Genomic DNA, 110,524 nt, shown 5'->3' with positions numbered 1-110,524 from the left:
GGCAACGGGTGTCGCCTTGGTTACCGGGCCCTGAAGGCCGCGCCGCGCGTGCGCGCGAGGACGCGAGGCCGCTCAGTCCTTCCCGCCCCCGCCCTGCCTGTTTCCGGGCGCGCGCCGAGCAATCGCGCGGGGCGCGGGGCCGCGCGGCGCTCTTTTTTCTCGTCGCCGTTTTTGGGGCACAATAAATTGGGCACAATAAATTGTTTAAACCTTTGAACCGCTCTTGTTTTCTTCCGAGTGGAGTAGGGTTGGGCGTGGCCGCCTCGGGGCTTGGGCTGGATGGGGGGCGGGTCCCCAGCATCCTGGATCCGTTAGAGGTGCAGGCCCGGAGCCCGGCATGAGAGGGGGCCGGTTGGTCCCCGAAGGAGGTGCGGAGTTTACCTTGGTAGATAGGCAGTTGGGTCCACCGCCTGGGGGGTGGGGGAGCGGGGGCTTTGCGGGGTCTGCGAGTTAGAGACCTTCACGTCTCACAAGGTCACCGCACGCTGGGTCTTCACAGAGCTTACTGCGAATTCAGTGAGACTTCGTGTTACTCTGACAGGGACAGTGGAGCCAGGTTTTGGTTCACTCACCACTAACAGGTGTGGTCTGAGCAAGGCTCTGACCCTCCTGGAGCTTGTAAGTTACTCTGGAGTGCACACGGGACCCAGGGTTACAGACAAATTGGCAGGAATGACCCTCAACCCTGGGACACCCTCCCACCCTTCGTGTCCATCTTATGGAATAGTTGTGCTTCTAGTTGGGCACTAGACTTGAGGCCTATTCTGACAGATGCTCCTATGAAGGGACAACCCTCCAAAACAGGGAGAGCCCTGGAGCAGTGGAAAGCCAGACAGCATTCTAGGGTAGTGCATATGCACAGACCAGGCTGAGCAAGTAGGTGAGAGAGCTTCAGGGGATCTCGCCTAGAGAAGAGGCCCTGGCCGGCAAGTGACCCTGACCATGGCCTGGCAGCCACTACCCTCCTCTGGCACACAGGCTGGGTAGCAGGGCAGACCCTTCCCACGCTGAGCAAGTGGCCAGCCAGTCCCACTTCAAGTCTCTCTCCACCCTGCTGCAGGTTCTCCCCACTGCTTCCTGCCCCAGGGAACTGCAGGGCCAACTGCCAATGTGTTATTGCCCTGGCCTGGGCCCAGGGCACACAGCAGCGGGCCAAACCAGCACAGGTGCCTGCCCTGCCCACGCTTCCAGTGTGGGAGAAGTGGGGAGACAGAAGTCACAGGGGTGCCACATCATTGCCCTCGAGGCAGAAGCTCGGAGAGAGAGACTTGAGAGCCAGATGGGGCCCTGATCCGGCTGGCATTAGGGCAAAGGCTGTTTTCAGTTCTTGGGAACTCCACCCACCTTGTCAGCCCACGTCCTGGCCACTTACTGATCAGTAACAGCTTCATCTACTTTGCAGTTTTGATTTTGGGGCAGTGTGCCCAGTGCCCTGCTGCAGGGCCACCGTGCCAGCCTTGGCCGGTCCCAAGCTGCCTGCAGAGCCAAGCAATAGGCCACCAGCAGCTAGCAGCAGTGAGAGGCCGCAGCCTCCCCAGGGTTCTGGGGGATGGCGCTCCTGGCCAGCTAAACGGGAGTCCTCCCATTCCACACCCTCTTTCCCTAAACCAGAAACCCAAGCCCAGATGCCACCTGGGCTCACCCCAGTTGTCCAAGTCAGCATCTGAGGCTGGGGCCTGGGGCTTGGGTTTCTGACACTCTCCTAGGTTGCCCTGAGGTTCAGAGAGGGTTGGAAGGGCTGCAGGGACCTGGGCACGTGGACACTACTCCTTCCTGCCCAACCCTTCACACTGAGCCACCTCCCCTTCCCAGAGTCCTCCCTGACCAAAGCTCCACCCCTACTGACTCTCTATCCTTTGAAGACATCCCGTGAGCTCCAAGGCCCGAAAGTGCCCTTCAGGTTGGCCTTATGCCACACTGTCCTTCCAGATTTCCCACTGAAATCCGCCCTTCACCGCTCATACCACCTGGCTCTTCCAGCAGCCTCTGGCCCTGATGCTGACCCCCACACCCTTGTCACCACTGCCCCCCTCCATACTTTGAAGTCTTAGCCTCTGGCTTGTTGTCCATGCCAAGGCCTATCTTCTCCAGGTAGCATGGCTCATTCTTCTGATAATAAAAAGCACTTTAATTTTCTTCTGGAGACAAACCGCTCCCCTACTCTCAGGCCACATGGCTCTGGGGGGGTCTGACCCTACCAGTCCCAGGGATGGTTGCGTGACCAAAGACCTGGCTGTTGGGTGTTTCGTCTGTTCCTTGGCCACAATGATTGGAGAAACTGGTTCTTGACCCCAGTGAGTTCAATGAGTCAATCCTGAGACTTCCTGGAACTAGTGAGAAAGAGGTGCTCTCTCACCCAGGATCACTAAGGGTAGGGACACTGGGGCCAGAGCTGCCAGTGGTCATCTTTGTCAACACATAGGGAAAACCCACCTGAAAAAAGAGCCAAGACATAAAAGTGGAGCCAAGAACAAAGGACATTAATGCAGCGTCTGGATCCAGCCATGCCTGAAGCTACATAGACCTGGCTATTCTGTGAGCTGATACTTGTTTTTCACATAAGCTAGTTGAAATTGGGTTTATGTCCCTTGCAATCTGGTCTCTCATTCCTTTAACTCACTTTATCCTCCCATGCCCATATCCTGGACCTTGTCATCTATTCAAATTGCTCTTCCTCAAAACCACTCTCCTAGGGTCCCACTGTCCTCCACCCACAGGTCCCCCACCTTCCCAACTTGCTCACTCAGACCCTTCGGCTGAGCTGCATCTCTGTAGGTGGGCCCCACATCCTGAAGTTGAATGAACACTCGGCGTGTGCCAGGCACTCTGAGGAAGGACAGAGACCTCAGCCTCAAGACAGCCCAGCGAGGGAGGTGTTCCAACACTCACCTTACTGGTGCTGAAGGTGTATTTTCTGCCCTGACACCACACTCAGCTCCTGCACAGAGCGGGGGAGCTCATTTACTTACTGTCTCTTGGATTTGGCTTCAAGGGGCCTCAATTCCAGGTGAACACTGAAGGCACGTGACACTGAGGCCCTGGAGGAGGTATCCATTGTGCAGCAAAGGAGACAAAGGACTAGGTGGTTTTCTTGTCTGTGAGATAGGGCACAGCAACAGCCCACGCCCACACCCACCGATGGAGGGGACTTGGGTGGGGGGCCCACAGAGGATGAGGTCAGGGTTCTGAGCCTGGGTCCACCATGGTCTTTTCTCTGGGGCAAGGCTGTTTTCTCCAAGCCTCAGTGCCCTCACCTATAAACAGAGCCAAAAAAGATTTCTCTTACTCACCTGCTGACCAGGGCAGTCTGAACACACCACCCCCGGCCAGGGTCTCAGGTTTCGGTCTCTTGTACCCCTTGGGTAGCGCTCTCTCCTCCTGTGAAGCCGCTTCCTTCCCCTCACAGGGCTGGGACCCTGCCTCCCTGTGAACCTCCTCAGGATCTCGGGTCTACCCTCTGCACTCCTGGGTGCTACTTCTCCCTGGGCCCCGGACAGCTCTGCACACACTGCAAAGGCCCCTTTCCAGGTCGAGGAGCCTGAGCGACCCAAAGAATGGGGTCTCCACCCATTCAACTGCTGGGGACCAACCCAGCTAAAGCTGTCCTCTGCCAGGGCAGGGCCTGGCACTTAGCACAGGACTGAAACCCATGTCCATGTTGCCTCTGACCTTGGCGATGAGGGTATCCTGCAGAAGCTGAGACCTTTCATCCAGAGCTCAACATGTCCACACCTGGCCCAGTAGTCAGAAAAACTGAAGCAGAGTCCAGGGAAAGTAGAGTAATTGCAGGCCCAGGTGCCACTTCCCAGCAAGGAGGTAAATCAGCAGCTCACCAACCAAAATGGTTGCTTCCTTCCAAATCTGGCAAGAATCTGCCTGTGGCCCACCCTACCGGGAAACCTAGCAGCGAGGGCGCTCTGGGAGAGGTAGTGCAGTGCAGCCAAACTGACACAGTACGAAGCCATCATGGTTCCCCACAACAGAATGGGTGCGTGTGAACTGCACCAGGGTCTCAGACACAGAGGAGCACAGGCCCCAGGCCGGGCAGGACAGCCTGCCCAACTGGAGGACACAGACCCCCCTGAAGAGGGGCAGTGACCACCCAGTCCTACTGATGGTCTCCAGGCAGCAATGCAGCGGAATGTGGACAGAGCTTCCCACCTTCTCAGACCTATTAGGAGCACCTCCTGAAAGTTTCTGATTTCCCCTCCCGAGGCATGGAGGGGCGTGGGCCATCCAGGGAGGCCTGGCAGGAGGGTGCCCCGGCCGGCAGTGGTCCCACACGGGGCTCAGTCATCAGAGCCACCTCCTGAGAATTTTTTTTTTAATTATTTCTTTTGGCTGCGTTGGGTCTTTGTTGCTGCACGCGGGCTTTCTCTAGTTGCGGTGAGCAGGGCCACTCTTTGTTGCGGTACATGGGCTTCTCATTGTGGTGGCTTCTCTTGTTGCAGAGCACGGGCTCTAGGCATGCAGGCTTCAGTAGTTGTGGTGTGCAGGCTCAGCAGTTGTGGCTCGAGGGCTCTGGAGCGCAGGCTCAGTAGTTGTGGCGCACGGGCTTAGTTGCTCCGCAGCATGTGGGATCTTCCCGGACCAGGGCTTGAACCCGTGTCCCCTGCATTGGCAGGTAGATTCTTAACCACTGTGCCACCATGGAAGTCCCTCCTGAGAATATTTTATGTGGAAACTATAAACTTCTTTTTGTGAAACCTCCCACTTTTAAAATGTGGGCTTAAAAAAAGAAATACTCCACCTCACACCCATTAGGATGGCTACCATTAAAAAAAAAAAAAAGTTTTGGTGAGGGTGTGGAGAAACTGGAACTTTGTGCCCTGTTGGTGGGAATGTAAGATGTTGCAGCTGCTGGAAAACGGTATGGAGGTTCCTCAATCAAACGTAGAATTGATCCAGCAATTTTACCTCTGGGGACACACCCAAAAGCACTGAAAACAGTGACTCAAAGAGAGATTCGCACACCCATGTTCATAGCAACGCTATTCACAACAGCCAAAAGGCGGAAGCAACCCAGGTGTCTGTCAATGGATGATGGACGAACAAAGTGTGGTCTCTACACACAATGGAATATTATTCAGTCTTAAAAGGAAGTTCTGACACTTGAGACAACACGGATGAACCTGGAAGACAGCGTGCTCGGTGAAATAAGCCAGTCACAAAGGGACAAGGATGATCCCACTTATATGAGGTTCCTAGAGGAGTCAGCTTCACAGAGACAGGAAGTAGGATGGTGGGTGCCAGGGGCTGGCGGGGGATGGAGAGTTAGTGTTTAATGGGCTCAGAATTTCAGTTTTGCAAGATGAAAAGAGTTCTGCGGATGGGTGGTGGTAATGGTTGCACAATAATGTGAATGTATTGTATTTATACCACTGAACTGGACACTTAAAAATGGTTGAGATGGTAAATCTTACGTCCTGTGTATTTTACCACAACTAAAAATAAATAAACACTGTATGGCCCAAGCAAAATCACGTGTGACTCCATGTGGCCTTCGGTCGCCACCTCTGCGATCACTCACCTTGATCTTCTGTGTGGGCTGTTCTGGCTGCGTCACGAGACAAGAAGCTTCGAATGGTGGTGTCCTGATGGAGCCGGAGCCAAAGGACACCACACAGTGGTGACAGCAGAGACCAGGCTGCCCGTGCTGAGGGCCTGCACCAGGGTGACCACCTCCTCCCACAGGGCTGCTCCTAGGACCCCAGAGCCTCGCACAGTGCACCCTGCACATATGTGCTTCCCTATTCTCACTCACCTCCTCTTGCCTCTCCCAGCTCCTGGCTTTCTTCCAGCTGCCTCCATCAGGGGCAAAAAGTGTGGCACTGGGGCCCTGCCCCAGCCTGGCTTGCCCTACAAAACTTTTTGTGTTATTCAGTGTGATTATCCAACCGCTTTCACTGAAGCCCCAGCTCCTCCAAACAGTCCTTTAGCTTCCGCTGCCTGCTGGGAGTGTTGCCTGCGGAGCCTGCAGCATGCCTCTCTTCCCTGGAGCCCCGGGACGCAAGGGGGACCCTCACCCATCACCACATGAGGGACACCATGACAAGAGGTAGGTTCTCGGTCTCCAACAACCAGCGCCTGTGGCTGTGGGATCCTGGGAGTTCAACTGTGAGCACCTACTCTCCTGATTCAGAGACGGGCAAACCAAGTCTCAGAGAGAGCCAAGGACTTGGTCAGTTTTGTATGTACTAGGGACCCTTCCATACAGCCCGAGCCAAAGCTCCTTTCCCCAGGGAATGAGGTTCCACACCTCCCATCGCGGACTGCTCCTCATTCTGGCTAAGAAGAGGTAGAGAGTCTGAGTCCACGCATTACCCTCTCTGGTTCCCACCACCGACCTACCCTCTGGGCTCTCCTGGCAGCAAGCAGGGTCTTGTCTAAACTCTGCAAACTGAGACACCGTTCCCAGGCCAGGAGCCCCTCAGATCTGCCCTCAACTTACCTATGCCAAGCTGTGCGCTGTGGGCCAAGCCCCTCCCTTGCCTCCGTCTGTTCTGCTTGCTTCTATACAAAGCAGGACCGTGCTTCAGGTACACAAGCTTTGCAGGAAGAGATGGATCCAGAGGGACCGCAGACAGCAGTGGGGGAGACACCCGTCTACTAGAATCTGGAGTCTAGGGGACCCTCTGCCTGCTCTAAGGCTTCAGAGCAGGAAAGGGTCCCCTAAGGCCTGGAGCAAGCCTGGTCATCGTGCAGGTAGGGTGGGGTGAGGAGGGCCTGCCAGCTGGGAGCCCAGCTGAGATGCCAGACAGCCTCATTCAAGAGCTGTACCTCCTGCCCTGAGAACAGTTGGGGTCCTGGTCTACTAGATCACACCACGAAAGGAGACCCAGCGCAGCCAAAAATAAAAAATAAAATAAAAAATGAATAATTAAAAAAAAAGGAAGAGCAGGGCAGGACAGGATGCTATGCTGCTCTAACAAGCAGGAGTAAGTATTGGCAAAAGGTGGGAAAACGGTAATCACATGCCCCTGAAACTAGTGAAAATTTGGAGAGCAACTTGGCAATACCTAGTAAAGCTGATGACTCAGATAGGGGGAAAAAACTGCCGAAGGAAATGGCCAAGATGATACCATTTATGTAAACCTGAATATCACAAAACAATGTTTTGATACAAGAATGTGCTTTTAACATCACATTTATGTCAAAGTATAAAAACCTGAATGAAAAGGACACAGGCTCCTGAGAACACTCTATTCTGCCTGGTAAACGACCCCACCAAACTGAACCCTGAAAAAGAGTGGGGAAAAGCGAGGAGAAACAAAGGGAGTTTTACTTTTGTCGCTCATTAAACTTGAAGCAAATACGACAAAAGTCGTTAACAGTCAACATTCTGGTAGTAAGGTATCTGTAAGATCTCTTACTACAACCCCGTGCCAAAGAGCCCAGAGAAAACTGCAGGCCCGGGGAAAGCGCCCCGCGCCCCTCGAGGTTGCTCTCCAAACCCCACCCGCCACTCCGTCGCCGCCGCCGCCGCCCCCCGGAAGAAGAGTTTGGAGGCCTAGGGTCTGGGGCGGGGATCCCGCCCGCCGGCGTCGCTCGCCCCCATTGGCAGGAACAGCGCCGGCGCCCCGCTCTGATTGGTGAGGTTGCGATCCCTGATTTGCATAGGCCCGGCGGCGGCGTGCGCGCCTCAGCCTGCGCGCGGAGGCGCCATATCCATCCCGCCGCCAGGGCCGCGTTTGGCGGGTTCCGTCTCCCGGACGCCCGGATGCGGGGGGGAGGGGGCGTGCCCGGCGCGGCCCTCCTGGAGGCTGTCCCCGGATCCCTGGGAAGGCCCCTCGGCCTCGGCGTCCCCACCGTGGGCGGCCCGCTCCTCGCCCCCCGAGGCGTGGCATCCGGTTAAGCCTGGAGGGCTGCGCGCGCATTAGTGCGCAGCCACATTATAGGAGCCTTGGCAGGCCTCCTGCTCACGTGGGCCGAAAGCGGTCCGTGCCTTCACGGATCCAGTCATCTGGGTGGGGAGGCGTACAGTCACAACCACCCAAACATCTAATTACAGAGTGGTGCCTGGGACGAGCCTGCAGAACAAACCGCGGGGGCGCTGACCAGGCTGGGGCGGATGGCCCCCAAACCCGTGTCACCCTCCGTGCCCTGCTCCACCCAGGGGCCGCGAATCTGGGCAGGGCTCGCACCCAGATCCTGCACTCCCCATGCAGGGGTCTTGGCCTCTGCAACCCCTCGTATTTGGCAGGCACTCTGGCTGGTTTTAAGCTAAAAGATTCGGGCAACTTCCAAGTGTTAAGAGTGAACAGAGACTCAATGAAGAGTGCCCCACCAAGTCTTTTTGTTTCCAGAAAGGAAGTTTTGTCCACAAAAACCCCAGTGCCCCACATTGTGACAAAACCATTCCCTAGGACTATGCCAGGAGAAAACAGTGAGATCCCGAGTTCCTCCCACCAGCAGCATTTTCTGAAATGTAAACTGTTTATCAAACACTTTATTCAGAAAAAAATACAATGTTTTAAGAACTTAATTCCAAAGCACTGAAAGAGCCCGAAGGCTAAACAGAAAACAGCCTCTGCTAAGCACTACCAGGTCATGCTGAGAACCGCCAGCAGGGTCAGACTCTGAGGGAAGGTCCCTGGGCCACCAGGAGACAGCTGTGGGCACAAGGCCCCCCCCGCCCCCCATCATGAGTTGATGGTGGTACCTCTCCCTTTTCCCAGGCTGCCCACCCACCCCACTGGGGTTCCCCGGTCACAGTCAGGACACCCCCTCCCCCAAGAAGCCACAACTGTTAACACCGTGCTACCTCCTCCAAGGAACACCCCCCCCCCAACCTGTCATCACCATGGTATTCAGCGCAGCACGCCTTGGCCTTGGCCTCTGTAAGTCCTGCGCTACTGGGTGTGAGGCCGCTTGGCCACAGGCTCCTCCTCCTTCTCCCGCTTCAGCCATCGCTCCAGGAGGTCAGCGCCTCTCCTGTGGGAGAGCGGGCTCTTCTTCAAGAACTGGCTGGACCACTGGGGCACATCTGACTCTGCCTTTTGGGGTGCTTTGGTGTCTTCCTTTTTGGGCGACTTTGTGGCCAGCCATTGCAACATCTTCTGGCTGCTGCCACTTGCCTTGGGCTCCTAGGAGAAAGAAGGAAAAGCTCAAACCACCAGCTCAAGCTTGTGGAAACAGGCCAACTCCAAGGGAAGAAAGAGGGGAAGAGGCATTAGGTATTGACCTAGGCTTGGAAAATGTCACCAAGGGCCAGATGGGGCCCCTAATCAGGAGTGGGATAAGAGGAGCAGAGTGCGTTCCAAGGGCTGCAAGGAGTAGGGAGCAGCTCTCAGAGGCTTCCCAGAGGTGTGTGGGACCAGCCAGAGAAGAGAGCCGCTGGGCACTCCAAACACGGGCAGACAATGAAGCAGTGTCAGGGAAAAGTGTGTGCTTCAGCAGGACCAGGCAGTGTGGTGTGGGGAGGAGAGTCGCAGGGCGGGAGTCAGCCGAGGGCCGAGGGCCGGAGCACAGCTCTCTCCCGCGGCACCGCCCTCCGCACAGCCCCCCACCAGCCCCGCTCCCTCCGCTTCCTCTACACCTTCGCCAACCCCAGACTGAAGCTTCTGAGTTCACACGATGCCACCTCTCCAGAATGTGAATTCTTTTTTTTTTTTTTTTGAATTCTTCTGGAGGAAAGACCATGGCAGAAATGGGGCAGTGTCTAGTGCAAAAGGAATGCATACAATGACATTTTTAGAGACGGGTAATGAAAAAAAGTGTCAGGGGTGCAGGAGTTCGACAGAACTGAGAGAAAAAAGATGACACTGACAGTGAGTATGAAAACTTAATAAACTTAGAAAAGTGGGGAAGGGGGCAGCTGTTCTAGCCATCACTGTCCTTCACACTTCTCAGGCACCCTAAGACGCCTACTTTGGGACACTCAGATCCATGTCTTACTTCAGGTCCCTCTATGCCACCTACAAACAGTTGCTACTCCTAAATCTTCACCCCGGGTATCAGCAGGGGCCAGCTTCTACTCTGGAACTTCCTTCTCACTGAGGCCTCTTGCCTGTTCACCTTCCCTTCAAAATCATCTGGATCCCTGCCAATTCTAAGAAGTTAAAGTTCACGGCAGGAATGTTCTCAGATCCCCCTGAAGGAGAACGACGATTGGAATTCCTCCATCTTGTAGCTGGGAAAAGAGGTGCAGAAAACAGACATAAATCACACATCTGGTTGGCGAGAGATACAGTTATGGTCGAGGGCTCCTTGTCCTTCTCACAATCACCCTCTAGATTAGGAATCCTCAAACTTGGGTTATTATCAGACCCACCAAGGCAGCTTCTTAAAGATACAGAAGCCCAAGCCCAGCCCTGAATACTGAAGCAGTAGGTCTAGACAGAGGCTGGCATTTACATTTTGAAACAGGTCTCCTGAGGACTCCCGGGTCGCGGCCAGCTTTGAGAGTCACTGCTCTGGTCCACCTTGCCGTGCACGAGGAAGGTGAATTTGGGGTGGTTTGTATTCAATCTCTGATTGTGAAAGGTCATGGCATAAAATTAACAGGTCACACTGACAGAAGACAGAAAGCTCAGAAAGGACTATCATAGTCATAGGCCCTACCTTTTTGACCAGCGAGTCAACAGGAAGCAGACACTCAGGAGTGTTGTTTCGGGAGTTGTTCACCACGGAAGAGACTGCATGGAAGGTGATGTTCTCTGTGGGGTGAATTAACTTCAGAGCTTCTTGAGCTGAGACCTCCCCAAAGTCCAGCCACTTAGAGACTGCCTCCTCTCCATCTAATATGGCAGGCATCCTAGCCCGCGAGGTGAAGACAGTGGTTGGGAGCCGCGGGTGGGGTGGGGGGGGGGCGGGGAGAAAGGCCCGGTCAGTTGAAGCGCAAACTGCCCCAAGCAGCAGCTCACCCTCTCTCCGCGCCTCACGTGCCAGTTGCTGCCCGGTGTCCCCCCCACCCACCCACAGGGCACAAAACTCAACACCAGGAGACCCAGCTTAACAGAGTCAGATGGCAAAGACAGTGCCCCGTGCTATGAGTGGATCCACTCCAGTGTACACGCTAGCAAACTGGTGACCTTTACGACACTCCAGCCTAGACTTAAAGGGAAAATAAACCCTGGAAAACTTGTCTATCAACAATACTCTCCAGCCTTATCACCCATGGAAGATTTATCTAAGAAAGAGCTATTTATATAATTGTGAACAAAAGGAAACTATGGCTCAGAAAAGCAAAGAGCCTGCCTCAGATGACTCCTGGTACCCAGCAGATGTTAGGAAAAGATCCCTTGTTTAGCCCCCAATTTTATGTTCTAGGCCAATGCAAAGAATGTACACACTTCATTGGTGGGTGGTACAGATAGGAGATAAATGCGTTAACATCTATTTTAATAATTATTATTACTTCAACAAGTCAAACATTTTATTTTATTTTAATTTAATTTATTTTTTTGGCCGCACTGCATGGCTTATGGGATTCTTAGTTCCCCGACCAGAGATCGAATCCAGGCCCTCAGCAGTGGAAGCACGGAGTCCTAACCACTGGATCGCCAGGGAATTCCTCCAAACATGTACTTTTAAAAAGTATTTTAAGGGACTTCCCTGGTGGTGCAGTGGTTGGGACTCCAAGCTCCCAATGCAGGGGGCACAGGTTCCATCCCTGATCAGGGAACTAGATCTCACACACATGCTGCAACTGAGAGTTTGCCACAACTAAGAAGCCCACAAACTGCAACTAAGGAGCCCGCCTGCCACAACTAAGACCTGGGGCAACCAAATAAATTTAAATAAATCAATAAATATTTTAAAAAAGGGGTATTTTAAGATCCTTTAAATCCAGATGCATTTTATGATGAATGGCATCTCTGCACTATCACAGTTTAATTGGCAGTAATTGGCAGCACTTTATTTTTCTTAACTATGTATAAAATAGTGGTACAAAATCTTAGATTAGATGAAATAGGAATTTATTTTAAGGTGAATTAGCAAAAACTAGAACTATTATATCCCATGAAAGCATCATTTCAGACAGAACGCTTAGGACAAGAGGGCTAAAACAGGTAATCCAGTTTGTGCAGCACTGCATTCTTTTCAGCAAAAAATCATAAAATTACTTCTGAGGACACTCAGATCTGGCAAAAACTGTGAAAATGTTACACTAGTCAGTTCTGCTAACGTTTTTTACTTTATTAAATATCTTTTAAAATATTTATTTATTTGGCTGCGTTGTGTCTTAGTTGCAGCACACAGGATCTTTGTTGCCTTGTGCAGGATCTTCGCTGAAGCATGTGAACTCTTAGTTGCGGCATGCATGTGGGACCTAGTTCCCTGACCAGGTATCGAACCCAGACCCCCTGCATTGGGAGCACAGAGTCTTAGCCACTGGACCACCAGCGAGGTCCCATAACGCTTGTTTTTAAAATGAAAATCTGTTCCAATGTGATTGATCTATTATTTTTTTAGAACATAATGCTAATTTTGCCTTTGCTTATATACGGTTTTGTCTGTGAGAAACACAAAGTGAACACAGAAAACTGCACCCTGCTGAACTGAGCCTTGTAAGAGCACACAAAATGCACACATCTCAAACACTGACGGCTACCTTGGCTCACTGCATATTATCCTCCGAAGTGCTCTGCTCTTACTTTGCATTTGTAAACTTTTCTCTATATTAAAAAAACCATTCGTTCAACATCTGAAACACGTCTAAGCTTCCTGGCTCAAACACGCTAAGCAGTGCATGCAAACAGAAAACTTGTAAGTCTTGATGAGAAGCGTGAAATAATAATAAAGCGTCTTGAAAGCAAGAAGAGAACATGTGACATCTCCTGAGCAACAGACATAAAGGATCCACAACAGTAACAGGGCTGGGAGAAAAGGAACATCCACGGCTGGAACAATTGCAAGAAGTGTTATGAAGTCAATACCAGCCAGGTCTGAAGGAATAGAAGCAATGGCAAGATTTAGTATATGGACTGAAAGCCGAACAGTAAAAAAACTAAAAACCTGGAAGCTTTCTCACAAAGAGAATGCCCTCTCTATACACAAAGACCACAAAAACACCACAGAGGTGGCTCCTCTTAGCGCTAGTAATGGCTGTTTTGGTGGCCTCAAACACTGCTGCAATTTCCAGAGCTCTCAGCTGTTGGGAGAAGACATGAGCACAGATGAAGATGCTGCTAAGGAATTTCCACTAGTGATACTGAAGTTAATTGGAGGAGGCCATACATTGCACCAAAATGTTCAGTTTTGATTAAATACGTAAAGGCACGCCTCGAAGGAACAACGTTTCAAAGGCAGAAGAACATGCCCCAGGATTTAAGACTGCAAAAGATGATAATTTTGCAGAATCTTCCTTCTACCACTGCACAACAACACAAGCTGCAACTCTTCCGACGCTCACTTCCACAAGTCAGTTTCAGGTCTTTCTAAGGTAAAATGCCATATTTATTGTAGTATCTATGTACTTCTTAACCACTTAATGCATGGAACGATAGTACTGTTTTTACTAGATTCCTATTTTCTTTTTGTTTTACTGTGTCACTGACAAAATTTTTAAGTGTAGTCCCCTTAGTCCCACATTTCCCGTAAGTCCTATGGTTCTCATAGTGCAATTCTGCATAGTGTGGTGATTTTTAGGAATGCATGTCATGTTACAGCCAAACTGACTGTATTTTGTGAAGCAACTGTCTTAGTTTCCTACTCTCTAAATCTGTGCGTACAGAAGCTGCCTATCAAAAAGCAAAGAGGACAAACCCTGCCCTGAATCCTTTTGGACCCAGGCATGAGAAGTGTGACTTGCCGGTGGTGGATGTCATTCAAGCCTTTGCAGGAATCCACTGTGATGATGGTGTAAGAATACAGGCAGTCTCCTCCCTCCGGGGGCTCCCAGCAGTCAAAGAGCCCGGCCATCGTCAGCGGCCTCCAGTTGTCCCAGACTTTCTCCCAGTCCTCAGGGCCATCTGCAGCACCCATGCTCTCTGACTGGAAGCAAAATTCATGGTAGATTAGATACTCAGCAGCCGCCCTCCCCTCTGCAGGTTGGGTACTATTACAGACTCGAGAGCACGGCAATCATTTTAGAAGGAATTCAGCCCGTGCCTTTAGCATGGGTCCTCTTGATCCACCGTCGCGGAAGGAAAGAGGTTTGGTGGCAGATACTCACTGAGGCAATAGATTTATGGCTCCTTAACGCTTTCACAATACAGTTTAACACCTTCAGTGGATATTCCAGCCTTCCATGACCTGGATCATGATTCCGGCTTTCAATGACAATGTTAACTTGAATTAAGCCCAGCTATTTCTAAATGATGATGCTCTTATGCAATTTCATGCCCCTGTATCTCGCAGAAGCAACTTTCCTCTGCCCCAAAGGTCTTTCCTTCCCTTTTTCATCATGCCAACTCCTACTTGCCATTTAAGATTCAGTTCAAGGCCTAGAATACAGAAAGCTGGAAAGTGTCACCTCCACCCTAACAAAAAAAAAGGTAGAGGGCTTCCCTGGTGGCGCAGTGGTTGAGAGTCCGCCTGCCGATGCAGGGGACATGGGTTCGTGCCCCAGTCTGGGAGGATCCCACATGCCGCGGAGCGGCTGGGCCCGTGAGCCATGGCCGCTGAGCCTGCGCGTCCGGAGCCTGTGCTCCACAACGGGAGAGGACACAACAGTGAGAGGCCCGCGTACCGCAAAAAAAAAAAAAAAAAAAAAAAAAAGGTAGAGAATCTAAATAACCGTAACTTAAACTCATCAGAGAACTGAGGTCACAGGGCAACCAATTAGCCTGAACTTTATGGAAAGACAGGGTCATCCAAGAGGAGATGAGACACCAGTCCTGGCTTCCCAGTGGTAACAGAAGGAAAACAAGGCCTCCTTCAAACAGCAGGTAAGAATTCAGATAAAATTATCAACAAATTGCTCGATGCAGAGTGTGGGCTAGCCTGAGGGCACAGAACCCCTGGGGGCTGCAGACTTCAGGGAAGTTTGCCTCAGCTTGCAGACCACCCTCCACAGGAGCTCACGAGAGAGACTGGGGGCAGGAGACTGGAGAAAGCTTCTTTGCCAATGTGTGCTAGACACGGGGAGCTCTTTTGCCTCAGGGATGGTGAGAAGCCTTACCTGGTCACTTCTCCTCTAAGGAACAAAAAGCTTAAGGGGCCCGGGTAAAAGTGATAAATCCTATCGCTCCTAAGATACAGGTAAAGACCCCCTGAGGCTGGAAAAGGGCAAAAGAAAAAACCCTCTACGCCCCTGGAGAAGCAGGATCACTGAGAAAGCCTGAGCCTGAGAGCCGGGGACACAGTTCTGCTTCAGCCTGAGACTGAACCAAGGCCACGGAGAGCTCTCTCCACCTCCCTGTACACCAGATGACAAGCAACAGCAGTCTGCTTCTGGGGGAGGGGCAAGAGCATGGAGAGATCCTCTCGAAGGCACAGGCTCAAAGGGAAGTAACAAGAGCTGCAGGGAGCAGGGCTATTGAGAAAAACCCTCTGGAAAACCAACCCTTACCCTGAACACAAGGTGACAGCAGAGAAATATTTAAAGCCTGTGATGCACAACAAAACCAAACCCAGTTCAGCTCCGGACAAGATCAACTCAACCTCGGACATTAATGGCCTAATAAAAGAATAAACAGGGGCTTCCCTGCTGGCGCAGTTTAACAATCCGCCTGCCATTGCAGGCAACATGGGTTCGATCCCTGGTCTGGGAAGATCCCACATACAGCAGACCAACTAAGCCCGTGCACCACAACTACTGAGCCACAACTACTGAGCCCGCGTGCCACAATTACTGAAGCCGACGCGCCTAGAGCCCATGCTCCGCAACGAGAAGCCACCACGATGAGAAGCCCACGCACCGCAAGGAAGAGTAGCCCCCGCTCGCCACAACTAGAGAAAGCCCATGCGCAGCAACAAAGAATAAACATATCCATTTCCAGACATAAATATTATTGATCTCAGTCTCTGTCCTATCTACTATGTCTGGCAATCAATAAAAAATTATAAGACATACAAAAAGCCAAAAATGAACTGCCAAGATATATACAAATCAACAGGACCAGACTCAAGAGATTACATTTCCCAAATGCTGAACTATCAGACAGGAATTTAAGTGTAATTACTATATATACATATTAGCTATGTATTACGTATATATATATAATAGCTCTTATAGAAAAGGTAGACAACATGCATGAACAGGCAGATAAGCAATTTCAGTGAAATAAGACTGAACGTAAAAACAGGTCAATAATCACTCAAACTGAAACACAGAGAAAAAAGAATGAAATATACAGAAAAGAACATCCAAAAACTACGGGACAATATCAAACTAACACATATATAATTAGAATGTCAGAAAGAGAAGAGAAAATGGGGCAGAAGAAATAGTTGAATAGATAATGGCTGAGAATTTTCAAAAAAACAGGAAAGACATCAAACCAAAAATCCAAGAAGCTCAGAGAACATACCAAACACACAAAGACACAGACACAGATACACACTGCTGATGATACCTTTTCTGTTTTGATTTGGGGGAAGTAGATAAAGTAGGGCTGCGTCTTGTTTGTTCCCTGACATCGCTGCCACTCATAGAAACCATCTGCTAAAACAACACAGCGCCTTCCCTTTCCCAGAGGCACCTGAGGGAAAACATGAGCAAGATATGGTCTTAGTGACAGAAACATATTTCACAGACTTAAAAATCTCAGGTCTGCCAATGTGTGACCTCAGAGCAGTTAATTCCTCTGTATGTCACATTTCTTACGTATAAAGTCACACTTACACAGATGCTGAAAAGATTATTAAATAATGTACATAGCAGGAAACAGGCACTGTGGTAGCCAGTCTCCGAAGCTGGCCCCACAGAGAACCACGCCTACCAATATTCACATGCTAAGTAGTCCCCTCCCTCAGTGATGTCAGGCTGGCTCTGTATGACCAATAGAACGCAGCAGAAGCGAAGCTGTTATGATTTCCAAGGCAAGGTCACAAAGCCCTGCAGCTCGTGCCCTGCTCTCTGGGATGGTGAACTCTGGGTAAGCCAGATGCCATGCGAGATGCCTGACCACCCTGACACCCCCAGCAGGCACACGGAAAGGCCTCCAGTTGTTCTACTCAGCCCAGCTGAGGTGTCACACACGTGGGTTAAGAAGCCACCTGGGACATGCAGCTGTCATCTGATTAGAACTACATGAGAACCTCTGGTTGAGTAAAAACTGTCTAGTTGAGCCCAGGCAGCCCATGGTTTATTATGAGAAATAATAAACTGTTGTCTTGGCATGCTCTGTCACACAGTAATAAACAGAACAACACTCTACATTAGTAACTGGGAACACACTTTGGAACTATTTCTCAGGTATATAAGGCACTAATAGTTCTGTTAGATAAAATAACGAATATGTGCCTTTTCCCTAGACCAGCTACCTACCTTAAAGGACCGTTTCTCCATTATGGTATCACTACGACAGTTGCTAGTGTTGAACTGCAGCTTGGAAGGATCAGCTTCTTTAAACCAAGATGGGACCAAGCCCCACCGCATGGGAGCAATGACACGCTCAGATGAGTCTGCGCCCTGCCACGAAAAAGGTTAAGATCCAGTGAGGAGATCATAATGAAATTTAGAAAACCTAATTCAGTACATGCATTACATTACTACGAGTCTCAAAATACAAAGAGGATTATTAATAGGGAAATATTCTACTTGAAAACAATTTTAATGATGTATCATGATGTGAGTAATTTGAGTTCTCTAGCAATCATATTTATCAGAATGTATGACGTTCTGCTTGGGCAGGATGGGGGATACAAAGAGGTTTAATTTCTGTAAACTTTTAATTAGTGCCTACTGCAGGAGAGACATAGTACTAGGCCCTGCACTTCACATGGCCCCAGCTCTCAAGAAGCACACGTTACAGGCAACCATCATGTAAAACGGTACATGCTATGATTAAGGGATACATAGGGTAGTACGGGGGCACATGAAAGGTGCTTAACCTCAAAGGGCTTGCACTATAACTTGTGAGGCTGCACAGACATTAAAAATATGAAGTACTAAGATACTATAGGCTAAGGGCCATATAAGTGGTACAAGCAGTGTCAAAAAAGTTCAGTGGAGAGTGCTCTGTGAGAGATGGAATGAAGAAGTATTATCAGCTCCTTGGGAGGGGCAGAAGGGGAGGGAATAGGGTGAGGTGGATCTTGGATTGGCTCCCACAAGAGGTACAGGAATCAGACAGAGAAGAGATGGGAGGAGAGACCAGATATGAAATTAGGGGCCGTGTCAAGAATGTGCAGGAAGTGGTTTTGTGCAGCCAAGTTATAGCAAGCCTGAGGATGCTATTTTTAGGAAGGCCTGCTTACAGGACTGGCCCTCAGTTAGGATCTGAGAACGTGGATTTTGTTTCCACCTTCCCCTAACTGATAAGGATGGTACACTATGCCTACTTTGTGCAAAAAATGAGGTTTATGCCGAGCACCTGCTTTCCTTCTAGGAGTCTACCATTTTGGTACTTGCTAGGCAGAGAGTGCCTACATGACCAGCCCCCAACAAAAACCTTGGGCTTAAGTTTCTAATGGGTTTCCCTGGGCAGAAACAGTGCACAAAGTTACCACATTTTTCACTGCTGGAGAGAAAACATGCTTGGTGTGTCCCCTCACAGGAAGGAGAGACTATAAGGAAGCTTGTGCATAAATTTCTCCAGATTTCTACTTGTTTCTTTTTCCTTGCTGATTCTATTGTGTATGCTTTCACTGTAATAAACCTTAGCCACGTCATATGCTGAGTCCTTCGAACGCATCTCCAAATGTGGGGGTAGTCTCAGGGCCTCACCCTCAACACATGGTTGTTAAACTCTTTTGGGGTAACTGGCCCCTTGAGAATTTGATGAAATCTACAGATTAAAATGCGCGCGCGCGCGCGCGCACACACACACACACACACACACACACACACTATTCTCACGGTGTACTACACTGAGCTGGAAGACACCAGTGAGCAGACAGTGAATTTTAGGTTCTACTAGGGTGGTACAGTAGGTCTGGTGACAGTAGTGAGAATAAAAGACATTCAAAAGATAGAAAGAAAAAAAAAAAAGAAATTGTGGTGTCAAATGGACAAAGAAAACAGGGATGATTAAGGTTTCAGGCCCAGAAGCCTGAAATAATGATGGTGCTATCGAACAAAAGAGAAAAGTCCGAAAAGAGGTTTGATGTGGGGAAATATCACACACTGAATTTCAGATAACAGTGGGAAGTCTGTGGCAGCTTGGAAAAATGGTCCCGAAGTCTTCGACGCTTCTCCCATCAAGAGCTGTGTGGGGGACCTATGTGCCCTTTTCTTGAATCTGGACGGGCCTGTGACCTGCTTCTATCGAACAGAATGTGGCACAAGTGACACTGCATGATTTCTAAGGCTAAGTCAGAAAAGGTTTTTCAGCTTCCTCCTTGTTTGCTGCGACACTGCCTTTGCTGCCCTGAGCTGCCATATAAGAAATCCAGCTACCTTGGTAAAAAAGCCCAGGCTTTGTGGAGAGGCCACATGTAGGGGCTTTGGTCAGAAGCCCCAGTTCAGAGCCAACATCAACTGCCAGATAAGACAGTGAAGATGCCTCTAGATCAGATGTTGGTAAACTTTTCTCTAAAAGGCTAAATATTAAGTACTGTAGACTTGACAGTCTTTGTTATAAACGCTATTATAGGGACAGAGCAGCCATAGACAATAGATAAATGGATGTTGCTCTGTCCCATAAAATTTCATTTACAAAAATAATCAGAGGGCCCTAGTTTTCTGCCTCCTGCTCTAGATGATTCTAGCCCCAATGCCTTTTCAGCTGAGGCCCCAGACTCCAGGGAAGAGACAAACCATACCTGCAATGCCCTGTCCTAATTCCTCACTGGTGAACATAATATAAAGGTTGTTCTGAGTTAGTTCTAGAATAAAATCCACAGACAGAGGTTTACTATGTCCAACAAGCATGTGGAATTAAAGCTTAGGAGAGAGGCAGCATGGTATACAGAATGGGTCAGCAAACTTTTTCTGTAATGGACCAGACAGTAAATATTTTTGGCTTTCTGAGTCCACACAGTCTCTGCTGCAACTCAACTCTGCCACCGTTGGTAGTGTGAAAGCAGCCAAAGAACAAGTGAGCATGGCTGTATTCTAATAAAACTTTATTTATAAAAACAGGCAGTGAGCCAAATTTGGTCTGAGGACCACGGTTTGCCAACCTCTGGTATAAAGGAAAGAACATGGCCTTTGTAAGAAGACCCTGGTTCAAAAGTCCCTTCTCCGCTACTTATGAGGTTAGATGTGTGGCATGGAATAGGCACACTAATTGTAGTTTAATATTTTTTGAGGTTATGATGAAAAAGAAACAGCAAAATCTTCTATACAAAGGTGACTGGTAAAGCCATTAGGATAAAGTTTCTTAGAGAGCAAATCAATCACAGGATCAAACCTGGGGGTACAAAAACAAAAAGGAGAAATGAGGAAAAAGTGCAGTCCAACAAAAAGTTCCTAGAGAGATAAAAGCAGAATGAAAAAAGTTGAAAGGATGGAATTCCAAGAGGGGAATCGTCAGTAGTCGTGTCTTAGAAGGGCTTCCCTTTTTTTTTCTCTTAAATTTATTTGGCTGTACTGGGTCTTAAGTTGCAGCACGTGGGATCTTTAGTTGCGGCATGCGGGATCTAGTTCCCTGACCAGGGATCGAACCCAGGACCCTTGCACTGGGATCGCGGAGTCTTAACCACTGGATCACCAAGAAAGTCCCGGGCTTCCCTTTTGTTTAAAGCTAATTCCTCCACTGTGCTCTTCACAGGATCCTGTCCCACTTCTTTCCAAATCTTGCCTGTATTAGTTAATCCCCTTGCCATACACACACACACACACACACACACACACACACACACACACACACCACAGAACCATTCTTGTTATACATGGCAGGTAGGCTGTAAAAAGTTACCATGACACTGAAGTAGGGAACACTGAACTGCAGCTCTTAGGGGAAACACCGTTAGGTTGCCAGGAACCTATAGTGAGAACATCTTCATCAACTGATCAATATACAACCTTGTCTTCTGTGTGTTTTTGTTTAAAATATTTATTATTATATGTTAAACTTTATTTAACATATATTGTTGGTTCATTAATGTTGAATTCATGACCAGCAGCCACAGTAACTCAAGCCTGAACGAAGCATCTCTAACACATGTATTTTCTCTGTAAGGCATATTACGCCCTTCTTGCATTTACGAATTCTAGCCTGCACTTTACCACTATGCTTGGGGACAATTTTAAACACTAAGATCACCAACAAAAAGCATAGAAATGCAAAAAACATGGCAATAAACAGATCTCAAAAAAGATACTTGTTTATAGTATGAAAAGTGAAACAAGAAAGAACTTCATCTTACTTGATCTCAGTTAGGAATACGTATTTGGGTAACTTGAATATTTCACCACTCTGTATGTCCACGAATGGCTACAAAAGCATCATGAGTATTATTTTGGGGGTTACAAAGTAGGCAAGTAGGCAAATTTACCAACAGAATCTACGAAGAATGAGGGTCAATTGTATGTATATATACATATATACATATATGTTTCCTTCTCCTTAAAGACAGAAGCAGCCTTTAAAACCAATAAATGAGCTCGCAGGATAACTAAGGAAAAGGTGGCCCTGGAAGAAATGGTAGGGTAGAGAATGAAGGAAGAGAAAGAATGTGTGAAAACACAGAACTTTTGTAAATCCTCTTTCCCTTCCGGAATCAAATGTGTCAAATGTGCCTTCCAAGCAGAAGGGCCCCCAGTACAAACCATAAATGAAAATAAGAGATAACATTATCTCACAGCCAACTAAACAATCTTGCATCAGAAATTTACAAGACAAAGCTCTAAATCTGAGGTTCTGGACATGGGGCAATTCTGACACTGCCCGCCCCCACCACCTTCACTTCACCAAGCCCGGGGGTGAGGGCTGGCCCACTGGCATCCAGTGGGTATATCGAATGGGTATTTGGCAATGTCAGGAGACATTTTTGGTTATGATGACCTAGGGAAAACTGGCATCTACTGGGTAGAGGCCAGTGACGCAGCTAAACATTCTACAACTCACAGGTCAGCTTCCCACAACAATTATCCCACTTAAAATGTCAATAGTGCCAAGGCTGAGAAATCATGCTCGTAAAAATTCCACTGATCACCTTTAACCTGAGTGTGTTCAATGGACAATTGTAAACCAAACCCAAATACAGGGCTGCCCCATACTGGGAGCAATGAATAGAAAGCGGCTTCTAAGCCAAAATACTGAAAATATTGCTCAATATTAGTCATCTTTTCCTCTACCCTCTTGGACTTGTAACCTGAACAGCTGGTAGCCCTGGGGGTAGATAAATGAAAGAGGAAGTAATTTGCAAGTCAGTGGCTTCAAATGCAAATGTTACAATCTATACACATGCGCTGACACTGATGATACGGATTAGTGACCTGAAATAGTTCTATTTTCACTTTACAATTTACTATTTTCATTTTCAGATAAATGACACCTCAAATATTTATCAAAATTAGGAAACCCCTAGCAACCTTTACAAAATTTATTAGAGATGTGGAGTCAAAACATTCCATCAGCAAACTGACACCACTGACAGAAGAGGAGGGCTATGCTGTGCTTAGGGGCTCCACCTTCCCCGTTCCTAGTTCCAGGAAGTATCCACTGGAGTGGGAACAGTGGACTGGACCTCGGTACCAGCTCTTCCCTCACTGACTGGGTAACCCAGGACCACTCACAATCTTTCTACACTTCTGTCTTTACATCTGTTAAAGTTTTCTTCCAGCTAACATTCATTCTATAATTTTAATGACGTGGTACAAAGAGAACCGAGGCTAAAAAAATAAGAAACCTCAAACAGTTAATCCTTCTTTCTCTTCAAATTATTCCTCCCTCTGAAACGTTTTATTTTTTCCTTTTCCAGTCAAGGTTCCCCATGATACTGTTTTTACTTTGATTTGCCTCTCATTAAAAAAAGTTCTTTTAGTTTCAACAAGTATGCATCCACTAAAAATGGCTCAAGAATAAACTATTTCATGTAAATGGGTTCATTCAACCAAAAAGATCAAAGGCGTCTGGTATTTTTTTTTTCAAAATAATCTGATCCCCACAACGGAAAAATGAATCTTTTTTGACTACCATATTATCACAACAGTTCTGAAGAGTATTTAGCAGGGTAGTATAATCAATTGTATCAAGTGACTTAAGCATTATGGATCAGATAGAATAAAAATCCAGAATGGAAACAATCAGGATTTTAAAAAACATATCAAAGATATTTAACATATTTAAGACATGGAAAAACTACTGATTTCTGGAATGAAGCTTTTTTTTTTTTTTTTTTTTTTGCTGTATGCCGGCCTCTCACTGTTGTGGCCTCTCCCGTTGCCGAGCACAGGCTCCGGACGCGCAGGCTCAGCGGCCATGGCTCGCGGGCCCAGCCGCTCCACGGCATGTGGGATCTTCCCGGACCAGGGCACGAACCCGTGTCCCCTGCATCGGCAGGCGGACTCTCAACCACTGCGCCACCAGGGAAGTCCTGGAATGAAGCATTTTTATTACACTGCAGGTATGCATGCATACGGGCACATACTCCCTCCCTTTCAGGAGATAAAGCCAAGAACCAAAACATGATTATAAGTTATCGGCCACTCCAACACTACAGAAGTAGATTCCACAAAGATAAAAAATGCAATTAAACTTCAGAACCCCAAACCAAATACCTCTGTTCCTAGCTTCAGTAAAAGACAAACATAAAAAGACTGAAGACGCAATCAGAAAGAATAGAAACTTAAACGTTCAAGAAACGTCAGAGGTGTTTTTAGACTAGCTAGTCTTAATCCTGCCCTAAGCCCAGAGATTCGGACTTCGCTTATGGACTCATAAGGGGCATGGAAATCCTTTTTTTTTTTTTTTAAAGATATTGAAAAGTCCCTGATGATCAGTGAGGTGTGGAAGACGCTACCTTAAAGTGTTTTCAAATGCATATGAACCGGGCAGGCACCAGGGATGGCGCGCCTCTTGCAGAGCAGCACTCAGCTGGGGCCCCAGGAACAGTGACCCGTCCCGGAGGCCTCAGCACAGGCGCAGCGACGGGCGCAGGGCAGGTCAGCGCTCACCTTCTCCACGTGCAGCCGGGACAGGAGCACCGGGCTGCTGGACTGCGGGCTCTTGTTGTACGACGGGCAGTACCGGTCCGGGTCCCTCCACTCTGGGAGCCGCCGCTGGCCCTGCCGGTCCCGGTAGGCGCAGGCCCGGGCGAGGACCTCCTTGGACAGGTGGCAGGACGTCCGCCCGCACATCTTCGGCGCTGCGAACACCGCGGCCCTGGACGCGAGGACGGGGTTCGAGCGCCTCACACGCGGGTCTCGGGCCTCCGCCCCCAGGGTCTCCCTCCGCGCCCCGCCCCGCCCCACACTACCCCCACTCCAGGCCCGTGCGCCGCGCTCACAGGGCCACCTCCCGCCCCGCGGCCCGGCCGGGCGAGGAAAGGAAGCTTCTCAGCCGGGGGCTCCCCCTGCCTAGCCGGTCCCGGCCTCCCCAGCTCCACCCCGCTCCCTCCGGGACCGCTGACCCTGAGGACCGCGCCCCACCCCCACCCCCGCCGCCCGTCCGGTCTCACTTCCCCCTCAGGCCCGCCGCCCTCCCAACCCGCCTTGGCTCCGCTCACCCCCGCTCAGCCCCCGTCCGTCCCACTTCGCCTCCCCCTCAGGCCCGCCTGCTCGTCCGCCTTTCCCCACCTCACCTCCACCTCAGACCCAGCGGCCGCGTCGCTCTCCGCGCGACCGCGCTCCCCGCACCAGGCCCCGCCCCCAGCAGGCCGGCCCCGCCCCCCAGCGGCCGGCGGTTCCGCCTAGCGCTGGGGCGTCTTCCCCTCCCGCATGTTGCAGAGCGTTGGGACTGCGGAACCCGACTCTCCTGAAGGAGCCCGAGCAGGAGCCCCTGACTGTCTCGGGGACTCGTCCTCCGTGTGGGCCGTTCCCCTGCGGGGTTAACTCCCTCCCAGGGCGAACCTCGGGAATGGGCCGGGAAGGGTCCCGAGGGTGCAGGCTGGCAGAGACCCTAGATGCGACCCGTAGGCCTACAGCCCCTTCTCCGTACAGCGGGAACCACGACTCCAGGGCACCAGGTTCTCGTAGGGGTGAAATCGGGAAATTTTCTTTACTTCGCAGCCCTACTAACGGCCCATAGTTTCGGGCAAAAATTTACAAACCATCAGGAAAACTGCCATGGATCACGCAAGTCACTCTGAAACTTCGGTGGGCACCAGAACACTTTCCAAGGCCCCACCTTTCCCCCACCCCCAAACCTGAATCTCTAAGGGTTGAGGCCTATGTTTTTTAAAACTAGGCTTTACAGGTGTATTTCAGCCACAAAATTGGCAAAACACCTGGCTTGTGTTTAAAACCCCAGCAGAGGAAACCAGGGACTTCTGCTCTGTAAGGGCTGTTCCTCCGGCAGAAGTGCAACGGCCACCTCAGACCTGGCACTAGGCAACAGCCGGGTAATCCACCCAGACCCTCCGGCCTCACTGATCTCCTACAAAAGGAGGGTGGTTTAAGGGCAAAGACTCAACGCCTGCCAGCTGCTGTCATTCCCTCAGCAAACCTGCACCGCTCCTGCCCCTGGGCATGGGGCTCGGGCGGGGGGCCAGTGAGAGGGTCCTGCCTCATGCTAAGTACAGTGGCAAAGGGCTGCAGGTGCAAACGGGACGCAGAGGTGTCCTTGGGGGTAGGGACGCCGGACCCCTAAGCACGAGTCTGCAGAAGTAGCAGTCATTCAATAAATACATGCTGATTTTATTTATAGGGATAAGATGGTTCCTTAGGGGATCAATTCAAGAGGTGGTGCAAGCACTTTATTCATTTGAGATGTCCCTTCCCTGGCAGGCAAGGCAGCAAGTTCTAGGACAAGCTAAAACCACCCCCCTCTTTCAAAAGTTACCCTCAGCAGAGAGTTTTGGGGCAGGGGTTAAATTAAAAAAAAAAAAAAAACCCTCATTGATTCCTAATTGTTTTTTAATACAATTGGCTTGGAAAGGACTTTCCACTGGGTTCATAAGGAAGGCCTGACTTCTGCACAGTGTTGGGGGGAAAGGGTAGGACTTGGTCCTATGCAGGCTGGCCTCTTAGCCCACAGACGCCAAGACGATGTCCACTGGCAGCTCCTCCGAACTTCTGGCTGTCACCTGCATTGTTACTGTGTCCAAAAGCAGCAGCCGGGAGCGCACCAGGATGTCATGACCCCCCCGGAATACGCCTGGAAGAGAAGAGAAAAGGACAGGTGTGTAAGGCAGAAGGGGGCTGAGAGCTGGGCTGAGAGGGCCACCTGCAACAACTGGCGAAGGCAGCTCTGGGGCTTGAGATGGGAGGGGCCCGCAACCAGGAGCACTGGCTGAAATCCCTGCGTGAGGCCCTGGGCACGTCACTTTACCTCTTGAGCTGCAGCATCATCAATGATCTCAGTAGAGATCACTCTACTAGCCGTATTTCACGCTTCGGCCAAGCTAAAATGAATTAGTGGACACATATGGCTTGTGTCTGACATCACAGGGGCGCTCACACATGCTAATGGAATCTAAGAGCACAGACGAAGGGACAGCCCCACCATGACAAAACCACAGCGCAGGTGTCTGCAAAACCCGGGGGACTGGGTTGCTTCACTGTGGTCAGAAATGATGGGCTTGGGGGCTGTCAGCTGTGAGCAGGGCACTGAAGCAGAACTACTTCCTAACCCTGTTTATAAACACTCAGAAAAAAAAATTTCCTTTCGCTCATTGTTTTAGGTGTGATAAGTGTATTGCCTCCCTTTTAAACAAAGGGTCATTAGCTTTTAGAGAAGCATACAGATCAGAAACATTTACATATGAAATGTCTATATATGGAGTTTGCTCTAAAATAATCTGGGGGTGGAGAATGAGTATAGGTAGAGACACTATCTGTTGTTGCAGATGGAGGATGAGTACTTGGGGGGTCCCATTTTTGTGTAAATTTGAAAATTTCTGTAAGTGCTTAAAATCCCACTCCTATTAGAAAAGACCAACCAACCCAATAGAAAATTAGACAAAGGATCTGAAAACAATTCACAGAAAAGGAAATACAAATGGCACTTTGCATTTGAGAAGATACTTAACTTCCTTCAATATACAAGAAATGTGAAGTAAAGCTATGCGGAGGGCTTCCCTGGTGGCGCAGGGGTTAAGAATCCGCCTGCCAGTGCAGGGGACACGGGTTCGAGCCCTGGTCCGGGAAGATCCCACATGCCGCGGAGCAAGTAAGCCCGTGCGCCACAACTACTGAGCCTGCGCTCTAGAGCCTGCCAGCCACAACTACTGAGCCCGCGAGCCGCAACTACTGAAGCCTGCACGCCTAGAGCCCCTGCTCCGCAATAAGAAGCCACCGCAATGAGAAGCCCACGCGCTGCAACGAAGAGTAGCCCCCGCTCGCCGCAACTAGAGAAAGCCTGCGTGCAGCAGTGAAGACCCAACACAGCCAAAAATAAATAAATAAATTTATTAAAAAAAAAAAAAAAGACTAGGACAATCTAAATGTTCATCAATACATGAACTGGTTCTACAAAATATGGTCCATCCATAGAATGGAATAGTAATCAACTACAAAAAAGACTGAGCACACAGTTTGGGATGATGAAAAAGTTCTGGAGTTGGATGGTGTGATAGTTGCACAACAATGTGCATGTACTTAATGCCACTGAACTGTACACCTAAATATGGTTAAAATGGTAAATTTCATGTTATGTTAAAAAAAAAAAAAAAGGAGGAAGCTCTGAGTATCGATAAGGAAGTTCTCCAAGATGCACCGTCAAGCGAAAAACCAAGTGCAGAACAACATATACACCACCTGTATGTAAACATTTGAGTTTGAAAAGGGAAATGCGTACACATTTGCTTTTACATCCCTATGATCACAGGAAGGGTATATAGCGCGCTTTATAATATAACACTGGTTGCCTGGTAGAAGGGAAACTGAATGACTGGCAGCAACTGTTGGGAGGGAGACATTTCGCTGCAGGTCTCTTTATGCCCTGTGAACATTCAACGCTGTGAATTCCGAATTCCCAGGTTCCCAGGGGGCGCCCTCAGCCCAGGATGCGGTAGCATCAAGGCCCTTCCCACCAGAAATGCCGCTCACCTGCCAGGAGCAGCGTGTGCGTGTTCTTGTTATCTGGCACTTTGTCTGACCTCTCACAAGGGTGCATTCCTAAGAACTTCACAATATTGCCCACAGCCTCTGTGGGGAGAAATCCCGGTGTTATTAACCCACGATCTCCCCCTGGTGCCTCCACCACTCCCCCATCCCCTGACCCCACTCTGCAGTTTTTAATGAAGTGGCATCTGAAGTACGTGCTCTAGACATGGCCCTGGATCTTTGGGGACTTGGGGGCAGGGGACGGGGAGAGCTCTTCAACAGTAGCCAAGGATCTTGTAAGGCAAGCAAGCTGGAAATGGCATCCCCAGGATTTACCTTCAAGTGTCTTGATGGTGGACAAGGTGAATGTTTCCTCCTTCTCAAACTCATCCCCTACCTCATCCCAGGCTGCTTCAAAGTTCAGCTTCATGACCTTTTGGATGTGATCAGCTATCGTGACTTCCAGATCTTCCAGCTGGGGAGATGCAGGGGCACGTTAGGCACACAGCTCTAGGGGAGAGACACCTCCGAGCCTCTGCTCCACTCTGGCCACCCGCCCCTTCCCACCACGCAGCCACAGGTGCTCACAGCCAAGTGGTGGCCCCTCAGCGGAAAACCCTCACCTGTTTACAGCCATCCCTCAGTATCTGTGGGGACTGGTTCCAGGACCCCCTCGGATACCAAAATCGCAGATTCTCAAGGCCTTTATATAAAATGCTGCAGTATTTGCATTTAACCCACACACATCCTCCCTTATACTTTGAATCACCTCTAGGTTACTTATAATACCTGATACAATGTAAATGTTATGTAAATAGTTGTAAGTACAATGCAAACACTATGGAAATAGTTGCCTCGTGTGGAAAACTCAAGTTTTGCTTTTTGAAATTTTCTGCAACACCCCCCACCCCGATTCTGAATACTTTCTATCTGTTGGTTGAACACATGGAGGCAGAACCAACAGATGTGGAGGGCCCACTGTCCTCATCCTCGGGTGGCAGCTATGAGAACACATCACTCTGAAGCCTGGAGTAAGCGCCAGACTGGACGGGAGCGAGGCCCGCATCCTGTGACTCAGCCGTGTCCTCCCTGGGGCCGACACGTTGTCCTGCCCCCCACCTTGAACTAACTACACAAAGGTTCCCCATTCATTCAGCCAACAGCTCTTCACTGAGCCCCCACCCCTGTGCACGTCTAAGGTGTTCACAAGCGGGACTCAGCTCCTACGGTAGAAGCTATGCCTCAGACCCAGCCCTCCTGTCCTGGGGCAGTTCCCGCCCTTAGGTCATTGCTGGCTCAGGGAAGGCCCATCCTCAGCAATGGGCCTGGGAGGACACAAGTGACCATCAGCTGTTATTCGGTGACTGCCCCTCTGGACATGAGGGCTCTGATAATCTCCATGCCAGGTTTAGTATCAGGGTCTGCACTCAGATGGCACTGAGCCACTGTGACCGGGGCAAACCCCAGAACAACCCTGCACTCAGCTCCATGCAAGCTCTGAGAGCTGGAACTGGAAGGGACGTTTCAGTGCATGAAAGGACTGCCCAGCAGATGCAAACTGATCCAATTTCTCTAGAAAGCAATTTGACAGTATGAATCAAAGTCCTTTTTTTTTTTGGCTGTGTTGGGTCTTCACTGCTGTGCACGAGGTTTCTCTAGTTGTGGCGAGCGAGGGCTACTCTTCATTGTGGTGCATGGGCTTCTCATTGCAGTGGCTTCTCTTGTTGCGGAGCATGGGCTCTAGGGCACACGGGCTCTAGAGCAAAGGCTCAGTAGTTGTGGCGCACGGGCTTAGTTCCTCCACGGCATGTGGGATCATCCTGGAGCAGGGCTTGAACCCGTGTCCCCTGCACTGGCAGGCGGATTCTTAACCACTGTGCCACCAGGGAAGTCCCTCAAAAAAGTCTTAAAATCAGACTTAGCCTTTGACCTAATTATTCTACTTCTAGGAATCTGTCCTAAGAAGATAACTTGAAATGCAGATAAAAATTTGTACCCAAAGGGATGCTTAATGTAGCATTTAAAAAGTGAAAATTTGGGAATTCCCTGGCAGTGCAGAGGTTAGGACTCCACGCTTCCACTGCTAAGGGCCCAGGTTCAATTCCTGGTTGGGGTACTAAGATCCCACAAGCCGTGCAGTGCGGCCAAAAAAAATTTTTTTTTGAAGTGAAAATTTGGAATCACAAATGCCAAGCGTTTAAGGAATACGAGGTCAAGTGAGTTAGGATATATTAAGATAAGGGAGTATCTTAAAGTCATTAAAAATTGTGTTTATGAAGTATTTGTAATGACAGGATAATACACTCTGGTTCTAAGTGAGCACAGCAAGATCTGTAATGTACAGAATAACCGCAATGATACAGCTGCCCCCGCCCCCCCAGTCATTCCCAAGGACTATGGGTAATGTTTTCCTGTTTCTGTATACTTTGTTTTTGTATTTCCCAAGTTTTCTTTTTATATATTTTTTAAGTTTAAAAAAAAATTCTTTCAAAACCAAAACCAGCAAGAAAATGCTTCAAGACTGGCTGTCAGCTCCTGAAGCCTCCTTGCCCCAGCTTCTTACCACATACTCATCCTCATAGCCTTCGTCGTCGGTCTCCCCGGTGGTGGGATCGCAGTCCTTGACAGTGAACTTCATCATGCAGCTGAACGTGCAGCCCACTGCGGGGAGGGAAGGCCGGGCAGTCGGGCGAGGTCCTCTGTGGGCGCGCGGCCACAGCCTGCCCTTTAGGCCTCAGCTGCATCTGCACTAGCGGCACATGCCACCCGGCCCCACAAATCTGGACAGAGGGCACCGGCTTGTAGAAGGCAGGAGAGCCAGGTTGCAGCCCCCAGGAGTTGCCCTCACAGGGAAGGAAGACAGAGGAATGCAGAGATGCTGCAGGGTGGCTCCTGGAAAAAGCACCTGGTTTCTTTGGTTGGAGTGGACCTGAGACAGTCCATGTTTGTGCCTGTCTCTGGGCCTTCCTCTGTGCTCTCTCCTGGTACAATGAGAGAGTCCTGGCTTGAGGACCAGGCGTCCTACCAGCCACGTGAACTCAGACAAGCCATTTGACCCGAGTCTTACTTCCCTGCTCCCCAGGGGTCTATGAGGAGGAAGTGAGCGGATGCGTGAGAAGCCCCAGGACTTAGCCGTCCTTCTCTTCTTCTCGGGACTGACCTCAAGGAGCTGAAGCTCTGACAGGAAACAAACAGCTGGCGCACAAGCCACCCGCCCCCAGGGGCTCCCACAAGGCCGGGGGGCATCTGCAGAGGGGCTCACCCGCCGTGGGGTCTTCCTTGGGCAGGGCCACCAGCGTGTAGCAGGTGCCGGGCTGATTGTAGGGCAGGCTCCGGGCGGGCACGTAACACAGCACCTCGTAGGCCTCCGTGGGCTCCATCTGCACTGTGACGTTCTCCAGAGTCTGGTCGTTGAGCGTGTTCGTGCAGTCAAACTGGACCAGGGAGCGGGGGGTGGGCGCTGAGACACTGCCCTGGACCCAAGCCTGCTGCACAGGAGCAGCCAGGAGGTCCTGCCTCTCACCCCAGGGCCACGCCGACGCCCATCCCAGGCCCCCGTCCCAGGCCCCGTGTCTGCACGTGGACACTCAGGAGCCACAGAGGCCCTGCACCAAGGACTCGAGGGACACAGCAGCTGGTCGTGGATCTGGCATCGGGCTGGGCTCCAAGCACCGGTGTGGGGTGCCAGGGCCCTGCGGGAGGGCCTCCCCCCGGCTCACCTGGAAGACCATGTGCTCAGGGAAGGTGTGTTTGGTGCAGCGGATCACGTACTCTGTCTCCGACTCAGTGAGGGCCACGGGCTCAGGTGAGGACTTGAAGAGGGGCCCCAGCCCCTGGAACTCGGGCACTGCCGCCAGCTGCTCTGAAACCCCCAGGCCACACGCTCACTCAGCTGCTCAATCCTCAGGCCTGGTCCTCAAGCTCTCCCACCCACTGCAGTGGTCACTCCCGACTTCCCGAACAAACCCGAGCGTTTCCTCACCTCCCTCACTGCTCAGCTTGTGCCACCCACATGAAACACCCCGCCCCGCTGTCCCACACAAGACGCCAGAGCAACCAATGGACATCAGGCCCAACGTCCCAGGCCTAAGCCATTTGGAGACTCCCTCAACCTTAGAAGCTCAGCAAGGATTCTTAAAAGGGGGAGACTGGGAAAAGGCTACGAGGAGCTGAATGCTGTGATGGCCACGGAACCAGGTGAAAGAACAAACTGGTCTTCGACATGGGGCAGTTAAGACGGTGGCCCAAAAGGACAGGCTGCAGATTCAGAGTGTTGCAGAAAACACAACTTGGTGTGGACGGTGGGCGTTTGGTAAGGCCTCTCCCTGCGGCCCACAGCCAGGTTCCAGCCCTGGTGAGTCCAGGTGAACAAGGCGTCTGGCAGCTGCCCCTATTCTACGGCAGGGGCAGAATTCCCCACAGAGTGGTCATGAATCACCTGTGTCAGAATTACCTGGGGGTGAGGGCTTGTTAACAACGCAGATTCCTGGACCCATCCCAGATCGGCTCTATCAAAATTCCTGGGTTTGGGATCCAGCAATCTGCATTTCTAACAAGTTTCCTCAGATGACTCTGATGTATACTGATATCTGAAGACCACTACTCAAGATTTTTAATTTGTCTTCCCAGTTAAATTGAACTCCACGTGGAAAAGAACTGTGCCTGAGGCCAGGGATTTGATATTCTGCCTGAGCAGGTACTCGATTCACATTTCAGGGACAGGGAGAGAAGGAAGGCATTATTATTATTTGTCCTTCTCCCCCCACAAAGAGGCAGCCTGTGTGCCTGCTTCAGCCGTCTGAACGTGCAGGCGATAAGAAGCCCAGAGAGAGCCAGCTTACGTATTAGGAGGCACATTCAGGCCCCCTGTGGGCATCAGCCGCCAGAGTGCTTTTCTATGGGAACTGATTTCATTGGGCATCAAGTTTGCGGACACGCTGCCCCTTACTGCCTGGGGGACTCTGCTAGCAGCTATAAACTACCGCCCCTGAGTTTCAGACTCGTCATCAATAAAATAGATACAATCATCTTGTCCACAGGGTTGTTGTGAAGATAGAAGAGGCAATAGAGGTCAAGATCTAGCAAAGAACCTGGAACTTAACACGTGATCGATAAACATTAGGCTTCGGAAGGTTGTTTACAAATGGGCTTGAGTCCCTGGAAGAGGCTTCAAAGGAGTCTTCCCTGGAGGGCGTGGCAGAACAACGGCCCCCAAGATGTGCACGAGCTAATAATTCCCAGAACCTGTGAGTATGTTCCCTCACTTTGCAGAGATTACGTTGCATCTTGAGCTGGGGAGCATCTCCTGAATTATCTGGGTGAGCCCAAAGTGACCACAAGGTCCTGGTGAGAGGGAGGCAGGAGGGTCAGAGGCAGAGAGATGTGACTGTGGCTGTACTTCTGGCTTTGAAGACAGAGGACGGGGGCTCTAGGCAGCGAACGTAGGCGGCTGCCAAAGACGAACCCCTCAGAGCCTCCAGAGGGAGCTTGGCACCGCCAACACGGCGGAACCCATTTTGGATTTCTGTCCTCAGAACAAGGTAATACATTTGTGTTACGTTAAGCCACTAACTTCACGGTAACTTGTGACAGCAGCAAGAGAGAACTAACACACAGGAAACGTTTCGGATTACAGTGATCCCACTCAGCTCAGGATCCTAGTTTTGCTGAATCTGAGACAGTATGTTGATGGAAGACAGGGTTCGGGAAGGGAATGGAAAAGGTGGGATTTTGTTTAACTCAACGATAATTGGGAGCCTACTGCGAGGAAGGAAGGCACTAAGTGCAATGGCAGAGAATATAGACGACAGAACGTGGAGAACTGCACAGGACCACGGAGGAGAAGAAAGGAGCTCGGGGAGGGCATCACCAAGGGCGAGGGACACGTGCTAGGCCTCAAAGGTAGGAATCTAGTGGATAACGTGGTCTGGCAACTGGACACGCAGCCTCTCCCCTTAAAAAATGCAGAGGGACAGATGAAAACCTAAACAAAACCCTGCAAGACAACGTGGACGGAACACGTCTGGAACCCGAGACAAAGGACCGTGTCCCTTGAGTCAGCTATATGGCATCAGACATCCGGAACTGGCCTGGGCCTCAGGGAACTGAGCCTTAGAACCAGGGCCGAGGCAGCTCTGAGCCAGTTGGAGCTGGATCTTAATTCCACCGCCACCCCCGCACCTCCCCTTCTTGCTGTGCAAACTTGGGCAAATCACTGTCTCTCTCTGAACGTCCGAATCTTCCAATATCAAATGGACCCAATAACCTCCACCTGAGGGTCAAACATGCTGTCTAAACACTCTCAGAGCCCAGCACTCAGGAGAGACTCAATCAATGACAGTTCCTACTCTTAATTCCCTGGAGAAGAACCGCTACCCTAGCCGCGGCCCCGGGAAGCCCCGCCAAGCACCACTACTCACCTTGGAAGATCTCCTGCCGGGTGGCTGCCACCTTCTCAGGCTGCTTGGCTGCTGTGATGGGAGTGCTTTCTGCAGGAACAAACATGCATGGTGACCCACAACTCCAGGAACGGGCCAGGGTAGTGTTGACCACGGTGCTGTTACTCAGGGATTATAACTTCCACCCCGCAGAGTGTGAAGTACAGAGCACGTGAGGAAGAGAGCAGGTGTCTGTGCCTACGTGTCTTCATTTCCTGTGGCCAGAGGCAGACGGGATAACTCCCTCCGCCCAGCACAGCCCCATCCATCCTGGGCAGGTTTAGTGACTTTGCAGCCAACGCAGACCCTCCAGCGGAGGCCTGGACCGGAGGGTCTATGAAAGGAGTGCAGGTGTTACTTACCTGTTCTCTGCTCTGCCATGGGTGTGGTGGCCAGGGGCACAGACTTGAGGTCAAAAGGCTTTTCCGATGGTTCTAGAGTGTACTGCTGCAGAGCCCTCTCCAGACCAGGGATGGACACGGTCAGACCTAGAGGCCAGTGGGAGACTGAGGTCCTGGGGTCGAGGTTGTAGGACCTTGGGAAACCACTTAGGCCTCTGAGGTCCCACTTTCTCATGACATCGTCCTTTGCAGGACTGATGTGGGGAGTAAACGGACATAGGAGAGGGACTTATAAAGGGTAAAGCACTCTGCAAATGGAGGCTCTTATGACTAACTAGTGTTTCAATTCACTGGGCTGTTTCCACCCACAGGGCTGTGAACGCAGGGCCCTGGGTCTCCTGAGATCACAGTGATGCTGTGCAGTTGCCATGAAAGCCCAGCCGAGAGCGTCTTGCCTCCGAATCCCCCTGCCTGGCGAGACTGCAGCTCCGTTACGGGGCTGCGCCAGGGTCAGCCAGGAAAAGACTCACCGTTTAGGATATAGCCTGCATTGAGGGCCTTCTGCTTCTGCTCCAGGACACTGAGATAGAAGGTGGCCCGGTCCCTTACTTCATTGTCATCGTCCATCACACACCTGTGGCCAGAACACAAGGTCCTCCTGACCAGGGTGGCAGGAGGGATGCTGCAGGGCTTCAGCAGAGGTCAGTGAGAGGAAGCAGGTCTCTTAAAGCTCAGTCCTCGGATGTGGACCCAGGCATTAAATGCCAGGAGGGCCCGCGGGACTCTAATTAACTAGGAGGTGGCCGTATTCATACTCCCTGGACCCTCTCCCCAGAGCCCACCCAGTGAGGGAGGCAATCTCCTATACCCACAGCATACATCACAAAAGAATTTAACATGACCCAACAATTCCACTCCTGGGTATACACACAAGAGAACCGAAAACACGTCATACAAAAAGTCGCACACAACTGCTCACAGCAGCACTAGTCACAACAGCCACGAAGTGGAAACAACCCAGATGCCTATCAACGGATGTACCGACAAACAAAATGTGGTCTATTCATGCAATGGAATATTATCTGCCCATAAGAAGGAATGAAGTTCTGGCACATGCTACAACACGGATGAACCCTGAAAACATCATGAAGAAGCCAGACACATGAAAGGCGACACACTGTATGCCTGAGTTTATATGAGGTGTCCGGAACGGGCAAATCCAGAGCCAGAAGGAAAGCGAGTGGCTGACTAAGGCTGGGGGGCTGGGGGGAATTGTGATGACTATTCATCGGTACACTGTTTCTTTTGGGGGTGCTAAAAATGTTGTCGGGGCTTCCCCAGTGGTCCAGTGGTTAGGACTCTGCACTTCCACTGCAGGGGGCACAGGTTCCATCCCTGGTCAGGAACTAAGATCCCACAAGCCATGCGACATGGCCCAAAAAAAAAGTTTTCAACTTAGACTGTGGCAATCGTTATGCAACTCTGAATATACTAAAACCATCGTATTATACATTTTAAATGGGTACATCATATGGGTCTCGAATTATATCTCAATAAAGCTGTTTTTTAAAAATAGAAAACACCTCAAATTAACGCCTAGGTGGAGGGATTTTTGCATGACATTATTTTTCATGCTTTTCTTTTTTTTTAATTAATTAATTTAGGCTGTTCAGGGTCTTAGTTGCGGCATGCAGGATGTAGTTCCTCGGCCTGGGATAGAACCTGGGCCCCTTGCATTGGGAGGGCAGAGTCTTACCCACTGGACCCCCAGGGAAGTCCCATACTTTTCTGTGTTTCCATTTTTTCCTATAATCAATAGTTGTGTATCTTTTCTCCCCTTTTTCAATTAAAAAGATACAAAGGACAGCAGCCTGGGCCCAAGGGAACACTTGTCCACCAGGCCCATGGCCTGGACTCACCTCTTCAGCAACACCAAGATACTGGGCAGCATCTCTTCGTTCTGCGCTCCGAACTTGGCCAGAGCACTGACAGCGCCTGTGTTTACGAAGCAAATACGATTTACTGCCAGGGCTCGGAACGGGCCATCCAGAGCCAAGCAGCCCCGACCCAGCAGGCCCAACCCGACACCATGAAACAAGGAGCCTCAGTCACGTGGGCACCACCCGGCCTCAACTCCTCGCCTCTCACGGGGAAGGCAGCCCTGTTCTTGGGTCCCAGGAGTCCTTTTCAGTATTAACTAAGAAGAGGCCACGAGAGCTGCCCTCAACTTCTGTATCCAAATGGCCTCAGCTCACGGTGAAGCAGTACACGACCATAAACAAGAGAACAAACTACTACTGAATGAGTAACAACTGCTGAGAGGAACATCTGTCCAGAGAGGGCTTGAGTAAAAAAGAGCAATAAATTAAAAGTAAAGTTAAGAATATGATGGTTGCACGTTGAATTGCACACTCACTTAAAAGAGTGAGTTTTATCGTATGTGAATTATATCTCAACAAAGCTATTACTAAAAATAAAAAACTAAACACCAAGAAGAAAGAAAGAAAGGAGGAAAGAAAGGAAAAAGGGAGCGAGAAAGAGAGAAAGAAAGTTAAACGACGACATATAGTGACACTTAAAAACAAAAAAATCACTAAGCCGAATTAGAGGTTAAGAACCATTCACCTAGATGACGCCCAAACATCTAAGGCCCTTGCTACAAGATTATAAAACACCGAGCTTGTGAGGCAGGTGCCCGTGTCCCCCCGGGGGCTCAGGGCCCTTTGCTGGGGGGTCTACTGCAGGGCAAGCCCGGGGCCCAGGGGCAGCCCTGCTGACCCACCTGCCCGGACCTCCTCATGCTCCAGGACCACTCGGTTGTAGATGAAGCGGATGTACTTGGAGGGGTTGTTGGTCTTGGGCCCCTCCTGGCCCAGGAGGTGCAGGATGCGCGTGGCCAGCACGGTGAACTCGCAGTCCTCGATGAACTCGCACAGGTGCGACAGCCCCGTCTCCTTGCTCTCCGAGTTCTCCTCGATGATGCTGATGATGCAGTCCACAATGGCCCGCTTGTACTCAAAGCCGCCCTGCAGCGCAAGGGGCGAGCTGAGTGCCGAGGCTGCTCTCTCCAGAGCCTAACGGGACCCGGCACAGCGGTGCAGGCACTGAACCCGGTGACGAGGGCCCGGCTCTCCCGGCCTCGACCTCCCTTTTGTGTAAAACAAAAGGCTCGGGCTGAATGCTCGCTGGGGCCCTGCCGGTTCTAAGAGTAGATGGCTTAAGAGAAACATCTGGGACTTCATTTTCTTTCCAAGTTTGAGATAAAGGCAGAATGGGTGATGTGGATGCTGGAGGAGTGGGGTGTTAGTGTTTAATGGGAACAGAGTTCAGTTTCACAGTATGAAAACGTTCTGGAGGTTAACTGCACGCCAGTGTGAAGGTACTTCACACTACTGAACTCTACACTTAAAGGCAGATAATAGAATTCTATGTCGTGGGTATTTTATAATAGAATTCTATGTCGTGGGTACTTTATGACAGTTTAAAAAAAGGCAGAATAGGGCAGTAGAGAGACAAAAGATCCCGGGTCAAATCTATGCTCTGCCACTTACAGACTTTAATGACAGAAGTGGCAAGTGAGATACCCGCTAGGCGCCCGGCTGTAACCCGGCAAGGCGCGGCACACGGGATGGGATGCTGGCGCATGCATAGTGCCCATCCCACCTAAAGAGCGAAATCACCACGCGGCCTAGCGTTGCCAGGTCTTAGAAGTTTTTAAAGAGAAACTGGAAACCTATCGAGGTGGTTTTCCTGATTTTTAAATAACGGCTACTAATTCAAAATGTGTAAAACTCTGCACAACCGAAGCAGAACTTGTCTGTGGGTCAAATCTGGCCCCTGTTCTCAGATTAGTTTGTGTTACGGCCGTGATAAGTCACTCTCTTTGTCTGAGCCTCAGGTACCTTCATAACAAGGACCATTAGTGTACTGACCTCATGGGTTACTGTGAAGAATAAATACGCTCTGTGAATTACACACGCGCCTTACATTTCAATAAGGCTGTTCGGTCAGCAGGTGCCCTCGCTATGATACCGGTTCTGCAGCCTGCCCGCCGACTGGGCACTGACAGGTTCAGAGTAACTGCAGGGCTTTGCCTGCAGCGGCACATGGCTGACACACCCTGGGCTGAGGGACAGACCCTTTTCTAGCAGACAGGGTCTCGGTGTCTGAGCGCTGTGTTCTAATGAGTGAAGCTCTCACGCTGTCTTCCGTGGAGCCACACGTTGTCCTGGGAGGCAGGGAGGTCCGGGAGAAAACCACGGGCTCTGGAGCCAGACACTTACTGACCAGGTGGCCACAGGCAGGTGGTCTCAGATCCCTGATTTTTTTTTTTTTTTTTTTCAGATCCCTGATTTTTAAAGGGAGAAAATAACGTCTACGACAAGGCCTGTTATGAGGATCACAAGATGGTTCATGCTGTGTGGTGTCTCCACTGTGCTGGGCCGTCAGCTGAAGGCACCCTAAGCCCTGCTCTCTTCTCATATTCCTGGGAACCCCAAAGGCACCCAAGGCAATGGTTCCTCTACTGCCTTGGTCCAAGGGCCCATCTGGGGCTGGGGCAAAGGGCCACCAAATATCTGGGGACCAAATCTACTGCATGAACATTCTGCTTCTGCTCCTCTGAACGGACCAGTTCTGTTGAGACAACCAAGAAAGGTGGCCCACGTGAATCACTAACTCACGTCAGGAACAAAAAGAGAACCAATGTCACGTTATTAGCCTCAGTTTCCCAAGAAACCACCCTGGAGCTCCTGGAACGGCTGGAATATTTCTACGCGAGATGACACCAGACAGAACTCAGTTTCCCATCGTCTACACAAGCGTCACCTTGGGGCATCTGCTGGGTCTTTAGAGCCCGGGTAGCGTGCCATTAGGGTTATCAGTGTGATCACAGTGACTGGTGCATGTTTACACTGTCAGTCATGAGGAGTTTCAAGGGCCACGGGCACCGGGAAAGCAGCCGGCCAGCAGGTGGACTGGGTACACCCGAGAACTAGTTGGGTGTGGAGCCAGCGGCCAGGCCACCACCCACACAGGAGACCTGGCGCCCGAGCGCCCTGCTCTTACCTCCTCACGCAGCATGGAGAACAGGAAGCTCATGAGCACGGCGTGCTTGCGAGGGTACTTCTGACACAGTGCGCTGATGGCCTGGACCACCACCACCTGGGCCAAACAGACATGCGTTAGCGGCAGCCCTGCCACCTGGTGGTTACTTCATGCACCCAGTGCCAGCAGAGTCCTTCCTCAGGCAGGGCCGGGCCCTGGGAGCAACAGGCCAAGACGCGAGGGGAGCCCCACCTCCACCCTCGGGGGGCCCACAGCCCCGAGCCCCCCAGACAGGGAGGCATGCACAGAAGTCCCGAGGCCCAGATCCAGACTCTGGGTCCCTCTACTCAGACTTCAAGCAAAGTCCGCCAGCCCCTCCATCCCGCCTGTCCTGCTTCTCCCCTCCCCCACCATTCCCACCCCTGAGCCTTCCAGCTCAGGCTGCCCCTTGGGGTGCTCTGGCCCCAGCCCTCTACTCTTCTCAGTCTCTTTGGCAATCTCATCTCCTCCCGTGGTTTTAACCACCTCGTCTATGCCCCCAACGCCCAAATCTTTGTCTCTGGTCTGAGTTCAAGAGCAGTGCTTCCAAATGTCTACCACACAACTGCACCTGGTGCCCATGGGCACCTCAAACTTGGCCACAATCACCACCATTACCCCCGCTTCCCCCTCTCAGCCCTGACTATCTCCCTCCTTCCCCAAACGCATCCACAGCACCGTGACCAAACTAGAACACGGACTCACCTCTGAGGACGTTCACGCCCTCAGCTGTCACATGGTGCCCTGTTCCCCAGGGGTTCTGAGACCAGCCCCCCTCCCGCTTCCCAGGCCTGCGGGTGCCTTCGCCTCTCTGCCCAGCTCCCACAACCAAGCCTCAGTCCAGTTCACCCTCCAGCTGCTTGGGAAGGATCTCTCTGCACGCAAGTCTCGCTGTGTCATTCCACAGTCTACAAAGTATTCCTACAACCCACAGGCAGAGTTTATTCCGCCTACTTTGTATCATTCCTGCTACAGAACTCACCATGCTCTATCACAGTCATTCACATTGCCGTCTGTCTGCCTCCTGCCCTGATTAAAGCTCTCCAACAACACACTAACGTTTATGTTAACTGTTGTGAAATAACATTGTTACAGAAGTTGAGAACAGCGTGTAGGGAGGGGAGGAGGGGATGGGTGCAGCTATGCAGGGAGTCTCCTGGTGGTGGTGCAGTTGAGCATCCAGTATCTTACGCAGTTTCTCACACACACACACACACACACACACACACACACACACACACACACACACACACGTAACTCGTGAGCAAACTGCGGCCTGTGCCTGTGCTGTGACACTGTCCTGTGGCCCTGCGGGTGCTGGAGGACGAGGCAGCTGGGGGAGGGGAGCACGGGCATTCTCAGTATATTTCTTTACAACCTTCTGTGAATTGTTTGAAAATAAAAGTGTAGAGAACACTACAGAAAACGCTTTAGCAGCTTCCTTAAAGCCACAGCTCTTTATCACGAGCCCCCGGGCCTCACACGGTCTCGCCACCACCTGCTCCGACTTCATGGCCTCCACTGGCCGCAAAGCCCCCAACCTGGCACTTCAGCCCCTTCCTCTTGTTCCCAACACACTTGCTTCTGCCTTTTCTCCCATGTCTTCCCAGGTACCGCCCCGGGGCAGCTCCTCCTGGGAACCTCTACCCTGTGGGGTTTCCTCCCTGCACTAGTGTGTGAAATTACCGTGTCCCACCTCATTGACTGCCCACCTCCCCTCCTCAGCAAGCAAGCTCCATGAGAGCAGGACAGGTCTGTCCACTGCTCTGTTCCCCTTTCTCCAAACTCTGCCCAGAACATGGCAAGCGAACAAGAAACACTGAAGAACTTAACAAGCTGGCCTGGAGGCTCCTGGCCTCGCTGGACAAAAGCCGGAAGCAGCATCGCGCGCACTTCTGCCCGCCCTCCGCCCCACCAGCCCCCCAGAACCTCCGCCCCGGCTCGGAGCGGGGACGCGGCAGGCGGGGGCTATGGACCTTGAACTCGTCCGAGATCTCTGACATGAAGGAGGAGATCTGCTTCATGAGGCGGTCGATGCTGCCCTCGCTGCCTGTCTTGAGGAGAGTGGTGATGGCCAGCGTGGCGATGCTGCGGTTCGAGTCTGTAACCAGGTTCTCCAGGTCCAGGTTACAAGCTGTCACCGCAGATGGATGCTTCATGGCCACCTGTTTTGATTCGGGAGGAAAGACATGAGGACAGGGACGGGGTACAGCAGGTCCCCCACCGTTCCGCTGGTCCTTCGGGTGAGCTCAGGTCACTGCCAGAGGACAGAGGCGGGCCAGGGCTGCACCTCCCGCAGGGCGGGAGCCGGGAGACTCCCCCAGCCCCACTCCGCCCACTCCGAACTCACCTTGTTGAGGGTGCGGACAGCGGCATAACGGAGAGCAGCCTTGGGGGAGCTGCAGAAGAGCTGGAGCACTGTGGGGAGACAAATACGGTTGCTGGGCTGCCGGGAAGCCCAGGGGCCCCCACGAGGGGCAGGGACCGGGCACAGCGGCGGGGCACACATGCAAGGGCTCTGAGGCTGCGTCCAGCTGTCCTCCTGCTGGTGCCACCACCCCAACCAAGGAGACAGCCGTCCTCCGCGTGGGCACCTGAGCCTCGCACGGACCCGTGGGCACACTTGCAACCGCCCAGCGGTTCACACGTGGGCGCCTAGAGTGCCGGGCAGAGGGCTGAGCACTGCCTGCCGTGTCCCCGCGAGTCCCCACACGCCTGCAAAGCAGCTCCCGTATCTCCCTATTTCACAGACACAGAGGCCAAGGCACAAAGGGGCAGAGCGACTGAAGGAACGAGGCCAGCAGCCAGGAAGTGGCAGATCCAGGACTGACATCCGGGGCTGCCTGCCCCGGGGCCCAAGCCGTTGCCCTACCCGGGGTCCCGGCAGAGCATCGGCCGCCCCAGCCCGTGCCTTGGCCTCAGGAAGCTCAGGCTCCGGGTGCACTCGCTGGAGCGGAGAACATGGCTGCTGTTTTCTGCGGTGTCTATGCTCCTCTCCCATAACTTGGCTTCCATTCTCTTATACTTTTTCAGCACTTATTTACGGTTTTCTTAAACAACCCTTATTTTAAAAGCTCTCTCTGTTTGACTTTCGTTATTCTGGAACATGAATAATATAACAAGAAAGAACAAACATTCGAACCAGGGAATGAATTCATTTAGTTCTTTTGCTTCTGTCGCCAAGGAGGAGGAGAGACTTCTCTATGCAAATGTGAACCCCATCTCTCTGCCTGACAGGTTTGCAACCTTATTCTGGAGAACATGAGAAAAGCAGGAGGGCCAACCATTCCTCAACCTCTGCAGCTGGAACTCTCTGGCAGAACATCATGGCTTCCATTACTAGGCCTGTCCTTCTGGGACGCTTGCCCCTTCCCTCCTGCTCCAAGTCCCACTTCTCAATGCACCCGCCTTCCAGGACTGAACACTTAGCCCACCGTCACGTGCCTGCTACCCCGACATGTAGTGAGATCTCAACGCTCAGCACAGGGGCCTGCACGATCAAGGCACTGATCACTCAGCAGCTGGCCCGACAGCAGCGGGAGCCCAGCGGATTCTGCTGCACGACCGCCCAGAGCGCAGGTGCCGCGTGCACCACGCTGCCAGCGTAACGGCACGATTGCTATCCTTCCCGCAGAGAGGACAGCTGGCTCGCCCAGGCTCGCCCAGCTGCCCTGCCACAGAGCCAGGACTGCAACCCACGCTCCTGTCCAGACTCTGACCAAGCCCTCTTTCTCCTCCCTGAGACGGCCCGGGCCCTGGCTTCATAAATGCGGGCTTCCTCCGCCGGGCCCTCCTGCCACGGCAGCCACCCGCAGGCGGCAGAGCGCCTCTGAACCTCGCCTCCGCCACCCGCCAGAGCCCAGGTGAGAGGCCCTGGCCCGGCAGGGAGCAGGTGCTGCCTGGGGACTGATGCCCTCTCTTAACTGTAGCCTGCAGCCCGCCTGAGGGCATTTCCTTTCTTTCCCGTGCCCCCTGGCCCAGGCCCTAGCTCCTGGCAGGCACAGGCGTGCGGGGCTTGGGTGGGGAGCGCCTGGTCACCTGACACGGCCGGGGCCAGCTCCTTGGCACTGCAGCCAGGCAGGTTGACGATGGCCGAGGCGGCTTCGTACACCACCATCTCGTGCTTGTTGCGCAAGCAGCTCTCGATGAAGTCGAACAGCGGGCTGTCGCGGCTGCGGGACAACAGGCGGCAAGAGGACGCTGGGGGGCCCGTCCGGGAGACGGGCAAGGCCTCGCGTGGCATGAGGGGGGACACGGTGCCACTACCTGCCGTCCTCCTCCTCCAGCTGCCGGCTGGCCACGCGGATCATCATGCAGTAGGCGAAGGGGGACTTGAGGCCGTGCCGCGTGAACTTGCTGATCATCTTGCTGACGGCCAGGCGGTCGTTCTTCCGCACGTGGTACAGGAGCCCCAGCGCGTGGTACTAGAGAGCGGGAAAGGGCAGCAGAGCACGGGCTTGTGAGGCCGGGCTCCCTGGCCGTGGGGCTCTGAAGGTCACGGTCCCTCTGGGCTCTGGCCTCCTCATCTCTGGGATGGGCATCGTGGTCGCTTCCTCCAGAGCCTGGGTACGACCGTGCCCAACAAGCCACCTAGGTGTCTGCGGTCCTTATCTGTCCCCAATTTCAGCAAGGGCCTCGACAGGCAGCGTGAGTGCAGGTGTGGAGAGGACAACAGGTGCCACAGATGGAAGACCAGGAGGAGACCAGGTGTCTCTGACCAGATAGAGAAAGCGGGAGCCAGGCCTCGAGGGGGACACGTGTCGAAAGGTGCTGTGCAGATGTGAGCCCTCACAGCGTCAGACCTTACGTGTGACACCGTGTGACAGGTACTTCTGCCCCCACTGCCCTGCCCAAAGACTTGTGGCTGCTGCCGGCAAGGCTAGGTCTGCAGAGGGAAGGCACACGGAGTGTACCTCCTCTGCTCCTTCCTAATTCCTTACCAGGGTGACACTCAAGGGCCTTCTATGTGGGAAGCTTCTCTGACCCTGGGAAGGGTTTGAGGGGCCACAGCTGGTCCTGGAGATGAGACCCAGCACAAAGGGCACAGAGGGAGGGAACAGATGCCCACACAGGGAGGCTGCAGGTAGGCAGATGGGCAGAGGCTACAGAGGCTCTCATTTGATCCTCACAGCTTTGTGAGGCGAAGACTTTCTTTCCTGTTTTACAGACAAGGAAACTGAGACTCACGGAAATAAAGGGGCTCCTGGCTGAAGTCACTGAGGAAGAGATCAGCACACGAAAGCCCCACCAGGATGCTTCCGTGCATCACTACCAAAGCCAGCTGGGCCAGGTCAGCTGCGTCGCATACCCCAAAACAACACCCTGGCTATCAAAACACTCGATTATTTCGGTACCAGCTAGTAACGTCTCCAACCCAACTCCCCCTGCAAGTGGTGCCCTGGATTCTTTCCCCAAACCCCCCAAGTCTCCCCACAACGACAAAACGATTAAAGCCTGCTCCAGCCAGGGGCCGCCAGGATCTCCGTGGTAAGAGTCCATGCTGTCTGGCCAGGACAGCGCCACCAGCCTAAGTATCTTCAATATCACTGCTTTGCTCACCTGGACCATGATGTTATCACTGGATGCCGCCTCCTGGGCCTCATTCACCCAGCGCTTGACCACGTCGAAGCTGCACTTGAGCAGGTGCTGTGGGGCACAGGGCGCATTGAGGGGTGGGCAGGCAGGATGCTCTGCCATCACACCTCCCGGTCTGGCCACAGTTCAGCTGGCTCTGGGTCTTCCCTCAGACACAGCCCAGGGCCCCTCTGTCGTCCGGGTCCTCTGAGAAGTGCACAGACTCGGGACAGCTCCCACCCTCACTCTCCCTGCCCTGGCAGACTTCCTGCCAGGCTCAAATTCCAAAAATCTGTCACCCCAAAGGATGGGTTAAGGCTGTCCAACTGGCCCCTCAATTAACCCAGAGTTCCCCGGGAGCTCTTCATTGAGAAGGAGGTGGGACTCTCAGATCTGGGGATACGAAGCTTTTCTTTTCTTTTGGAAAGTGACTTTGATGTTTCTTCAGTCTCCCAATCCAGCGCCCGCCCCCAGCCCCTGCTGAGGCTACACACCAGGGAAGACACCAGAGCAGAGCTGGAGACGCTGGGCACCTTGTCCACGATGGCCTGCTTCATGTAGCGCTCGATAGCCTGTAGCATGGTGCTCTGCGGGGACAAGGGGTGGGTGAGAGGGGGCCCGGTCAGTCCCTGCCGCCCTCAGGAGTGCAGGAGACAGGGTGTGGAGGAGGGATGGCCAGGAGGGAGGAAGCAGGCTCATGTCCTGCGTCCCCGCACCCCTCCCAGGAGCCGGGGGACGAGCTAGAGCACGTGAAGGGTGAGACCCCGCGGCGACCGAGCTGGCCAAGGGGGACTCACGTCAGTGATCTGGCAGAGGGCGCGCACGGCTGGGCCCCGGTAGCTGTCTTCCTTCCCAGTCATGTCCTTCGTCAAGCTGCAGGGACAAGGCGATGGCCTCACGCAGGGGCCGGGCCTGCCCCCCCGGCCCTGCCCTGCCCACCCCAGGTCACCACGCCAGTCTCCTAATGGGCGTCCTCCCTGTGCTCTTAACCCTTCCCCACCAAACACCACACAGCAGCCAGAGGGTTTTTCATAAAACTGAACAGACCGGGTCACTCCCCTGCTCTGACTGAAACCTTCCAGAGGCTTCCTGCTGCCATCCCCATCAGCCCCTCACAGAGACGTCCCCAAACAGGCCGTGCTCTCCACCCCAGGCCCTGGCACCTGCGTCCCCTCAGCCGAGCGCACTGCCCCCCTCATCTCCACCTCTGTCCTGCTACTTCTCACTCAGCCCTCAGGACTCCACTCAGACAGTTCCAGGAGGCCTTTCCTGACCCAATTTCAAGTTGGCTGTCCTCCTGATCTGCTCTCAGAGCCGTCACACTTCCCTAATGCCTGTCTGCTGGGTTACTTCTCGGTAAATTCTGGGGCTGCAGGGGCCATGCCTGTCGTGTTTGCTGCTCTATTCCCGGAGTTACACGGGGGCTGACAGACGATAAATATTGTCTAAATGAACCTACACACGAATGTATAACGTCCCCCCCGAAACTGTGGCAAGAAGCAATAAAAGAACTGAGCCCAGGGATTATATTTCAGTCCACTCTGTCCCCTGAATCCCTCAGCCTAACACTTAGTGAGCAAAGCAGTCCTTAGTGAGTGAGTCTGCCTGTGCTCCCCGTGTATATATACCCCTAGGTGTATCCTCCCTGGGCTTTCTCTTGGTACTCGATAGAGTCTTTGTGAAACTTCCGGCTGCCTCAGTTGACTGAGAGGAATCAAGGGAAGGAAGGCTCTGTGCCTAAGTTCAGGCCAGAGAATTAAAAGGGAAACCGCCCACCCTGGAGGTTGCCACAGGTGGGCAGGGTAACTGAAGGACGAGGGAGACAGGAGAGCAAAGGAGAAAAGGGCACGGGCGGGCTTCCCTGGTGGCGCAGTGGTTGAGAATCTGCCTGCCTATGCAGGGGACACGGGTTCGAGCCCTGGTCTGGGAAGATCCCACATGCCACAGAGCAACTAGGCCCGTGAGCCACAGCTACTGAGCCTGCGCGTCTGGAGCCTGTGTTCCGCAACAAGAGAGGTCGTGATAGTGAGAGGCCCGCGTACCTTGATGAAGAGTGGCCCCCGCTTGCTGCAACTAGAGAAAGCCCTCGCACAGAAACAAAGACCCAAACACAGCCAAAAATGAAAGAAATGAAAGAAAAGAAGGAAGGAAGGAAGAACTGAGTTAAAAATTTAAAAAAAAAAAAAAGAAAAAGGGCACAGGCAATGCGTAAGCCGAAGTCTGAGCGCCTGGTACTCGTGAGAAGATGGGCTCTGTGTCGGTGGATCATTCAGAGACCAAGACTTGCCTGCTGGTCACAATGATGACATCCTCTGCGATGCAGGACATCTCCTTGATGGTCAAGTAGCACATCCGACGGAGGGTGGGCTGCGCAAGAGATGCGAAAAGCCCTCTGACCCCTGGCACAGCATGAGGCAGCCTTGCTGACAGGAGGCCCTCCCACCACCCTGTCAGAGCTGCCCCCTCTGGAGGAGGGCTGGGGTGGGGACACTTACATCATTGGACTGAAAGAGTTTGGTCATGGCAAAGAAGGCCTCGGTTGCTTCTGTGGTCCCCAGGTGCTCCCCCTGTTTTAATCAAGAAAGAAGTCTCAGCTTGGGACAGACGAGCCAGAATACTCTTCCTGCCGGATCAGCCCAGGCCAGACCCTCGGACCCTGCAGAGGCTCCGTCAAGGGCAACACATCGGAGTGGGACGCTGAGGGGACCCAGAGCTGGGCCGCTGGCTACAACTACACAGGGTCTGTGCCCCTGCCCCCAACACACCCCAGTACCATCTTCCCCACCCCCAAGCCTCACCCTGTTACCTGGTTTATGAGGTAGAGGATCTTGGTGAGGATGTGGGCACATTTCCGAGGATTGATGGGAGTTTCGTTAAACACGCGGGCCTAGGAAGAAGCGACCAAGGATATTACCTTCTGGCTGAGTTTATTTCCCTTCCCTGACTGCCCTCAAGCACGTCGAGGTCTGAGAAGGCCCAGCGTAAATAAATACACTTGCTCAACCTTATTTTCATAAGGAAAGAGTCTTGTTTTGCTTTTTTCTTACTTTACCTATTAACAACTCCTGAAATTTTCCCTAAATATTAGCTGAGGATGTGCTGACTTAGTAACTAATGGATAGTCAGACAACGCTTATTTTTATTTATTTATTTATTTATTTTTTGCGGTACGTGGGCCTCTCACTGTTGTGGCCTCTCCCATTACGGAGCACAGGCTCTAGACGCACAGGCTCAGCGGCCATGGCTCATGGGCCCAGCCGCTCCGCGGCATGTGGGATCTTCCTGGACCAGGGCACGAACCCGCATCCCCTGCATCGGCAGGCGGACTCTCAACCACTGCGCCACCAGGGAAGCCTGGCAACGCTTGTTAATTAACTAGAAGAAGAAACGAAGACAAAGAAAAAGACAGGCCTAATGAACACTCCCCGGGAACAAAGTGCCCCCGTCTTTCCAGGAGCAGGTCTCTCCCCTGCTGTCCTTTAAACCAGCACTCTGAACGCGCCCGCACGCCAACTAGGAACACTCGTGACGGAAGAGACGGGAGCAAATGACACTTGCCTCCTGGAGCACTGCGCTCTTCTCGAGGTGCTGGAACGGGTTGGAGCCTCCACCTACAGTCAGAGCACAGGCAGGACTGAGCACAGGCTGCGACCCTGAATTTCAGAACTCTCTCAGACGTAGCCAAGGGAAACATGTCCCAGTGCCCAACCTAGTCAAGTTCCAACTCCTCTGAGTGGCAACCAAAGCTCTACAAACTGCCAGTAGATCCAGCCATCCTCCTGCAAGGGGAGCTCCCTCCATCCCAAGCCACTGACTCACAGTCATCCAGCAGCCCTGGTACAGTCCTTGTGTGCTTCTCAGAGTGTCACGTCTTGCATTCATTTATGCAACTGGTACTTAACTGAGTTCCTACTACGTGCGAGACCACCACTTCCAGCGACTAGAGTCTGTGCTTGGCAGATATCACACGTGTAATTAGTTACACACCTCAGTATCTGACTGACGTCTGTTTCCTCCACTACGTCGCGACCATTCTAATATTCTGGGCTCGAGCACTGAGCGTCTCACTTGTTCTACTGCAATGTCAGGGCACAGTACAGCCTGGCATGCAGTAAGCGCTCAATATATGTTTACTGGGTAAATGCATGAGAGTCAGGGTTCTCAGCCACGGGACACTGTGCTCCCCAGTCCGGTCAGCACCGACGCAGCCCCAGCGAATCCCCACAAGAGCATCGCGCGCGGCGCCCTCCCCTAACAGATGGGGAAACTGAGGCCCAGAGAGGCGTGCGACCCGCCCAAGGTCACCCAGCGAATCGCGGTCCGAGCTTACGAGTGCGGGGCAGTGGAGCCTGCTCGGGCTCTCCAGGGCTTGCCACTGACCGGCGGCAGCCCCTCGCACAAGCCCCCGTCCCTCCCGGGGCCTCGGGTCGGGACAGAGGCCGCCGGGGAGGTCGCCGAGAGCCTGGGCATAGGTTCGGCCTCCCCCAGGCCTCGCCCCCCTCACCCGATTCCTCGTCCTTCTTGTCAAATTTCTTCAGCATGGTGGTGCCGGCGGGGGCGCGAACCAGCACCTGGCACGGGACTGACCGACTGACTACGGTGGTCCTCCGGAGGTTCCGCACGGGTCACTTCCGGCCGGCCACGTCGCCCGGCGCTGTGCGCAGGCGCACTCCGCGCTCCGCGCATGCGCACATCCGGGACGCTTCGCCCCGTCAGGCGTAACCCCGTCCCTGCCGGGAGGGGCCGGGGCTTAATTCGGGGCCTTACGCCCTCCTCTCGGTGCATTCGTTCCCGCCTCATGCCTGTGGCGGGAGTTTAAATGTGCTTTCGGAGGCGAGGCCCTAGCACGCTGGCCCGAGCAGCCGCCCACCTCCGAGGTGCTACCTCTTCTGGTCACCTCCTCCCGGAGGCCCGCCAGCCTCGCCTCACTTCAGCCCCTCCCCTGCCGGATTTCTCTGCCTACCTCGAATCGCCGTCTGACACACTAACTACATTCTTACTTTACCGCTTTGACTGTCTTTTATTCCCTGCGGTGGATGATGTTCACATACAGTAGGTGCTCAGACAATTGTTGCGTGAATGGGCTTCTACAGTTCAACTCTGCCCACCCCCCTCACATCCGCTCCCGGTGCGAACTGCTTGGTACTTGGCTAACTTCTAGGGATCTGACTAGCGTGAAAGGTCGGCGCGGCAACGTTAACTTGCTCTTGAAATCTGTGGGTATTTATCGAGCACCTACTGGATGCGCCGCCTGGCGCTGGGGGAGGGAAAGGACGCGAAGGAGAGACGGATGTCGCCCAGGGTTACCTCCACGGACCTGGGAAGACACCCCGAGGCCAAGGTGAGGACTTGCGCGACACCGAGACGGAGTCCCCTGGCCCGAGGGGAGGAGTCCAGGTGAGCCGGGGCGCGGGCGGTGCCCAAGGTGCGGGGGGCGTGGACCGCAACGCGCCGGGACCCCGGACGCACAGGCGCCCGCCTCTGCAGTCCTGCTTTGCAGAAGCTGGGGCCCGGGGGCCGCGGGGGAGGGGGGGCGGGGGTCTTGCGCCAACGTGAAATTGTCAAGAGCCGGAAAGATGTGCAAAATCTTTAACCAGGAACCCCACCCCTTCCTTATCCGGAGGAAATCATCCAAAGGAAGAAAATCAAGTTGCTCACTGCAGCAGTTTGGAGCAAGATAATTGGAAACACCCTAAATGCCCAGCAGTAAAGGGATGACTAAGGGGATTGTGGTGCATCCATCGGATGAAACATTCCACACCCTTCTAAAGGGATATTTCTGAGGACTTGGGAGGCAGTGTCCAAACTTCTTAAACAAAATGAGACGTTAAAGGGGAAAAGCAGGGTGTAAAAGTGTTCATAATTAAGGTGAAATAAGTATGCCTCATGGTTAAAAGCCAGAAAAGAACCCCAGAGTTTTTCGTTGTTGTGTTAAGACCGTGAAGTACAGATAAAGTGTGTTGAGATAAATATCCTTTTATATTATGATATTAATTCTATAGAACTATATACCAAGGGCAATTTTTATAATACCTCATTTTTATAATGAGAATTGTGGGTTGTGTGTCCAGTTTTCTGTATAAGCTAATACGTAACTGTAGGGTTTTTATTATTTTTAAACTGTAATATACATTCTTTTTTTAAAAAATATTTGCAAGGTTCATCCATATTACAGCATGTATCAGTACTTCATTCCTTTTTAAAAAAAAATTTTAGTTATTATTTATTTATTTTGGAACCGGGGCCCCCTGCCCTGGGAGTGTGGAGTCTTACCCACTGGACCACCAGGGAAGTCCCTTTAATATACATTCTTCATGATAATTGCTGAGTCCTTTGTAGAAACACAGGATACTGAAAGTACAGGAGAAATTAGGGAATCTGAATAAGATTAGTAGGTTGTACCAATATCAATAACCTGCTTGTGGTATTTTTTTTGTTAACATTACTCGTTTTGAAAAATTGAGATATAATCCACATATCTTAAAATTCACCCTTTTATAAGTGTACACTTCAGTGGTTCTTAGTATATTCAAACAGTTGAGCGTGCATCACCACTACTTCCAGAACATTCTCATTACCCCAAAGAAATCTGTCTCCATTACTAGTCATTCACCATCCCTCACTCTCCGCCCCAGCCATTGATCTACTTTCTGTCTCTGTGGATTTGCCTGTTCTGGGTATTTCATGTAAATAGAGTCATACAATGTGGCCTTTTGTGTGTCTGCTTCTTTCACTTAGCATAGTGTTTTCAAGGTTCATGTCACAGCATCAATCAGTATTTCATTCTCTTTTATTGCTGAATTATATTGCATTTATGAATATATATATATATACACACACATATTTTGTTTATTTAACATTCATCAGTTAATGGACACTTGGGCTGTTTCCACTTTTTGACTCTTGTGAATAATGCTGCTGTGAATACTTGTGTACAAGCTTTTGTGTGACACATGTTTTCATTTCTCTGGAGCATATAAGAGTAGAAATGCTGGTCATATGATAACTCTGTTTAACTTTTTGCAAAACTGCCTGGTTTCCAAAGCATCTGCCCCACTTTATTTTCCCACTAGCAGTGTATTAAAGTTTCCAATTTCTCCACATCCTCAGTAACATTTATTGACTTTTTGATTATAGCCATTCTAGTGGGCTTCTCATTGCAGTGGCTTCTCTTGCTGCGGAGCACGGGCTGTAGGCGTGTGGGCTTCAGTAGTCACGATGTGTGGGCTCAGTAGTTGTGGCTCTCGGGCTGTAGAGCGCAGGCTCACTAGTTGTGGTGCACGGGCTTAGTTGCTCTGCATGTGGGATCTTCCTGGACCAGGGCTTGAACCCGTGTCCCCTGCATTGTCAGGCGGATTCTTAACCATTGCGCCACCAGGGAAGACCCACAAGTATCTTTTTGAATTAGAGTTTTCGTCTTTTCCTGATATACCCCTCAGGAGGGGTATTGCTGGATCATATGGTAGTTCTATTTTTAGTTTTTTTTTTTTTAAAGGAACCTGCATACTGTTCTCTATAGTGGCTGCACCAATTTACATTCCCACCCACACTGTAGGAGAGTTCCTTTTTCTCCACATCCTCTGCAGCATTTATTATTTGTAAACTTTTTGATGATGGCCATTCTGACTGGTGTGAGGTGATACCTCACTGTGGTTTTGATTTGCATTTCTCTAACGATTAGCAATGTTGAACATCTTTTCATGTGCCTGTTGGCCATCTGGGTATCTTCTTTGTAGAAATGTCTATTTAGGTCTTCTGCCCATATTTTGATTGAGTTGTTTGGTTTTTTTATATTGAGCTGTATCGAACAGCACAGTTTTATGTTATCTTCCAAAGATTTTAAATTTGCCTTTCACATTTAAGTTCTGACTTCATCATAATTTTTTTTGTGTGTGTGGTGTGAGGTAAGGAGTCAATTTCATTTTTTTTCCATTTGGATAATCAATTGCCTAACACATTTTATTGAATAATCCTTTCTTTCCACACTGATTTGCAAGGCCATTTTTGCCCCCTATCAAACTTCCATTTATATGCTGTTTGTATGTTATCTATCAAGGGCCATCTCTGTGGGTCTGTTTCTGGGCTTCCTATTCTGTATCATTGTCAATCTGTCTATCCCTGTGTCAGTTCCGTACTGCGTTAATCATCATAGTCAGGATAAGCATTGATGTTAGTATCTAGGAAGGCGAGTCCTTCCATCTTATTCTCAGAGCATGTCTTGCCTCTGCTTGTTCCATAGACAAACCATGGGATTTTAATTAGAATTGAATTAAATCAGGCTTTTCTGGTGGCGCAGTGGTTAAGAATCCACCTGCCAATGCAGGGGACACGGGTTCGAGCCCTGGTCTGGGAAGATCCCACGTGCTGTGGAACAACTAAGCCCATGCGCCACAGCTACTGAGCCCGCGAGCCACAACTACTGAGCCCGCATGCCACAACTACTGAAGCCTGTGCGCCTTGAGCCCGTGCTCCACAGCAAGAGAAGCCGCTGCAATGAGAAGCCCACACACTGCAACGAGGAGTAGCCCCCCCCTCACCGCAACTAGAGAAAGCCCGCGCACAGCAACGAAGACCCAACACAGCCAAAAATAAATAAAATGAAAAATAAATAAATTAAAAAAATAAAGGTAACCTTGGTACTTGCATTTCCCCCAGTGTCTCTGACAGGTGCCAGGTACTGTGTTTATGGGCTGCACAAGCTCTCTAATTTAATTCTCACAGTCTCCATTTTCCAAGTTCACTGAAGCTGACAGAATTTGATGATTTGACAAAAGTTGCCCGGGGGAGGCAGCGGAAGAGCCAAAGTTTGAACCCAAGTCTGTCTGACTACAAGTTTTTTTTTTTAAAGATGTATTTATTATTTTTAAATTTTATTTATTTTTGGCTGCATGGGGTCTTAGTTGTGGTGCGTGGGGTTCTCTCTAGTTGTGACGTGCGGGTTTTCTCCTCTCTAGTTGTGGCGTGCAGGCTTCAGGGCGCGTGGGCTCTGTAGTTGTGGTGCAGGGGTTCCAGAACGCGTGGGCTCTGTAGTTTGTGGCACGCAGGCTCTCTCGTTGAGGCACCCGAGCTCAGTAGTTGTGGCGCATGGGCTTAGTTGCCCTGCGGCACGTGGGATCTTAGTTCCCTGACCAGGGATCAACCCTGTGTCTCCTGCATTGCAAGGTGGATTCTTTACCACTGGACCACTAGGGAAGTCCCCACGCCTCTAGCTTTAATGCACCAAAGCGTCTTCCTCTCAGGCGTTTAGCTGTTTCCAGTTTCTCCACGGGTAAACGACATTGTGATAAACATCTCTGGTATACATTTTGCCCCTGTTTCCAGAAAGTTCATGTCAGTTTTACTTCCCCAGCTAGTTCTAGTGTCAGCATTTACCAATCAGTGCCCCCGTTGAACAACCAGCAAAAGAAACTGACATTTCCACAGCCGCTTCTTTGCGCCACATGGGACGCTAACTCATTCTCTTACGTTATCTCATTTGATCGTCACAACAACACCAGGAAACTGAAGCTCAGAGAGGTACATTCATTTGCTCAAGATCACACAGCAAGCTAGGGACACAAAGCAGCCAGAGGGTTAACAACTTCTTAAAAGCTTCCAGGACTTCCCTGGTGGTCCGATGGTTAAGACTCCGTGCTTCCACTGTGGGGGGCATGGGTTCAATCCCTGGTCAGGGAACTAAGATCCTGCATGCTGTGAGGTGCGGTCCTCCCCCCCAAAAAAGTAGAAAAGCTTCCAGACGATTCCCCTCACACTGGGAATAAAATCCAGACTCCTCCCCGTGGCCTGTGAGGCCCTAACACCCTGCATCCTGCCTCACTCTCCTGCCATGGTCCCCTCCAGCCTCTCTGGGATTCTTCCTGTTCCTCCAGCTCTCTGTGACCCTGCCCTGTGGGCAAGGCCTCTGCCCAGCCAGTCCCCTACAGCTTTTATGTGCCTGTTGCTCTCCTGCTGTGGTCAGCTGAAAGGCCACCTGCTCAGAGAGGCGTTCCTGACTTCTGTGGCTAAAGTACCACCCCTTCTCTTTTCCACGGTCTTGTTTTACTTTCTTCATGGCAGTTTATCACTGTCCGAATTGATCATTTGTTGGCCTGTCGTATTAGTCAAGATTCTCCAAAAAGACAGAAATAATGGGATGTGTATGTTTGTGTGTGTGTATATATAGAGGCAGAGAGACAGAGAGGTTGAGATTTGCTGTAAGGAATTGGCTCATGCAGTTATGGGAGTGGGCAGGTCCCGAGACCTGCAGGGTGAGTCAGCAGACTCACCCCAGGAGAGCCAATGATTAAGTTGTGGTCCGAGTCCAAAGGGCTGAAGAGTAGGAGAGCTGAGTAGTGGTTTCTGTCTGAGGACTGGCAGGCTTCAGACTCAGGAAGAGCTGATGTTTCAGTTTGAGTCCAAAGGCAGGAAAAAAGCTGATATCTTAGTTTGAAAGGCCGTTAGGCAGGTTTAGTTCCCTCTCATTCAGTTTTTTTTTTTGTTTGTTTTACTCAGGCCCTCAGCTGTTTGGGTGAGGCCCACCCACGTCGGGGAGGGCAGTTGGCTTTACTCAGTGTAGTGGTTTAAACGTAATCTCATCCAAAAACACCCTCACAGAAACACCCAGGGTAATGTTTGACCAGATATCTGGGTGCCCCGTGGCCCAGTCAAGTTGACACATAAAGTTAACCATCACACTTGTTTACTGTCATCTCTCCACCTTCAGCTGCTAAGGCAGCTCCTTGTCTGGCATATTCCTGACATGTGGCACATAATAAGTGGTCAGTAAATAGCAGTGGGATGAATGAATGACAGAGCCCAGACTCCAGCCCTGCTCTGAGCGATCCCACGTTTATTCGTTTTCTGCAATGAGACATTCCTTCATGTTGATCACTGCTGGTTGACTGAGGAGAAAAACATAACATCTGCAGTCAAATCAGTGTCCGCCCGCAAAGGCATGGTGTTCTTTTTGTGTGATGAAAGAGCCCCGGCCTGGGAGTGTCAGGCAGCTCAGCTTCTTGTGGCTTCTCGGTTCCCAAGCAACAAAATTAACACCCATCCTGCTCTTCTCTGGCTGTGTGGCTGTAAGCCTGAGAGGCCTGCCACAAAGCTTCAAGGTTCCCCAGAGACAGTTTTCCTGTCGCTGCAAAGTAGGAGGAGAAGCAGTCCTCTGCAGGCTCTCACCCTCCAGGAGGGGTGGCAGGGCCGGATCGTTTATTAGTGACTCACCAGGAGCTGGTGACAGTAAATAGAAAGGGTTGAGCACATCTCCACCTGCCAGCAGACTGGAGGACAGTGACAGAATAGCGACAGCTCGATAAACCAACAGGGAGTGCCTGTGATGAGCCCTCCGAGCCCTACACCCACCCCACGGGGCCCACCAGCCTTGGGTTGTACGTGGTTCTGCGGATTTTGTAGTCAGAAAGGCCCCAGAGCAAGTCTGCCTTTGCATGAACAGCTAAAAGACGCACGCACGGTATCGTGGCGTGTACACAAGTCACACTGTGTGACTAAGGCGGGGACACATTTCATGTGCAGGGACCTGGTACTGGCATTCCCCTGGAGGGTGACCCTGGTGCAGCTTGTAAAGGGCCCGTGACTTGGCAACCCCCAGCAAGTTCAGCCCTGGGGCGACATGCATGTCGTTAACAGTACGGAACAGGACACTTCAAATGGCTAAGATGGTAAATTTTATGCTACGTGCTTTTCACCACAATAAAAAATAAAAAACCATCCATTTCTTATCTCACAGTTTGTGCGGCTAGGAATCTGGGCCCAGCTCAGCCGGGTCCTCTGCTTCAGGCTCTCTCACGAGGCTGCACAGGGGCTGGGGTCTCATCTGAAGGCTGGGGAAAGGTCTTCCAAAATTGCATGACTGTTGGCAGGATTCAGTTCCTCGTGTGCCACTGGCCCGAGGGCCTCTGTCGTTCAGTGGCTTGGGCCAGCCGCTGCCCTCGGCCCCTTGCCATGCGGTCCTCTCCACGTGTCGGCTCACTTCCTTAGAGTGTGCAAACCAGGAGGGCAATAGAGCGAGTCTACTAGTGAGCTGGAAGTCAGAATTTTTTGTAATCTAACTACAGATGTGACATCACATCACTTTTGTCATGTCCTACTTGGTAGAATCAAGTAATCAGGTCCAGCCCACGTTCAGAGAGGGCTTTGCACAGGGTTTGCACAGCGGCTCACCCGGCAGACCTCCGTACCTCTGTCAACGGTACCACCCCGTTGCCTCACCCAGAGACCGAGATCCATCCTCAACACCTTCCTTCCCCCGTCTCCACATCCAGTCCATCCGCATGCTTCTCTGTCTCTCCAGCAAATGCATCCAGAGTTCCTGCTTATGGACCAGGCTGTGTTCCCAGCTTCTGGATCAGCAATAACCTGGACAGGCAGGCTCCCTGCCCTCCTCGTGCCCGCAGGCTTGTTGAGGCAATAGTTTTAAACTTGTTTCCTTAGTTGTAAAGTTAATTTAAAATGGAATTGGGTAAATGAGGACCAAGTGAACTAACATGAAGTAATATGCTTCAAGCAGTGTCTGGCACACAGTATATGCTCAACAAGTCCTAGCTGTGATTGTCGGAGAAAGTGAGAAAAGTTGTAAGTGAGAACAAAAGAGGAGGCTGTAGGAGAGGACAGCGTGGCCTCCTCTCCCTGGGTGGGCAGGGAAAGCTTCTCTGTGGAGCCACATTTTGCACGAAGCCAGAGGGATGAGAAGGAAGTAGCCAGGCAGGCATCCCGGGACGGAGCAGGTGGTGCAGAGGCAAAGGGGGCGCCAGTCTGGACTTTGGTGGTGGAGGTGGAGAGAGAGAAAAGAAGGCCCTTGCAGATCGATTTCAGAAGTAGACGTGATATGATTTGCTGGGGTGGGTGAAGCAAGGGGAAGGAAGGGACCAGAGGATGCTGTGTTTCTCACTCTAATTATCCTGTATCACCTACCACAGTGCTGAAGCCGGGACGCCACCGGTTTGGGGAAGTGGGGGGATTCCCAGTGGAGAGGCCCAACAGCCATTTCCCTTGGTGGCTTGAATCCACCCAGCCTCTCTCTCCCCACTGCCACCCCCGGTCCACGCGCCAGCCTGTCTCTCTGGGCTTCTGCAGTTGCCTCCGCCCTGGTTCCCTCCTGGTCCTCCCTCACTTTGCAGCTCCAGTGGCCTCACCTACACGAACCTTCTCCAGTCACTCCCTGGCTAGCAAATTGTTGCTTAGTCGAAGAGTTCAACAGATGCCTATTGGCGTATGGATTTATGAGTCGTTGGAGTCAGGAGGGGCCTCAGCCGTCCCTATTTCAGCTCCTCAGTCAGGTGGCCTTCCTGCTTCCACATTCCTCACCCCCTGCTCCGTCCTTGCCAGAGGCAGTACATGGTGTGTGGTGACGGGGTCCAGGCCTTTGGAGTCTAGTGGAACCTGCATCCAGTTCAGTTAAGTTACTTAAGTTCTGGGGACCCTAGACATTTTGTCTCTGGGAAGAGCAAAGTTTCCTGTTTAATTAGCGTGTTGGGGGTCTCCAGGACCACCCTCAGCTTCAGTGATTTGCTAGGAGGACTCATACAACTCAGAAAAAATGTTAAACTTGTGGTTACAGTTCATTATAGCAGAAGAATAGAGATTAAAATCAGCAAAGGAGGGACTTCGGAAGTGGCGCCATAGTGGTTAAGAATCCGCCTGTCAATGCAGGGGACACGGGTTCGAGCCCTGGTCCAGGAAGATCCCATGTGCGGCAGAGCAACTAAGCCTGTGCACCGCAACTACTGAGCCCCCCCGGACCACACGCCAGCCTGTCTCTCTGGGCTTCTGCAGTCGCCCTGTTTCACTCCTGGTCCTCCCTCACTCTGCAGCTAGAGTGGCCTCACCCACACGAACCCACTCTGGTCACTCCCTGGCTAGCGAGTGGTCACTTAGTCGAAGAGTTCAGTAGATGCCTGTTGACGTATGGAGCACGCCTAGAGCCCATGCTCCGCAGCAAGAGAAGCCACTGCAGCAAGAAGCCTGTGCACCGCAATGAAAAGTAACCCCCACTCGCCGCAAGTAGAGAAAGCCCGCGCGCAGCGACGAAGACCCAATGCAGCCAGGAATAAATAAATAAATAAATTAATTTGTAAAATCAGCAAAGGAAAAAATGTACAGAGCAGGGTCCAGGAGTGACCAAGTGAGAGCGTCTGGCTGTCCTCACCCAGAGGAGACCTGCAGACAGCACTTAGTTTTCCCAGCGACCATGTGTGACAATGTGCACAAAATGTGGCCAACCAGGGAAGCTCATCTGAGCCTCAGAGTTCGGGGATTTTTTGGAGGGCCAGTCTTGTAGGCAGGGAGCAACCCCATGACTGACCACAGGTATTCGGTCTCTACTACCAACCCCCCAACCACGTCGAACTAAAACAGTGTGGCCCAAGGTCCCAGGAAAATAAAAATAAGCATTCACCATAAATCGCATTGTTAGCATTAGCTGTCTGGCGTGGCCCCAGACTCCAGGTACACAAAGGCACTCTTACCAGGCGGGATATTCCAAGAGTCTATAGGTTAGCTCCCAGGAGCCAGTCAAGGGCAGTGCTTTCCATGGAATGTGCGGGGTTTGGGCTACCCAAGCCTGCTGAGTTATCCCTTTACTGCATACTTGATCTGAATACTTACCATGTGTACCAGCCAGGGTCCAGCCAGGAAAACTGAAACCACTGTAGGTATTTCGAACTGACAGAATTTAATACAAGGAGTTGGTCTCCCAGGTGATTGAAGAGCTGGGAAGCCATGCAGGAGGCAGGGAACCCAGAAACCAGCAGCAGCAACGGGGAGACCTCTGCTGCCCCAGGACAAGGGGTGGTGTTGCCTGAGCCCAGAGGCTGACTCAGGTGTGGGGCTGCCTGCTGGGCACTGGGGCACAGAGGGAGAGCTGTCGGCAGGTGCCAGCACGACAGAGGAGGGTCAGCTCCCACCCCACCCCCTGCCAGGGAGAAGGGGAGAAGAACCCTGGTTTCTCCCTCCTCCTGCCTGCCCAGCCCCACTGGTATCTCCCATTGGCTGGACCCAGCTGTGAGCAAGGTGGGGGTTCCCCAGGAAATGACTCAGACACCATTTACTTAGGGCCTGTTTTAAGGTGCCTGACAATGTGCCAGCCATGGTCACCCACCCCACCCCACCCCACCCCATGTGGCCCTGCCCGAGAACTGCCCTGCAAGCAGATATCGCCTCTGCATTACAGGGATGAGGACGTTTAGGGACTCAGATAAAGAAAAACAAGTCTGTGAGGGAGATGGAGCCAGAGGGGTGGAGGAACGGAGATAGGGCTGCAGAGAAGGCACAGAGGACTTCTGCAAAAACCTTCCAGGCCAGGAAGCCTCCCCTGTGGCACCCCCCCGAGCTGGCAGAGGTGCACGAGCGAGGTGCCCCTCCAGCACATTCCATACTCAGTTAACACAGCCAGGAATTTCCTCCTGCCTGAGCCTCATGTCCTTCCTCAGTCCAACTGTCCCCACCCAGGGAACACCTTCACAAGCTCTGTGACCAAGGACAAGCCGGGAAACGGCCCTACTGACACCTCTGGGATGACCTTAAAGATCACGGAGAAAATGACTGGCACCCTCTCCATCACACACACAAGTAGCACAGAGACTAGCTTGGAGAGAAGTTCAATAAACTTCTGAATGAACTATTGACTCTAATTTGTGTGGGATGCCGGGCAAAGTGCGAAAGACAAAGGGAACTATGTTGCAGCTCTTTGCCTTGGGCTCTGGGTCATAGACTCACACATGACCATTCATAATGGAAGGTAAGCTGGTGTTTCAGCTACTTACTGCTGAAGTAAGCAAATCAAACTTATTTTTAAAGTGATTTCATATTTCTCCTGGCTCTGCCCTCTGGGCTGGGCTCAGCTGGGTGGTTCTTCCGCCCTACCTGGTATCTCCTGTGGTGGAAGGTGAGTGAAGAGAGCGTCTTCTCTCACATTTCTAGGGCTTCAGCTGGAATGGCTGGAAAAGGGGGCTGGCTGGGCTCACTTGTCCCTCTGTGTGGTCTCTTCTCTTCATCATGGTAGCTGGACCTCTTTACAGAGTAACTCAAGACCTTAAGAGACAGTGTCCCAAGAGGACAGACCCCAGCATTCAAGTACTTACCAAGGCTCTGTGCCCAGCACACTTGCTACCGTACCATTGGCCAAAGCAAGTCACGTGGCCAATCCCGGAATTTACACTTGAGGGACCACAAAGGGGCTGATGTTCATTGGAGACCACTGATGTACTGAACCACCACAACCAGGAAGAGTACTGCATACAGGAGTAAATAAACTGCCATGGATCACCCAGGAGGAAGCTATCCATTCGGCTATGAAGATGCCATGAAGGACTTCACTCGTTCATTCATTTAACAAGTATTTCTTGAATGTGCAGATGCTGGGGATTCAGTTTGGACACATTAGGCGAGCTCTTGCTTCTGTGGGGTATCAAGTAACCTATACACAGATAAGACAATTTCAGATGATGACAAGTGCTGTAAAGAAAATAAAATAGCACGATAGGACAGAGAGTGAGCAGGGGTTGAGGGGTGGATGCTTTAGCTATGGGGGTCAGGAGAGGCCTTCCTTGCAGCAGGTAGCTTAGCTGAGACTTAGATGATGAGGGGGAGCCAGGCTGTGGAGATCTGGGTCAGAATGTTCTAGGAGGAGGGAACCAAGGGCAAAGGAAGGAGCAGGAATACACCTTGACTAAGACTCAGCTTGACGTGTTTCTTCTTGACAGAAGAAAGGCCAGGGTGGCTGGAGTATAAAAGAAGGGAGGGAAGGTCAGAGGGCGCAGGCCAGGCCTTGCTGAGCCTCTGGGTGCAGCCCAGAAGTATTGCTTGAGTGTCAGGAGCTGCGACCTGTAGCTCCTTGCCCATAGGCCTGCCCCTTTCCTGTGCTCCTCTGCATTTCCAGAAGCATTCTAAGAAGCTAGCTAGATCTGGGAACTGCCAGAAGGTCAGGGGAGCTCAGAAGGAAGCTAAAAAAATATCCTAGCATTTGAGGGCTAGCATCCCTGTGCTGGAAGTGGAGAGGCCGTGCAAAAGCTCCTGCCACCACCGTCTTACACACAGACATGCTGCCTTGACACAGATTCCGGGTCCCTGTTGCCCATTTCTAATTATAACCAACATTTGTTTTCACATATATCATCCCACGTAATCCTCACGTCCAGCTAGAGAGAGACGGTCCAAGGAAGTAAACATTTGAGCAACTTTTGTGCTAAATCTTGTGCTAAGCCATTCTGCGCATGATCTCAGTTTACCTTCCCCACAAGCCTGTGCAGGCTTTACGACTATCTCCATCTCGCTGTGGAGGATATAGGCTCAGAGTCACACAAGAAAGAGCAGCGCTGCAATTCCAACCTGAGTCCTTTGATGCCGAGTCACAGGCTCCACCCCCTGCAGCTCTTGCTGTCTCCTAGCAGGGCCTGCCCTGGGCAGGTGTCCAGGTTGCACATTCTCCAAGAGCTCCATCTCCATACAAGGACCTTCGTGAAAAGAAGGATTAAAAAAAAAATGTATTTTGTTTTATCGTATTACCCTGAATTTGTCTTCCTTTATCAAACCAGTGCACCTGTGGTATACCATGAGCAGATATATAGTGAGAGACTATTACACAATATGTGTAAAAATTTCCCTGTGTATTTACTGTACTTTTTCAAATAAACAGTTGGAGCTGTTGCTTTAAAGCAAGCTGCATGGCACAGCCAAAAACAAAAAGCAAAAAAATAAAATAAACTTATCCTTTTTCCTGACTTTAAAATATATCTATACATTCCAAAAAGGAAATATATGTATCTCCAGCCATATATATGTATATATAATTCTGTAGTCATCTTTAGGATAGCACTATTACAAATGCAAATGTGTTGAAAGTGTTAATTATCTAAATATTTAAAATATATCACGATTTTGAATACCAATTTGATATTTCTTCATATTCTAAAACCAAATTAGAAGTGGCTGGAGCCTCTCTCAACCCAAGAGGCCCCCTGATCCAGCTGATTTGAACCATATCAAGTCTTGGATTGAGTTTGCTTTTAAAACTGCAGGGAAAGTGACCTGCTTGGGTCACGTTCAATCTGCAGTCCGTGTTTAGACATGGCACAAACATCCTCCGCGAGCTTGGCGGAGATTGCCAGGGAAGTCCCGGGCCTCCTTCCTGGAACATCAGCTTCAGACCTGCTCCGGTGTCCCCTCCATGTGTCGGACCCAGCACCCCCCTGCCCAGGGCGGGGCTGGAACCGGGGGTGAATCACCCTCACTGAAGCTGGAGCCGGATCACATCTCCACATGGTCTCTGATTTGCTTTCCAAAGGTCAGCAGCTTGAGGTAATGTGTTTCAGGGACGACCCGATCAGCTAGAATTTAAAACAGAGACTTTTTATAATTGGAAAAAGAACATAGAGCCTCTGGCAACTGGGAAAACACAAATTAAAAGTTTTTCCCTCTACTCTTTTTTTTAATTAATTAATTTTTATTGAAGTATAGTTGATATACAGCTATACAGGTATACAGCAAAGTGATTCAGTTATACGTACATATATATCTATTTTTTCAGCTTCTCCGTTATAGGTTATTACAAAATATTGAGTAGAGTTCACTGTGCTGTACAGAAGGTCCTTGTTGGTTATCTAATGTATATATAGTAGTGTGTATGTGTTAATCCCAAGCTCCTAATTTATCCCTCTCCCAGCTTTCCCCTTTGGTAGCAAAAATTTGTTTTCTATGTCTGTGGGTCTATTTCTGTTTTGTATATAAGTTCCTTTGTATTATTATTTTTTAGGTTCCACAAATAGGTGATATCATATGCTATTTGTCTTTCTCTGTCTGCTTACTTCACTTAGTGTATGATCATCTCTAGGTCCATCCACATTGCTGCGAATGGCTTCCCCCCTACTCTTGATTTGTATTTTTTTGCAGTTTAACAGTAAAGGAAATAGAAATTAGAAACCTCAACCATCCAAGCCTTCTTCTTTCTAGTCCTTGTCCGTATAGGGGTTTGGGTTGACAAAGCTGATAACATTTGTTTCTTCTTTTCTCCTAATGTCACTGATTCCAGAAAAGAGTACCTAGCTTCTCAGAGGGGAGGAGTTACTTTTTATCCTAAGGTGCTGTAATATTACATAAAGTTTGGGGAAATGGAAAACAATTATTCATAAGCCTGCCATCTTTACTGAACCACTTCAGGTTTTGCATTTTCTATCTATACTTTGTTCACTGCGTCCATATTTTGCATATTTTTCATAATAGAACTATTTTGGTTATTGCCCGGAAGCATTCACAGGTTTAAAGAAAAAGAATACCTACTCCTACACTGTACAAAACTCTAAAAACCTGTTTTGAGTTCTCCTTACCAGTCCTTATCCACATGCATATTTCATTTTTCCAGTTGTAATTAAAGCATGAATTCAATTTAATATTTTTATCCTATTTTATATTATAAAACATTTAATGATTCCTTATACTCATTATCAATTTTTTCTGCAATTTTCTTTAAGACTTGAAAGAATTACAAAGGTAATTCATGCTTATTTTTTACAATTGAAATCATTCAAAATTTTGTGAAAGAAAAATTATGTCTACCCCACACCCTACTCTAATTCCATCCCCTGAAGTAATAAATAAATATTAACAGCCTGAAGTGCTCAATCCATATTTTTTCCTCTATCTTTCAGATATAAACGATATATCAAAAAATATACACTTTTTTTTACAAAAATGGAATACTATGCACTTCTTGACACCTCACTTTTTTTTTTAACCATAGCGTGCATATTCCTCAAGGCCGACAGATACTAATTTAACTTATTCTTTGAAGTGGGTTTATAATATTTTACATTAAGGATCTATTGTAATATATTATATTTTCCTGATGATAAACATTCCTATCAGTTCCAGTTTTTTTGCCTCTAAAAACAGTACTGCAATAAAACATCCATCTACGTATATTATTCTATACTGGTACATTGGGACTTCCCTGGCGGTCCAGTGGTTAAGATGTCACCTCCCAGTGCAGGGGGTGCCGGTTCAATCCCTGGTTGGGGAGCTAAGATCCCACATGCCTTGCAGCCAAAAAATCAAAACATAAAACAGCAGGAATATTTTAACAAATTCAATAAAGACTTAAAAAAAAAAAAAGATATACTGGTACTTTTATATCTGCGAGCCTGATTCTCCAAAATGGGATTTGCAAGGTCAGAAAACATATTTATTTGTATTTTTAAATTTTTTAATCAACTTTTTGCAGATACCATGTTCATGCAATAAAATGCTCCCCCTTTTTTTTTTTTTTTGCGGTACGCGAGCCTCTCACTGCCGTGGCCTCTCCCGTTGCGGAGCACAGGCTCCGGACGCACAGACTCTGGATGCGCAAGCTCAACGGCCATGGCGCACGAGCCCAGCCACTCGGCAGCATGCGGGATCCTCTGGAACTGGGGCACGAACCCGTGTTCCCTGCGTCGGCAGGCGGACTCTCAACCACTGCGCCACCAGGGAAACCCAAAATGCTCCCCTTTTCAGTGTATGAGTCAGTGAGTTTTGATAAGCGTATTCACCAGTATCACCAGCAACATAGCCCAGATACACAACTTTGTACCCCGCAAGGTCCTTGCACCTTCGCAGGAGAGCCTTTCCCCCACTGCCCATGCAGTTTCCCATTTCCTGGGACTTCATGTACCTGGGATCACTCAGTGTGTAGCTGCCCGGGTTTGGCTCTTTCACTTGGCCCTACGACCTGGACATTCATCCACCTCGTGGCTCATCTAGGAAGTTTCTTCCTTTATGCTGCCGAGTGCAATTTTGAGAGAACCGTTACTTTCCAAAGAGGTCATAGCTGGCCACATTCCTACCAGCAATGAACAGGAATGGCTTTTTCCCTGAATCTTTGCAAGCACTGGGTGTTCTCATTCTTTTCAGTTTTTGCCAATTCCACAGATGAAAGTGAGTATCTCATTATTGCCTGAGTTTGCATTTCGCCGACTGCCGAGCTCGTGCTTCTTGGATTTCCTCTTTTATGAATTGTCTGTACAGATCATTTACCTATTTTTCTATTGGATTTTGATTTGTAGCAATTCTTTGTTTACTAAAGATGTTAACCTTTGTTGTAGATATTATCATTTTTTCCCTGATCTATCCTTTGTCTTCTAACTTTTTAAGTGTTTTTTTGTCATAAAACTTAAAATTTCAAGTAGTCAAATATGAGAATCTTTGCTTTTATAGCTTCTGGGTTCCCTGATAAGCATAATGTCTATGTACTTTCGTGTTCTGTTTCTTCACTTAAGACGTAAGCATTTCTCATGCATTACAGTCCTCAAAATTATAATTGTTAATGGCTGCACAATATCGCATCCAGAGATAGCCCATAAGTTAATGGAAATTATTCTTCTCTTGGCTACTCGACTTTTCACTTTTTAGTGAAACATCTTTGTGCACATGCCTTTTTCTAGTTGTTAATTTAATTACTTTCAACAAATTCCCAAGAGTAACGCCCTAGGTTTTGAATGTATTATGTGGGTTTTTTTTGTTTTTTTTTTTGGGTTGCGCCATGCGGCTTGCAGGATCCTAGTTCCACAATCAGGGATTGAACCCAGGCCCTCGGCAGGGGAAGTGCAGAGTCCTAACCACTGGACTGCCCGGCATTACCCATTATGTCTTTTATAAAATATATCAGTAATCTAGAGAAATACTGGCACAGCGTCATTAATGATTTCATATTTGAGTGTAAAACGAGGCTAATAATAGATCTAGAGGGTCAAGGGATGACACAGCAGCCCCATGTGTGCCTAGAACCCTCTGCTGTCTGGTTTGTGGTAGAAAAAAACCAGAAACGATGTTACCTGCTCTAGGCATCCCCATACCTCATTTAGGGGTCCCGTCTCTCCCCTCTCCCCGCTCCCACCTCCTCTTTACAGCTGCGTAAACAAGCTCGGAGCTGAGTGGGTAGAGCCAGGACTGGATCCCAGCTCTGAACTGACTCCAAAGCCTGGTCCTCGGGCTGTGTCCGTGAATAAAGTAATGTTTGTAGAGCACAGATCTCGTTACAGTTTACAAAGGCCCTTTCACAGCCATTAACTACGGGATTCCCTCCCTGCTTTTCTCAGCCCAGTGAATACCTTCTCATTCTTCAAGACACAGGCGAAATATCTCCTCCTCCGAGCAGTCTTCCCTCATTCTCTCGGGATGGTCTTACCATTTACACACTGTATTTTAGTTTGTCCTTTACAGCAGTCCCTCTGACTACGCCCGGCTCCTCTGGCCCAGTGGGTCTCTCTGGAGGAGGGCAGGAAGTGCCTTTGCAGGTGGAGCCTCAGGAGGGGTCCAGCGTGGTGAGATCAGCTTGGTGGCAGGATGGAGGTGGGCGATGGAGCTGGGAAGGCTGGCTGGGGCTGGGTCACTGAGAACCTTGCTTGCCACACAACAGGCTGGACTCTGTCCCCGGGTCAGTATGGAGCCTGTGGAGGGGCTTAAATATGACTCCACTTGAGTGAGTGGTGGTTGTGTGCAGGCTGGTGACAGTGAGGGCCTAGCAGAGGCAGCTGGGCTGAAAGAAAAGGAAGGGTCTGGATTGCAGAGAAAACCTGGATTTTTTTTTTTAAATATCTTTATTGGAGTATAATTGCTTTACAATGGTGTCTTAGTTTCTGCTTTATAACAAAGTGAATCAGTTATACATATGTTCCCATATCTCTTCCCTCTTGCGTCTCCCTCCCTCCCACCCTCCCTATCCCACCCCTCCAGGCGGTCACAAAGCACCGAGCTGATCTCCCTGTGCTATGTGGCTGCTTCCCACTAGCTATTTTACATTTGGTAGTGTATATATGTCCATGCCACTCTCTCACTTTGTCCCAGCTTACCCTTACCCCCTCCCTGTATCTTCAAGTCTGTTCTCTAGTAGGTCTGCGTCTTTATTCCCGTCTTGCCCCTAGGTTCGTCATGACCTTTTTTTTTTCTTAGATTCCATATATATGTGTTAGCATACAGTATTTGTTTTTCTCTTTCTGACTTACTTCACTCTGTATGACAGGCTCTAGGTCCATCCACCTCACTACAAATAACTCAATTTCGTTTCTTTTTATGGCTGAGTAATATTCCATTGTATATATGTGCCACATTTTTTTTATCCATTCATCTGTTCATGGACACTTAGGTTGCTTCCATGTCCTGGCTATTGTAAATTGAGCTGCAGTGAACATTTTGGTACATGACTCTTTTTGAATTATGGTTTTCTCAGGGTATATGCCCAGTAGTGAGATTGCTGGGTCGCATGGTAGTTCTATTTTTAGTTTTTTAAGGAACCTCCATACTGTTCTCCACAGTGGCTGTATCAATTTACATTCTCACCAACAGTGCTAGAGAAAAACTGGATTTTGAAACAATAAGTCTTGGCCACTGTAGTGTCTGGGGCTATTCGGGAACGCCTAGATGGATTTCTCCCTTGAGAACTTTCCAGGCCAGCCAGGGTGGGCTGTATACATGCTTTGGGGGTGGACATGGCATCGAGCTAAGGGCTTGAGACTGGGTGCAGGCTCTGGGGCCGGTCTGCCTGGGGTGATACCCGACCTCTCTGTGTATGAGTGCCTTTCAGCATTAAAGTGAGAAGAGCATCTCGCTGTGCTGTTGGGAGGGGTAAGAGCTGAGGAAGACAAAGTGCTTGACACACACGGAGCACCCAATAAATATAAGATATCATGGGTATCAGAATATTACAAGTTAGCCCAGGGAGGGGAGTGCTCCCGTTGGCCTCAAGCAGCCATAAGAGTGAGTCAGAGAAGAGCCAGAGGGAGGGCAGGGCGCCTGCACCCCAGAGACACAGACGCAGAGAATCTAGGGGCTTCCTTGTCAGGGGTGCAGAGGAAAATGGGATTCCATGTGCACACCATAAACGCACAACTTATGAATCTTGTGTCTTCTCCTTGTGGCCAGCTCCCAAATATTTGTTAAATGAATGAATGCTTCCAAAATGTTTAAAACATATTTGCAATTTTTTTATTTAAAAAAATTTTTAATACAATTTTAAAGGTTACTTTGTATTTATAGTTATTACAAGATGTTGTACAATACGTCCTTGAGCCTATCTTACACCCAATAGTTTGTACCTCCCACTCCCCCCATCCCTATGTTGCCCCTCCCCCCAGATTATGTTTTTGTGAAAAAATGCTTCATTAAAGAAACTTTAGACAATAGACGTTGTCAAAGCTATTTAGTGAATTGAGTTATAGTCGCACCACTTGCTCTAATAGAGTGATGTGGTAACTTGGGCAGCCTTTTTAAATGACTTGTATTTATTGTAAAATTATTCAACCTAACAAAAATTGTCCAATATATTGATACGAGTATCTAATCTACCCAAGCATCCTATTGAACAACAGCACACATGGCAGATTTCTGTGAGGTAGGGTCAGAGGCCATACCTGGTACCGTAACTTCTAGGTGGTATCATGTTAGGGTGGCCCCTCCTTGCAGCTGTCTAGGCCTTTGCTCACTGTGGGTTGGATCCAGGACAAGGGCTCCCCCACCGGAGGGAGGGCCAGAGCCTGCAGCCAGAGACTCCCCCCACTTCTAGAGTTGGAGTGTGGAGGACAGCATGCCGCCCTGCTGTGCTGGGTATAGATGCCACCATGCTCAGGGATCCTGAACTCCAGAGTGGGGCGTGGCCCTCTGATCTGATAGGCTCCATGCAAATGAGCAACCCCTGGCACGTTGGTCCTAGGGATGACAGGTGCACCTCTGGCCCTGCTGTAGGTCTTAGGAACATGCAAACAGCAACCCCCGTGTATTGTGTTATGTTGCCTCACCCTGGATAGGGCAGTCCCCAGGGGCTGGTAATCGGTAAGACCTTGCACCATATTTCATAGACAGACCCACTCAACACACGTCAATCAAAAGGAGGAGAAGCATAATTTCTCATAATCCCACCACTGCATTTTGTAGAGGTTATGTGTGTGTTGTGTATGTATGTATATGTTGTTATGTCTTACATATGTGCACAGACACATATTTTGAAAAAATTAAAACAAAAAATTACAGCAATAAAAATGGGATAATACTGCACATATTGTTACATACCTGATTTTTTACTTAAGCAGAAATTAGTGGATATGTTTCTGGGCTTGTCACTTTTTAACTAGGTTTTCTTGAGCAAGTTACTTCACTCCCTATGTGTTAGTATTCTCATCTATAAATACAAGTGTTTTATCACAGTGAGTTATAGTGTAAGGATTAAATGAGATAATATATATGCTTGATTGGAGTCCAGTAAATGTTAGTTACTATTATTAAGTGATTAAATATTCTTCTCCAAAAGTTTAAATGACTGTATAGCATTCCACTGTATTGATACACTGACATCTGTCAAGTAAATATGTATCAATATAATACAATTATATTTACATGTAATTTATATTATATTTACTTATATATGTGATATATCTCTGGCATATGAATTGATATATTATATAATGGCATATGTATATACTGCCATATGTTTATATGTATGCTATTATATCAATACATATATGTATTATACATATAAAACCAATTCCTTAAGACATTTAGGTTGTTTCTTTTTCGGTATTATAAACAATTATCTTAGTTTTATCTGGGCTGCTATAAGAAATTATCTGGCTGGCTTAAACAGCAGACATTTATTTCTCACAGTTCTGGAGGCTGGGAAGTCTAAGATCAAGGTGTTGGCAGAGCTGGTATCTAGTGAGGGTCCGCTTCCTGGTTTGCAGACAGCTGTCCCCCCATTGTATCCTCACATGGCAGAAAAGGAGCATGCTCGCTCTCTGACCTCTTCTTAGAAGGGCACTAATCCCCCTCATGAGGTATCCACCCTTATGAGCTAATTACCTTCCAAAGGTCCCACCTCCCAATACTATCACACTGAGGATTAGAGTTTCAATACAGATTTTGGGGGGACATAAACATTCAGTCTGTAACAACAATCCTTCAGTGAATATGCATATAACTAATAGTTGTACACATCACTGAATATTTCATTAGGATAAATACCCAGAAGTGAAATTGATGAGTTAAATAAAATCTTATCTTAAATATTTTTCCAGTTGTTCCATATTTTATTTTTAAAACCAAAGTTAACTCATGCTGGAATGCTGTGGAATCAGGAAAAGCATGGTCAATTAATTTCACCCATTTCTGAACGCTTCACAGAGGGGAGTGGTACAGCGTCTATGGTTGGGAGACTCATCTGTGTTGTGGTAGGAAGTTGTGCTGAGTTCTGAATCACCGATGTATAGTATTCCACTGCCACACCTGTTTTACTGCCTCCTCTTAGTTGCTTCTACCTTCAATGATGCATTACTAATATCCAGATTCTACTCAACATCTTAGGGTTACATTTGTAGGCTAAGAGTAGAAAGAATAACTGCTATTTCCTCTGGAAAATTTCTTTTATGAAAATCCTAATATTGTAATGGACTGAAATTATTGCATAACTGAAATTATTGTGTAACAGCCTCAAAACTCTTAACTTGGACACATTAAATTTTTTTCATTTCTCTCTCAAGAAACCTTAAAGGCTGCCCCAGGTGCTCTGATGAGAAGAAAATCATCAATTGAAAATTTCAGGAAAGCTTTCTCCTTTGAAGAAGGTTGCTTCTGGTACTTCCCTGGTGGTCCAGCAGCTAAGACTCCACGCTTCCAATGCAGTGGGCTCGGGTTCAATCCCTGCTCAGGGAACTAGAGCCCGCATGCCGCAACTAAGATCCGGCGCAGCCAAATTAAAAAAAGAAAAAGGGTTGCTTTTATCTTGCTGTACTCTGTGCCCAAGTTTATTCCCCAAAGCCTGGAACTGAAAGCACTCTTGGAGATCCCAGTCCAACCCTCTCATTTTACAGAAGAGAAAGCAAGTCCAGAGAGGGGCAGTGGGTGGTCCACCATCACCCTATTAGCTGGTGGCAGAGGGGACCTGGAACCTCTGTCTTCGGATGCCAAGTCCTGTGGCCTTTCTCCTGGAGCACACACTGTGTCCTAAGCCATGACCTTGGCCAGCCCCTACCTTTGCTCTCTCTCCTTCCTCTCTGGGTCCTTAAGATTACTGAGCAGACAGCCCCTGTGCGAGCCCAGATGACTCAGAGTTGAGGCCTAGGAGGGGGCAGGGTGGGGCAGTAGGTGGTTCAGGATTGGCCAGTTACTCACTGGACTGGGTGAGACACTCAAACCGGGAATTGGAGAAGGCCCAGTTGAGCTGGGCCAGAAGGACTGGGTGTCGGCCAGGACCAGCTGAGGAGCCTGAAAAGGCAGAGAAGGGCCCTGCCCACCAGCCAGGATGCATGCACTTTGAGTTCTAAAAAGCTGTGGAGCCACTGAAGGTTTTTTGTTCATTTGATTTTGGTTATTTGTTTGTTTTGGTGGGGGAAAATATATATAACTCGCCATTTTCAAGTGTGCCATTCAGTGGCATTAATTACAGTGTTGTGCAGCCATCAACACTATTTCCAAAACGTTTCCATCACCCCAAACAGGAACTCTGTCCCCATGAAGTAATAGCTCCCACTCCCCCTTGCTTCCAACCCTTGGTAACCTCTCGTCCACTTTGTGCCTCTATGAATTTTCTCACGATAGGTATTTCATATAAGTGGAATCATATAGTATTTGTCCTTCTGTGTCCAGCTTATTTCACTTACAAGTGTTTTAAAGATTTGCCCATGTTATAGAATGTGTCAGAACTCAATTCCCCCATCCCCCCCACCTTTTTTTTTTTTTTTTTTTTTTTTTTTTTGTGGTACGCGGGCCTCTCACTGTTGTGGCCTCTCCTGTTGCGGGGCACAGGCTCCGGACGCGCAGGCTCAGCGGCCATGGCTCACGGGCCCAGCCGCTCCGTGGCACGTGGGATCTTCCTGGACCGGGGCACAAACCTGTGTCCCCTGCATTGGCAGGCGGACTCTCAACCACTGTGCCACCAGGGAAGCCTGGAGGCCATCTTTTAAATTTGGTCAAAACCAGTAAATACCATGCAATTTTACATATATACACATACATAAATATATATTTATACTCTTCATAATAATATAAATATGCAACATATATACTTACACATACAGACTATAACCGCATTTTTTATGGTGATACAATGTAAGAAAGCAGTTGGATTTTTTTCTAGATGCACCAGCATTTATTGCTTTGACTTTTCAGTTTGATAAATTTACAATAGGAAGAGGTGATAAAATTATGGTACTTAGAAAATATTATATGAAAAAGTATATATAGTAAAATATTAAAGTACAAGAATAAATCATTAACCGCTTTATATGTTGCCGTTTTCTATAGACTAGAAATTTCCTTGCACCAGTTAATGCTCGCCTTTTATAAAGATTTGTATAATATAAACCACAGTTTATGTTAGTTGGCTTGTCCTAGATTAGGAGGGCCTGAAATATTTTGCTTATGGACTCTGCCAACTCATTTGTATCTGTTTCTCAGAAGCACAGTTCCAGGACACAGGCTGATTATCTCCAAGCCTGCCTGATAAAGTGAAATATCTAAAAGCAAGCAATGTTTATAGTTGCTCTGATTCAGCACAATTTAGATTCTCTTTTGGCAAAGAAAACTAAATAACGCTCTGCTGCTTCTCAGCCACGGTCAATAGAGAGGTTTGAGCTCCTTGTGCAAATGACCATCCTTGCAAAGGCAGCAGCCTCTGGAGACGGTGGTTACCCTGTCTTTAGGTCAGCTGCACACAGCACGTTCATTTGCTAAATCAGGACTGATTTGTACTGTTGTAGTTTTAATTTGAAACAAAATGGAGAAATAAAAATTCAGATGGAGACTTAAAAAGAAAGGAAATTCTGCCAGTCACAAAAAGACAAATGCTGTATGATTCACTTGCATGAGGTCCCTAGAGCAGTCAAATCCATAGAGACAGAAAGGAGGATGGGGGTGTGTGTGTGTCACGGGCTGGGGGAGGGGGAGGGGGGAGTTAGTGTTCAGTGGGGACAGAGTGTCAGTTTGGGAAAATGAGCAAGTTGTGGAGCTGGATGGTGGCGATGGATGCACAACAGCGTGAGTGTACTTAATGCCACTGAACTGTACACTTAAAAATGGTTGAGAAGGTAAATTGTATGTTAAGTCTATTTCACCACAATAAAAAAATTCAGAAGGAGAGTCTACCGCCCATCCACGTGGCTTGGTACATTTAGGCCATGGTTTGTTAAACAGAAATCTGCTTAGTTTTCCTTTACTGAACACTGAGCCTTTTATTTTCAATTGTATAAATCAGTTTAAAACAGAGAGAGGTGGAGATTTGGACTTTTTTTTTTAGATGATTAATCCTTCCAGATTAAAGTTATAGTCAGACTCAGCTCAGATGCTGCAGATTCAGTGATGTCAGTACTCAGGGCCATGACTCTGCCCTGTAACACGGGGTGGCCACGTGATGCCAGCCTACTCCCAGACCATGTGGGATTAAAATAGGGATGAGTAACAAAGAGAGATCTGGAAAGCCCCCCCCGCCAGATACTTGGAGATTAAACAACACACTTCTAAATAACATGTGGGTTAAAGAAGAAATCTCAAAGAAACTTTTAAATATTGTGAATATACAAAGAACTCTTAAAACTCAACGATAAGAAAAGGAACAACTCAATTTAAAAATGAGGGCTTCCCTGGTGGTGCAGTGGTTGAGAGTCCACCTGCCGTTGCAGGGGACATGGGTTTGTGCCCCGGTCCGGGAAGATCCCACATGCCGCGGAGCCTGCGCGTCCGGAGCCTGTGCTCCGCAACGGGAGAGGCCACAACAGTGAGAGGCCCGCGTACCGAAAAAAAAAGAGCAAAACAGCTGAACAAGCACCTCACCAAAGAAGATGTAGAGATGGCAAGTATACATGTGAAGAGATGCTTACCGTCATACGTCATCAGGGAACTGCAGATTAAAAACGGTGATGAGATATCACTACACGCCTGTCAGAGGGCCAAAAACCAAAGACTGACAACACTGGCGAGGACCTGGAGCATGAATTCTCACTCATTGCTGGTGGGAAGGCAAAATGGTACAGTCACTTTGTAAGACAGTTTGGCAGACTCGTACAAAACTAAACATACTCTTACTGTATGATCCAGCAATCATACTCCTTGGTATTTACCCAAAGGAGGTGAAAATTTATGTCAACAGAAAAACCTGCACGCAGGCATTTATAGCAGATTTATTTATAATTGCCAAAACTTGGAAGCAACCAAGACATCCTTCAGTAAATGAATGGATACATAAACTGTGGTACATTCAGACAATGGAATATTATTTGGCAGTAAAAAGGAAGGAGCTATCAAACCATGAAAATCTGTGGAGAAAATGGAAATGCATATGACTAAGTGAAAGAAGCCCATCTGAAAAGGCTACAAACTGTATGATTCCAACTCTCGGACACGCTGGACAAGGCAGAACCAGGGAGATAGTGAGATGAGTGGTGGCTGCCAGTATTTCTGGAGCAGGGATGTGGGAGCTCTGTACTCGCCACTCAATTTTGCTCTGAACCTAAAGCTGCCCTAAAAAAAAAATGTCTGGAATTAGGTAATGGTTGCATGGCTTTGTGAAAGTACTGAAACCCAGTGAACTGTACACTATAAAAGGGTGACTTTTTAAAATATTTTATTTTATTTATTTATATTTGGCTGCATTGGCTCTTCGTTGCTGTGCACAGGCTTTCTCTAGTTGTGGCGAGCGGGGGCTACTCTTCATTGAGGTGCACGGGCTTCTCACTGCGGTGGGGCTTCTCTTGTTGTGGAGCATGGGCTATAGGCGTGCGGGCTCAGTAGTTGTGGTGCACGGGCTTAGTTGCTCCACGGCATGTGGGATCTTCCCGGGCCAGGGATTGAACCTGTGTCCCCTGCATTGGCAGGCAGATTCTTAACCACTGCACCACCAGGGAAGACCTAAAAGGGTGACTTTTATAGCATATCTGGATATTAAAAATAGCTCTATTCTTCCCACTTATTCTCATAGAAGTCTTGGATTGGATGGTAAGAGTGAACGAGATGGCAAGTCTTGAGGTATTTTTGCCAAAATGATTAACTGACCACAAATGTTGGAGAATCAGTGCTTTGTTATAGAGAGTAAAAATGACCTGGAATAATGACTCTTTGTAAGGTCCTGTGGGTTGTTTTCTGATATTCCAGTAATAACTAATAAATGGATAGCACTTTACGGTGTAAAAAGCGCTTCTGACATACATTATTCTAAACTCACAACCCTCTCTGGTGAGGTAAGTGTCAGTCTTCCCTTTGTGTGGTGGTTCCATTTAAAAACTATTTGTATTAATATCGATTCTGGAGATTCCACATGGTCTGCTGTATCATCGCAAAGGCAGCATAAAACCCATGCCAGTGACGTTGTCACCGGAATTGTGTTGGGAGGTACTTAGGAAACAGGAAAAGCCTGTGGAAGATGACTTGTCTTAGCAACTTTCTAGTGAGATCTGAGAAATGCTGGCTCTGAGGATCACGGGCGGTTTGGGCAGTCTCAGGAGTGGTGTGGACGAGGACAGTCCTCGTGCACTCCGTAACGATCCCCTGTAGGCCTCTGCTAGGAGCTGCTACTGTAAACCTTAGTCACGTCTTGCCTCCCCTTGACCTTGGAGGGTCTACAGTTTAGAATCATGTAATGAAACTAAGCCGTGTGTTTTCCAAAACTTCCTATGATTTGACTTTTCGGAATTCTCTTCTTTTCCCTATTGCAGATCTTAAACTACAGTTTTATTGTTTATGTCCCTATATAATAACCCAAAGTTCTGTCATTTATAGAATGTATAAAGGTCTTAAAAGATGGTAGGAGAAGAAAGTAGGTAAGGGTCTGTGGTTATGATGTGAACAGCCTTGAGGAGATTGTATTTGCTAGCCTCTCCGTGAAATCTACCACAAAGGCTTTAATGGGGTCTCCAAGAAGGACCCATGGATGAAACCCTGGAAAAGCTAAGACTGTTGGCTAATGTCCCCTAACCTCTCTGGGGAAAGTGATTTATTGGCTCTATTCAGCTGGGGCCACTACCTAAGAGTACTGGAAAGATAATAGTAAGGAAGGGGAAAGGGAGTGATGAGGAAATAAAAACCAGAAATCAAAGACAACTTTCACCTCCAGTGGAGTCTTAGATCCCCCTGAGGCCCAGTCAACACATTTGGGGTTGTTTATCTTGAGAGGGGGTTTTACCGTCTGTGTTTGTCTTCCAATCTTCCAATCATGAAGGGCGTGTGAGGTGCTGCATGCAGGAGTGTGTGTGTGAGCACGCACACAGACACACACAGAGTGAGTCTGTTGCTCCGCACTTGAGATGCCGCCTATGGCTAAAAAGACCTTCCACCTACCACCTACACTGGATTTCTAGACATACACGACATGCAGGGGCTGGGCCTCTCCAAAGTCCCTTCTGCTAACACTTCACCCCCTCCCCACCCCCACCCAACAGCCCTGCAGACAGCTGCCCCTGAGAGCAAGGCAGCAGGAAAAGCTGGTGGACCTGCGCGTCTGCAGACGTTCGAGTGCCCCAGCGCCAGCCCTGCTCCAGCTTCCTCTGTCTGAAGGCTCTGCACACAGAAGACGGGAGCGGCAGAAACCTGGTTCTGTCCTCTTATCTTCCCCTCAATTTGGAGCGCTGTCAGTCCTCCAGGGTAGCTGACCATTGAGTTGGTTCTTCAACAGCTTTCTTGCCACATTCAAGAAAACCTTGGGGTACGTTTAATGGCAGTAGTGTATTTCTTGAGGCTCTTTTCTTCCACCCTGATTATCACACAGATTACTCTGACAGCGGACCCTGAAGGCCCGTCAGAGCCCGAAAGCAGACCCCAGGCCAGGCGACAGGCTCTGAAGGTGCTGCCCTGGGTACTTTCCTCGCCTCCTCCGCCGGTAGACGGGTCCTTTGGATTTCACTAGGTTTCCACGCTGGCTCCGCTGGCACAGCCGTGACTCCCTTTTGTCACATCCACCTATCCTTTTGACTCTTCACACTTGTGTACTTCCTCTGCTCTTATTTGCTTCATGTTTATTTTTAGATTAACTCACGTTTTATTCTTATTTTAAGTGGAAACTTTTGGAAGCAGCCTAAGTGTCTTTTGACAGATGAATGGATACAGAAATTTTGGTACATATAAACCACTGAATATTATTCAGCCGTAAAAAAGGAGGAAATCTTGCCCTTTGCAACAACATGGATGGACCTCGAGGGCATTATGCTAAGTGAAATAAGCCAGAGAAAGACTAATACCATATGATCTCACTTATATGTGGAAATAAAAAAAAAATCAAGCTCATAGAAACAGAGGACAGATTGGTGGTTGCTGGGTTGTGAGGGGTTGGGTAGGTGAAAATCAGTGAAGGGGGTCAAAAGGTACAAACTTCCAGTTCTAAAATAAATAAGTCCTGGGAATAGAATGTACAGCATGAGGAATATAGTTAACGATGCTGTATTGCGTATTTGAAAGTTGTTGAGAGAACAGGTCTTTTTTTTTGGTATGAAGTGTTTTTTTTTTTATTGAAGTAAAATTGATTTACAGTGTTTTGTTAGTTTCAGGTATACAGCAAAGTGATTCAGTCATACGTACATATATATCTATTTTTTCAGATTCCTTTCCATTATAGGTTATTACAAAATATTGAGTAGAGTTCCCTGTGCTGTACTGTAGGTCCTTGTTGGTTATCTAATGTATATATAGTAGTGTGTATGTGTTAATCCCAAGCTCCTAATTTATCCCTCTGAGAGAATAGGTCTTAAAAGTTCTCATCACAAGGAAAAAATGAGTAACTGTGGTGAAGGATGCTAACTAGACTTTTGTGGTGATCATTTTGCAATATATACAAATATGGAATTATTGTGGTGTATACCTGAAACTAATATAATGTTATATGTCAATTATAATCTCTATAAAAACAATGTACAAAATCTGCGACTTTCTCTCAGATGGTTCAGCCATAAAATAAAACATCTATGTGTGTATGTCCAAAAAAAAAAAGAGGAGACCCTACTGTACAAGTGAGAAAAGAGCATAACTTGTATATTGTGTTATCACAATAAAATGATAACATCCAAGACGGCTGCTCAACACAGGGTAGGTAAAGTGTCACAGAGGAGTTAAAGGCTGGTAAGCACCAAACTGAGGCTTCGTCCTTGAGATGACACTTTATTACCATACGGCGCAGTTTTAGTTGATGTCCTGTCATTTACCACCTAAAGCATCCAGGCATCTCTCGCTGTGAAAAACATTAGGGTGCTAATGCCTCCTACTTAAATATCTAGATCCCACCTAGAGAGGTCATGCTTGAATCTATGAGATTTCTAAACCTCATAGGTTCAGGACTACCCTGGTGGTGCAGTGGTTAAGAACCCGCCTGCCAATGTAGGGGACACGGATTCGATCCCTGGTCCGGAAAGATCCCACATGCTGCGGAGCAGCTAAGCCCATGCGTCGCAACTACTGAGCCTGCTCTCTGGAGCCCGCCAGCCATGACTGCTGAGGCTGCACGCCACAACTACTGAAGCCCACGTGCCTAGAGCCCATGCTCCACAACAAGAGAAGCCACCGCAATGAGAAGTCCGCTCACTGCAACAAAGAGTAGCCCCTGCTCACCCAACTAGAGAAAGCCCCCGCGCATCAACGAAGACCCAATGCAGCCAAAAAATAAATAAATAAATTTATTTTTTAAAAAAACCTCATAGGTTCAAATAATAAGATTACAAATGACTAAATAATGTAACAAAGGTGGAACTGCCCAGCAGAGTGTGGCACGTAATAATCTCACAATAAATTCTCACTGAATTTTTATGTGCAAACTATGAAATACTATGTAAATGAGGTGATTATTATCGTAGCATGCGTGGGTTGATAAAATGACAGTCCCTGATGGAATGGGGCTGGTCAACCTGGAAGAGAGAAGAAAGTGGCCGTGGTCAACTCAGGAAATCCCTAGGAAACTAGATGTGGATTTGAAGTGTCCAAAAGGAAGAAAGGAGGAAGCACAGAAAAGATCGAATTCACCACTCACTTCAGTTTGGTCCAGAGCTGTCTTTGAATTCTGTGCCACTCAAAGCAGACTTCATTTTGGATAAATCTTCAGCACCAGTAACTTTTAGAGTCAGTTGTAGTCCCCAGAGAACTTTTATTGCATTAAATGAGGAAACCAACCCCTAAATAAAGGGAAAAATTACTACCAATCATTCTTCAAATGCAAGAGAAATACTATGATTGCTTATTCATGTGTCCAAAATATTTTCTTTACTTGTAATAAATCAGTGTAGAAAAAAAATTTCTTTTTTTTTAATTAATTAATTATTTTTGTCTTTGTTGGGTCTTCATTGCTGTGTGCAGGCTTTCTCTAGTTGCGGCGAGCAGGGGCTACTCTTTGTTGCGGTGCACAGGCTTCTCATTGTCGTGGCTTCTCTTGTTGCGGAGCACAGGCTCCAGGTGTGCAGGCTTCAGTAGTTGCAGCACGTGGGCTCAGTAGTTGTGGCTCACGTGCTCTAGAGTTCAGGCTCAGTAGTTGTGGCGAGCAGGCTTAGTTGCTCCGCGGCATGTGGGATCTTCTGGGACCAGGGCTCGAACCCGTGTCCCCTGCATTGGCAGGCAGATTCTTAACCACTGCGTCACCGGGGAAGCCCTAGAAAAAGAATTTCATGACATGTGTCAGGCTAACAGAAATTGATCTTAATCACAGTTTACCTTGGTAAAACAGTGTGGAATTTGCAAAGCATTTTCATATATTATAACTATTTGGCCTTCACCACAGGCCTTTGAATATCCAAAGCTTCTTTTCTTTAATATCTATTTGGTATAACACTTCATAGGTATAGATTTCATGCTCCTCGAAATCCTATTACCTGCCTTTATGTTTTTGCTATGGGTTGAGGGGAGATTATAAGAAACTTTGTGTATCAGTTTCTCCATTGGCAATTTGGGGAACCGCAATGTGCATAAAAGATAATCAAGATAATTTTGGTGAGTGAATGTTTTATAAGGTAATCTATCGAAATGCAAACTGAATTTGGAATTGTAACTCAGTTCTACAGACCATTGCACTGTGGGTGCTGCCCCCCAGCCGGGACTTCGGTGCTGATGGGAAAGATAACTCTCTGAGCTCAGAAGGACAGTGCAGGCTCTGCCAGCTCATACAATCTGCAGCTTTCTGGCCAGGATTGCAGGAGCGCGGCTTCTGCATCTGCCAAGGCAGAAAGAACAAGAGGCTGAGCAGATGAGAGTCAGGAAAGAAGAGGCCTCCCTGTTACCTGAGGTTGCACTGGCTTGGGCTTGTCCAGAAGCTATTTCCCCCGTCAAAGTCACTTGGAGAGCACTGACCATACCGGAATAATCAGCATTCTCGGTGGCTGGCTGGAGGGTGAGTCAGGATCCTAAATTCTGGCTGCAGTGCTGGGGAAAATGGCAGCATCGTGAAGAAAGTACGTCATGAAGTCAGCAGCTTCCGAGGGTCGAAATGCTGAGAAGCATGGGTTTGTGATGCAATAACGCGTCTGAATTCCTCCTCTGAATGAGGCAAAGGGTTTGTTAAAAGCAAACGTAAGGATGCCTGGCATTTGCCCTGCAGCAGGCAGAGGCTTTGATGCTGTCTGGCTGGCATCCTGCATGCCACCATTAAAACATATAGTTGGCATATAACAGAGGCAAAGGTGGTTCTACAGAGCGTTGGGGAGAGGGCAGCCGTCTCCGCAAACGCAGTGTGGGCAGCCTGAATGAAACCCCTCTGTCCCTTCATCCAAATGCAAGTTTCAGAAATTCTTTATCAATTCCGACTCTTTACATCACTTTGAGAAACAGTTATCACTAAACCGTCAATAAGCCCAACATCGTATAACTGACAAAGGATTGGTGTCCAGAACATATAAAGAACTCTTTCAAGTCAGTAGGAAAATGGTAAACAACAAAATAGAAAAAATGAGCAACTCAGCCTTTCTCACAAGAGGAAACTTGAATGACCTACAAATGTATGAAGTATGTTCAACCTCACTGTGATGTGGGAAAAAGACAAGATACCGGGTGGAAACATGTGCACACAAAAACCTTTACACAAATGTTCACAGCAGCTTTATTTGTAATGCTTGAAGATTATGTAACCAGGTAGGGCAGGTGGTCTCTGGAGAAAGAGAACCAGGCATGGCTTTCTTGACATAAGAGAAGCCATTTTGGGTCTAAGCCATGTTGGTATCGAAGCCTGGCCACAGTGCTTGCCCTTGAACAGGTCTCAGTAATTAAGGATCTTAAGGGAAGTGAGGGAATGCAAGAATAAAGGAAAAGCAGTCAAGAAACAATAGTTCAGCAATAAAATAGAGTCCTAGTTCTTCCTCAAGAGTTATACATAACATACATGTCTTTGAGTTCTGCAGGAACTCAACGTTGCAGCCGTTCAGTCTCTTGAGCGCAGAGGTGGATGCACAGACCTGTGCATGAGACACACTTGTATAGAACTAAACAACACACACACAGAGTACTAGTAAAATTGAGGACGGCTGAACAGAATCAGTGGGCAGTATCGACTTCAATATCCTGATTGTGACATTGTATTATGCAAGATGTTACTATTGGGGGAAGTCGGGTAAAGAGTACATCTGATCTCTCTGTATTATTTCTTTCAACTACACATGAATCTACAGTTATCTCAATAGAAGCAAACAAACAAGAGAGACCCCATGTTTCACCCATCAGATAGGCAAAAATTAAATCATCTCACAGTATAAAATGTTGGCAAAGATTTGAGAAACATGGCACCCTTAGCCACTGCAGCTGGGAGTATACTTTGGTATGGCCACTTTGAGAGTCACATGGCAGGCAACCAGTGAAACGTAAAATACAGCCTGTTCACTGCCAGCACCTCTCCTCTGGGTTTGTATACCGTAGAGAAACTCTCCCACATGTGCCTGAGGAGACCTGTACACAGGAGTGCTTATTACAACATTATATAATAGCAAAAGAGTGGAAATAACATAAATACCCTCCATTAGGGAAATGGATATGGAAATGGATAAATAAAATATAGTATATCTATAATACACAGCAGTAAAAAATAATGAACTAGAAAAGAATACAGATATATGTGTGTATATACATTTATATGGATAGACAGATCTCAGAAACATAATACCAAATTAAAAAAGCAAGATAGGGGCCCCGGTCTGGAAGGATCCCACATGCCGTGGAGCGGCTGGGCCCGTGAGCCATGGCCGCTGAGCCTGCGCGTCCGGAGCCTGTGCTCCGCAACGGGAGAAGCCGCAACAGTGAGAGGCCCGCGTACCGCAAAAAAAAAAAAAAAAAAAAAAGCAAGATAAAGATTGATATTTATTCATTCAGCAACTATTTGAGTGCCTTTCATGTATAGGGAGCCATTCTAGGAGGTGGAAGTATAGCAGAAAACAGACAAAGCAAGACAAAGTCCCTGCCTTGCAGCTTTTAGGTTCTTGTAAGGGAACACAAACAAGTAAGCAGATAGATATGATACTATGTATGTATTGTTTGATATATATAAACCATATATAAAAATTATATAAACCTATATTTATATAATTAAATTATTCATATTATAGATTATATATAAATTTTATATAATTTATACATATGGTAATATATAAGTTATAGAATATATAATACAATATAATATTATAAATTTTACATATTTATAAAAATTTTATATTTAAATAGTCTGCCCAAGTTTATACATTTAATGTATACATATATTTATTTATGTAATATAAAAAATGGACCAGAAGGATATATACCATTTGCATGATATTGGGAGGAAGAGAAAGAAGTGGGACTTGGGGTGGGGATGGTTAAAGGGAACATTAGCTGTAACTGTAATATTTAATTACCTAAAAGCCATTCTTCAGCCAGGTATAAATTCAGACATTCTCTTTTGTAGTTATAATACATAATTGGAGGACATTTTCATAGTCCTTATGAAAATGTAGAGTCTAAAAGTTTATGTTTCTTAAATTGAAGTCTGAGTATATTTCTCAAGATTGAGAAATTGATTATTGATTCATCCTTGCCAAACTCATAAGTTACTAATTTATAAACTAGAATGGCCATTTGTGTAAATTTCCACAGAAAAGAGCTGGAGACACAATGAAGAAATGTATAGTATTAGATTTGGGCCCTCCTTTTCTTACCTCCTCTGCAGTTAACTGGACTAATCAGGGCACAAGCACAGCTAACAGCCCTTATGACATGTGGGTGGCACCTGTTTTCATATTAAAAACATCAGTTTTTTTTCACATTAAAAAAATGTATTGAAGTATAGTTGATTTATAATGTGTTAATTTCTACTGTACAGAAAAGTGTTTCTGTTGTGTATATGTGTGTGCGTGTGTGTGTGTATATATATATATATACACACACACACACATTCTTTTCCATTATAGTTTATCACAGGATATTGAATATAGTTTCCTGTGCTGTATAGGAGGACCTTGTTCTTTATCCATTCTATCTATACCAGTTTGCTGCTAATCCCAAACTCCCAATGCATCCCTCCCCCTTGGCAACCACAAGTCTATTCTCTATGTGAGTCTATTTCTGTTTCGTACATAAGTTCATTTGTGTCATATTTTAGATTCCACATATAAATGATATCATATGGTATTTCTTTCTCTTTCTGACTTACTTCACGTATATGATAATCTCTAGGTCCAGTCATGTTGCTGCAAATGGCATTATTTCTTTCTTTTTTATGGCTGAAGAAACATCAGTTCTTTTTAGCACTTGCAGGAACTCTGTGCAACTCTATAGGTCTTCTTTAAATTTAAATTTAAAATGAAACTAAAATGAGACTAAATACTATGAGATTAGACTAAATGTCCTTCTAGGTTTTAGATCCTAATTCACCCAATTATATAATAGTTCTTTTAAAATTTAATCTTTAAAAATCAATTACATTATGTTTATAGATTATGAGAGCTACATGATCCAATTTTACACTGTATAATGCTCTCTCAAAACACAACGTAAGGCATCTTGTAAAATACTCTTTGGGAACAATTTAAACACATCATTATCTTGCTATTCACTACTATTTCAAAGTTTAAATAAAGTAGATGCTTGACATGAAATTACTTTAAAACATATATATATATATATTTATTTATTTGGCTGCACTGGGTCTTAGTTGCAACACGAGGGATCTTCATTGCGGCATGCGGGCTGTTAGTTGTGGCATGCGGGATCTTTTAGTTGCGGCATGTAGGATCTAATTCCCTGACCAGGGATCGAACCCGGGCCCCCTGCATTAGGAGCACGGAGTCTTAACCACTGGACCACCAGGGAAGTCCTGAAAGTACTTTTTTAAAATGAATGCATCTACTTTTCTATTAATAAAAAAAAGATGGGTGGTTTTATTTTGAAACTTTTAAACTATTTGCAGATAAAAGTTTTTCTTTTACCAGTTAGTTTGCAGAAGTAGAGATAGTTTCAACATAAGGTCACAGAGGAGGAAGCCAACCAATGGAAAGCTCACTAAATGATTAGTCAGTGTTTCATACTTTCCTTGTCATCAGCTATCCTTCCCCACTCTGTCACTTTAAGGAGTCAATGGGAAATTGCAGGATTCAGTCTCAGTAACTACTGGGAGGCTGGAAGCTTTGTGTGAAGCACTTCAGCCGCCCTTGTTTGAAGACTGCCCAGTCATTTATTCACTGTCTGACCTTGGGCAGATTACTTAAATTCTCTGGACCTATTTCCCCATAGGGATAATAAAAGTACTTATCTCATAGGGGTTTTGTGAAAACTTACAAGGAGGTTATAAACAATGCCTGGTGTATAGTAAGCACTCAGTAGATAATGATAATAACAATAACGATGGATAATACTTTATAGTAATTACTTTATGCCAGGCACTGTAACAAGAACTCTCTCTATATTACCTATTAGCTATTTTTTTTTTAAGGGAATTCCTTTATTTTTATTATTTATTTATTTAGTTTTGGCTGTGTTGGGTCTTCGTTTCTGTGCAAGGGCTTTCTCTAGTCGCGGCAAGCAGGGCCCACTCTTCATCACAGTGCACAGGCTTCTCACTACCGCACCGCTCTTATTGCGGAGCACAGGCTCCAGATGCACAGGCTCAGTAGTTGTGGCTCACGGGCCTAGTTGCTCCGCGGCATGTGGGATCTTCCCAGACCAGGGCTTGAACCCGTGTCCCCTGCATTGGCAGGCAGATTCTCAACCACTGCGCCACCAGGGAAGCCCACCTATTAGCTATTATTAGTACTGTATAACTGCTTCCTATTTCAGGATTTAGCTTAGTAAGCTATGTTTCTGCTTTAGAAGCCGACATGAGAGGTGGAAACAATTTATCCTCCTTAACCTTAGTTGCATACTTTCCAAGCAAAGTCAGAGACTATTTCCCTGTTGGCATGGAAGGGTTTAGAAGGATATACACAGTATCATCTCCATTTAACAGCACGATCTAAGGCCTGTGCTGGACAGTCAGGCCTTTTAGGCAGAAATTAGGAGTCGGCAGATATTGCTGCTCAACTGGCACTCATTTGAAAGAATCCTGAATCATGCTGAATCACAGCATTTTAGCTGGTCCTTTGAGGACACTGAATACTTCTTTTGGCCCGTGTCATCCTGCAAGATCTTCAAGGGCATGGTCTGTGTCTTGACTCACCTTTGTAACCCCTGCAATGCTGCGCACAATACCCTGGGTTAGACTGAACATTGGAGGGCAGGAGGGGATAAAATACATCTCCAGGGGAGGGAAACATAATAGGAGCCTCTTCCTTCAAGTACACTTGGCAGCTTATCTTTTGAGTGGGGTGGCCTTTTCCCTTTATTTTCAAACATCGCTAGTGAAACAGGTGTACCGAGGCACATATCCACGCAACACGAGTCACTGTAGTTCAGCTCCATCCCAGACCTTCTCTGGGTCAGTCAGAATGCCTCATGACCAGACTGGCTCTATTAATAATAGTCATTACGGAAAGCTGGACGCCAGGTCGAGAGTAGTCATTGCGGAAAGCTGGACGCCAGGTAGAGAAAAGCCATTAGCTGTTCCTCCCAGAGCCAAACAGCAAAGACCGCATTATGTTTCCATTCCTCTACTTAAGTCTTTTAAACCTATAGAAGAACATTATGTCTAATATCTTTATTTCACACCCACCTTATTTTATTATTATTTTTTTATTTTTATTTTTTTGCGGTATGCAGGCCTCTCACTGCTGTGGCCTCTCCCATTGCGGAGCACAGGCTCTGGACGCACAGGCTCAGCGGCCATGGCTCACGGGCCCAGCTGCTCCGCGGCATGTGGGATCTTCCTGGACTGGGGCACGAACCCGTGTCCCCTGCATCGGCAGGTGGACTCTCAACCACTGCGCCACCAGGGAAGCCCCACCCACCTTTTTTTTTTAAAGTGTTTTTTTAGATATTAGGAACATTCAGTCCCTGCGTCTATAATGAATAGCAGATATTTTATGTAGCACTGTGGTTGGAATGGTAAACAAAAATCAAGTCAGAAAATATTAATTTATGGTTCCTACGACAATTTTAATTCATCCTCCTGGTGTGGCGTGGAGGCACCCAGGCTGGACTTCCTACATAGACTCTTGTGTTGCACTGACTCACTGTTAGGGCTTAGGAAATCACTAGTTGTGTCTGCAATTACCACACTACGCCTTACCTCCAGATATTATAAAGATTCAGCAGTTAGGGAGGGGAAGTCCATGAAGCTGTATAAGCTTCTTGGTAATAAAACTATGTAAGCACAAAATACCATTTTATTATTGGTCACTCTCGGGTTGTAACTTAATGCATAAAGTGCCAGGCAACTCAGTCTTATTGGAAATGGGGACTTTTCATACTTAATTTTAAAATATTTTTACTTTAAATTGCCTTGATTAACAACAGTTAAAAAAAAATCATTGGCCCTTAAAATAGTCCATCCACTCTGATAATTGCTACCCTCTCTTGAGCACTACGTTGAACACAATCTGCTAAATGCTTTACAATAATTAAGTGATTTGAGTCAGGTTTAACCCTGACTCTCAGCATCTGAGCTCTTAACCACTCTGCTATACTACCTCCTCACAACATGATTTAAGAAGCCATACAGCCTTGCGACTAGGATTCAAATGAGGTGAAACCGGGGGCAAATGAATAGCTCAAGTCTACACAGCCACCTGCGGAACTAACGCTGCAAACAAGGTCTGATCACCCCAGTTTTAACATCTTAATAACAAAAGATAGGAGCGCTTACTTTCCAAGTGTAAGTCATTAAAAGAATGAAAAATACACTCCTGGCATGCATCAGCCAACATGGGCCGCAGACTAACGTCAAGAGCACGCCAAGTTTAGTATGAGACTGAAGTGATTTTAGGGCCTTTTAGGGCTCAAGAGACTGGGGACTCTTACTTTTTTTTTAATTTTATGTTTTTAATAAAGGCCATTCCCAAATGGGACACAAAATTCTGTAACTTCTGAGTTTACCACTGAATAGTTTGACTTTACTTCTCCATGACAGAATATCTATGCTATATATACAATGTCTTTTGGAGAAAATCTAAAGGCTTTTCGGGACCGTGACAGCCCAGGCCGGGTGGCCCTCCTGTCGCAGGGAACGTCACTCATCACATGCTCCTCCGGTGACAAGGGTGTTGGGACCGAGGTCGCGGGCCGTCCTTCCACCCCCGCCCGCTCCCCAGTGAGGGACTTTTATTTGAAAGGGGGTGTTATCAGTCCTGCAAGTGGGAGCTGCGAGGCCTCCGGGGCTCTGCCTGGGCCGCAGAAAAACCCAAACGAATCTCAGGCCCACGCAGCCACGGCCACCTGCGTGACTGGGCAGTCCGACTTCCCCAAACCGAGAGGCCCCGGAAGTGGGGCCGGGCTCCTGCAGGGTCCGCGGGCACACGCTTTCCGGAGCCCGCCACCGGGAGGAGTCCTCCCGGCCCCACGCGCACCACAGCCGCCTCCCTGAGACCCCATCTCGGCGCCCCTCGGCGCTGCTGCCAGAACGGTCGCTGAGCCAGGATGCCGACATCCCCGATCCAGAGAAGCCGGCTCTCGGGGCGGGAAGGCCTCACGCGGGGCACGGCGGGAAGGGCCGCGCGCTCAGGGGAAGAGCCCCGCCCGACGCGGCGCGTCGGGCGGGGCGGCCCTCCCCACAGGCGCCCCTAATTGGACGGCCGAGCCCCGCGCGCTGATTGGCTGCGTGGGCGAGGCGGAGGAGAGCCGTGCGCAACGGCGTGTGTGGGGCCGTGTGCAGACCCGCGTGTGGCGCAGGCGAGGACCCTGAAAATAAACAGCCGCTGCCTCGCGAGCCGCCTTCTCGGCCTGCGTCCGAGTCTCCGCCGCTGCGGGCCCCTCCGACGCCGAAGGTGAGGCCGCGAGCATGCCGGGGGCCGCGGTGCGGGGGCCGCGGGCGAAGGGTCGGGAGCAGGGAGGCGGCGATGGCGGCCGCACTCCGGCCTGCGCCGCTGCTGCGTCAGGCGGGAAACGGGCCGCCACCGCCCGGCCCCGGACTGCGCCCCGCGGCCGGCCGCCCTCCCGCCCTGCCTGCCGCCCGGGACGCGGGGCCGCCGCAATCGGGCCGCCGGTCCCAGGCCGCAGCCTCGCCGCGGACGAGGCCGCGCGTCCTTGGGGCCGAGGCGGGGGCTCCGGGGTCGCGGAACGTAGGGCGGGGGTGGATTTGGCGGGAACGTGCGAGGAGGGGGCCGTGTGTGGGGGAGGGCCCTGGAGCAGCGGGGGGCACGGGGGCTGGGCCTGGCGCGGGCCATGTGCCAGGGGCTGTGTGGGCTTAGCTGGGGCCTTGGAGAAGTCCTCCGTTTAGGGTGGGGGGACACCCCGCCGGAAGGCCCGTGTGGCTTCGGGACTCGCTCTGCCTACTTCCCGATAGCTTCTCGCTTCTTGAATTTTTATCGTCATTGACATGCTAAGTTACTTGTTTTACGGTGCAGTTCGGGAAGGGGCAGATAAGGCCCAATTTTCTTGAGTCAACACTAATTTAAGTTACGGAGGCTTTTGAAAAACCCCGTTATCAGAAAAAAGCATGAATTTGTCAAACTTCCAAAATCATGGCAGCAGTAGTAACCTTTGCATCATCTCTTGGACAGGTGAAACGAATACAGTTTAATCTAAAAACGAGGCGAGAAAATTAATTAGCCAACCTCCATTTGGATTTTCCAAACGTGAAAACCTATTTTAGAATGGCATAATGGCCCACATTTGGGTTTGGGTGTTGATTTTATTATGGGTAAAGCTTGTGCTTGTTGCCACATGTTAACCACATGGCCGCAGCCACAGGGCACTTCCAAAGGAAGTGACTACATCTGGTTTTAGGGGTCTTAGGAAAAGAAAACATTGCTCAGTTTTCATCTGTGACTTCAGATAGTGTGTTTCAGGCATTATTCAGAAGGATCCACAGAAAGGGTAGGGTAAAGAAGCCAAGAGTCGGGATTAGTTTTTTTTTCTTTTCAGGAGGATTAATTTACGTTCTCATCTTGTACCCCCAAATGACAAGCTTTTAAAAACAGGTTTTTCCCTTTTTCCTATTGTTTGACGCAGTTTGGGGAGAGAAACATAACCAGTTAATTTCTGCATCAGTGAATTAACCTTAATTTAAATTAAGAACTTTGTTATTCGTTTGCTCAAGCCCTATAAGTTGAGTGTAAGGTTTTGAGGTTCTAAAGAGATGGGTGAAAAGAAGTTCCTACCTCTTAGGCTTTTTTTTTCCCCCTCTGCAAAGCAGTTATTTTCAAATGCTTCTTAAAAATTACTGTGATGGAGGCTTAATCAAACACCTACAAAGTGCCTCGTACATAGTTTCACGCTGTTTTTAGTTTGTTGAGCCTGATTCTTGTCTACAAGGAGCTCTCTGTACTGGAATATAAAAGGAATAATTTATTAGGTTCCCAAGGGCTGAATTAAGGACTTAAAATTTTTCCAAATCGGACCTCTTGGCAACAGTATTTGAAAAAAGCTAACAGTATATATTTATGTACTTATCTAATATGTCACAGATAAATTGGGTACGTTTTTCTCAGCAACCAAAGGTCCACATTCCTTTTCATATTGATAAGCTAGGTATTTCATACGTGCAGTCTCTTTAAAATATTTTGAGCCAAATCAGTGGAAAACTTAAGGGGCATTTATTACACTTGTATTTGAACATCTGGAACAGGCCGAATGCTATCTTTTTTAAGGTATTATAAGTGAGTTTTGTAATACAGTTTTGTGATTGGATTCTTTTTACCTTTCTTAAAACCTAACTGAAGTCTGTGGTACCTAAATGGAGGCTTAAGATGGGTACTTAAAGGCAGTAGAACCACAGTTTGACTAATTGGAATGATTGTTCTGTTGTCTAAACGCTTGACCACAAGAGAGATTTTGCTTTTTTTTTTTTCTTCCCCTTGCAGGAGTGAGAGTTTCTTTTAAGAATTGCTGGCTTCTTTCCTCTTCCTAGCCTTCTGACAGTAAGTGGAGAGCAGAAGACTGATGCCAAGGCATCCTGGCCTGCTCTGTGGAGAACACTCTTTCTGTACTGTCTCATTTAATAGAACTCTTATTCTGGCAGTGTCAGATGCTGCTGCAGTAAGGGCATGCTGTTGAGAGGTTCACAGTAAAGTGTACACCATTTTCATGTTGTAAAAAACTGCTGGAATAATAAAATGGAGCTTGTGGCTACCAGCATTCACGTTGTGAGTGGATGGGCTGTGTTAATCAGGACAGTGCAGTATGGTGGTCACCTGGAGTTGCTGCATAATTGCAGATGAGGGTGTTAACTAGTGAAGTCAGGTTGCCAGTCTTTGGTCTGTGGTGACACTCCTAAGTTCTGCCTCAGGAAAAAGGTTAAAATCTAAAGTGGCTTTAAATTCATTCATGGGTGTGGATTTTTAGAAACGTATCGATTCTAGTTTTATTTTGACTTCTCGAAATTGGTGTGCTTTTCTGATAGCATTTTCATGTACAGTATCACTTAAACCTAACAAAAGCCTCTGCAGAGGACTTGGAGCCAACTGTTGAAATCCTGACTCTAGAACTTTCTGAATCGCTTCTCGGCCTTTTGGCTAAGATCAAGTGTAGAACTTTCTGTAGGGCTAGCCAAAAAGTTCTAGAAATAAGATGTTATGGGAAAACCCGAGCGAACTTTGTGGCCAACCCAGTAGTTGTATAGCTTTGGGAAGTCATTTGGTCTCAGATCCTCAGTTTCTTTATTGTAAAATGGGGACAAGAATACATGACTAGCAAGGTTGTAGGGATTACAGATAATGTGTTTATCAGTCCTTGACTTACAGTAGGTATTCAGCTACTGATTAAAACCCTTCAGAGCAGGCAGAAATGGGTGTGAGTAGCATTGCTCCCAGGACTGTACTCTGTTCTACAGTATTCTGGCCAGAACGCAGGTAGTGCACAGTATAACTTGCTTCCTTCCATTCTATCTGTGGTTTATCTTTACTTCAACAGTTGGAAGTGTTTCAGTACCATGTTGGAACTCTGAACCAACTTATTAGGGTGTAAAAATGGGTGAGTGCATTCAAGGGGCAGAAGCTCCACTGTGGTCTCAGTGCAGTTTAGGTCAACGTGGATGAGTCGGGTAACCCTGAGTTTGGGGAAGGTGACTGGAGACACAGCAAATGTGAGTCGATGTGGCTGTGCTAGGAAAACAATCCAACCCGATCCTTATCAACTGCTTTATGGCACGCGCCTTGCCTGTTGCTACTTATTTTAAATGTATTTATAGAGTCATGGTCTCCTAGTCGTCGGAACGCATTGTTAGTCTTGACCGTATGCCGTTAAGTTTTAAGTAGTTTACTGGCTTTGTTCTTAGTGTCAAAAATATGGCAGAATCACATTCACGAAGACATTTGTATTACCATTTGCGTTTTGGTACCAATTCCAGGATTTAAGCCTTAAAGCCTAGACGAGTGCAGTATCTGTAAAAAAGAGGCCTCATAGCTTGGCTTACACGGCCTCACAAGTGCGTCTTTGCAAACCGTATCTTGACTGCCTTACTCCTCCTGCTTCCTGGCATGCCTTGTGCTCCTACCACATCTCTACATGTGATTTATGTCAGTGAAAATTCAATACACAGCAATCGAAATGGAAACATCCTGATTTCTGTTGTTGCAAATGTGAAGTCATTAGGAATTCACCCTTTTTCTTGTCTTACCTCTAATCCATTCCCCTCAGGAAGTAGATTTTATGAGATGGGAAGCTTGAGTATAAGCAGAGTTGGGCCCATTTCAAGCCTGCTGTGTAGGTTGGTTTTGTTTGTTTGTTTGTTTTGGCTGTGTCGTGCGGCTTGCAGGATGGATGCCCAGAATCCTAACCACTAGGCCACCAGGGAATTCCCTGAACTGAGTGCTCATCTATCTGTCTACAATCCAACTTAACTGGGAGAAGAGTGGAAAGGCAGGAATAAATGTGAGCAGTGTACATATATCCATACGTTTTTTAAAATTGAGCACCTGTTAAGCACAAGGCACCTGGTAGTAATCTCGTTACAGATCAGTTTTATCTTCCTCAAGACAGGAGAGGGGTCAGGTGTCTTGAGGTAACGCAGCAAGTGGTTAAGCTCGGTTAAGTGGTTAGTCCTATAGTCCCCAAGTCTTTTTATACTGTGTGAGGATACATGGGTGTAGATACAGAAATGATTTTTAGCAGCAAAAGGAAGAAAAATATGCTCTCCTACTGCCTGGCAACAGTGAAAATACGGTATTTGTTTTTTAAATTCGTATATATGTTTTGTAGCATTCCATAAAATGTTGCTGAGACTCTGGATGGCAAATTAGGGGTCCTGGCTCAGTTGCTGATTTTAGTGACCAGGAGTAAAAATTTCTCAGTTACATGTGGGGATTTTACTAGACAATCTGAAATACATACTGAATTTAGAGTGATTGTACTCAATACTTATTGAGTATGTAGTTGAAAATACATCGTTAACTTTTTTTTTTTTTTTTGGGGGCGATGCTACACGGCTTGTGAGATCTTAGTTCGAACCCGGGCCCCGGCAGTGAAAGCGCTGAGTCCTAACCACTGGACCGCCAGGGAATTCTCAGCATCACTACTTTAAATTAATGGTGCAGCACCTCTTGTGATAGCAAGAATTCAGGTGTTTTATTGTCAGTACTTTCTGGATTGGATCGGGTCTGTACCAGAAGCACAATTGGTTTCATTCAGCAAATGACTATTGGTGCCCCCCCCCCCAAAAAAAAAAACCAACAACAACAACCCAGCGGTTAAAAATACTGTTATACTGCTACTAAAAGGATAATTGTATGGGGTATTATGATTCAAAGGTGAATTACTTGGTGTCTGCTCTGAAGGAATGTGATAAAAAGCAAAATGGTAGTGCAGAGTGCCCTGGGTCTTACTAGGGATTAAGGATAGCTCCAGGCTGGGTGGTGTGGTCAGGTTCTTTTATAGAGTTGGCCCTGGAAGGCTGCAAAAGGTTGTGACAAACGGGAGAGGCGGGGGCAGGGCAGGGCAGTGCTGCACACTCGCAGCCAAGAGCAGTGGGAGTCAGGGAGCCATGATAGGTTTGCAGCTTTGTCTTACCGCCTCTAATTTTCCTAAGGAATAATAGCGTGCCATTCTCTAAAGACCTTAGAACTAAGGACATTTGTATGTAAGATGAGTACCAGGATCAGTAGTGTGCCTTAAAAACATAGTGGGAATCAGTTGGGTTAATGTTACTAAAGAGCTCTCTGTCATAAAGGAGTAAATGTAGACCAGCTGATTGAGGTCGGCTTGGCCAAAGAGAGAAACAGTTCATGGAAAATCCACACTTAGCTTATCAGTTCTTGAGTAGCTAAATTTTTTAAACTAATATTTGTAGGCTAAAAGTAAACGTAAAATTTTAACTGCTGTCTTTATTCAATACACTGACAAACATCTGATGATTCATTGTAACATATTTCCTTTGTACTTTACCATTATGAAACAAGAGGTCCTTTTAAAGCAGCAGTCTAAAAGGGAGGTTGCCCGGAGCTATCATTTCTTTATCTTTGACAATGCATATTGAATATTGGGTTGTCATATTTCTAAAAGATAAGTATCTTATTGAAATAAAAAAATTATAAAATACTCAGAACTTGTCAAATTGCCTGGATTACCTTGTGAAAGGAAGTGATCGTTTGTGCAAAGAACTCCTTGGGACCAAGAGTTAATGTGCTCAAATTGGTCCCGAGTAAACAGAAGATGCAAAATGAAAATGGGGTTGAGGGGAGGATGACATACCGTAAGCTGCATTTTTCTGTGATCATTTTATGTGCCATTCGTTTTTTAATCATGAGTCTTCTCTCTGGTGGAAACCAGCCCTCCACATAACGTAGAATGCCAGCACCCGTATAAGAAGGCAAATGTAATTTTGCAAGAATACGTTTTTAATCTTCGCTGACTGGTTTCATCTGACTAGAAATGTGCATTATGCATTCAGGCACTTTCCCCTACCCCCTTTTGATAATAAGTTTATATGGCAAGTGGCAAGAGTTGGTAGAAAGATTCCTCTGAAGATTTATCCTGGCTCTGATTGCAGAGAGTTGGGATAGGTAATGAGTTCTTTTCAATATTTGATGATGGAGACTTGAAACTTGAGCATAATTTTTAGTCACTAGATTTCTCTACAACGTGTTTTAAAAACTTTGTTTACCATTGTTTGACACTGGAATTAAGGGTAAAACTGTTTAGCTATGGAAGTGTGGAAATGTAAAGGTTACATGGTTTTTAACTAGTTTGTTTTTTAAAGTCCACTTTACTGGGACTTTGTCCTGCAACATTCCATTCTGTTCTATTCCATTCCATTCTATTCTATTCTAGAAATAGCCCGTGCTTATTTTTAGGTTGTTACATAAGAAGTATAAAATGCATTTGCTTTAGTTGGAGTTTTGCTTTTATTTTGAAACAATAGCCAATAAAGGAGTCTACTATGAAATTCCAAGTAACCTTGTTTTAAATGTAAAATTACAGAAAAATTTGGAAATGGGAGAATAGAAGAGGGAAAAAATGGTCCCAGTGTTACTGGCATTTTACTTTGGTGTTCCTCTTTGTCTTTTTTCTAATATTTTTAACATACCCTGCCATCTAGAGACAAAATTGCCTGCATTTCTTCTAACGTGTCTGCTCTAAATACTGAATCACCACGTAGTGCTGCAGTTTAATTAGGCACTGTGTTAGGTGCTAAGGGCGCAGAGGAGAATGTTTCTTCGTCCACTCCCAGAATCCATACTACAGCTCCACTGGGTTATTCCAATTTTATAACCAGTAAATGACTTCCAGTTGCCCACAGTAAAGTTTACTGGCTTGTAACCATGAAAATGTCCATTAAGTTGGACCTGGAGTGAGGTATTACTAATTATTTCTAATAATGGATATTCATGGATACTAACCCTGTAAGTCCCGTCATCTCATTAATAATTGGATTAACATGTATGCATAATCTTAATGATTGTAAAGATCACAAGTTTTATGAAAATATATGTTTTCAATGTGTTTTTCACTTTTAATATATTTCATAATAGATATATAATGCCTACATATATAGTTATGTGATTGTTTTTCTAACCAATATTTTGGTTAGAAAAAGTATATTTTTTTTCTTCAGAATAATTATCCAGAAATACACTAAACGGGGAATAAAAGCTAAAAGTAATTTCAAGTGGTTTAATGTTGTCATTTTTAATGTTTTGAAGATCTGGCTGCAGCCATGAGCAGTAATGAATGCTTCAAGTGTGGACGATCTGGCCACTGGGCCCGGGAATGCCCCACTGGTGGGGGCCGTGGTCGTGGAATGAGAAGCCGTGGCAGAGGTGGTTTTACCTCGGATAGAGGTATTTTTGTCGAATAAAAAATTTCGAAGTACTTCAGTATTCGTAAGTATCAAGACTGGTCTAATTAGCCAAATTCTTTTTGTTTCTGCCCAAAATAGGTTTCCAGTTTGTTTCCTCATCGCTTCCAGACATCTGTTACCGCTGTGGTGAGTCTGGTCACCTTGCCAAGGATTGTGATCTGCAGGAGGATGGTAAGCATTTAACACTTCCTCTCCGTGCGAGCACACTCTACTGCGTTGGAAGACATTTTCCACCTCTGAGGGTGTGTGCTGTGTGGTTTGACATGTAGCGGCGTCTGTAAGGTTTTATAGTCTTGGTCTGCTTCTTTTCCTTATTGTTGAAGCCTGCTATAACTGCGGCCGGGGAGGTCACATTGCCAAGGACTGCAAGGAGCCCAAGCGGGAGCGAGAGCAGTGCTGCTACAACTGCGGCAAACCCGGCCACCTGGCCCGCGACTGTGACCACGCAGACGAGCAGAAGTGCTATTCTTGCGGAGAGTTCGGACACATTCAGAAAGACTGCACCAAAGTGAAGTGCTATAGGTGAGTTGCTGGCGTGCTGCTGGCGGAGAGCTCATTGCAGGGGCTCCTGGAGAGTGAGTTGGCTGTAAATGGGAGGGCCTTGGCGGTAGTACATTCCCTGAGGTGGCTGCGACCGTAGGAGAGGTTTCCGGCCTGCGTAGCCCAACTGTCTGCCTTGGGCAGTGTCCTACCGTGATGCCTGGTGGATTATAGCAGCTGGGCGGCACGCAGCACAACTTTGGAATTTTTAATGGTCTCAAAATAAGAATGTTGGGACTTCGCTGACGGTCCAGTGGTCAGGACTCCGTGCGTGCCTCCACTTCAGGGGGCATGGGTCTGGTCCCTGGTCAGGGAACTAAGATTCCACCTACTGTGCAGGGTGGGCCCCCCCCCCCCACCAAAAAAAAAAGTTCTGTTATAATAATTTGGGGTTTTCGGACACTTTGTAGAAAACCGTGTAATTCATACACACAAATCTTTTGTCATGAAACCAGAAGACTCTGCCTGTCTGTGACATATAATAATATGTACACGTGAAAGTGTAAAATTTTATATAAGTTTTGATATGTATATAACAAATCTTAGGGGTTAATTTGTGTGAAAGTATAAAACATTGGCCAGTGTTTTGGTTGTGGTGTTGGTTGGACTCTTATGGCAAAGGTTTTGGTTTTATGCCTTAGGCTGCACAATTGGGTAGCTTCGCTATCAAATTCCTCCTTTTTGGTCTTAGTTTAGGGGATAAGACGACTTACTGTCCTGAAAACAAAAGTGTACTGGTTTATTGTTGCTTTTTGTTCTGCAGCAACTATTGCTTTAGTCCAGTTGGGCATTTTCTGAGCGCTATTATGAAGTTGTTCTACTTTGCTTTCTTTAGGTGTGGCGAGACTGGTCATGTAGCCATCAACTGCAGCAAGACGAGTGAAGTCAACTGTTACCGCTGTGGCGAGTCAGGGCACCTTGCCCGGGAGTGCACGATCGAGGCCACGGCTTAATTACTGTCCTCTGTCGCCCCTCCTTTTCTGATTGAATCCTCTTCACTGGCCAAAGGTTGGCAGATAGAGGCTACTCCCAGGCCAGTGAGCTTTACTTGCCGTGTAAAAGGAGGAAAGGGGTGGAAAAAAACCGACTTCCTGCATTTAACTACAAAAAAAAGTTTATGTTTAGTTTGGTAGAGGTGTTACGTATAATGCTTTGTTAAAGAACCCCCTTTCCGCGCCACTGGTGAATAGGGATTGATGAATGGGAAGAGTTGAGTCAGACCAGTAAGCCCATTCTGGGTTTCTCGAATATGTTCCCATGTAGGAGGTAAAAACCAATCCTGGAAGTGTCCATGAGCTCTTCCATAAATAACTTTAATTTTAGCGTAATGACTGCCTTGGATTGTCTGACCTCAGTAGCTGTTAAATAACATCAAGTAACATCTGTATCAGGCCCTACATAGGACATACAGTTGACTGGGAGTAAACAAAATAAAAACCAAACATGCGTGTTAACGGCTGTGCGAGAAAACTTGGGATAAAAGCCTGAACAGGAACAACTTCCCCGCAGCGTTGATGCTGGGTAAACAGATGGCGATGGCAAAGGTGTAGAACACATTTTTTCAAAGACTAAATCTAAAACCCAGAGTAAACATCTATGCTCAGAGCTAGCGTAATTTGGAGCTATTCAGGAATTGCAGAGAAATGCATTTTCACAGAAATCAAGATGTTATTTTTGTATACTATATCACTTAGACAACTGTGTTTCATTTGCTGTAATCAGTTTTTAAAAGTCAGATGGAAAAAGCAACTGAAGTCCTAGAAAATAGAAATGTAATTTTAAACTATCCAATAAAGCTGGAGGAGGAAGGGGAGTTTGACTAAAGTTCTTTCTGTTTGTTTCAGATTTTCATTAATGTATATAGTGCAAAATGCCATATTAAACAGGGGAATGTGGAGGACTGAAAGCTCACAGTTTGGACTTTTCTTTTTGTACTAAGTCATGTCTTCAGTAATGAAAAATAGCTGTTACAAGGAAGCACAGGCTTCAGATACTTTGGGGTCAGTTGTTTTGCAGGGATATAGAAAATTTAATTCGTTCTAATCCATTCATTATAATGATGGCCTTTAGCTCTGTGTTCATTCTGAACAGTTCTAATACCATTGCTGTTTTAGCATTTCATATTTTTCCTGGGCTTTACGGGGATCTGAAATGTTGGATTCCTTCTTTTTTTCCTAGGGTCTGAGCTAGAGTTGAGATGGACCTTCGAAGTTACCTGGTTTAATAAACTCACTTTATAGGTGAGTTACTAGCAGCTTAACTTGCTTGAAGGGTGCCTAGAGCCGGGAACTTGAAGTAAGCTTCCTACCCTATGCCCTCTATACTTTTTTGTCATCCCCCCACCCCACCCCACCCCAAACTACATACAGTTAGTGGCACATGCTTCCCCAGGTTAGTTCATTTGTTCCTCCTTCACACCGCCATGTGATTTCACCTTGGATGTATCGTGCATTTTTCACCCTCCATGTAAAGTCTGGTCAGTTTGTGTTGGTGTATCACTGCAGTGTTAAGATTTGGTGTTTCAGCTGTGCTGTGCTAATTCCAGCTTGGTCAAATTAATAGTCCAGAGTAGGCAAGAAAATGAAATCACGACATGGGTTCATTTCCTTTTGAGTACAGGCTTACTTTCTGTTTGAATTTTTTTTAGTTTCTAGCACAAGCATGAGACAGCGTAAGGGAAGCCCTGTTTTCAAAGACATCACTGTTACATGTAATTAAATTCAGGGTTGGGGGCCAGTGCACATGAGGTTATTTTCCCCCAATGTTTCCAACCTCAAGTGGGAAACATAAAACAGCAAACGAGATATTTAAAACTGCTTTGTTCCAACGTAGCACGCTACGTTTGTAGTACCTAGCAGTTGCCTTTTGTTCGAGACCCTTTGATGCACATAATTAAGGACCTATTTGAAACAGACCACAAAGTGTGCTTTCATAAGGTAGCATTTCTTTGCATTGACCTTGATGACTGAACAAGTCCAGTGAGAAAATGTATTTTACAGGGATATTGAGCTAATTGCTAGGAGCCAATGAGCACTTTGTGTAGGCTTTTAAGTGCTGTCAGACTTGGTTTTAAGGCTACTTTGTGGTTTTTTTAATGCTTCTTTAGATATCTTTTTAACTCTTTATTTTTTGGCTGCATTGGGTCTTGGTTGCTGCGTGCGGGCTTTTCTCTAGTTCTGGCGAGAGCGGGGTCTGCTGTTCGTTGCGGTGCGTGTGGTTCTCATTGCAGTGGCTTCTCTTGTTGAGCACGGGTTCTAGGCCTGTGGGCTTCAGTAGTTGCAGCAGACAGGTTCAGTCATTGGGGCACACAGGCCCTAGAGTGCACAGGCTTCAGTAGTTGTGGCGAGCGGGCTTAGTTGCTCCACGGCATGTGGGATCTTCCCGGACCAGGGCTCGAACCCGTGTCCCATGCATTGGCAGGCAGATTCTTAACCACTGTGCCACCAGGGAAGTCCTTAAGGCTACTTTTTAAAAACAGTTTTCAGATAGTAACATTGCCTTGATACATGAATGGTTTTGTCAAAAGTGAGGCTTGTTTGGAGGTAGCATCTTTCATCTGTTAGCGTTTGCCTCCCTTTTGCGTAGTTGTAGAATAGCTATTTCTCCTCAACTTCTTGAAGCTTCTTGATCAGGGACTTCAGTGAGTGGACCAGGAGGAGCTCTTGCCTACAAGCCTGTTTTGAAGGGTTTTGTAAGTAGTATTTAGAATAACCAGTACAGCGAACACTTACGTGTCCCCACCCCTAGATTTAACAGCAAACAGTTATCCAGAGGTGTTTGTGAGTAAGTAGTAGGTGTGACTGTTTTGGCATGCATCTTGTGGGAACTAGGATGTCCTCTCTCAGCATCATGATACCACTGTCATGCTTAAGAAATTTGACATTATTTCCCTAGTATCATCTGATCCCTAATACAACTGTTGAGATAGCCCCAGTTGTATCAAAAAAGCCTTGCATAGCCAGTTTTCCCAAACCAGGATCCAGTCAGGGTTTGTAAGTTGCATTTGGTTGGTACGTTTCCTCAGTCTCTCCTAACAGTTACCAACTTTTCCCGCCTCATAAGCTTGATTTTTTTTTTTTTTTTGAAACTGGCACGATTTTCTTGAGTGTCCTATGTTTACTAATTGATTTTCTTTGGTGTCATTTCACTGGTTTATATCCCCTTTATTTCCTGGTCTACAGGCTTGATGATTAGGGTCAGCTTGAATTTGTGTTGGCGAGAATGTCTTCAAAGTGTGTAATGTTGTATTACGTCAGTTTTACTCTTGATACAGAACTTGATCATTTAAGGCAGCCTCTTTTTTTTTGCTTTGTAGTGGTGTGCATTTCTCTTGAATAGGAATATCTTGGTCTTCATTATCCATTCACTTGATGATTTTAGCATTTATTGTCCCCCGTGCAGATATTGATTTGAGTTCATAAACTTGTTACGCAGTTGGGAGAAATGGAGAATTCGCTCCCTGGTTCAGCAAAACCGGGTGGTACTGAGTGATACAGTGCCCTTCATGGTTTTGAGGTTCCCGGTAAATACTGAATATTACCCATTAAGGAAAAGTTGATTTTCTTAATAGAAATAGTCAAATTTCTGTTGAGGTTGTAGGGAAAAGAGTGCCCTGAAGGATTTTGTCTGGGAAGATTGTGGCTGTTGAGCTTCAGTTATTTTGATTATTTTATATGTTAAATTATTCATGGAATAGTCTGTCCTTAGCATGTAGCAGTTCCAGGGTCAGGAGGTCAGGTTCCTGGCTTCTAGTCATGGCAGTGAGACATTGTCCCCCAGGAGATCAAGTCCACCTAGCTGCAGGTGGCTAGCTCATTTAATTCTCTATTCCATCTAATTTAGATACACATAGCAAAGAAAGCCACACTGTTAATAGTTTTTAGCTGTGACGAACCACAGAGCCTGCATCTTACTGCTTATCTAGCAAAACAAGTTTTAGAAATGCTAATTTTACTGGTCGGTGCATTCTTGCTTTGACACTTTAAAAGCAACTGAGAAGGGCTTCCGTGGTGGCGCAGTGGTTGAGAGTTTGCCTGCCGATGCAGGGGACACGGGTTCGTGCCCCGGTCTGGGAAGATCCCACATGCCGCGGAGCGGCTAGGCCCGTGAGCCGTGGCCACTGAGCCTGCGCGTCCGGAGCCTGTGCTCCGCAACGGAAGAGGCCACAACAGTGAGAGGCCCGCATACCACAAAAAAAAGAAAAAGCAACTGAGAAGATTCTTCCCTTTCCCTGCCGTAGATAAGTCAGGAATTCCAGTCCTCCCCGCAGAACCTGTATGCTGTGTTGCAGTGAAAGGCCACAGTGATGGAATGAAGTTAGTGACTTGGTAACATCCGAGGCCCCTGTGCATAGTGTTTTGTGTTTTCAGGAGTCCAGTGCAGAACAAAAAACTGCACGTTTACCTTTGATTAGTAGCACAGGGCTTTGGGGTGGTTTACTCTTCCAGAAAACATTCAGAATATGCTGTCTGTTACAAGTACATTTGTAACCTTGTCTACTCTAAGTGTTGGAAGCAAAATCTTGAGAATTTTGGGCTGTCAAAGTTTTCAGCACATATTTGTCTTTTATCATCTGTCTCTCATTCCCTGTTTTGGGATGTGTTTGCCTTAATATGAATTAGTACTGGTTGCAACAGTCTTAAGTTAAACTTCATAATTTTTAAAAAATTTTTGTTTATCTTTCTATTTACTTATTTATGGTTGCATTGGGTTTTCTTTGCTGCACGTGGGCTTTCTCTAGCTGTGGTGAGCGGGGGCTACTCTTCGTTGCAGTGTGCGGGCTTCTCATTGCAGTGGCTTCTCTTGTTGTGGAGCACGGGCTCTACGCGCGCGGGCTTCAGTAGTTGTGGCTCGCGGGCTCTAGAGCACAGGCTCAGTAGTTGTAGCTCACAGGCTTAGTTGCTCCGCGGCATGTGGGATCTTCACAGACCAGGGCTTGAACCCGTGTCTCCTTCATTAGCAGAAGAATTCTTAATCACTGCACCACCAGGAAAGTCCCTTAACTCCATAATTTTAAAACTGGAAGAAAGTGTGAGTTCTCCAAAAGATTCTGACTACATTGTTTTTGTACTGGACTCTGATATGTAATAAGCATTAGGCATTCCATTTGCTGTATGTGACCTGAAGTATTACGGGCTGCATCTCTGACCTTTTAAGTGCGTGCCATGCAGAGCATGTAACTGCTAAAGCCGTTTAAAAGCGTCAGTCCTAACAGCAGTTTTATGGAGTAGGGGTTAAGGAACTTCTTTACTAGAATTATGAGATGTTGGCACTTGGCTTGAATTTCTCAGAGTGGGTCCTGAGCAGTATTTTATAAGCTTCCCGGTGATTCTAGGGTGCCGCTGGATTGACAGCTACCGGGATAAGGAAGCAACGTCATGGCCTCAGTGTCATGGTTGGAATTTGAGAACAGCTCAGTCCAGAGCTGATGCTGTAAATTACGGTGGTTTATGTACATGTAATTATCCTTTCTGCTTGCCATAGAACTGAAAGAGCATTCATTAAACATAACTGCTTCCCGTCTATCCATTTCCACCTCCACTACAAACCTTGGCAAGGAGTTTAACTACTTGTAATCTCTTAGTAAAGGTTTTGGTAGCAAGTTGTGGTGTCAAACCTGTCTCCTGAGCTAACTGATACGTATGTGATGGCAAGGATGGTCATAGCAGTGTCTTCAAAATCATAAACGTCTTTTTCACACTTCCATTTCTACTCTTACACTTGAAAAAATTCCTAAGTGGGCCTGAGGCGACCACAAGGCAGCTGCACTGAGTAGTGTGCGTGCGCTTCCGTCCGTCCGGGCTCCCCGTTTTCATCGTTGCATTTTCCATGGAAGACACTTCGCAACATGATGTGAACCATGGCCTGGAACCTGACTACTCTTGTCTTCCCCAGAGGACATGACTACGTCACCAAGCTTGGGCAAAGATAATTTGGTGGCAGAGGTAATGAATTCAGTGACTTCTCAGTAGGACTTCCCCCAGTTCACTGAGATGGACTTCTTTCATAAGCACGGCTACCTGCGCTTGTAGTCGTCCTCCCTCGAGCCTTTTCCTTCCCACGGTAGCCATCCACTTCCATCAGGTTCAGTTTACATGTTACTAGTTGCAGTTAGCTTGCCCTCTTGTGCCCCCTGTCGTGGTAGTCATTGGAGCGAGGTTATTGCATTCAGGGCCTCCACTTAAGGTGGATGCATGTGGGGAGGAGTGGGGAGCAGTTCCCCAAAAGGAGAAGGGGGAACTTGTGTCATTCGACCTACATTTATGCTTCCTGGTCAGGCCACAGAGATTCGTGCATTAGGCACATTTTCTCAGTACTTGGTGCTTAGGTGATGTTCCTACCATTTATGAGGCTGCCTTATTTGATCATTGGAGCTTTGGGGAGCCTTCGAACCAAGAACTGATTCGACCTGGATGAATGTTTCAAGGTCAGGAGAAGATTTCTGGCTGATGTACAGGGATGGGCATTTCTTTCATTGCCTCCAGGTGGTATTTTTAATTTGGGAAAGTGAAACTGTGCAAATGATATGGTCTGTTTACCACAGATGAGGTGACACTCATCTCCAAGCTGAGACCATTTGCTTATCCACTAATGTTTTGGGTGAAATATTCTACAACGTGAACCTGAGCAGATAAGACAGAGGTCAGAGTTTTCAGTCACAGACCCCAGGAGTTATGTGTGACTTCTAAAAACCGGGGCTAAGTAATCTCTCACCTCCCCCAAGGATTATTGGTGCCTCTGTACCCAGGCCTCCAAAACCCTTCTGGTTTTAGCAGCAGGGCCTTGCTCGTGTTTGAAGCTACGTAGCATCGTGCAGGCAGCATGGGCTGTGGTGTTGGACCTCATTGAAATCTTGGCTCTAGGTCAGTTGTTCACTCGTATTTGAAACTGAGCCAGTAGCTCTAAGCTCATCTGTAAAGTGGAAAAAAAACCTATACTGAAGAATCACTATGATGGGTGACGTGAGACGTTGTTGGTAAAGGGCCTAGCACTTGGTAGAATAATCAGTGGTACCTATTGTTTGTTTTCAAACTCTTCCTGCTGTGTCACCAGATTGCATGCCACTTGAGAGGAATACCTCTCAGTGTTGGGCAAGTCTGAAATGGGACTGGATGAGCCAGCTCTGGGACACGTAGTGTCCAGCCGCTAACTCTGGAGGCTGGAAGGCAAAAGCTGATGTGGGTGAAGCTGGTGAGCTGGGAAGTGGGGGAGGTGGTGCTGCAGGGAACTGGAGAAGAGCCCTGTCCCGCCAGGGATGACAGCAGCTCCCTGGCTCTGCTCTGCCGCGGAGACACTCCAGGGCTGGGGTGCGCAGGGGGAGCCAGCTACTGTTCTAAAGTGTGTTTAATGCATTCTGGGCTAAACCTGAGCCACGTTTTGAAAATCAGTTTTTCTTGGGCATTTAGATCTTGATTCCCAGTTAGTTCACAATTTAAACTTTGGTTAGAAACGCGATTTGGCTTTGACAATTTGAAACAAACACTACAAATACAATGGATTAAAGTTTTGTTAATAACTAAAATTTTTCTTATAACTTTGGGATGCTCCAGTCATACCCCTTCCTAAGGATTTTTACCATACTCCATTTTTATTCTTTTCTTGGATGTTAATACTCCTATGAGACCCAAAAGAATGCCATCTCATCATGAGCATGGGAGTTTCTGGTACTTTTGGCTGGTTAACTCTAGTTTGGGGCACAGAAGCGCAAAGTCGATTAAAACCTGAGATTCTAGAAGTGAGGTTGAATCCTCTTTCAGAACAGTTCCTCTTAATACATTAATACATGATGAGTCTCTTTTAATTACTATTTTTCAGACATTTTAAATGTTGGAACCCTTTTTTCAAGAAACGAAGGGTTCTTAAAATATGTTTTTATAGTAGGCCACAGGTGTGGAGCATGCTTTTTGTGCTTTGTATAGTTTATGAATTTTCTGGATTGTTTGATACGTTTCTATTCACTTATTCACAGGCAAAATAGGTACACACCTGTATAATCAGAAGTATCCATAACTTTTTTGGTAAACGTTTGCCTTTTCTTAGCAAAATTACAAAGTGATGGCCTTTTATGAATTATTTTTTATTATTTTTTTCTCATATTGTCACATCCTTATTTTCCCCTAAGAACAGAATGTTCCAACATCTATTCTGATTACAAGGAATCAACCACTGTATTACTTTCCCATCTACAAAGTCTTTTGCCATATAAGGTAACGTTCACAGGGTTTGGGGATCAGGACACGTACATAAAGGGGGAGGGTATGCTACTACCTCAGGCTGCACTCTGTTCCCTCAAGATTCACAGCCATCTCACATGCAAAATGCATTCACCTCATCCTAACATCACTGAGAGTGCCAGCCTACCACAGTCTTTAAGTCTCATCTAAATGTCATCAGCTCCACAGTCCCCAATCTCATTGTCTTAAGTCAGGTATGGGTGAGATCTGGGTATGATCCATCCCAGGGCAAAACTCCTGTCTGCGGTTTTATAACTTGTTTTAAAGTTATCTGCTCCCCCAAATCAATGGGAGGCATAGGACACCACCTTTGACAATGGGAGACAGTGGAAAGAAAAGGCATTACTGGTCTCAACCAGTTACAGAATCCAGCAGGGCAAACAGTATTAGGTTTTTTTTTTCTTTTTTTGCGGTACGCGGGCCTCTCACCGTTGTGGCCTCTCCCGCTGCGGAGCACAGGCTCCGGATGCGCAGGCCCTGCGGCCATGGCTTACGGGCCCAGCCGCTCCGCGGCATGTGGGATCTTCCCGGACCGGGGCACGAACCCGTGTCCCCTGCATCGGCAGGCGGACCTTCAACCACTGCGCCACCAGGGAAGGCCTTTTTTTTTTTTTTGCGGTACGCGGGCCTCTCACTGTTGTGGGCTCTCCCGTTGCGGAGCACAGGCTCCGGACGCGCAGGCTCAGTGGCCGTGGCTCACGGGCCCAGCCACTCCACGGCATGTGGGATCTTCCCGGACCGGGGCACAAACCCGTGTCCCCTGCATCAGCAGGCGGACTCTCAACCACTGCGCCACCAGGGAAGCCCAACAGTATTAGGTTTTAAGGCCTGAGCATTTCCTCTGCTTGAGCTGCCTCCCCCAGAGCCATCCATTCTTTCCATGAAGGGTGGCACTGGTATACGGTTGCCTACTTTCATCAGTCTGTTTGCTGCCCCTACGATTTCGGGAGTTGAACAGCCTTTCGTTTTGTTTCCTCTCTGTCCCTCGAAGTCCAAGCTGGCAGCGGTTCTGCTGGTGTAAAATGTTCAGCCTAGGGGGTCTCCTGTGTATGTCATGGGAATTCACTCTGTTACACAAGAGGTTTCTCCACGGATCATTTCTGGATAATCCCTTCTCTCTTCCTGGCTTCTGCTGAAATGGTTGAAGAGACCCATGAGTCACACACCTAATCTCTTCCAAAAGCCATCTGTCCTTTTAATCCTTCTGAGACACTAGAAAAGGGCTGCCCACCCACACCCTTGGCGTTTCCTCCAGAGCACACGTCCCTTGATAGTGAATCTCCTAGTTTTAGCATCTTTTACAGTTTTACTGTGGATATATAGATAAAATATATAGACATATAGATGGTTGATACTAGGATATGAGTACAGAGACGCTTACTAACGCTGTTACAGCACACAGGGTCGCTAGGAAGCAGCATCAGCTGGGGCTGTTGGCCCGAACAGAAGGCAGCACAGCCTTGTTGTATGTGCCCTTTATTCAGCCATAAAATCTTCCATGTCAGACCTGTGCCTGAGGTGGGTGTGGAGGTGGACATAGAAAACAAAGAGAGGATTACAGTAAGGGCAGGCCTGTCGATCTTAAACATAGTGATTTAAAGGCTAAGAGAGCTTTTTTTTTTTTTTTTTTTGCAGTAGGAGGACCTCTCACTGTTGGGGCCTCTCCCGTTGCGGAGCACAGGCTCCCGATGCGCAGGCTCAGCGGCCACGGCTCACGGGCCCAGCCGCTCCGCGGCATGTGGGATCTTCCCGGACCGGGGCACAAACCCGTGTCCCCTGCGTCGGCAGGCGGACTCTCAACCACTGCGCCACCAGGGAAGCCCCTAAGAGAGCTTTTACAAAGCCCTGCAAGCCCCTGAGCCTGGCCAGCTGACGGTACATGGGAGTTAGGTGAGCCCACACACTAGATCTGACTGCAGTGCATGGGGCTTTTGTATTTGAAATAGTTGAGAACTTTACATAGATCTGTTTTGAGCAGTTTTTGTGTGTAGTGTCTCCTTTAAAACCACAGCTCCTTAAGGCAAATATCCCAGTTTCGTGGATGAGGTAAGATGAGAACAGGAAGGTAAATACTCAGGCCAATTTCACAGCAGAGAAAAAATTAAACAGAGAGGTTGAGTATGTCATCTGAGGCCACAGAGCTAAGAAGTGTTGGAATCAGGTTATGAATCCAGGCTGTCTGAACTGCCTTAAATGATAAGCAGGCATGAACAGGGGATTAGGTGGCTGGATGGAGGAGAAGGGTTCTGCAGGCAACAGGGACAGTTGATGTGGACAAAGACAGGATCAGTGTGAGCCTAGAGAGGAAGGACACTTAGCAGACTGTGGCAAGGTAAGTGGATCAGGAAGGATACTCTTGAGTTTCAAGTACCAGAAAGTCTGACTATTGGCTGCAACACTAAAGGGAATTTATTGGTTTATACAACTGAAGATTGAGTAGTGGGCTCCAGGTAAAGACTCAACAACTCAGTGATGTCACCAAATACTAAGGATTATCTGCCTTTGGAGTCTGAAAGTGGCTGTCAGCCTGGAAGGGAACCCCCCAATTCTCAAAATACTTCATTTCTTCCTTCACGGTGGCTGCTCCCATAGTCACCAGTCAGCAGAGAGGGGAAAAGGGAAAGGCACGTCCATACTTTTCAGGGCACCGCCTAAGTGGCACACATTCCTTTCATTCAATTACCATTGGCCATTATTTACTGGCAAACCCACACCTAGCCGTCAGGGAGGTGGGACGATGGAGTCTAGAAGAACGGCCTAAACTTTTAAGGAGAAAACTTGTCATGGATCAGGCACGAGCTCCTGGTGTCTATCCCAAATACATGTCTGTCCTGACTGATCCTGAACCACACACGTCAGCTGCTTCTCCCGCTGGCCTGTGCTTCCCGCCCGCAGCCGGAGTTCCCGGCATCGGTTAGGCCCCGTGGCGGAGCAAGTCGCCACAGCGAAGCACCATGCTTGCAAAGGGGGAGCCGCTGGAAATGGCTGAAGTGGCCACTGGCCCCCCGCCTTAATGTCACACCACAGCTCGCTCCATCACTGACACCCTGAGGGAGGAGCCACCAGAACCTCCCTACCGGTGGCCTCTCCCCTGCCTCCCTGGTCCTGATCTGTGGCCCTTCTGATCCCCGCAACATGCCCAGCAGACACCGACTGACTGTTCCTCTCTCATCTCCCCTGGACCTTACATTTCTTATTTTAAAAGGGTGACCTCAAGCCCTGGTCCAGCTCCGACAGACCCCTCGATTCCAGGAGGAGAAAATCTCAGAAAAAGCACAGGCCGCAAGTAAACGCCTGGGAGGCGAGTGGGGGTTGGCGAGGCCGAGCCAGCTCCTGCCCCTGGAGAGCACGCAGACGGGGGGGGAGGGCCCAGTCCAGCGGCCCCGTCCACTCAGAGGGATGAGGACAAGTAACTTCCACAGGGCGTG

General features: G+C 48.1%; 4 protein-coding genes across 10 annotated transcripts in view; 2 read left to right on the top strand and 2 right to left on the bottom strand.

Annotated features, from left to right (window-relative positions):
- The window catches only part of H1-10 (H1.10 linker histone), a 1,384-nt gene extending 1,167 nt beyond the window's left edge, over positions 1-217 (top strand). Inside the window, exon 1 of the mRNA XM_082664931.1 lies at positions 1-217. This exon is cut by the window's left edge and continues 1,167 nt beyond it. The gene's annotated coding sequence lies outside the window, so the exon portion shown is untranslated.
- Positions 218-8,440: 8,223 nt separating this feature from the next.
- On the bottom strand, positions 8,441-24,797 carry HMCES (5-hydroxymethylcytosine binding, ES cell specific). 2 transcript variants are annotated; one of them, XM_082664763.1, is made up of 7 exons: positions 24,742-24,797; positions 24,116-24,323; positions 17,378-17,521; positions 16,464-16,589; positions 13,757-13,938; positions 10,564-10,756; positions 8,441-9,086 (listed from the first exon to the last, which is right to left on the bottom strand). In XM_082664763.1, exons 2-7 carry the CDS (start codon positions 24,296-24,298, stop codon positions 8,853-8,855), a joined length of 1,062 nt encoding a protein of 353 aa, XP_082520889.1. In that variant the 5' UTR covers positions 24,299-24,323; positions 24,742-24,797; the 3' UTR covers positions 8,441-8,852. The 2 variants fall into 2 exon arrangements, with proteins under 2 accessions (XP_082520889.1, XP_082520890.1); XM_082664764.1 differs by lacking the exon at positions 24,742-24,797 and adding an exon at positions 24,667-24,703.
- Positions 24,798-25,774: 977 nt separating this feature from the next.
- COPG1 (COPI coat complex subunit gamma 1) lies at positions 25,775-50,232 on the bottom strand. The gene is made up of 24 exons (XM_082664224.1): positions 50,086-50,232; positions 49,140-49,192; positions 48,388-48,468; positions 48,077-48,148; positions 47,869-47,948; positions 46,379-46,454; positions 46,076-46,168; positions 45,567-45,653; positions 44,274-44,431; positions 44,046-44,179; positions 42,358-42,425; positions 41,984-42,172; positions 39,990-40,085; positions 37,705-37,948; positions 36,842-36,917; positions 35,453-35,556; positions 34,944-35,069; positions 34,564-34,632; positions 31,864-32,006; positions 31,407-31,578; positions 30,708-30,805; positions 28,481-28,619; positions 28,148-28,246; positions 25,775-26,255 (listed from the first exon to the last, which is right to left on the bottom strand). The coding sequence occupies exons 1-24, from the start codon at positions 50,120-50,122 to the stop codon at positions 26,125-26,127; spliced, it is 2,625 nt and encodes an 874-aa protein (XP_082520350.1). The 5' UTR covers positions 50,123-50,232; the 3' UTR covers positions 25,775-26,124.
- A 564-nt stretch (positions 50,233-50,796) lies between these two features.
- CNBP (CCHC-type zinc finger nucleic acid binding protein) lies at positions 50,797-99,676 on the top strand. 6 transcript variants are annotated; one of them, XM_082663801.1, is made up of 6 exons: positions 89,706-89,854; positions 91,892-91,948; positions 97,166-97,303; positions 97,402-97,494; positions 97,644-97,845; positions 98,699-99,676. In XM_082663801.1, the coding sequence occupies exons 3-6, from the start codon at positions 97,180-97,182 to the stop codon at positions 98,814-98,816; spliced, it is 537 nt and encodes a 178-aa protein (XP_082519927.1). In that variant the 5' UTR covers positions 89,706-89,854; positions 91,892-91,948; positions 97,166-97,179; the 3' UTR covers positions 98,817-99,676. The 6 variants fall into 6 exon arrangements, with proteins under 6 accessions (XP_082519928.1, XP_082519927.1, XP_082519931.1 ...); XM_082663802.1 differs by lacking the exons at positions 89,706-89,854; positions 91,892-91,948 and adding an exon at positions 50,797-50,978; XM_082663805.1 differs by lacking the exon at positions 91,892-91,948 and having other exon boundaries at positions 97,166-97,282; positions 97,647-97,845.
- The last annotated feature ends 10,848 nt before the right edge of the window (positions 99,677-110,524 follow it).

This window comes from Grampus griseus (assembly GCF_964374135.1).
Source record: "Grampus griseus genome assembly, chromosome: 10".
Lineage (NCBI taxonomy): Eukaryota > Metazoa > Chordata > Mammalia > Artiodactyla > Delphinidae > Grampus > Grampus griseus.
This window is presented reverse-complemented; position numbering and strand designations above follow the sequence as displayed.

What these genes read in the sequence shown, in the direction of transcription:
- HMCES (XM_082664763.1), bottom strand. Translation starts at nt 24,298, where the DNA reads ATGTGCGGGCGGACGTCCTGCCACCTGTCCAAGGAGGTCCTCGCCCGG. An exon ending in CCCGGCTGCACGTGGAGAAG is followed by an intron (nt 17,522 to 24,115) that starts GTGAGCGCTGAC and finishes TTTTCGTGGCAG; the next exon opens with GGCGCAGACTCATCTGAGCG. An exon ending in CCCAAATCAAAACAGAAAAG is followed by an intron (nt 13,939 to 16,463) that starts GTATCATCAGCA and finishes TTTTGCTTCCAG; the next exon opens with TCAGAGAGCATGGGTGCTGC.
- COPG1 (XM_082664224.1), bottom strand. Translation starts at nt 50,122, where the DNA reads ATGCTGAAGAAATTTGACAAGAAGGACGAGGAATCGG. An exon ending in TCTCCATGCTGCGTGAGGAG is followed by an intron (nt 37,949 to 39,989) that starts GTAAGAGCAGGG and finishes CTTGCGCTGCAG; the next exon opens with GGCGGCTTTGAGTACAAGCG. An exon ending in ATCTTGGTGTTGCTGAAGAG is followed by an intron (nt 35,557 to 36,841) that starts GTGAGTCCAGGC and finishes TTCTGGCCACAG; the next exon opens with GTGTGTGATGGACGATGACA.
- CNBP (XM_082663802.1), top strand. Translation starts at nt 97,180, where the DNA reads ATGAGCAGTAATGAATGCTTCAAGTGTGGACGATCTGGCCACTGGGCC. An exon ending in TGGTTTTACCTCGGATAGAG is followed by an intron (nt 97,304 to 97,401) that starts GTATTTTTGTCG and finishes TGCCCAAAATAG; the next exon opens with GTTTCCAGTTTGTTTCCTCA. An exon ending in TTGTGATCTGCAGGAGGATG is followed by an intron (nt 97,495 to 97,643) that starts GTAAGCATTTAA and finishes TCCTTATTGTTG; the next exon opens with AAGCCTGCTATAACTGCGGC.